Consider the following 144,179-nt stretch of genomic DNA (forward strand, 5'->3'; position numbering starts at 1 on the left):
ATCTGTTAGGGCTTGATCTTTGTGTTGCTTGTGGCAGTTAACTGCAATTGGTTTTTCTCGTGTTGAAACAGTTACCGGTTCCTCCATTAGGACCAAAAAGTTTGACTCTACCGAGATATTTCAAGTTAATTTAGGGTTGAGAGTTAAAGTGATCAAAATAACTATCATAAATCAGAATTAGAAACTTGTCTGACATCACATGATAGTTTCTTTTTGGTTAAATTAGAATTTCCTTCTCTTTTAACTGTTGCTCCCGTTGATGCTCATGCCCGATTTGCTTACTTCCTTTCCCATCTGATCCGAGTTCCTTCTTTTTCTGAATTTACCTTATAGTCTGAAATGGCTGATTCAGGTTGGTGTCTGACTTGCCTGAACGGCTGACTCAATGTGAATTGAGGTCTATCTCAGTCTAATATAAAAAGTGTAAGGATTGGGATCAAGTCGTCCCAAATAAATTGAAATGACTATTGTTCTCACTAATTGAACTTCGACGAGTCTTGACTCAAAAAACAAAAATGCAAATACCATCTGAATTAAAATTTCTTCATGAAAACGCAGAAAGTGTACAAGACTATATTGTATCGTTTTCAACAGAAGAGAAATTGTATCTTATAGTTTTTGTTTGTTTCAGAATATTTATGTTCATTATATGATTAAAGGTGATTTTTTCGAATATTCTTAGAAAGTTGATCTTGTCTCATTTTACTGAATGTACTTCCTCCTATGTGATGATGACTAGAGGGTAGAGAAAATAGTCCCTTTTTAGAAAATTTGGGATGTGCTGACCTTTTTCTTCTGACTTCATCCTCTGGCATCATCTATTTCTCATCTTCATCAACCTTCTTATTCTTCTTTATCTTCTTCATCTTCTTCATCTCATAGTCTTAACTACTTATTCATTCTCTTCATAATACCAAAAACAGTTCCAGACTCATTCTCTCTTATTCATCGACCTTCTTATTCTTCTCATCTCATCATTGTCATCTACTTCTCTTCATAAGCCAAAAGTAGAAACGGATTTTCTCTCTCAAATTTTGATAACGTTCGTTAGATTCTTACTAATTTTGAATATTATTATGATTCAAAATAAGGAGCAACTAAATCCCATTAAATAAAACTCAATTTTAGTACAGAACAACCACAAAACACACATAACCCAAAATGTATAAAACCAAGAGAAACTACACAGACCATCACTACCACATATCACACCTAAAGTACTCAAAACTCCAAAAGCTACTAAGGGAAACCACCCTTCATAGGGTCAGCTGTTTTTCCCGACCTTGCATCAGTCCATGCTTTTGCTATTGTTCTCTTCATGTCTTCGTCTCCTTCCTCGTACATGTTCTGCCATTAGTAATCAATAATTCGTTAACAGTTCAGAGAAAGAGAGAGAGGAAGAGAGAGAGAAATGAAAATAAGAGATTATACCTTCATCAAGTCCATAATCCCTGCCATTGGATCAGCCTCTTTCCCCCCACTTGGAGGCTTAAGCTGCCAAGACAAATCAAGTATCACTTAAATCACAGTCCCATACAAATAATAAATGCGTAATAAAAAGATAACAAAAATTGGTTTGTTATTTGTACCTTATCTTCTTTGAAGTGCAAATCTAACCACTTCCCCTTAGAAGCTTTAAATAAAGTAACTACAACTCTCTTGGGCTTAACCAACACTTTAGATTTCTCCGGCACAATTTCCTTGTTCAATTTTGGTATCGCACATCGATAATTCTTTCCTTGGACATCATGGAATTTTAAATCAATTGACATTGGCTTAAACACAGTTTCTACCTTCTCTTGCTCAACACCCTCTAATGACACATAAATCTGTAGGACCAAACAGTGTTTTTTAATATCAAATTAGAATTCGTTCAGCCTGATCAAAGAACTTCTAAGGCAGAACCAAGGGATATTATGTCAAACCTTAATCTTTTCGTCTTCTTGATCCCAGCTGAATGAACCAAGTGTGACATAGTTCAATGCAGAAGTCAAAGAACCCCTGACCGGAGCCGGAGCTGGAGCTGGTGTTGGAGCTGGTGCTGGAGCTGGAATGGTAGGTTGTTCCTGCTTTAGCTGCTAAAAGGAAAAAAAGCAAAACAAAGAACAACCTCAAAATTTGCTCTAGTGACTTATTTAGTAGCTGCAAATAAAGAATTAAGGTCTGTAAATCATGATAAAACTCGTAAATTAATTTCAATTTCGCAGTACTTTTGTTAACAAGAATTTGGAGGTAGTTTCTTAGTTTTTAGAACTTCTTCTAATACACTATCTACAAACAGGCATAGATATTCATTGTATAGCTCATGTGGCCCTAACCTTGTGTTTCATTTGAAAGTTATAGGTCTCAAACCCTAAACATGCCGAATCTTTTGTTTCTTTCAGGCAATGTTCGACGAGCAATGCTAGAAGAAGTTCCAAGTCAAAGCCTTCTCCATACCTATACAAAATCAATGGTCAATTCTCTTTCTCTCTCTTGACGGATTTTTTCACTCTAGATGGACGGTAGATTCCTAATTAGGTCTGGGGGTATCTACTTTAGTAGACTCTTCTACCATTTTTCATATCTTATCGCATCAATTCATTAAATCATTATTTAATATTTATAGAAGAAAAAACTAGTAAATTTTATTTAAAGCTCTGTCTTCAAATTGCTCAAAGTGTATGCAAGTAAAGTTTAATTTCTACCATTCCTCCCTAATTACTAATTCGGAATTCTTGACGAAAAATGGAACCAAACAAAATAAATTATTGCTTCTCTCCAATAAGATTTTCTAGGTTCAAGTCACTGGTTTCTAAAAGCATTTCAAGTTTTCAACAAGAACAAAGGGAATATGATAAAATTAAGACTTTAAGATGAAGATGTTATCTCATAATCTAAAAAGGCACGAAACAATCATATAGGCCAAAGATAACAACTAAAAGGCAAGGAAATGTTAGATCAAGGGAGTAATCTCATTTAAATCTAGGGCAATTTTTGAAGAAATGTTAGCAGAAGTGAAGAAAAGAACCTGTTCTTGCTCTTTCTCTAGGTTTTGTAATTCTTTGGAGATTAGAGAGAGAACACGAGGCCTCTTGGCAATGCTCTGAAGGTGACGAAGTTCTTCCAAATCCAATTTCACTTCGTCTGCCATTGTTGCTTTTTGTACTTTACCTTCTTTTGGTCTGCTCCGATGCAGAATTAGGTGCCTTCCACGGTGGTGGAGGGTTTTGGTTTTATATTGTTCTAGGGTTTTATGAGAAGTTTCTGGAAAGAGATATGGGAGGAAAGGCGCCGGAAACTTTTAAAGGTGCATCCTCCTAGTGTTATTGGCGCATAGTACTTGTTGGGGCTCCTCTTTTTTTAGTTGAGTGTTGGGGCTCCTTTTTTTTTTTTTTTTTGTTAAGGGTGTTTGATATAACCTATTTCCATGGAAATAAAAGAGTTTCTATGGAAATAGGTATTTTCACCGTTTGGTAGAAAGTTTATTTCCACGGCTTTAATTTTCCTGGGAATTTATTTTCGTGAAATACTCCACTTTTAATTTATTGTTCCCCCTTAGGAATTAGTTTCCATGGAAATTAAAGAAATAACTTTTCAGTTTATTTGGAATCATAATCCTTATTTATTTCTATATTTTCGGAAAAAAAACCCTAATATTTATCAGATTTTCGTCAAATTTCTACCTATATAAAGGAACTTTTTAAGTTACCCTCCATCTTCAAAAGTCATTGTTTGCTCTGAAGAAGAAACAAAAGATTAAAAAGCAATTTCTATCTCCAAAACAAGTAAGTTTCTTTCTTCTTTTCTTTTTCACTTTTTCTAACTTGTACATCTACTTCTTTCAACAGTAGTCTTATTAGCATTAATGACAATTCTTCTTTTCTTTTTCACTTTTGCTTATCCCCATTAATGGAGATGTACTTGTTGTACCAAACATACTTACTTCTCTCATTCATATGCAGAGAAAACACATAGGATCCCTAACAAAATAATGGAGTTAAAAGAAAAAGCTATCAATTATTGGAATAAATCTTCCATAACTTTGATCAACTCTCACTAGTCCTTTTCTGAAAATGGTGTTACCAAGACTTTAGAATAAGCTAGCACCCTCATTGTATTCTATGATTATCATCCATATTTCACATGCTACAAAAAGCTAGTGAGAGAAAAGATATATAAGATGAGGAACTCTAACTCATGGCTGACTATATTGTTTAGAAGTCTCATATGATTTGTTTCTGGTGAATTAGTTAACCTAAGTTTTTCATTAGTTTTATAGAGAGAAGAGGAAAAATGAATTAATTAAGAGAGAGAAAACAAAAATTATACTAGTACTTAAAGATAATTTATTGGAGAGGGTTTTTTACAAAAAAATCAAAAAATTGTAGGTGTCACTTTGAGTTTTTCAATTTGAGTATTGCATTGGAGATGCTCTAAGGGGTTGAACCTGCCTCCAAATGTCGGGTATCCATGGATTCTAACAGACTGGGTGTTCTTGGCGGATTTCGAGTTCTCAGACTTTTTCCCATATCAAGCTTAAACCGTAGACTTTACAAACCAGATACATTAAATTTCAGTCGACACTTAAAATAAGTTGAACGTTAATTTAAGATTATTTTATGGCGAAACAAAGGGAAGGGGCTGTACTCTATGTTTAAGGGGTCATTTGGTTCTAGCAGGGGATCTGTGGGTGCCATATTACCTCGGAAGGGAACACTTCCGGTAGGGAATTATTGCCGGAGCTCGACCCATTAATTGAAGCGGGTGGGACAGAGGCTACTTGTCTCTGCTTTCAGGTGACCATGAGCTCTACATTTGACATATGAGTGAAGACATTGGAATCTCAGCTTGTCTCCCACCCCGATCTTAATGGAGTAATTATTTCTTCAGTAGCTCTTGAAGACTGTATTTGTTGGAAAAATGCATTTCTTATTGAAGTTACAAGTGAAGTACAAATGACGAGAAACATATTAGTCGTGAACTAAGAAATGGTCATTTTTTCATGACTTTCAGATTACAAAAGGTTTGAAACACTAACAAATTTATATGATCGTTGTTGTATGCACTGTTATTATAATTTAAAGCACTTCTGTGAGACCCCAGTATTTTGAGATGTTGGAGAAAACTGAATGAACGAATTTCTTTTTATAATTGAAATTGTCGACGGGTTAAAGGGCCCGACCCTTTACAAAGAATTCAAATTAATTCGCCGCATTATGCTATTTACACCCCATTTGAATTTTACTACTCTCCTAATTCTATTGGTGCCAATTCCGAAATTTTTGCTTCATTTGGAAAGGTAATCCGGCGCCTAATTTGTTTCAGGGTGAACATGAGATATAGAACCTTCCTTGAGCTGATCCCATTTGGAACCAATCTCTCTTGACTAGCCTCCTCACTTGCCAAGGAGATGGTTTGATGTGATTGGACAATATGGTTGCTCGGACCGAAGAATAGTCGCTACTTTACACGTCACAGTTGTATACCCATGTCCACTTGCTAATTGATGCCCATTCCCGCCCCTTGAAGTTAACTACTAATCAATAAAATTAGTTCCTTTTATTTTTAATTTAGTACATTACTTAATATTTTATATAATCATTAAGATAGATACAAGCTGAATACAAATTTAAATATGTTTATCATGAATTCAATTTGTCTACGTAATTATTTTTAAATGAGTTTTGAGTAACACATGATTTAGTACAAACTTTTTTATAATATACCTATACCTCATCCTCCAATGACTGAAAAACGTATTTTCGTGGGTTAAATTTTTCCGTGTAGTAAGATTTCTGTTGGCTATGAAAATTCATGATATAGAGTACAACGACCGAGATCCTTCAAGCCAATATTCCTCAAGTAAATAAGTATTAGTGACGCCAAAGAAGCAATTGAACGTGATAAAAGGCATACTTCTTGGAGAAGGTCTCATATTTATGTTGGTTTTAATAACAACTAACTTCAACACATATGACACACTAAATTCGACTGAAGTTTAGGATTTGTAAACAAATTCTCTTAATCTTATGATATTTCATATATTATATCTACTTCAACACCCAAATAATACTTATTTACACCACAACTAGTTCTTTTACTCTTATGATTTTGTATGCATTATATCTACTTCAATACCCATGTGATACTTATTTACAAACCTACAAATCAATCGTGATACCACCACCGTAAGGTGAGACAGACTCTGTGCAGAAAATGATATCAATGACCAAGATATTTTCGGGATCTGATACAAGAATCTAGAGAGTTGACCCTCAAATCCTGGCCCTTGATTTCATTTTCTGTCCGGAGTCTGTTTTGACTTTGGGCGGCCCAATCATTTTCCTTTACAACGCGGATAAACATGTAACACAAAGATGGTACCTTCGGCATAGCTAGAGCCAAGTCACTCCATGTATGTCTGTCCTCGAACAAGCCTCAGCCAATGAAATAGCCTTAGCTAGCACTATCTGTTCTTCAAAACTTTCAGGTAAAACAGTACCATTCATGTGCATTTGGGTCTGATGACCTCCAATGCCATCAGATATGGTTGTTCCAGCTGTGGCTCTAAATTCAGTTGAAGCATTAGAGCTTGTATAACTTGTTCTTGCTTCAGCCAGCTCATTTCTATGATCCATGAAACCCCACTGTCCTCCCGCACCCCAGGACGATTCACTTCCACTTTCATCCATAGCTAGCTTCATCTGCTCGTCGAAACTTATAGGTTGACGATGATGAGCATTCAGAGAAGCAGTCACAGGAGTTAAAGGACTATAATGCGAGAAGGATGACGATGATGATCCGGCTATTACAGATGGAGTAACAGACTGATACTGTGCGACGAAACGTTCAGGTGGAGCAGCATTAACATGAGCTAGACTTATGTCCACTTCATTCTCCTGTTAATTTTTAGGTCATTATATAAGAATCAACAATGAAACTGTTTAGGTGCTTGCTCTTAACAAACAATTTATGCTTCTTAAGTAACAAAGAGGAATGTAGCAAAACTTAGGTGCTTATTCAAAATTTGTTATGACGATCACCTGAACCGAAAGCCAGATTGCTTCCATCACCATAATGTCCTCAAGATCTAGGTCAAATCCATTTTCCCTATATTAACATCATCAAAAGCATTTAGGGAAAGAGTATATCCCAAATATCTTAAAGATAATTGATGTGCTTTTTGTTAGGTTTTATATTATTGTCTACTCGACGATATCTTCCCATGTGGGACTATTCTCACACAGATCGTACCTGTCTCGCCTAGACCGCGAAGGTTGACTAATTATTGGAGTAGAGACTGGGTTTTGAGAAGAGACAATTCCATCCCATCTTAAAGGCGATCTGGAAGATGGAGCTGCAGAAAGATCTGAAGTGATTATACATGCTGAAATTACTACCGAAAATGAACACTAGTACTCGGAAAAGAGTTTTATGGATGACAAACCAGCAACTGAGCTACTTGATAAATCCATATTTCTGTTTAGAGGACTGTTATTTTGTCTTCCTCGCATTCTCTCTTCCTCGTCTTGAAGTTCCTCTCTCTGGATCCTCATTTGTGCTTCTATTACTCGCTGTTCCTCCTGCATATAATGAGAATAATTGATTAGTTCAAGTCTCAAAGCACAACCATGAAACTTTCTTTCAGCCTTATACAAAGAAGATATTTCTGTTTATCATATCTTACTAGTCGCTCCATGCCCTTTTCCTCCTCTGACCTCTTCCCACGATACTCCACAGCGTAATTCCAGTTTTTGCAAAAAGGACACCTTGTATAGAATAAGCAGAAAGAATTACTTGCTTGTTTAGAAACCGAAACTACAAACTAAACGACGATAATTCACAAAGTAAACTTGACATACTCTGTGGGACGAGTAGAATGAGGAGATTTCAACTTCAAAAAACACTCTACACAATATTGCAAAATTAGAGAACGAACATTAGATGAAATATACAAATATCACAAATTCGATTGTCGAAAAATGTTTAAAACCTGTGCAAATGCTTTTCTTGCAACATCTTGACCGGTTGAGACTTGGGTAATACTAAAATAAACGAAAAAAATATATCGTTATATCTATATTATGAGAACAGATTCATCAGAGTTTAAACCAAACGAAACTCAAGTGAATATCGAACTTATAATCGAAGTGATAAGAGTAAAACGAAGATAAGGGTAGTTGAAATTACAAACCAAGTAGCAAATTAGGCATTCTTCAAGGTCAAAAGAAGATTCATCAGCACCAGGATAGCAAGGAGCTAGTTTAGAATCAAGAATCAGTTTCTTTAGCCTTTTATGATCCACATCAAGGTCTGGATATAATCCTTGTGGTCTTGTATACTTCTCATCAACTACTCGCCGATGTCTACCTGACTTATTTCCCATCTTCTTATTTATTATCTGTTTACTACTGAAAACAAGTCAACCAACATCTTCAAATAGATATCCACTTTCAATTCAACCAACAGACCTAATTCCCCTGAATCTCTCTGTTTTTTTGCAGATAATTCCTGTCCCAAATTTCAAACTATGATAAAAGTTTCAAAAACTCAAGAGGAATAGTAATTCTTGTGAGTATATTCTATAAGATTCAAAATATTGTATAAGTTTTTATGATGAAAGTTTTTCGACAGAATCAGAGAGATTATATCAATTATGATTGTGATGATAAAAGAAGCAGAAGGAAAGAGAAGGAGTGGAAAAATAATTGAAGACCAAGAGATTCTTTTGAAGAACAACAGAAGCAGGTAAGTTTCTCAATATCAATTAACAGAACTTCCTCTCAAAATGGCATTTTTCCTTTCTTTTCCTCATCTTTTTTAGGTCATTTTTTTTTCATCCGGCGACTTCCACAAATGTACCAACTACCAAGTCAAGGGTCTACAGAAGGCTCTAAAGGCGCCAACATTTATTTTATTTTTGGATACTTAGACACCGACCCCAGTTATTTAGCGATATTAGGGTTACACCCTCAAAAAGAAAATGTGTAAGGCGTTGACCCCTATTCTCGATTTTTTCATTAAATATCAGTTAAGTGTTTCACGTGCCAACCACATGCGTGACTTGTGACAAAAATAACCTTCATGAAATATTTAGGTTATTTAGACATTGACCCCCAGCTATTTACTGATATCGGGACTACACCACCCAAACAAAAATATGTTTAGGGTTGACTCTCATTCTCAGTTTTTTCGTCAAATACCAATTAAGTACTTCGCGTGCGGTTTCCTATTCTTCTTATTTTTCGTCAAATACCAACATAAGAATCTAAGAGTTCAAATTGCATAATCTACAGAAAGTGATGGGTACATGACCCCGAAGTTAGTCCGAGAACCCGATCCAAGTACGCCAAAAATATTAAAGAAAATAGGTTAGCTGGAGTCCAAAACGGATTCAACCCATCTGGTTAAATACATTAGATAGGCTACAGATGGAAAACATACAATAAAAGACTTACGCCAGTATTTAGCCATCCAATAAGTCTGGTTGATTAGAGAGATTAGATAAGGTCTCAGATATTTTTTGTTAGATACAAAATCTAGATCATAGTTAGTTTTAGACTTGTTACTTTACATATAAAAAAAAATTCGCGCATGTGCTTGGCATGCGACCCGCTTTACTGATGTTTGACGAAAAAAATAAAAAATGTCAGACAACACTATACATATTCTCATTTTGGGGGTGTAATCCTAAAAAATTGCCAAGTAACTGGGGGTTAATGTGTAAATAAACCTAAATATTTCGTTAAGGGTATTTTTGTCATAAGTCACTCATGTGGTTGGCACGTGAACACTTAACTGATATTTAACGGGAAAATAGAGAATGGGGGTCAACGCCATACACATTTTCATTTTGGGGATGTAGTCCTAATACCGCAAAAATTTGGGGTCAATGTCCAAATAACCCTCTATTTTTTGAATATTGACTACAATGGTCATTACAAAGGCATTGATACATCGATACGATGTGATAAACACGATAACTCCGAAATACAAGTGGTCTAAAGCCCACAAAAACTACTTTATTTATACCCAAGTTCAATATTCATGGATTTGCACTTTCAAGGAATCGAACCTGAGACTTTCGCATTGCAGAGTATATGCACTTACCAACTCGGTTACCAATTTTTGGCCACATTTATTGTTGTAGTTGCCCCTTTCACTCATACACATTTTCCATTGATTTTGGCTTTAGGGGGTACCAAGAGCAATAAAGGGGAGCACTGTGGAACTCCCAAAGTCCATTTAGATAGGTCAGTATTTTGGGAAAACAAAGAGATTTTCGGGGTACAAACGTTTGGGTAAAAACAAAAACATATTGTAATCTTTGTTCCCTCCAAACACACCGCACACCCTTAATGTCCCTTAATGTTTTTCTAAGGAGTAGGAAATGGTTATTGGAGTCAAGAAATTATTCATATAATAAGAAAAAAAAAAACTAGTATCATATTCTATTAATTAAAAGTTGTCAAAATATTGTAGTTAATAATACATGGGGTCTAAAATAATACGGATAATTAACTTTTAGGTTCTTTTCTACCATTTTCATTCCTTAAATACTTTTCAATATTAAAAGTCATTTTCTCCTTAAAGAAATTCAAAAATTTCTACCCTTTTCTTCTTATTCCAATATTGTTCTACTTCTGTTCCTTATTACCTGAAATAATAGAACGAATTGCTTCCCGAGCTATTGATGAGGTGTTGTACGAACTAATTTGACATAAAAATTTAATTTTTTACTTCAAAAAACCCTAACCAGTGAAATCAAAGTGAGATATACTTATTGGTTTCTTCAATTTTAGAGAGATAAAGTAAGATAGAGAGAGAGAGAGACGAGGCATCTACCCTAGGTCCCGACCTCAAGGGGCCCATTCCTCTAAAGGTGGAGTTATAGGTGGGTTGGCCTGACCCTGAGGTTACGGGTTCGACTTCAATCTTTAACCACTTAAAATTTTCATTTTAGCTTCTTATCTAACGTACCCATTAAATTTTTTGGCATTTCCTCTGCAAAGTTAAGACTCAATTATTTGTCTTAAGAAAAGTAACTTTAAATTAACGTAATTTGACTTTAGTTCTAAAGTTTTCAATTTTTCACAAAAAATAAATTTAATAAATAAAATTTAAGAATAACAATTGGTATAGTTTAATAATTCTGTCGTGTTATTATTAGACATACTCTTTCTGAAATACTAGGCCGAACTAAAATTTGGCACTGAGCCTCCAAATTCTCAGACACGGCTCTAGAAAGTGTTTATATATGGTGAAATCAAAAGCTTTTCTTCCGCGGATGTATCCTCTTTCTTTATTTTGGCAGGGATGTCTGAAGTTTATGTTTGTTCTTATGCATTTGTTTCCCCTTTTGTTTTGGTTTCTCCGGATGGCGAGATGGCTTTGTCTAAGGCAAAAGAGATCATCTCTTCCACCCCTGTTGTGTTTTTAACTCCACTTCAAACTATATTAGAGTATGAAAAGTGATGAAAAAACAATTGTCTATGAAGATCTTAATGTTCTTATTTTTGTTTATTTTGATTCTATATTACTTGGTAAAACTTTAAACTTTTATTCAATCTTAGTTAAGGAATATTTTTCTTTTCCTAGTGTTTTTGCTTGTAGTCGATTGTTCCTTGTAATCGATTGTTCCTTGTTGCATGTCCTAATTAAGTGTTGTAGAACTTGTGTTGCACATGATGTGTATGGTGAAATGTTCAAGAGACATGATAATGGTGGTAACAAATTTGGATAATTATAGTGCTTGGATAATGGTGAGAGGTTTATGTGGAAAGATTAAAGATGGTAAGAAGTTGACTGAGAATAGGTGGGGTGAAGGTTATATTCCAAATATAGTTTTATACAACACTCTCATTGATGGGTTTGCACAAAAGGTGAAGTTGAACTAAGCTATAAACTTTTTCAAGAACTACTTTTTCGTCATTTTACAACACTCTCTTGTTGCTCCGAAGGTGATTTGCAGTAGAGATTATACTAAAAAGGTTGACATATGGAGGTTGCGAACTAATTTGAAAGAGTTTGCATACCCAGTTGGTTACCGAGTTTCCAACCATAAATTTGTGCAGACTCAATTTACAAAATGCAAATTCAAACTGAGTTTGCAAGATTGCAAATGTAAACTCGGTTTGCAGAAGAATTAATGCAAACTTAGTTTGCAGAAGAAAAATTGCGAACTCAGTTAGAAGAAGAAAAAAAAAATACAATTTTTTCTAGAGTTTGAAGAAAATGTACTGAAAGTGTATACTGTTAGATAATGAAAAATCTTTTCTAAGTATATAAATGTAATAGAGATTCGACATCCCAAGACAGAGTTATATAGATTTAATGTTTAAGGAGAAAACGAAAAGTAAGTTACATAAAGCGACGAAAAGCCATTATAGTCTTTCTATAGTTTTGTTTACCTGAATGATAATTATGAAATGTTTTGTGTTTTTTTTTTAATTATTTTCATTATTATTTTAACTTATTTAGTTAAAACCTCATGTTTTTTCAGCTTCTTCTTCCTCCAACTCTGGCCACCAATTCCTGCCACCACCCCGACCACCACAACCATCATTTTTTCCTTCATCTCTCAGAGCTCTCTTTATCTCTTTGATTTCTCTCCCCCGATTAATCTCTCTCAAATAAAAGTTTCCAGTAAACATCTACACATACTGTATCAAAGATCCGTACCATGCAAAATCAAATTCAAATTCTATAAACCACAACCTAATACTAGAAAATAAAGAAAAGAGGAGGTTACCAAAAATATCCGAGTCTTCATCGAGATGAGGTCTCTTGGCTTGCGGAACAGAGTTACCAACATTGCTTGAATCTGCATTTAGATCAATGCTAAAGCCTTCGGTTGGAATAATAGCTTGAGGTGCTGCATTTACTTCGTCTTCATTTTCACGAGCTTCCAAAACATCAAGCCTTCTCTTATGAATCGATTGAACAAGACTCACATCTTGCATCTACTCCTCCTACTGCTACTACCTCTGCTTCAACCCTAGAACTTTCTTAGATCTTCTTGAAGAAATACGCAAACTCTATCTTTTTTTTTCTCTCTCTCTTTACCGTTGTAGCAGAAGAAACCATAACCCCAATTTTGAGGTGAAATTGTGAATTTGGACCCTAGAGTTGTGATTGTTTATGAAGCGAGGGTTTACCATGGTGTGCTGATGAAACTCTAAGATACAGTCAAGAGGCCATGATGCATCAAAAGTAATTCGATTGTAAGTATTTCCTTTTCCTCTAGCGCCAAATTGATGATGTCGAAAAATGATCTTCTCACTTATCTTTTTGACGATGAAGATCCACGATCAGATAATGAATTTTCATGTGTGCTTGATTAAACAGAGCCTGCAAAACTCTGAAATCATTATGTGCTTAAGTCAATAGGATAGTTTTGCAGTTTAAGGGAATGAATTCAAAGTCTTTGTTTGAGCCCTCCCTTTTTATGGAAAGCCTGATATGCTTATATAGGTTTGGTTGATATTTCGTCATGGTCGGTTGAGATGATGCGATGGGAACGCACCGGTCATGATGAGAGTCACGTGTCAATGGCGCCGTTAGGCTTCTGACACTGGCATATCCTCTGTCATTCAACGATTTGTGTATGAGAAGTGGGTTGTTGGCTTTTTCTAGCCTTTCACATCATTTTGCTCTGTTTAGATTGTTTTGGAGCTCAGAATGATTGAGCTTTACTTGGTTGATCTCATCTGTGAGCCTCCAACCTAGGTAAATCACACCTCGGGTCCACCTTCCCTTGCCTTGATGCAATATAGAGCTCAAGTTGTCGGATTAATTTCTGCAACCTTCCCTTACTGTTCTGGGACTCTAGGTAGAGAGGTCTTACCAGAGCTAACCTAGTTTCTTCGTTTGATTTGTTTCTAAGCTAGAGCAAGGCTCAAGGCGCCTAGGAGACTCGTGCCGATTTCATACGTCATGGCTTTGGTGGCAGGGATCCATAGGATCCACATCCTTGGTGACTTTAGCGAGGAATGCCTCCCACGTATTTTGGTCAATTTGTTGACTTCTTGATTTGGTCAAAACTAACTAATATTTTGCTCATCATGTACATATTGGATCTGATTTGTGGAGTTGTGTAGTTGTCAAGTTGTACTTGAACATTTTAGGTTATTTCTTGTTCCTTGTTTCCCGGCAGTTTTCTGTTAAACATTGGCTCTTGCCTTGTTCAACACTAAGAAGTTTTACAGGTGTTGAGGATATCGAAATAAACTTCTAACCTATTGGCATTCTACTTAGTTTCCCGTCTCCTGAAAATGCCCTTAGTTAGGAAACTTAGAACAGGTTAAAATCCAACTATTATGGTTTAAATTTATGTGTTTGATGTTCATGACATATTGATTGAACGTTTTTACACAAATTTTCTCACGTGTGTTGATCATTAATTTTACAGTGATTTTTACCTTGTTTATGTATTCACTTATTTTTTAAAGAAAAAAATTAAATAAGGAGAAACTCATTTTAGTTGAATGGTCACATATATATAAAATAGGTGGGGGCTTTGGAGAATAAAGAAAAATCTGTAGGGAATAAAAGACTTAGTCAACCATAATTGACCTAGGAAGGATATTTATTTTTTGACCCAAAAGTTAACTAACTTGTTTCTTACTCGTTAATCTTCATCATCAGAACCTCATCCGAACACAAATTCCGTCCACCGACGATTCTGACCACCACAGACTCCAGCCCTTTTAATTTCTCCTGGCACACTTAAGGCCATGTTTGGCGCGCGGGAATGGAAAGTGATTCCCATGAATCACATTCCTGTAACGTGATCCATGGGAATTAGATTACTGTAGTTTGATGTTTGGTTTGATCAGGAATGAGAATTTGATTCCTGACATATTCATAATTAGGTGTTTGGTTCGTATAGGAATAGGAATGTAAATATTTTTAAAAGTTCACTTTTACCCTTACTTAAACTACATTTTCAACAAAAAAAAAAAAAAAAAAATAAACTACATAAAATACATATCATTTTTTTTTGCATAAAATATACGCATCAACTTTGTTATATATTAAAATGAACATTATTTTTTCAAATTCGTAGATATGGAATAATAACACGATACATCAAAGGGTTAGAATTTAAAGATAATAAATAAATGTCTTAATAAAAATTTATCTAAAAATTTTGTTCGTAAACCTAAATAGAAATTTATCAAAAATTAAATTTTGTTCATAAACATAAATAGTACTTATTAATACCAGATCCTACAAAAAAAATGAAATTGGTAATTCAATATTTTGTTAAGGATACATTTATCAATAAATATTAATATATGTGATTCCGGGGGAATGAGAATCACAAACCCACCTCCCCCCTGGGTTTGCTATTACCCCTTTTGTGGGAATCACATTCCCTGGTCCACACCATTCCCGCGAGCCAAACAATGATCTGGAATGTGATTCCCGGGAATCACATTCCATTCCCACGCCATTCCCGCGCGCCAAACATGACCTATAGAGGTTCACACTCTCCCGATATTTGGGTTTGAGCATCCAAAAGTAGAAACCTTGAAAATTGACATGGTTGGAGTCATTCGACCTCCAATAACTCAGTTATATTATATTTTAACTTTTCCAACTGATACTAAAAATCCCACCAAGTTACTCCTCGTTCCTCAAGCTTCCACAAATCTCTGTTAATAAAAATTCTCAAAAAATTGTTGAATTCTTTAAAACCCCATGTGTTTAGAACATTAAAATTAGAACCCAAATTGAAAAACAATCAACATGGCCAAGCTCTGTGTTTGTATCTTTACATGGTTAAAGAAGGCATTCCATCTGATGAGTTCACTTTCCTTTAGTTTTTAAATCATGTTCTTAAAAAGGATTAAAGAAGGAAAACAAAAGAGTTAGTGAAATCATACCCAAGTTGTAAAACACGAAATTATCATTTTCCAAACCCATTATTTAATACTCCCTCCATCCCATTTTGTTTGACCTTTTGGGAGATCCAACTTATTAAGGATTTTCATTTATTGTTTCCTAACTAAAAGCATTTTCCTAAATTACCCATATTTACTTTAGAGTATTACAATGAAAACTACATTGGAACTAGTGTAGAACCAATAGAATTTTTTTTATTAGTATTAAAAGTAAGGGTAGATTGGGAAACATCAATAAAACTAGTCATAAATGAGTCTTATTTAAAGTAAGTGGACAAACATTTTGGGACTTCCTTAAAAGGAATAACACCCAAACAAAATAGGACGGAGGGAGTAATAGTTTGGTTGACATGTATGTAAAATTTGGGTTATCAGATGCTACAATCTTTGGTGTCTTTAAATGCTCTGGTTCGTGGTGTGATGAGGTTGGAGGAAGATGAAATCGGAGGGTAAGAGACAAGTTAATTAATTTTTGAATAAAAAAATAAATATGACTCTTAAGTCAATCATTGTTGACTAAGTCTTTATTCCCTAGAGAGTTTTCTTTATTCCCCAAAGCCGCGGCCTATAAAATGTATCTCCCACTTGTGGATAAGTTGGAACTTTCTATCTAAAGCAAAATTGGTTTTTGGGCGTTTGCTTGACCTAACACTTACTTAACGGAAGTGTTTTGAAATATGCGAGAAGAAAAGAACTAGCCCATTTGATTGAAATTGTGAGATTCAATAGTATTGTTTATTACAATATCCTTGTCAATGTTGTCATTCAAGATGGTATCAACTTGTGTTCAAAGTCGTTGTAAGTCGTTGTGAGAAAACAAAAATACTTAAGTTTGGAATCTTGTTCAACTAAATGGGCAACCTTAATTACATGGCCACGTATTTTTGGCTAATTCTCAATCTTACCTTTGATGTACATTACATTTGTTCAAAATATATTATATTTGGACTAGCAATACGAATATTACCGACCAATTTTATACAAATGGGAGCTATAGAATATAATTATTTTTATATATATGGACTTACATTGTCTGAACCAATAGATACCAAGACACCAATGTGATTATTGGATTTAAATTTTGTTTTATAAACATTATGAGATAGAATCTAAATTTTAAATTTTTGTTGAAATATGTACAAACTCAATATAATATGGAATCCTTCAAAGTAGTACTTTGATACCTTATCGCTATGACAAAGTTCATTTATGATATATTTGGACTGAAATCATGAATTCACCCATTCATGAATCCGTAAATTCACCAATACATAACTCTTTCTGATTCATAATTCTTATGGTTCTTTTGGATTTGTTTGGTAAACAAAAAATAATATAGATTTTTTTTCCTAAGAGAAAGCGCTTCTTTAAAAAAGCAATTTTTGAAGAAACGTTTTCTTTTCCAAACAGTTTGTGTCAAAAATCAATTTTTTAATTTTTTTAATTTCCTATTTTTCTCAATAAACATTTTCTCCAACAATCTGTTTTGGTTTTTCTAGAAAATTGGTTAAAATAAAGTTTTTTTTTTTAAAAAAAATGCTTTTTGGTTAAAATAACGTTTTCTTGAAAAATGATTCTTGAATATAACGTTTTTTTGCAAAAAAAACTTTCTTGAATATAACGATTTGATTAAAAAAAAAAAGAAAGAACTTAAACATTTTTGACTTTTTTTATTAAAAAAATGATCTTTGAGAAAAAATGACTTAAAATAACGGGTTTTGCTTAAACGTTTTTAATACAATTATTTTGTTGAAAAAATGTGTTTTGAAGAAACATTTTTTGAATTGATTTTAAGTTTGAAATTTGCTACAGTAATCTAGAATCTTAGCAAAATATAAGGTTTGGGATGGAATTTTGGTCCCATTCAATTTTAGAACTTATGAATGCTTAGGATTCAAGAGTCCTAGAATTTTTAGTTGCCAAACAAATCAATAAATCTTAATTTCAATCGAATCTCATTTTTATTAAGAATCATATTTTGGAATTTTAGATCCAAACACACTATAAGAGAATCTCTTTTTGCGTATCAACCTTCTACTTACTAGGATTATTTAGAGGAAAAACAAGATTTCAATTCTATTCACAATAAACACATAAAACTAAGAATTAAAGCTCTTTATCAAGTACTACGGGGCATGAGCTGAATTAGAATTTTGTTTTAGGCCGGACTGACTACAGTAACATTTTGTGTTATTAAATATTTTAGAAGGGGTTAGCGCTTGCAAAAATAATGATAGTTTTTATTATATTGAACTTACTTCATATTTTTTAATATAAAATAATTGAATTTCTTATTAGACATGGCTATTCTGGCGAATGTGTTTTCTTTTTTTTGTTGAAAGGAGAAGGCGAATGGTTAAATATATTATCCATAATACATAATACAAAAAAAAGACAAGTTACTTTTTGCAACTATTAAAACTTATTACGTGTTAAATAAAATCACTAATTAGCAATCAGAGTTATTTTAACTTTTGGGCTTAGGGTCCAAAAATCTACCCTTAAACACACTTTTAATCCTCTCTAATCTTAAAATGGGTTTATAAACTAAAATATTAAAAAAATGGAAATCTAGTCCATTTGTATCCATCTCTAGAGAAAACACATAACCTTCTATATAAACAAAAACTCCTTTTCCATCAAAATCTCCAAATATCTGTTTTCCATTTTTATCTCCCACTTCTCTCTCCAATCACGATCTTATTAATAGAAATCATTATCTTCTTTATTCTTCAAAACGGAAACCATTATTTTTCTCTCTAAAATCGAAAACTCTACTAAATCTGGATTTGAAGAAGCTCGAAATCTTCTTCCAATTTATTACACCAGCTGAAACCTCCATCGGTTATTTCGATTTCCATCATCAAAGATTCAGTTTGTTTTATTTTTAAGATCAACAGTTGCTTCTGAGGTTAAAGTAACAAGTTTAATCTTTTTATTCAATGTTATCATCATCATCTGTAAAGATAATTATGATTTTCATTATAATCGATTTCATCTCTGTATCATCTTTTCAAATATTCATCATTATTCATGATTTTCTCTCTCTAAGATCTTCATAACCGATTTATGATGTTAATGTTAAATCCTTGTTAACTAATTCATTATTTTCGATTATGTTATATTTGTATCCATGCATTATTTTATTTTTCATTAGATTTAGGATACAGAATCTTGATGTTTAGAACATTTCTTGATATCAGATCCCGATAACCGTAACATTTCTGAACCAGAGAAGATTACTCACGTTTTTTTGTAACAGAATGTAAACAATGTGTAATTTATAAGAAATCATGTGTAATTTATTGAACATGACATATTTGAACCAGAGAAGATTCCGTACAATGTTATTGTAACAGAATGTAAACAATGTGTAATTTAAAAGAAATCATGTGTAATTTATTGAACATGACACATTTGAACCAGAGAAGATTCCGTACAATGTTATTGTAACAGAATGCAAACAATGTGCATTGTTCAAACAATTATATATACTTTATTGCGCTTTACACATTTGAACCAATGAAGATTCCGTACAATTTTATTGTAACAGAAGGTAAAAAGTGTGTAATGTTTCAAAAATTATATGTAATTTATTGCACTTTAAATATATTTTTTTCACATAACAGTAGCCTTGTATTCAAACTAAAGTTTTGTTATCTCCAACACATGATGAAATTTATTAAACAATACATATACTTTATAACATTTTTCATTGTAGTTTTTCATAAATGATACGTATTGTTGACAATTATTTACATTTTTGTTTTGTAGTTTAGCTGTTACTGATGGAAATTCTTACAGAATCATCCAACGTAGGGAAGAAGATAAAACTAAAGCATTTCGGTTCGCCCTTCAAAAGTATAGTATAAACACAGGACATGATTTCAAGTTTGTCAAGAATGATTTAAAGCGTGTAACTGCTGTTTGTTGAATGACTCAGATAGTTGACAAGATACTGCAGTGTACCTGTGTAAAAAATATAAAGTTATGGTATAAATAATGTGAACCATTGGATAAATTACGTTGTATGCATGACAAATGATGGTTTCCTCATAAATAACACATAATTTACGAACTTGTTTCATAATTTGTATTTGATGGGTGGTTATGTATGAGTAAAAACGAAAACAAATGTTGTTGTAATGTTCGTAAATAGTGCATAATTTATGAACATGTTTCATAATTTGTAAGGGATGTTTGGTTATGTATAAGTAAAAAACGAAAATTAAATGAGAGAAAGTGATATATACGTTATGTATGTTAATCCCCAAATCATGCTAAATTGATCCCAGAAAATATATTCTTTCCAAGTCTGAAAGTTAAGTGTGAGAAAGTGATATATACGTTATGTATATTAACACCCAAATCACGCTAAATTGATCCTAGAAAAATATACTCTTTCCAAATTTGAAAGTTAAGTGAGAGAAAGTGATATATACGTTACGTATATTAACCCGCTAAATTGATCTCAGAAAAATATACTCTTTCCAAATCTGAAAATTAAGTGAGAGAAAGTGATATATACGTTTTGTATATTAACCCGAAATCACGCTAAATTGATCCCAGAAAAATTCGGTCCTTGATTTGATTCGAGAAGAGGTTGTTTTGATGTGGTTTCTAAATCTGAAAGGATGAGAGAGAAAATCTGATTTGGAAAATACCCGTTATTCTTATTTAATACCCTAAATCACGCTTGAAACATGCCGTTTCAAAATCGATCCGACCCCATTTGAAAAAGAACTAAAAAACCCATTTTTTAGGAAGATTTGACTCTAAACCCTTTTTGAACATTATTTTGGACCTTATATCCATGGACCCGAGTTATTTTGTTACTATTTTTTCATGTCCAAAATATCCATGCCCATTAAAAGTCAATTTCTCTTTCAAGTTATCGTGAAATTTTAGGTTTATCTTCTTCCCCTTCCTCTTGGAGTAGGTTTAAGTTTGTCGTCACCATCTCCTTCTTCCACGTTCGTCATCGCCATCATCATATTCGTCGACATCTGAAAATTATTATTTTCTAGGCCTTCAACTTCTAAAATTTGATGAATAAGAATTACATTGTACTTGTTTCTGATATGATCAGTTTGAAGTTGATAAAAATGAGTAGCAGGAGAAATGAATTTGAGTTGTTGATGTTGATCATGATGATATTCATCATCTTAGATCTCACAATAGTTACAAACAATGTAAGTGATTGATGAGATTTGTTAAACAGAATACCAGATGATGAAGTTTGTTGTTCATGATGAATAGGAAGTTTAAGGAAAGAAGAACGATCAAAGAACCTCGAAGGTAGAGAAATACTGACTCGACGAGGAAGATCTAGATCTTAACTAGATGAAGGATCAATGATCGGTAACAGGTGGTGAAGAAGATGAAAAATCAATAGTACTTAGTACTTTGACTAAGGATTTGATCATTTCCATTAAAAATCTGATCGGAAGTGATTGGAAAAATTAGTTTTCACCTTTTGATCCACGATATTCTGTAGGGGCTTTATCATAATCCCAACATGCTTATTTCGCAGTGTGGAAAGTACCTAACTAAATATCACTTTTCTTACATCCATTTTCATTATCTTATAAAAATCTCATGTTCTTTGCCTCCATAATCAAACATCATGTTCTTGACCATCTTTTTCTGAATTTGCATTTTGCAAACTGTTTGGCGAGTTATGCAAACAGAGTTTGCAAGATCTGCACACTGGAGTTGCAAGATCTGCAAATTGAGTTTGCTGATCTATAATCTTAGTTGCAAGTTTTTTGCAAATAGAAAAATGTATTTTTTATAAAAATGTAATGGAAGTGAATCTTGTTAGAAAGATAGTGAAAATTCCTTTTTAAATATATAAATTTGATTGAAATTCGACATCTAATAAAAATTTATATGTATTTAAAGTTAAAAAAAATATAATTAAAGAATCTGTACATGGTTAAAATCACATCGTAAATTCTATTGGTTGGAGTATAATTTATAAGGTTCCATTAACCTAATTTGCAAAATGGAGTGGAATTTCTATCCTTATGGACGCTAGGCAACGTCAAACTACAAGGCCGCACACTAATAGATGACCTATTCTCTAGAGTTATAGCATAGTCTGGATTGGTCTGCACATATATCCGCCGTACTAGATATGTCCTTAAATATATGGCAACCAAAACAGCTAAACAAGGAAATCAACCCATGATAGACAAGAAAATATATAATGCTATCTCAGGAGCGAAACCCAGCGGAGTGCACCCACAAGACAACATACTTATCGACTGTTGCCTTTTCCAAATGGTAAATATAAAAATAATCAATCTTATCAATGACAGATTGTAAATTCATAGGTCTTAAAAGCAATTATGATTGAAAAATTCAAATATCTCATGTTTAATGGCAAGCTAAGAAAATGATGTCTCATAAAATATGCTTCTTCAACTCCCCACCAGTAATAGTAGGCTCTCTTTGTTAACCTTAAAGTCTGCCCCATAAAATATGACCTATTGTTGAATGAGAGAAAGAAGTGAGGAATCCTCTTTCCGAAGATCCCATTGGATTCCGGAAGCTCGTAGCATTGGTCCTGATACCTATAAGTGCGGACTTTTCTTCATCGGTTTTCCATGAGATGGGAAATGAAAACTATTAGCCTCCAAGTTATCAGTTGTCATCTGCACGCGCCTCTCTAAGTCTCACTGGTGTCTTGGAAGGATTCACCCTAAACAAAAACAAAGAAAAAGATGACATTATCCATGTTATAAGATTATCTATAAAAAAAATACAAAGTATATGTAATAAAAAAAGTAAAAAAAGAAAGAATAACAAAAATCAGATATTTCTCTCTCGACGGGCACTTTCTAATTATAAATAGTAAATCGCACTTTAATCCAACGTGTTAAATGTGTATTATTCGTAAAGTCGATCTTTGTCTCCTGAAATATATTAACAGAATGCTTTCGAGGAAATCTTTCAATAATTTTCAAATTTGAATTTGATCTTTAAAGATTTAGTTTGGTTTGTCTAAATATATATATATATATATATATATATATGTATGTATATATATGTGGGCGTGTGGGTGCGTCTTGGCAAGACTTTTCACTTGAGAAACGTATTCACATTTAGATTATGTTTGAGAAATCTTATAAAGGTGTGCTCTGTAAATATGTAATGAGACAATATATATACCGAATAGGGAGGCTTCCCAACACCAGACCACTGCAACCCAGAGCAACGATCGCACTTTGGACCTATTCAATCAAAGAAGGTATTAGTTAGTTCTCCTAGGGATAGTTATCCATTTGACCACTCCAAACAAACAATCTTAAGCTTCCAACCTAGTTTGGTTGTGTAATTCTAGCTTAGTAGAGAGTTTATTTGGCTAAATACATACAATCCCCTACTAAAATAAGTGAATTAGGCAATTATAATACTACATAACATTTGCGACGTTTAACTAAGGAGTGCAAATTGTATGTATTAATGTCTATGTATATACCAGGTGTTCACCGTGCTTCTAGGGAACAAATAATACTATTTTGAGTTTTACGTTAATGAATTACTGCACGAGGTCAAACAAAATCCTTCTATTCGTATAATCTACTTTGAGTGGAATAACGGAGCATGCAACTGTGTCGACATATCACATGGTCTTAAAGAGAAATAAGCTATTAGTATACCTCTTTATTGAGGGAGAGAGAGATTGAGTTAGTCGCCAAGAGAAGGGAAAGAAAAAGAAACTCGGAAGTTAAAAGTAAACCGACGAAATATTCCTTTAGATGGTAGTTTGGGAAGCTGGCCATCGTTGGATGTGGATATTGGTGAGTTGGTCATGGGAGGGGAAAATGAATTACGAAAGTTAACTAAAATAAAATTTCGTTATAGGTCCCAACTTTTGCCTCTAAATTCTTCACCGCCCCTCTTTTCTTTTACTCTAAGCTGTTGAAGCTAAGTTGATTAGAAAGTAGCTATAAGTTGAACATAGATAAGTCTAAACCGTCTATTGTCTTTTCTTAAATCAAATCAAAACGACTTGTTACGAGAAATAGAAAGTTCTGTCTATTTATTTTATACGTGCGTGAGTGAGATACTAATTTGCACTTATGTATATTATAAAACTTACTGAATAGAACTCAATAAAAGCGATGCTGGTTGGGTGGATGTTGTCTGCCAAAACCCTGATACTTGACACCTATGAATATGTCAACCAACAGAAACTTAGAGAAGTAATTAATGAAACCTAAGTAGAAATATTAAGTCTTTTAGGACATGCAGGACGAACCTGGCCACAGTATGCTTCGAAAAATCGCTGGAGCCCTGTCTCATCAATCTGGAAGCAAATAAAAATAACCAAGATACATATTGAGAATACTAGTTTACCTTAGGTGCCATAATATGGCGATACGTAATATTAGAATTCTAGATAACATGCGAAAATGTTAACCTCAACAATGAAATTAGGATGTACCTCTTTAGGAATGTTTGTACAATAAATTGTCCTAGCGCACATTGCGACCTCCTCAATTGACTGTAATGAAGTAATAAAATAAGAAACAACTTAATACAGTTCCAAACCTAAATTTCAGACAAACACGATAAGTATAATGTTCCAACCATTCAAAAGAGAGCAGTAAAGAAGAGGTATACTGTAACTCATACGCACCTTCGGAAGGTAGCTCGGGTTGACGGGCATAATAGCAGTCCTAGAAGGTAACACTCGGACATAATAGTGACCTATCAGGGTTCCGTTAAGACCCAAAGCTACCTTTGCACTTTCTGATAAACAAAAATTTAGTCTTTTTAAGGATAACATTCTGATATTTTGATTAAAAAAAAATGATTACAAAAATATGCCAAGTACATCAATATAAATGCAGCATTGGACTTACCTTCCTTACAGAATTCCACAAATCCAAAGCGGGAAGCTGAATTAGGATCACCACAAATACGACAGTCAACGATCTGTGGAATAAATATTGAAAATCATTAGACAAAACACTAATGTGAGACATGTTAATGAAGTTTGTGGTATTGAATGAAAGATCTACATCATTGTTTCCTTAAGATAATCTACACTCAAATGTTTTTCCATATTAAGACACAAAGGCAGAACTAAAATCTTGACGGTTAAAATCATAAGAAAGACATAATAGTAAAAGGCCATATGCGAAGGCGTAAAATTAAATGTGCGACACTATAAAGTACACGAGTTAATCAGTTCCTCTGGTAGTTCTTAGTTTGTACTTAAGCTTTCTGTGTACCTAAATCGCCAAAATCTTGCAAGGAGAAGATTAAGATCCAAGAAATGGATAGAGACTAGCTAGAAATTCCAATCTCAGAAGGCTATGAGCATGGAGAAGAAACAAATAAAGAGTCTATGAACATTTATTCTACAAAAATTGAAACAGGAAGGAGAGGTAAGAGTTGTTTAAGTTTCTTTATGGGAACTGGAAGGAGGATTGGGTGGGGTTTGGTAAAAAAAAGTTATCTTCGATAATGCAAATAAGAGGGATGAATAATAGAGACTTGAAACGTGTATGAGATACAATGTCCCTAAATTAGTATTTGCCCCTTCGATCGAGATTACTAGAAGGTTACAAGGCAAATTGCTTCCCAAGATATTATGACAAGCCATTGTGAAATGAGAGATGCTATATGTCCAACTGAAAGTTCTGAAATAGTGTCCAGATCCTATGTGGCAGTCTTGAGAATAAGGAGTAGCATTAAACACCACAATATCAATTCTCATCTTCAAGACTGCCACCTAAATTTGGACACTATTTCCAGACTTTTAATTGTACATCTATCATTTCTCTTGTGAAATTACACGTAGTCATTTGTGAAGATTTCACTTTAGGATCATAAGATCAAATTGAAAATGGCACAGGATTTTCGACGACACTTCTTTCTAAAATTTGCGAAGAACAGTTTTTAAATAAATATCTTTTCTCAAAAATATGTATCTTAATTTACATATATTTTTATCAAAAGATAGAACTATTAGTAATCAAAATCAAATTTAAATTATTATTTGAAAGTCAAAACATTAAAATTATTTTCATAAACTAATTTTAATTATAAATAGTCCAAAATTCCAATAGGGATTCCCCATATTTGGAATATATGTTACTTCATTTAGAAGTTAAATCGGTCTCTCTATTGAGAAGAGGGGAAGGAAAAATTCAAAGCCATCTCTAGAACTGCATCTCCACCCGGTTTCAGAGCTGAGGAGCGACAATGGGATTTGCTAGGGTAGCCACACTGATGGCCAGGTTTTGGGAATTAGAAATTAACTAGCCAGTAAAATTCGAAGCAGATTTGGAAGAGAATCTCAAATCAAGATTAGAAGACATATCACTAGATCAATATGTGGCACCGTGTTTTTTTTTTTTGTTAAGAATGTGTCACCGTGTTAGTAAGCTACCATTTGTTATGTAATACACAAGGGGTATACATCCTTGATATGCTACTTGAAGGGTGCTTCTAAAGGCACCTGACCAAACAGCTGTTAGCATCCATCTCTGTTGGCACCACGCCCAACCGCTCTATTCTCTGTTGGCACCACTCAAGTATGTAGGCACCGGTCCATTATCTGTTGACCCTAACCCCTCCATCCATCTCTCACAAAATCCATCCAAAATTTGGGATTTTAAACTTTCTCTCTCTAAGCTCTTAAAAAACCGAGTTTAAAACTTTTCTCCCCATATGCGTTCTGCTCAGTGCAGTAAACATTTTTAATTCGCCAAACTTGCTGGCACCAATTGAGCAGTGGGCAGGCTCTTGCTTATCAAGACGATTCAAAACTGTGCTTTTAAGTTGAATTTCAAAAGTTCACGGGAAAAGGAAGACTCTTGGCGGGAAAATTTCAACATCATTAAACTACGAACTCCTCGAGTAAGAACTGGAAACCCTAGTTAGTTTATTTTAGTTCATCTGCAATATAGCTAGAAGAAAGATCGGGAGAGAAGAAGAATTCTCTTTCTCTTTCTATCTCTCTGATATTTATAATTATTTTGCATCATTTTGATGTTATCTGACTGGTTTTCATATTTATTCATGCCTGGCAGTGGCAAGCGAAGGAACGGAAAGGGAGGAGGAAGTTTTTGATTCTTTAAATCTAAACCCTCAACTCTTTTTAAACGAGGTACTCAATTCAGTTGATGATACAGTCGATGGGGCTTTTGAGTTTTATGAACAGTAAGTTTTTCTCATTTAGTTAAAAAAAATTTCATTTTTCTTCTTGGAGGTTTTCTTTGATTTTTATCCCTAATTGAAACCCTTGTTTTTGTTTTTGTATTTCTTCTGGGATTCATACTGGTATATAGGAAGGCATCAGAGATTGTGAAAGAAGAATTGATTAAGATTCCTTTTTTGTTGGAAGAAGAAGATGGAAGAAGTAAACGAAGGTGAACGTCACCCACATTAAAAACTGGTGCTTATAGAGACCTCGAGTCAAAAATCATTGACTTGAGTCAACAATATTTTTGGATGCTAACAGCTGTTTGGTCAGGTGCCTTTAGAAGCACCCTTGAACTCGTTAACTCCTTTATCTTATAGTTATTTATGAAAACTATGTGTACACTAAGATTGAATATTCCGGTAAAATTACTAAATTAAGTATCCAAAAAGTCGGTATGATCAGTTATGCGATACCCAAACGAGTAAAGTTATAGTAAATCATGAAAAATCTAACTGATAATGTTATAGTAAACTTACCCCTCCAAAGAAAGAAAAAATGTAACTAAGGTAATTCTCAGTAACCTAGTTTCACAGGAAAAAAAAAACAGGCTCTTGTTAGTCCAATCATTCTCAAAATCATAATTGAATGAATAAATTTTAAAAAAGCTTCAAAGACAAACATAAGGCTTCTTTTCTTAGTTTACCTGTTGATCGAGATTACAAACATATACAGTTCTCTTCTTACACTCCATCTGATAAGCTCGACGAGATCTACTGTTGTATTTCCTTTGCTCCAGACCATAGTTCTGAGAAAAATCAGCGAAGTTAGTCATGAGAAATCTGAAAAGTACTATAATCAGATCAACCTTTGAAAAGAATTTTCTAGTATATCCGTTTTCATTATTGAATAACGGATTAAAATAGCCCTATCTAACAACATAACTAATAGAGCCATTTATACAATAGTTTTTTTTTTTAGAAAAACCCCAAAAATGATCTGATCCAAATATAAATCATAGATATTTCCACCAAAAATAATCTGATCCAAATATAAATCATAGATATTTCCACCAAAAAATAATTAGTATCATTTTAAAATCAAAATCAACTTTTCTATCGAGACAGAAGCGAAATCATGCAAATCTTGATGAACCACTAAAACTCCAAAATACTTTACTAGTAGAAGAAACCGAAAACATATCTATCTAAATTTACATAAATGATTAATATACAACGAAAAAATGAAAATGAAAATGATTTTTTTTTCGTAAACTCAAACAGGATATTAAAAAAAAACCTAGAGAATCATAAAACTTTCAATACCCTTGGATAATAGAAAAAGCCATTGCTCTGAAATATTGTTGGTAGTGGTGTGGAATGATGATAAAAAAGGGGTGGAATGGTGGTGAAATATTGTGGAGTAAGGACTCCATTATAAAAATAGTTATTTGAAGGAATGAATTCCTTAGCTCTAGGATTCAGCTGAAAAACAATAGAATTCTCAGTTGCCATCTAATATATAAATTACTATAAAACTTTGTCTGTCTTCAAATGAATGTTCTCTTTGAGATAGCTAGGGTTTATATAGATGTTATGATAGAAAAATAGAGTTGGGTTATGCATTTCTTGTGGGTAGGTTCAATGAATAAAGATCCATTCAACCCAAACTGGAAAATGATTGACAAATTAAGAAAAAAGAGAGACAAATGCAAACATTAAATGAAAAATAATATTAGGTTTTCAATTTTTAGAAATCATTGATTATGGGTTTTTGAGTTGTTCTTTTAGGATCTCCCTCTCTCTAATAACTTTCTCACTCTTATAAAGAGAAGAGTTGGCAAGTGTTCTACTTCTACTCAAGTATGAAGAAATTGGAATATTTTGAGGGTTGACTAGTAGCCGTTATACATGGTAAAGACCATTTAATGGGTTTGATTCATTATCTCTCTCTCTCCTATTTGTATTATTATTCCAAGTTTGATTTCCTTAAATGAAAAGGAGGCCTCCTTAGGACAAATGTTAAGTCATAAATATGTTACACTTTTAACTGGTAAAAATTCACTTCGGTGTAAGATTGTACAGATCTTAAAGATACATGATAGAAATTCCAAACTTATGCTTAAAATGTATGGAAGTCTTCACACACATGATTGTAAACTCCTAAATGAGTTAGGGTAAATAAATGGGCTATTAGACTATTAGTAATTGATTTAAATAAGAATATGTTGAAATGATTCTTAACATTTTTAACTTAAACAAATTTTTAACATTTACAGGCTAGCATTTAATAGCAAGTTAATTTGACATACACCCCTACTGTTTGGCGAGTCAAGTTCTGCAAACCGAGTTTGCAACATCCGCCAGTTTAGAGTTGTAATGTATTTGGAAATGGAAAAATACATTTTTTATAAAAATGAATTGAAAGTGAATCTTGTTAGGAAGATAATGAAAATCCTTCTTAATACATAAACATTTTGTTGAAATTCGACATCCAATGAAAGAAAAATGATTGGGAGACCCCCTGGTGCACTCTCTGTCATACTCCATAGCTGAGTTGGCTAATAAGACAAGAGATATTTTGGTCCTTCTACAGTCTCACAAAGATGTGAAAAGACCAAATTACCCATTATCCTATTAGGGAGAGTACACCATGGAGTGTACCAAGAAGTAGTGGTGGGAAAAAACCCGGAAAACCGCTACCCGATCCGTTCGACCGAGACAAAAAGTGTCCATTGGCACCCAATGGTCATAACGTTCAGTGCCTGACCAGCCCGGAGGAATTGGCGGACGATGACGATCAAATTTTGTGTCGAAGGACTGCCCGCTAACCAACTGATACGAGTGACTGAACAACCTGTCCTCGTTTTTAGAGGTTATAGACCGTCAAACTTTGTAGACATATGATGGGCGTGGAACTAAATTTGAATCATCAACATATTGTTCAAAGACGTACTTTGTCCTGGCCCTTGTAGTGTTAGCTAATGTATGTTATCGAAAATACGAGGGTATATCCAATGATTAACGCATGTTTTAATTATATCTTGCCAAATGATGATTAATTTTTTTTTTTATAATTACTTGTGTTTTCTTGGTTAAACATTTTCATTTGTAATTTGTAAATTATAATTTTGTTTGTGGTAATAAAAAAAAGTTATAAGTTTATGTACATTTTATTGGAAAGTCTGATCCGAGACCGTCCGGTGTCTGACTAGCCCAATAAAATAAATGGTCTTGGACGGTCAATAGACAAACAATTCTTGAAAGTTACCGCCCGAGACCCCGATTGAATAAGTGGTCACCAACAATTTATGTCTGAGTCGACCGATCCGATGAAGTTAGAGACCGGTATTGACCGACCTGGACCGATTCCAACCCCTACCAAGAAGTCCCCCTATAAGCGTTGGTAATAAAAATTGAACGTATTTAAAGTTTAAAGAAATAAAATTAAAGAATAAGTTACACGACTAAAACCCGTACCAAAATGCTATTGTTTGGAGTGTAATTTTAAGGTTCCTTTAACCTAAAATGTGAAAAGAAGTAGGATTTCTAACCTCAAGGACATAAGCAAACTAAGAAGGGTTATTTCCCAAATAGCCCCCAACTTTATGACCGGTTTCCTGCCTAGCCCTCTACTTTATCAAAAATACCCAGATGGCCCCTTTTTTCAGTTACCGTTATAACACCGTTAACTAGTCATCACCCTCTCTCCTTAATCTCATCACCTCTCTCTGCCACCTCACCTTCTTGCCACCTCATCTTCTTCACCGACGAAAGTCGTCGGCCGGAAAATTTTCCGACCGGAGACCTTTAAACATAAAAAAAACAATTTTTTTCTTTTCTCTCTCTCTAAACTTTTTTTTTCTTTCATCTCTCTCTCTAGAAAAGATCTAGAGAGAGAGAGAGGTATGTTCATCACGAACAGACCAGGGTATGTTCGTGATGAATCGACCTCTCTCTAGATCTGTTCTAGAGATAGAGAGAGGAATCTAGAGAGAGGAATGAAAAAAAATTTAGAGAGAGAGAGGAGAGAGGAAAAAAATTGTTTTTTTTAAGGTCGCCGGTGAAGACGATGAAGTGCCAGAGAGAGGTGATGAGATGGAGGAGAGAAGGTGATGACTAGTTAACGGTGTTATAACGGTAACTGAAAAAGGAGGCCATCTGGGTATTTTTGATAAAGTAGGGGGCTAGGCAGGAAATCGGTCACAAAGTTGGGGGCTATTTGGGGAATAACCCAACTAAGAAAGTGAAGAAGAAGCTTGTACTTGGGAGGTTTCGAAGCTCCAACCTCTCTACCACAAGGCAAACGTCAAACCACAAGGCCACACACAAATATATGTACCTATTCTCTAAAGTTATAGCCTGGGAGGCCCTGGGTTAGTCTTCACATAAATCAACCCTACTAGATATGTACTTAAATATATGGCAATTAAAAACATCTAAACAAGGAAATCAACGTAAGATAGACAACAGAAAATATAATGCTATCTCAGAACCAGAACCTAGCAGAGTGCGCCCACAAGACAACATACTTATCGACTTCTAGAGTTATAGCCTGGTTTGGTGTTCACATAAATCCACCCTACTAAATATCTCTTCAAATATATGATAATAAAAAACATCTAAATAAGGAAATTAACCCACAATAGACTCAGAACCGGAACCCAGCGGAGTGCACCCACAAGACAACATACATTTCGACGGTTGCTGTAACATCCCAAGATTTTTAAGTTTGATGAGGGACCATTCTGAACTCAGGCCAAGTTAAATACAGGGACTACATGTGCAATCAGGTCAGAGTCAGGGGGTATTTTGCAATGAGAACGAATTCAGGGACTGAACTGTGATTTCGGCTGGTTAAGGGAATAAACCAAACCAGACTAGTCGTTCGTGGTTTTGGTTCAAGAGGGGTCAGTGTATGTGAGAGATTTCGATGAAAGAGAGGATGTTTTGTGTGAAAAATCAAAAAGGAATGCTTGCTTTTGGCGAATTCCAACTTCTAGAAGTGATCCAAGCTAGGTTTATGGATTTTGGTAAGAATTATTAGTTCCTCTGTCTACAACCTAGTATTTCCATGATTTGAAGTATAATGGATCTTTTACTTCGTAATTGTAGGAATTTGAGAGGAATTATTGGAACTTATAAAGATACAAATCCAAGACAACTAAATTTAGGTAAGGATTGTAGTTTTTGATGATTTAATTTAGTTGTTAAAAAATTCTAGGGTTTAGTGATTATAATTTGGGGCTTCTGTTTTCTAAGGTTTAAAAGAGTGAGAATTTCATGTATTGTTAGTGCGATGTTTGACTTAAGAGTAATGGTTCAACCTAGAGAGGAAAACGAGTCCGAAATTAGCGAGTTGCACGGGCTTAAGGGTGTAATAGTGTACTGTTTGGGTCTGCACCACAAAATAGAGAGATCAAAAGCTTTTATAGTCTTCCACAAACTTGTAGCTCGTCTCGAGACGATTCCAGAATGGTATGGTAGTAGTCGTTTCGAGTTAGTATGAGGGAGTTATGACCGTTTGAGTGAGCAGTGCATGTTCGGGGGACTGTGTAATACAGTCTGTTGACGGGCATTTCTGTGATAATTGAATATCCGAATGAAGTTATACAAAAGAGATGAGTTGTAGCTTGGGATGTTAGCTTTCCGAATTGGTATGGATATGGTACATGTCGTTTCGATTTCGGATGAGTGAGTTATGGTGATTATAGTGCACACCACGCTGTTAGGAAAGTCAGATTCGCTGATGTTTGTATTTTTGCTATTTCGAGGACTGTACTCTATAAATTTGACCGAGACACTACTTAATGAAATGTGGGAAACTGAATTATCTTTCCAACGATGTATGGTATGATCGAAACGGGTCAGAGTTGGGTCGAGAATGAATCTAATGAATGAGTAGAGTCACTAGGGTTCTTCCGACGTTAATGCGAGTTAAGTCTTATTTGTATTTCTTTTTCTTATGGTTCTTTCGGAGTTATTTGTGTTGTGTTAAGATTCTTCTTGAAGAATCTAAGGTTTATCTTTGTCTAGGGTGTCGGAAGGAAAGCCAAAATGAGTTGGGGGCGAGATGCTCGAAGCAAAGCGGATGAGGACGGAGTCCTGAATCGCTAGGTTGGGATACCTCTTGTTTTCTTTTATACTATTGTCTAGATTCATCTTACAAGTAGGAGATATGCATGCATCATTATGTGTAGATGGTAGGTGATCATATATGCATGATTTAAACCCTTGATTTCAATGAAAGTTGTATCGTTGGTTTGGATTATTGATTATTGATGGGTTAACGATTTAGACTCTGATTTCGATGAGCTTTGTATTGTGAATGTTACTTTTTTGACGCGATGGTTTTGTATATACAAAATGTCTTACAAATGATTTCCAGAGAAATGGTTTTTAAAACGGATTGTGATAATCGATGTTTTGAAAACGTATTGATTTCGTATGCTGTATGTGATTGGTGAAGTGGACTGAGACGAGTCATGAGGGTCTTGGCAGTTGTAGTGCTCCACTCTCTGGCTAGGATTCTCGTTTAGGTTGGACTCTCGGGGCTCAGGGATTTGCTACCCTTGACCGCTCGACTGGACTGTAAGCTTGTTTGTTCTTACCCTCGGGGCTCAGGGGATGTACACCTCTGACCGCTCGACTGGTTTGGTGTTTGGGATCCCTCTGCACGTTCTGATATGACTCTTGGTTGTGCCACTTCTGTGTGTGATGAGATAAGTAATGTTTTAAAAAGCCTATCTCAGTCGAGGGCGTAATGGGCGAGTTCCGAATCTGCTGAGATTGTGGGTGAAGGATGTTTCACAAGAAAAGAGTATTATTTTGGCTGTTGACACAATAAATGTTTTTCCAAAACCAGAAGAAATAGTTGCATGCTAGGGTACCGATGAGAATATGCTTTTCGTCCCAACACGAATACTGGAGAGACGACCTGACTATTCGACTTCGGTGAAGCTAAAACGTATCCAGTTAAGCTAGATGTATATATTTATCACGAGGTTAGTTTTTCAATGATTGTGGAGTCGCCTAGTGGGAGAGGGGCTTACCTACCTAGGGGTAAGCCACTTTCTCGAGAGAATTTGAGTACCTTGGTTAGTGCCGGTATGGGACGGTACTAGCCAAAGTTCTATAGAATTCTCTGGGTAACTCCCTGTTAATTGAGAGGCATACCAAGGGTGGGCAGTTAAGTCTGCTATTATATGCTAGTATTAGGATTGATACATATTTATATGTGTGCATGTTTTACTCGAGAAAAGGTTTATCGCAGTTTTGTTTTGGGACTCCTCTACCAGTTTAACTCGTGTCGATGAGTTACTGACCCCCTACCAGTTGTTAGTGTGCAGGTTATAAGTTAGAATCATCTACAGTGGCAGGGCTAGCAGATGGATTGCAGTGGTTGTGGCGGGGTGCCACTTTGGTGTTATCTCTTTTCAGTTTGGTTTTCTTTAGTTTCAAGTTATATTTTATTTCACGAAGAACCATATAACATATATATGTATCACATAAGTTGTATAAGGATGTATAGATTTGTGCAGGATGAGTTAAGTGAGTTCTGGTGGTTCGGTTTTGAACTAGAGTCTGTTAGTTTAATTTTAGTTTTATTTTAGCTTCCGTTGTGTTTGTGTATGCGAATGTATGGTTTGCATGACAAGTTCTACAAGTGCGACCGATTCGATTTACAGAGGAGATGCTGCCGAATTTTCGATTCGTCTGTGAATTGCCGGGGTGTGCTCGTGCCTATTTATGGTGCATGGGGCGTCACAGTTGCCCTTTCGCATGGTAAATATAGGATAATCAATCTTATCAATGACAGATTGTAAATTCATAGGTCTTAAAAGAAATCAAGATTGAAAAATAGAAATATCTCATGTTTAGTGTCAAGCTAAAAAAAATGATGTCTCATGCTAGAAAAGAACAACAAAAGAAAGGGTCCATGGGTATAATACCCAAAATAATGTTCAAAAAAGGTTTATGATCCAATACTTTATGAAACAACTACCGTCCATGTAAAATCGCGGGATTTTTGATTTTCTGGGACTGAATCTGGAAAGTTTTATCAATGAGCGTGATTTGGAGGGTTTTTAAAGCGAAACACACTATAAACCAAAATCGAATTTTCTCTTTCTTCTAAACCGTTTTGGAAAGCAAATCTCTCCCGCAAATCGATTCAAAACAAAACCCTAACAAAAACGAAACACAATAACGATTGTAAAGGTAACATCATTTCTTCTTCTCCACTTTTCATTTTCTTTTGTTCAAGTTTATTCAGGTGAAAAGGTAAGCTTGTTCATTAAAACGAAACTTTTTTCAAAACGGTTCAAACTCGAACCATCATTATTTTCCGGTGAAATGTATATAGATCTGTTTTTGCATGTCTATTTTACTCTGTAATGAAGTTTGTTTCATCATTTTGGTAAAATTTTGTGTAGATTTTCAAGGGTTTTTTATTTTATGTTTTCTGTTTTGGGGGTTTATGGTTTATTTTGTTCCTTCGTTTTGTGAGATTAAACATAAAGTATGAGTTGTGTTTGATGGATAATAGTTCAATGATTTTGTAGATCGATAATCTCATCTTATACTTCATTTTTTTCTCAAAAACCCTAAAAGTTTTTATGAAACTCATACTTATTTTTGACATTTAGACCAATTTGTTTTAAGAAGTAGGAATAATTTATTAATAATAACATGAAATTTTGGGGGTTTAGGGTTTCTTATGTTCCATCGTTTTTCTGAGATGATACATAAAGTATGAGTTATGTTTGATAAATAATAGTTCTGTAGTTTTGTAAGTAGATTATCTCATCTTTTATTTCATTATTTTTCGAAAAACCTAAATGTTCTTATGAAACTTAGACTTCTGTTAGACATTTTGACCAATTTGTTTGAGAAATACGCATATTTCATTAAGAGTAACATCAAATTTTTTGTTTCGCAGGAGTTTCAAGATGGCACGGAAAACTAAAGGTACACCTAAAGTTTCGAAGGAATTAACACCTGTAAGAAAGAGTCATTTGAAGAGGAAAGCTGTTGTGGAAGAAGTAGTTGGAAAGAAGAAGTCGAAAACTAAAGAAACATCAATTACTGAGGTAATATGTTTGAAAAGTCTAATAAATTTCGAATACTGTATGCAAGAACTGATACAGTATGTATCATTTACAGATTAGTGTAATTAATTTGCGATACATTTGCAATAATTTATATAAATACATTATCTATGGCAAATTTGCATTTTGTTTATTATCAAATCAATACTGTTTTGTAAATTATACATAAACATCAAAATTAAAGGCTAAGGGAAGTGGGGGTTAGAACCGTGAATATTGTAGGCGAAGAAAAGATAATTCCTGATAAAAAGTCATCTACTCTATTCAGATATAGTCTAAGTAAACCCATAGAGTTGATCAATAGCTTCCATAGCTATATGACGGAAGAAATGAAGGAAGAGACTAGAAAGACTCCTTTCGATAAACTTTTTGATGCTATAGCAGATGGTATAATATTGAGGGAAAATTATACAACACGTCCAACTTGTGCAATTTTGGATGTTCTTAGTCGATACAAAAAATCGACAAAGAAATTTGTTATTGGGTGTGTTGAGATGGAATTCAAAGCCAAAGATGTATCTCTGTTGTTGGGAATGTCAATGGAGGGTGTCGAATATGAGGCTTTCCCAAAGAACAACGAGCTAGATCCTTTGAATTGTGCTTTTTTAACCAAGTATTTCAAGGAAACACTTGATGCATCCAGGAACAAGCATCAAGGTCTTTCTAGTGCTATTGTTGGAATTGCACTTCAAAAATGTGTGAGGAATGGTGAACCAGCAATTGTTCTAATCATGTTGTTATCGGCATGCTTCCTGTTTGCAACTTTGGCGGGTTTTACTATATTGTCAAGCATCTATCAGAACATCCAGTCGAGAAGGGCTATCCACCGGGTGTCGTCATGGCCAAGAGCCATACACTCATATATGATGGACAAGATCGACAAGCATCCAGAAGACCCAACCAAAGCATCTTGATGCTTGTTATTGTTGCCTGTGAGTTACAACCTAAACATAACTTAATTAAGAAAATGCATGTTATTTTCAATAAATAATGAGTTATTTACATATTTATTTTTTTAGTTCTGGGTGTGCATGCACACAAATCTGTACCAGAAGAATCCCCTGAATGCAACTAGATACCCAAGGTTCTTGAGGTGGTCGGTGGATGAATTTGTTCATGGGATGAAGAAAGATATAGCTGGATTGGAACCAGAGCAGGTATAAATGTTGAAACATTTGTTGTTCGTGAATGTACATTAAATTTTTGTTATTTTTAATCTTGTTTAAGTATTTATCTTTTAACGTAAATGATGTGTACTTTATGTAAAATACTGATACTGTGACACTTGATTGTATTCAATTAGTGAGATTGATCTAATTTTGTAACTTTGAATGCAGGTTAGTGAACATGTTGTCGAAGAGGTAAGTGAAGAAGAGAAAGAAATGTTGAACTTTACGGAAAAGGTAGTATTGGAATTACCTTTGGATGAACAGTTGAATAAGATGGAGATGATAGAACCTCTGACTAGAGAAGTGCATAGTCAGAGAGAAAAGTTGAAGAAAAAAGATAGTGAAATTGAAAGTTTGAGAAGGGAAGTATTAGAACTAAATAAACAACTAAATTTGGAGGAGAAAGCTGATGAAGTAATCAATGAGGAAGATAAGGAGGGAGATGGTGGAGATGATGGAAATAAAAATGAAGAAGAAGATAATGGTGGGGAGAGAGAGAATGAGTCTGATAAGAAGACTGATGGTGATGAAGATGATATTGATGGAGAACAGCAACAGGAAGGATAGTAAATTATAAATTGTTCACCGTAAATTTTTCATCGTTTAACATAAATTATACATACTTTATGTTATACAAAGTCTTATTCATGAAAATTACTTATACTTTATAAGTTTTTATGAATAATGTATATGAAATAATAGTGGGGTTATCTTTCATGTAAATAGTAATAAACTAAAAAAACATGATATCATGATTGCAGATCACGATGAAAATGTACCATGCACAACCATTGTGCTAGTGGAGACTGAGGAAGAGAGGAATTATAGATCCACTCCGAACTTTTCGTTGGGGATAGATGAAACAAATGCACATGACTTCTCCGACGTTGTTCTAGTTGCTAAATCATATACATATAAAGCAGAAAGTGATGCAAAAGATGATGATTTTGTGGAGACAACTCCTAGAACAGTGAAAAAGAAAAGAACAAAATCAAAAGCTGTGAAGGGTGGATCGGAGAAACCAGATGTTGCTGTTCAAACACCAGAACAAAATTCTCTAATTAAAAGGATCAAGGAATCTCCAAGAACTAGGAAACTCACTAAAAAAGCCGAGCCAAAAGAAAAGGCTGCAATGTCGAAAAAAGATGTGGTCAGCGTTGAAGATGTAGATAAAAAGGGAAAGGAAGCAGTAACAGAGGATGATGAAAAACTTAGTAACTGGAAAAAAAGTAAAGTATGGAAAAAAGTGAAAGAAGATGAAAAAGGGATGTTTGAGGAATTTAACCAAGGAGTAAAGACGAAGTAAATGAACAATTTAAATATAAGTTTGTTTTGCCGTAGTCTATTTTAAATTACATGTTGTGTGTGAAACATTATGATGTTTGTAACTGACTTTATGTCTTATTTATAATATAATATAAGTATCTATATAATAAAACAGGTTGAAAAATGCTGACTGGGACAAACCAGTAGATAAATCTAACCGCCCATTTTATTTGATCTTTAATATTAACCGTTAGATTTATCACCTTCTCATCAAAAAAAATTATTTGTTAACCTCATATTAATGCGTTTTGAAGGAGTAGAATAACTTCTCAACCTGTCCCTTAAGTTTTCTCAAATAAATTCGCTCTCTTTCCATCTTCTCAACTCCCTGTTAATCATCTTTAATTTTCTCCATTAATTGACTTTAGCTCTCTCAAAGAAACGGTTCCCCCCGTGTTTCCTTTCCATAACTCTTCCTCCACCTCTTCATTATCTTGGGGTTTTTCTCGATTCGGGGATCAGATTTTAGTGAAGTTCTTTAACAAACCTAAAAAACATAAAGGAAGGTGTTTTTTCTGTTTTTCTTGGGAGTTTAAGAAACAACAAAATGGTAATTTTCTTATGAATTGCAGGAACTTATTCTTTTGATGTTCAAAGTATACTTCTTGCTCACTAAGTGTATGGAGAAATGCTTCATTGAAGAAATTGCAGGAAGTTATTCTTTAATGTTCTTCTAGCTCACCAAGTGTATGTAGAGATGCTTCGTTGAAGTTATGTTAAGGCTTTTAATTACTTGGTCAGTTTTACATTCACATCTTGCTGATGTTTTATAACATTTTCTTGATGATTTCTTTTTCTTTTTTGCAGAGGTTGTGACTACTACATTTTCTTGATGAATTCTTCATCTTCAAGTCAGAACAACTTATCTCAGTCAAAAACTCTTAATGTCTTAGAGACGTGAGTTTATTGTTAACTTAGACACTCCAGAAATTATATAGATAGTCAGGATAATTTCTTTTGTTAATTTACTGTTAGTTTTGCTATATAGACAGTCCAAAAGCTAAACCATGAGTCCGCTTAACGGGTGTCCAGACTAGCCATTGTCTCAGATTGAGACGGGTACGTAAGCGATCTCTTCACGCTCTTTGTTCTATTTCCTTTTGGGTTTTCTATTTAGTATTAGGGAAAACATTAAATGTTTTGATTGATGTAGTTAGCTGGAGTTGTTGGTGTAGAAGTTACCGGAGAGTCTGATGTTTCATGTATTTTTTGTCATGATTAGATTCTTCTTATGTGTTTCTCTTATTGGGGTTGTGATTAGTAAATGAAGTTTTTTTTATTTCCACTAATAATCTTTCTCCATATTTCTGGTTTTAGGGTTTAAAAGAATCAAGGTGAGGACAGGTATGATTCTGATTTCTTTAGTCATGTTTCATAATTTAACTTGAAGTTTAGTGACTTGAACTCTCTCTGTCTCTATGCTTATGATTTCAGGTTTACTGGAACCTAAATTCTCTTTGTTCGTAATTTAAATAGAAATAGATTACAATCTAAATGTAGGTTTTCAATCGAATCCGTCCCATTTTTCTTCAGTTATTGTTAGTCATTGTTTCAATCGCATTTAAGTAACCCACTTAATGAAAATCAAAATAGTTATCCTGGTGTTTGATAAAATGCCTTAACTACAATGTGGAAATTAATAAGAAGATTGAAGATGAAAATAATAGTCAATTTTTTTTTGGAAATGACGAGAGGAGAATCCATTCAAGTCCTAAACATCTTCATTGTAAAAGATAAGTTGCACTCAAACTAAAAACCATAGATTTTGTTTTTTAATCTGTTGTACACATTTTTTTGTTTGTTTGAGCTATATGATGATAATGACCAGCTTCTTGCTGGATAGTTAAATGAATGTAGTTTTTAAAATGCCCAAGTATCTGTGTCTTGCAATATCACTCAAACACCATGATATAGGAAAAGAGTAGATGTTTATGTTTCAACTAATATAGCTCTACATTTTCTATCTATTTAGTTAGTAAGTTGATTAGTCTTTGGTTATCTTTGATTTTTATTTATTGTTACTTTGTTAGGACTTCAGATTTAGGATTGAGAGCATTATATTTATTTTATTTCCTTCGTTCAGTATGAATAAATGTGGTTTACCCTTTATCTTTATTTTCTGCACATATTCATCCCATCTACTTGATCGACTTACTAAGGGCAGGAGTGTGACTGAGCCAGCTAAAATTAATTTAACCATTAAAGAAAATAATGCAGTGTTAAGAAATATATTATGCCATGTACCGTAGTTGCATCTGTTTGTATTTTTGTTTGGTTGATCTTACACTTCATGCCTCAATACTCGAGTCTTTTCACATTGAAATAAGAGAGAGATTAATGAGAATGCGATACATGCCTTCAACATAGATTCTTACATTGATTATTATACTATTGCCATATGTTGTGCTGTGCTTATAACTGTCGTACAAAGCTGAAATCATTCTCTTATGTTATTTGTTTGGTTGGTGCAATTGGCTCAAAAGGTGGATTACGTTGCTTGGATAGATGTTTGTATTTTTTTTGCTGCTTTAATATTAAACTTCATGCCATATATTCTCAATTTTTGCGTAATTATTCATCCTCGAGTCATATTCACATTGATACAATGGAGAGATTAGCCAACAACCCTTGTCTCAAGTGGTAAGAGGTAAGTCTTCCAACTTAAAGGTCGAGGGTTCGAGGCACACGCTTACCAATTCAAAAAAAAAATACAATGGAGAGATTAACCCTTATGTTATTTGGTTGGTTGGTGCAATTGGGTCAAATGGTTGATTACGTTGTTTGTATATAGTGTTTGTATTTTTATCTGGTTTAATTTTACACTTCATGCCATATACTCATCCTCGAGTCACATTGACATTAATACGATGGAGTGATTAATTAGACTAGAATGTATGCCTTTAACATTGAGTCAACCATAATTACTAATTCTCAAGTCTATATGTGGCTATCGCAAATAATGCTTTCCATTTAGATCAAAGGTATAAATGGTGAAATTAGTTGCCTTTCGTAAAAGCAAAGATGATCTATCTGGCACCATACTTTTTATCTTTTACCGAAGAAGTAGATGGTAATTAATTTAAAGTTCAATAACTCGAGTATAATAGACCCTTTATGTGAAACCCAAATGAGTTGAAATGTTCTCTTTGTTTTTCAGGTCCAACTACCGTAACAAGAACTATCACTGGTCTTCAAATTAGACTTTCGGTGACGCAACAAACATCAAACATCGAACTGGTAAGGCCTACTACTAATTTCTTTCTTAGTTATTTTATAAAGAAGAGAAGCAGAAAAGCAAAATTTGAATGTTAAAAAAAAAATCTCAATTAAGAGGGACTGTTTTTATCCAATATTTTATGGGATATTTATTTATAAACAAATAGAATTTTTTTTCCCTAAATCAAAAGCAGCAGTCTCCCTCTTTGATGCACTTCCCGTACCAGGTAATGTTCTTCTTATGTTATCGTCTCTCGTATTTCCATCCCTTATTTCACATTTTTTTTGCTGATAAATTTCATTAATTATGCTTATATTCTTTATTAACCTTTAAATCTCTCACGAAAAAGACTTTAACTTAATTGAGTAATCTACTTTTTCTATTCTAATTAACGTTATTCTCACTCTATCGGCAGATGTCAAGCAGAGTTTGGAAAAGAAATTCGAAGAAGTCAATGAAGATTATCAAACAATGCTACCGTTACAAATAGTGTAGTTTTTTTTGTTGCAAATTTTCTAATGGACGTATCCGTTTCTAATTATTCCGTAAATGTAAAGAAAGTATTTTGAATTCTGTTATTTGTTTTTGAACATTTAAGCTTTGGTTAGGTCTATTTTTGGTAAGCGATCATCATTAATTTTGATAGCGGGAGGTCCAATACTTATAACACGACATCTGCTCAACAACAATGTCCGTGTCGGAGGCACGGGTTATATCTAGTAAAGAATTAATTCAAGAAACTGAAAAGGCAATGTATCTCTTTTAATTTGAGATTTTGTTCACATGATTATAGATTAGGAAGTAATAGATAAATAGAGGTCAAACATGTTAAGTACTCCTACTGGATACATTTTTCTACCAATAACACCCCCGAACACAAATTACAACTTTCTTCTTAAAATCTCAGAAGGTGCTGAGTTTGAATCTCATTCTAAGGATTCTTGCGGTTTCGGAGATTCCAGCTACAAGAGAACCAGAAACGGAGAGCTTTCCTTCCTTTTCCGTCCGACTCCTTGGTCATAAGAATGTTGGACTTAAGATTAGGGGATTGGTCTTCTCCGACCCTTATTGTCCAATCTGAGAGTGAAAAGCTAATGCATTTCTCTTATTGAACATGGTTCTATGGTCGTATGTGAGCCCTGGATGTCGAATACGTACTTGAGGTGATCTTGTAGTTCCTACGGGGTGGAGACGATAGGGTCGTTCTATTGATTTTCTTCCTTTTGTCGCATTTCTCTAAAAGGGTTGAAGAGAGATGGTGCATCAAGTTGTTCGCAAGGGCCAACTTAATCTTCTTCCTCAGGATCCCACAGGAGGGAACACTAGGAGAGCCGCCGACTCCAACTATTGTCCATGTACGACGCAAATTATTTTGTGGTTCTAAACTCATTGACCCAACACTTTTAGACCCTAAACCCATCCCTAGTAAATTATATTGTGTATGTTTTTTGTAGTGGTTCATCTATAAATGTAAGGGTGAATTTCCTTTTATCTCCTCATTTTTTTACCAACTCCCGTTTTGATCTATATAAATGTCCGACATTTGTTTCGTCTCTCAGGGCAAAGAGAATTCCAACTTCTTCCAGAAATACTGTTAGGGGTCAAAAAGGAACTAATCAGGAAATTTTTTAAAATAATTAAATCCACCTCATTTCATAACTTCTCTCTTCCACTTCGTCTCTCCCTTTCTCTGATTTATCGGAACTCTCTCTAATCATCGGAACTCTCTAATCCTCGGTACTCTCTCTTGTCATCGAAATTCTCTCTCTTTCTCTCTAAAAAATTGAGATTTTATGTTAGACAGCCATGGTTTGCAGGCTGTGTTTGAAACTTAACCTCGGATCTGAAGATAGTAGAACTTGATTACCCGACTTTTTTGTTTGCCTAGCAACATGGAATGTTAACATTAGAATGAAAAGATTTGTTTATTGTTTATTGACTTGTTTACGGAACTAGATTAACTTAAAACAGGTGAGTGGGAATGCTATATCTGAATGAAGATAATCCTCGTTATGTGGTTTAGGTGCTCAGTATAAACAACCCGACACAGTTTCTATGGGATTGGAAGATTGATAATAGGATACATTGAGGTGATATTATTCTAAAAAATGACAGTGAATTCTCTGGTATAAAGGCAAATACGTTTAGATTATTAAGAGGGTGAAATTCTTTCTCTTTGTATGGGAGTTTCATTAACATGTTTTAGAGATCTAATTTGGAAAAAGTTTGTGTGGTTTCTTCCTATGTAATTCGGTAGAAAACAATATATAAACATAATTTTTCTACGAGTGTGTGAATTAGACTAGTCTAAAACGTTACTTCACTTCTAAGGCGGAATTATTTACAAGAAAAACAAAAACAAAAAAACACAAAAGGGGCATATTTTGATCAATTTCCATCACATCTCGTTAAAAAAATCTATATATCATAATAGGTTATACATCATTGTAATAATATACAAGTAATTGGTATACCCTGCCCTGCCATACGACTATACGAGTGAGTTAGTTCCATGGAGCTAACAAATTAATAATACCACCAAATCTCTCTTGGTATATTGATTTTTTTCTATGATTTACATACCAAACAATTATTTCCACAATTATGAAACTAAAACCACAACACTCACATTTACTAAATAATTAAATTATTTATTTCGTCCAAGGAAACATTTCGAGAGAGATAATTATCATATGGATATGGATTTTCTTGGAGTTTCCACGACAGTTTGTTTTCTTACATTATTTGATTCATAATATCAAATAAAAACATATCAGAATATAAAAACAAACCATACGACCACAATACTAGCCAAACTGATTAATTTATTATGGATTATAACTAATTTGATAGAAGCAGTACAACAGATAATCAGTACGAAGGAGAACCAGCTAACCGATACAAATGGAACCCTAATATTCTTAATCTAAGGAATGGAACGCCCAATATTGGCAGCTCCATTCATTAGGAGCTCATTAGATCGCATTATGATCTGATTCTTCAAACTTCCCATGTAGTTCTTCAATGACTCCAATTGCTCTAGACTTATTTGATCAACAGGTAGTTCCCACCAGTACTAGTTCACAGTGGCTTGCCTAGCCTGATCAAACTCCTGGCCCCTTCTTTTTTCTGCTTCCATTTGGGCCAAAGTGTCATTGTACTGGTTGATTAAGTCTCCGACAACAACCCTTCTATTGGCTTCAAGGATTGATGCCACAGGATTGTTGTCACGATTGTCGTTTCCAGAGAGGAAACAGTCAATGACAGAATTGACCGAAGGATGGCCGAATGAAAATGCTTTCCCAGCGGGTGAGAAGGCTACTATAGCAACCTCCGCACCACATAAAACCGAAAGCTCACTAGCTTTCTTGAAAGCACCCGCACGGCGTTTGGAAAAGGTTACCTGCCTCCTTTCCTCGTTTTGAATCCTCCTTATTTCAATCCTCTGTCTCCCCATGTTGGGCCTTCTTGGCATTGTAGCTATAGAGGAAAGAATAAGGAAAATGAATTTTAATGAACTTGGAAAGTTGAGGTGAAGGAATTTTGATGAACTTGGAAGGTTGAGGTGAAGGTATTTTGATGAACTTGGAAGGTTGAGGCAAAGGTATATATAGACAGGGGAAGGTCCTTATTGATGTACAAATTTTTCTCTCTCAATTAAGTAGTCAAGTAATCATTACTTGGTCATTAATTGTGATTCTTCTTTTACATACTATATAAATGACTATTAATATTTACCAAAAATAAACTATAATGATTTAGTTTTACTGAACTTCCATATTTAAACCACTACAAGATAGAGATGATGGAGGTAAAACTAGGAAATATTTAACAAGATTTCCGAGTGCATGCTCTAATTAACAATATTTTGTGAACACATATATTTTTTCTGTTTAAGTTAAAAATCTCATAAATTTTTACAGCTAAGAGAGTTGATTTTTGACTTATTAAAAATAGAAATAATTTATCATTTATAATTTGTCTTTAAAATACATAATAAAGAGACTGTTATTTGTTTTGAAAGTTTATTTGTATCCTAGTGATTCACAAATGCACCTAAAACCATTTGATAGAATTTCCAATCAACAATCTAATTTAATGGTTGATATTTTTTTTTTACATAATTTTCAATGAACTTGGAAGGTTAAGGTGAAGGTATATATATACATGGGAAGGTCCTTATTGATGTACTCATTTTTCTCTGTCGATTAAGTAGTAAAATAATCATTACTTGGCTCATTAATTGTGATTCTTCTTTTACATACTATATAAATGACTATTAGTATTTATAAAAAATAAACTATAATGATTTAGTTTTACTGAACTTCCATGTTTAAACCACTACAAGACATAGATGATGTAATAGTCCCACATTGCTCACAAGAGTGTCCAGAGACTGGGCTATATGTGTAAGCTCAAGCTTAGTAAGTACCGAGGCCTTTTGGGTGGGTTTGTGGTGCCTTCGCCAAGAACAAAACCCCGTACCCGTGTGGGCTTGGGCCTGGGTGGTTAAAGTGGGGACAATATCGGCAACTGCTAAGGCTTGGGGCTTTACAGATGATGGGAGGTAAAATTAGCAAATATTTAACAAGATTTCCTAGTAATATTAAAATTCCAGATAACATACAGAAATTGTTACCTCACCAACAAAATTAAGATGTACCTCTCCTGAAATGTTTGTACAATAAATAGTCCTAGCGCACATTGCGACCTCTGCATATGTCTTTAATGAAGTAATAAAATAAGAAACAACTTAATACGATTCCAAACCGAAATTTCAGACAACAAGATAGGGATAAATGTTCCAAGATACAAAAGAGACCAGTAAAGAAAAGGCATAGTGTAACTCATACGCACCCTTAGAAGATAGATCGGGTTGACGGGCATAATAGCAGTCCTAGAAGGTAATACTCTGACATAAAGTGACCTATCGGGGTTCCGGTAAAACCCAAAGCTTGCTTTGCACTTACTGATAAATAAAAATATAGTCTTTTTGAGGATAACATTCCGTATTTTGATTAAAAAAAAGTGATTGCAGAAACTGCCAACTAGATCAATATAAATGTAGCATTAGACTTACCTTCGTTACAAAATTCCACAAATCGAAAGCGGGAAGCTGAATTGGGATCACCACAAATACGATAGTCAGCCATGTGTGGAACAAAGTTTGAAAATCTTTAGACAAAACACAAATGTGAAACATGTTAATGAAGTTTTTGGTATTGATTGAAAGATCTACATCATTGTTTTCTTAAGATAATCTTTACTCAAATATTCTTCCATATTAAGACACAAAGGCAGAACTAAAATCTTGACGGTTAAAATCGTAAGAAAGACATAATAGTAAAAGGCCATATACGAAGGTGTAAATTTAAATGTGCGACACATGATATTTTCTTTTTTCATGAAAACACACGACTGTAAACTCCTAAATGAGTTAGGGTAAATAAATGAGCCATTAGTAATTGATTTATATAAAAATATGTCAAAATAATTCTTATAATTTTGAAGTGATTTTTTTTAACATTTGCCGCTCGCATTTAATTGCAGGTCAATTTGACATACACTATTTAGTTAGATGTTAGCCTTCATTTTTTCTGAAATGACTTGTACACAACCCAAATATTTGCTTTTTTTTTTTATTTTTTTTGGAAGTCGACTACGATCTACGTATGTCGTTACATTTGGCACTTGATACATCATAGATGTGATAAGTTCGATAACCGCCCACTCAAACACTAACTGAACCGGGCCTATAGCCCAACAACATTATTTACACCCTAATAATCCCAAGTCAAATAACCAAAGATTGCACCTTCTCTGGGATTCGAACCTGGGACCTCCAGGGATTTCTGGAGTTTATGTCAACACCTTGGAACCACTTGGGCTACCAACTGTTGACCAAATATTTGCTTTTTAGACATGTTTGTTTTAAGCAGTGCTAGCTTTGCTGCCCTTTTTTCTTTTTCCAAAGGAAGAGGAGAATTCTTTTTCGAAAAATACTGTTTTCAGATGGAAATAAACAGTGTTTTTTCCAAGAAAAAAACTGTTTGTTGGAAAACAAAAAGATTTTCGGGAAAAACGGTTTACGAAAAAAATAAAAAAGTTTTCCGAAAAAAAATTGTTTTAAAAAAACAATCGAAAAAATGGTTTCTGAGAACAAACAACTTCCGAAAACAATTGACGATTTGCGAAGAAAATGATATTTGAAAAAAAAAAAATTTTCAAATATTTTTTAAATAAATGTTAAAATTTTTTAATAATTTTAAATCTGGTAATTCTTATCGGTTACCATACAAACAAACAAAAAAATCATTTGGACTTATGAATCCGTGGAATTATGAATCTATATATTCATACTTCCTTCATCCAAACACACCATGAATGTATTTTAAGACATATATCTAAAAAAAAGAATAATTTTCCTTCACCCAAACACACCATGAATGTATTTTAAGACATATATCTAAAAAAAAAAGGAATAATTTGTAATCTAACTGGCACAAGTGAGGAAAACATACATGGGTTCGGCTAATTGGCTCCAACAACACCCAATTGATTCCTAGAAACACAAACACACAAAATGTGAGGTCAAGGGTTTGTGAACCTTTCAGCTAGTGCTAATTGACATCTTGGGTAGCAACTAGGAGACATTTATATATATCTTTCAAACCAACATCAAAGAACTCGAAATCATAAAAAGAGATGAAAAACAAAATAGAAGTTTAACAGGTCAGACAAAATAAACTAAAAACAAATAAATAAATAAGTAAAAGAAATGAAATAAATAAATAATATACTCACAATGACACACAAGATTTACAGAGATTCAAAGGAAGATTTGCATCCTCTTTGAGCTGATCTATAGAAAGCAAATCTTCTACATAAGGAGAACGTTGTACACAAGCACTCTTGCGTACAAATCTCATACGTACCCACATTTTTATAGGCTTCGATACATTCCTCTTAACCTCGAGGGTCTTATTTAGAATATTGAGTTTTCTTCTCCATGACCCTCCACTATCTATGTGGGACTATTCTTAAATCGCGTGATATAAAATAAATTTACTTAGTTTAGAAGAAAATACTAATTGTCTAAAAATACGGGATTTGTCCAAATTAAAATAGACAAATTAATTGAGTGTGACTTTGACTTCGCATTTACAACAGCTTGGCAATGAGATGATCCGAGAAGAAATTCTATACGTGTACTAATTAACATCTTTGAGCAAGGAATCCCATATCAGAAGCACTCTTTGCACTATTTTGCTTCATTTTTTCCCTATCAAATGTCGATTTAGAAAAATTTCTTACTAGGTACAACTATAAAAACTTCAAAGATTGAAAAATATACAGAGACATCAATTATTTAAGTAGTTTAGTTAGTGTATGCACATTCACAAAATTATAAAAAACCATGAGTACGTACACCTTTTTCAAAAAATGGTACTTATCCATGATCCTTTCACATAAGAATCCATACTTATCAATCAAATTAGTTTTTTATTTTTATTTCTTTTGTTATGAGAACCAAATTAGTTTTAGAGGCCAAGAAGGAAATATGAAGAGGTTAATAGTCTCATAAAAATAAATTTTAATCTAAAGGTGAAAATACCTCCATTTGGTTTTGTTTCCGATAACGATTTGCAATATCTTCATCAAACGATCAATTATTTAAGTAGTTTAGTTAGTGTATGCACATTCACAAAATTATAAAAAACCATGAGTACGTACACCTTTTTCAAAAAATGGTACTTATCCATGATCCTTTCACATAAGAATCCATACTTATCAATCAAATTAGTTTTTTATTTTTATTTCTTTTGTTATGAGAACCAAATTAGTTTTAGAGGCCAAGAAGGAAATATGAAGAGGTTAATAGTCTCATAAAAATAAATTTTAATCTAAAGGTGAAAATACCTCCATTTGGTTTTGTTTCCGATAACGATTTGCAATATCTTCATCAAACGATCAATTCATCCAACGCTTAGCAGCACTCACAACGGAGGATCTTCCGACCGTAACGGTTGAAGGAACAAATCTGATCAGTACATTCTCAGAGAACAACAAAAGAGGTGTACTCAAATTCCTTTTTTTTTTGAATTGTTAAGCGTGTGCCTCGAACCCTTGACCTATAGGGTGGAAGATAATACCTCTTACCACTCCAACCACGAGGTGTACTCAAATTCCTTTGCTCCAGGAAGATAGATATCAGTTAGGCAATGATGCGACTAGCACGGATTCTCCATGGGCCAAATAAATTCGCTCTAACGAAATCGCAGGACAACAAATTTTTTATCCGATTCAAAATGGCAAGTGAATTGGGGTTTGTTCTTGACAGTTCACCTTAGAGGATTGCAGAAGAACGGGTGGTCCTGAACGAATGTGACGTTCAATTAACACCAGAGGAACATACATTTGAATCGGCCAAATTTTGGGTTCAAGTGCATGGCATTCCTGTAGGCCATCTTAACAACACAACGGTGAACAAGATGGCAGGAACGATCGAAAACTTCAATCCCACCACACCGGAGGATGTTTCTCGATGGAGAGTCTATGGTCGAGTTAAAGTTGAATTTAGTTTAAATAAACTACTCCCGCAGAGAGTTAATTTGGAATTCTCTAACACGAAATTGATCTCAGTCGAACTACGTTTTGAACGACTACCTCCTTTTTTTTGTTTCCTATGGACTAGTTGGACACACCGTTAAATTTTGTCCAATTATTCTTCAGTTTAACGATCTTCTATAATGGAATCTAGCGAATGAACAACGTTCTTGGGTTTCTAAGGCAATCGAACCAAAATATTATGAACTATTTAAAGTGCCTTTTTTTTTTCTATGGGTACAGGAAAGGAACTGGAATCTTTCAGTGGCATGGACATTTTGAGTGGAGGTGGATCACATGGAGATAAACGAACACATGGTCCGACCATGAACGACAACCAACAGTCCCCTCATTCAATGACTCCTTCAGCGATCTCCTTACTCATCTCAATCACACCAAAAAGTTGAAAATGATTTCACCGGATGGACACGTTATGGGAGTCACTACTGGAACGCCCATACAAATTAATGCAGATACTACTACAGGAGGGACCTCTGCGACGTTCAAAAATTCTGTTAACATGACAGTGCACACCCCTCACACACTTACAGAAGGACAAGGGGAGGAACTACAACGACGTGCATACAAACGATCATCCACATTAAGTATCACTGACTCGGCACTGGCAAGGGCATCCATAATACCGCAAGAATTATGAGTTGTCTTGCCTGGAATTGTGGGGGGTTAGGAAACGACCTGACGAAGGCAACTTTGAATAAGTTCCTAGGGTCGACCTTGTCCAAATTGGTTTTTTTATCTGAGACTGGTATATTTACTGTTTTTTATTTACCTACTTTTACTAATTTCGGTTTAGATAATATATTTCTTGTCCACTCCCAACGCAGAAGTGGAGTTCTCTTATTACTCTGGTTCAACGATTTCTCTATCTCTATTAATTACTCTTCTCAAAGCTTGATTCATGTCACTATTTCAAGTATGGATAAAAAATCGGATTGGGACTTCTTTTGTATCTACGACCCTCCTAGGATACTAGATCGGCCGCATTTTTGGAATGATTTACTTAATCACATTTTAATTACTTCTAATCCTATATTTTGTACTGGTTTTTTGAATAATATTGTTTCATCTTCGGAGAAATAGGGTGGGACGACATCCTCCCCTTTTTCCACCCAATTTAGGTCATTCATTTCCTAGTCTGGTCTCCTTGACCTAGGCTTTAACGACCCCGCTTTTACCTGGACTAATAACCGCTCTGTACACCATCTCACACGAGAACGATGGGATAGGGCCTTTTGTTCTTACACCTGACTTTTGGAATTTCCTGATGCCAGTCTATTCCACCTCCCTAGGTACAATAGTGACCACTCTCCTATTTTACTTATTTTCAAAGTGGAAGGTCGTATCCTCCCGACTATCTCGAGATATAAGATTTATTGTTCTAAACATAATAATTACGTTGCCACTATTACTAAAGGTTGGGAAGAGAGTTTGGGCCCTTTTCATGAACGAGTCTGTCAGGTGAAACAGACTCTAACGACATGGAGCAAGTTAGCTTTTGGGGGTCTTATCATTAAAAGCGACATACAAGAAAAACTAGTCTACCTTGAAGAGGTCCATGGTACGAAAATGGAATAGAGGTCAAAATTACATTGGGCCCAAAATGGAGATCGTAGCTCTAAGGCATTCCATATGGCCATGTCTTAGAGAAGACAAAAGAATAAAATTCACCAATTGACTCTACAATCTGATACTACGTTGATGGATGAAAAAGAAATTGCTCACGACCTGGTGTCATTTTTCTAGAATTTATTCCGAGTTGATTCTGTCGACCCAACTCCCATTGAGCTACTTACTTAATGCATATCATGTGATATCGGACACATAAATGGACTACATCTTAAGGGAGCCAACTACGAAGGAGATAAAGGAAGTAGTGATAGAAATGTAGTCAATCAAGTGTCCTGGATCCGACACTTTTCCATGCCATTCCATTCAACAAAATTAGGGCATCATAGGATCTGATCTTATCACTTATATCCGAACCACCTCCAGGTCAGGTAAGATCGACTCGGTCATTAACAATGCTATGTTGGCCCTAATTCCTAAAGTCAGACACCAAAGTATGGCCTCCTATTTCAGACATTTATCACGATGCAACTCAATTTATAAATTCATCACGGAAATAGTGGCCAACCGAATCAGCCCATACTTAGACAATGGACCATGTGGACTCGGAATGCCTTTGTCCCTACTCGAAAAATCTTGGGCATTATCATTATGACTTAAGAAATCATTCATTCCATGCATTAATCTACCTCCAAGAAAGGAGGGTTTTCCCTCAAGATCGATATGGCCTAAGCATATGATAGGGTCAACTAAGACTTTCTAGCAAAAGTCCTGAGAGCCACTGGGGTTTCGGGTCTATTCTTGGACCTCATACTATCATGCATAACATCTCCTACCTTTAGTATACAACTAAATGGTAATCTATATAGGGAAAAAGTGACTTCTCGAGGTCTAAGGCAGGGTGCCCACTCTCCAAATAACTTTTTCTTCTAGTCGCTCTTTCTACTCATTCATCATTATAAATCAAACAGTTTGTACACTAGTTACAAGATTACCTCGACTAACCTTAACATATCCCATCTCTTATTCGCGCATGACCTCATCCTTTTTGGAAGGGACACTACCATGAAACCCAATGCCATAACTAACATTATTATTACATATGCTAAATTTTCTGGTCAACTGGGCAACTTTGAGATATCATCAATTTACTTTGGGAGAGGGGTTCCTTCAGACATCAGAGATCAATTCACCAGCTCCCTCCAAGCTCCAACCATGTCCAACCAAGTTATTTATCTAGGGTCTTTTCTCTTGAAGCCAGTTAAACGGATAAATAGCTTCTCCTGGTTAATTAAAAATTTCAAAAGTCACTTTCAGATTAGAAGAACAAACTTATCTCCCAAGCTGGAAGAACAGTTCTTATAAAATCAATCCTGCGAGCTTATTATACTTATACTTTTAGATATCAAAAGATTCCTAAATAGGTTACCCAAAAACTCGAACAAATAAAGAGATGCTTCTGGTGAGGACACTCAACAACAGAGAAGAAAATATACCTCATCAACTGAAATATCATATGTTCAGCTAAAAGGTATAGGGGTTTAGGGATCATAGCTCTTTCATAAGCGAATGACTCCCTCATAGGAAAAATGACTTGGAGGTATCTTACCAACCCTGAAGCTATATGGGTAAAACTTTTAAACTCCAAATACATAAAATCAGGTAACTTCGGGTCGATTACTTCGCCTTCTTCAGCTACTCCATTTTGGAGAGCTCTATTATATTCAAGTGAAACCTTCTCTAGTAACGAGACTAAAGTTCAACATTCCTTACATAAGATGAGTGAAACACTCATGTTATAAGGAATCTCTCTGATTTTGTCGATGAGAGTTTTAACGTTCAACTTTTGAAGCACTCTCATTTGTGGGTTCTCTAATGTACCATACATTCATGTAGTTGACTTAAGTTCTCTTTATTCCTATAACCCAATAAACAAGGGTATTAGTCAATCTGACATGTTAGTCTTTATAAGTCATTATTGTCCAATTAATGACTTTCATATCTGATATCAGGTGAAAGTTTAGTTTTGGATCTAATCCGTGTAAACTTTTCTTATTATCATTTTGACTGAAGAACGCTTCCCATCAGTCTTCTATGATAATATCAGTTTCTTAATACTGAAATTGGTGCTTCTAAAAATCTAATTATTTTCTTATATTAATAGAGTTCGCAATAGCTTCCAGCTTAAAAACCCTTTCAGCCTTTTGTCTTCCTAGTCAAGACTGTCATTTATTAGTTTGAAGATTGCTTTTTATGCCTTGCTTCAACCTTTCTCTTTCTTGTTTTTCTGAGATTTTATCCTAGATGCTCTCAGCATGATGAGACGTTCTCTCTTCGCAGTTGATAACACAAGAAAATGTCCAATCTGATTCTCTTAACTTTAGTTAGTATATTTCGAGACATTATTTTTATAAACTTAGTGTTTCTCTTACCCAGGTGTCTTCTAAAGAATTTAGCACGATAAACGGATAACAACAGGCAAAAGACGCATCGGAGGCAATTCGGTCATTTGGTGATAAAGGTACTCTGGAAATTTTAGCCAGTGTTGATACTCGTATGAAAAGCAGAGTCAAAGATGGACCCAACAACGAAAACGGAAGTCAAATCGGAGTCCGGATGAGCAAAATAGAGTAAGTCAAAGTTTGGGTCAAAGTCAGTTTACTAAGTAAACAAAGAACGTCCAAAGACACGTGGTGCAAATCCAGAACGGTGATATGATTTTCGGTACACTGGTGGCATGAAAGAGACATATTCGGGATGGCTGATGAAGTAGGATCATGTACTCATGCGCACCCAAACTTCAGTGCTCCCTGCAAAGATCTAACGATCGAAATCACGCTAGCGATACGTGGATCCATTTGAGGGATGTGATTCCTTCACTTTACGGGGTCGCGGAGCATAATATCATGGTTCCCTCTTATCTTATCTCATCAATATAATTCCCTCCATTGACGAATTTGAAATATCTTTCCAAACACAGTAAAGAGATAAAAAACTATATATAAAAAGCAGAGAGGGATGAGCGATTCAGATTCGTTAGAGAGAGAAATCAAGAGTAGTTGATGATTTGAAAGAGATTATGATAAGATCTCTTGCTCTACAGTAGAGAAAAGGAAAGAAAAAGAATATAACTGGAGATTTATCTTCATTAGTGTTTTTAGAGGGAGCAACTGAGTTTCAGAGATAGAGAATCGTGGATTTTACAGAAAAGAGATTAGAGAGCTAAAGATTTTTTTTCCTACATAGAAGGAAAAAAGATTAAAAATAATTGATTTTTAGAGAAGGAGCTGGACAATTCTTTGATGGGAGACTTACTGAAACCCCCGTCTTCTGAGAAGCTCTTTACGTAAATCCCCATGTTTTATTTCTAATAACATATATCCCCATGTTCTGTTAGATTTAACGGAAAATCTAGGTTTGTTGAAGTGTAATTACCTATATGCCTATTGGCTAAATATACACGGTTTAAAACAACACCAAAACATGGGCGCCTTCAACAAAATGGGTAGGCATTTATAACATAAACCCACGTCCCATACACCCAAATCAGACAGAAGTCTAATCTCCTTCCTCCATTCCTGAAATCCCCAAATCAAAAATTGGGTTCCATGAAAAAGTAACTTGAGTTTCCATTCGAAGTGTTAATAATATCGAGCTAGGGTTCGTATTGAGTTATCATCTCTCGTCTCCATATAATCTCTCTCGTCTCCCCTTATGTTGTCTCGTCTCCAGGTACTCTCTTTCTCTCTCTCTCTTTCTCTCTCTCTCTCTTCCTACTTCATTGGAACGATTACATTTCGAGCTAGGGTTTTATAATATATAATCTGAGTTCATATTGAGTTCAAATTGAACAAGGGTTCATATTAAGTTCATTAATTAAATATTTACTTCATATTGAGTTCATTATAATTATAGTTCATATCCCTTAAATTTTATACTATAAATGTTATACTTCTGAAATTTCTGAAACTTCTTAATGCTTACTAAGAATCAATCTCTTTTTGGTGATATTGCCACCGGCAAAGATAGCTTAATGGAAGATGCTCAAGCTGTAATGTGTATATTTAATTTAATTTGGTTAATCGAAGAGAGATTGCTTAGTTTATGATCCAAGAAAGAACATGGAGATTTATTTAAAGAGCTTAGTAAAAGGTGGTGTAAAATGCAAAGGGGCAACAAAGTAATATTAAAAAATTTAAAGTTAAATCTAACCGAACATGAGGATATATGTAATTATAAATGAAACATGGGGATTTATGTAAAGAGATTTTCAAAACACGGGCGTTTCAAAAATTCTCCCTCCCTTCTTTGATTTAGAGAGAGAAAGAATATTGGAATCAAAGAGGTAGAGCGTGAGATTTCTTATTTCTATTTGTATTTAGAGAATGAAGTCAGTGGTGACGAAGATTGTTTCAGATCGAGATAAATTGGAGGAAATATAGTAAAAAGATTTATTAGAGAGAGAGAGAAGGGGGCTGGTTTGGTTTCTTCACCTCTCTATAAAAACAGAGGTCAGAACAAGCGCATATCATCTTATCATCGAGGAGGTCGATTGGGGTTACACTGAAACAAAGAGAGCTTTGTCTCCCTCTTCCACTCTGGACATCAAGAAATAATTTTTAGAGGAATAAACCATCTCTCTGATCATCTTCTTCGAAGTAAAAGGAAACAGTGAGAAATTCTAGAGAGAGACAGAAAATCAGTTTCTCCTTCCTTTTCACTATTGTATTAGAGAAATTTAGAGAGAGCGAGAGAGAGAGCTGCAAAAATAGAAAAGTTACAGCGAGAGAGAGAGGAATGAATTATTATTATTAAATTTTTATATTTTTTTTCTTCTTTTCTTCTTTTACATTAGATAAGAGAGAGTGAGATGATTCCAGAGCAAGAGAGAACTTAGGAGGAAGAAATACAGAGAGGCTCATCATCATTATTAATAAGCCTCCCATTTGGTGATCTCAATTTTTGTACTGAAATTCCTTATGGTTTCTTTGATTAATTTGATAAAGATGAGTGACTGAATCTCTTTAGCTAGGGTTTAGATGAAACTTTGATCATCAAGTTCTTGATGTAGCCTTTTCATCATAATATCGTGTTTAAACTCTTAGTATAATTTTAGTGATTTTCTTTCATTGTTTATGCTTTAAGCTTGACCCACCATCATTAGAGTAGCTTCTTTTATGGTTAATGCTTGATAAGTTATTAGACAATAGTTAGTATCCATGATGTGGTATGAGTTCGATCTTGTCGACGATATAGTTTTCATTGTTTATGCTTCTGATTTGATCCATCATTATTATATTATATTCATTTATGGTGGATGCTTATTAGTTGTAAGTCAATAGTTGACTCATCATCATTCGAGAGAATCCAGTTATGTAATGTCATTGACGAATAGGTTGTTATTTGACCATGATTAGGCATATTCGAAACCCTAGGGTTTCTCCTATTGATACTCTTCTATTATTATTTATGTTCGTTAGTTGTTTAAGTATTTTATTTATTTATAATTTTATCAAAAATCAAATCTGAAGAGATCGTGCTAGTTCTAGATTAAGAACAAATTGACTAAGCTTTAAGGTGTTGGGGTATGGTGTCTCTTAGTGTTCTAAGCGGAATCTCAGACATCTAATGTCTAACACTAGTATTCCCAGGATCTCATGCACAAGCTTAAAATGAACAAAGTTAGATAGAGATTGTCACCTTAATCGCTATCTCCCACAGACTTAAACTGTTGAATATAAGAAGACCAATAGCTCTTATTGTAGCTCATCTACTTGAGACACCGAGTTATCAACTTGATCTTCCACCTCAAGTTTAGCTAGAACTTTAATGGAGGTTAGACGAAGAACACCGTCTTCTTTAGACTAGATAGATAGTTGGGAACTGTTCTCTCTTTCTTTCTCTACTTGATGTTGTAGAGTCGGAAATTTTCTTTGAGAATTTTTCCACCCATAATTCTGTTCTATTGAGGGCTTATATATAATCCCAAAGTTAGAGTCCTACCCTAATTAGGCTTCCTAAAAGTCCAAAACAGAAGCAAAACCAGGATTTCTCAGAAATAGAAACCTCTTTCTATTTTCTCCTTTTCCTTGTTATGGTTGGCCTACCTATGCCCTGAATGCTAGGTCTGGCCGACCCCTTTTAGTGTGGCCAGTCTAGGCATGGCAGGCCCCTTTTAGTGTGGCCGGCCTAGGCATGGCCGGCCCACTAATGTGCCTTAATTGCCACGGCCTAGGCATGGCCGGCCCACTAATGTGCCTTAATTGCCACGGCCCAGGCATGGTCTGTAGGGGAATAACCTAGTGTATCTCTTACACCTAATTGAATAGCGTTGGTAGCGGAATCTCAAACATCATATGTTTAACACTATTTCCAGGATCTATACATGAACATACCAATGAACTAGATTACCTCTTAATCGCTTTCCCACGAACTAAATTCCGATCAGTATTCGGAAGATAAGAGCTCCAAGTGTAGCTCCTCTACTTGAGACACCGAGTAATGACTTGAACTCCCTCCTTTCAGTCAGCTAGGACCTTCTTGAAGGTTGAGATGAAGAACTCCTTCTTCTTGACTAGATACTTGAGAAAACTCCTTTTCTCTCTCTCTCTCTGAGATGTATATTCTGAAACTCTTTCAGTTAACCCTCTCAGTTGTTGAGAATTCAATCTCTCTCTTTAGGTTGTATAATTAGGTATATATAGAAATCCCTAGAAGAGGTATTAGACTCAAACTAGGATTCCATAAACCTAAGTAATAGGCAACACCCAAAATACCCTCCATTGGGTCTCTTAAGTGTGGCCGGCCAACATAGCCCTTTATGGGCTTCCTTGGCCGGCCCACTTAGGGCCTAGCCGGCCATCACATGGCCGACCCTATTGCCTGGGCCGGCCATCACATGGCCGGCCTTCCTAAAGCCATTCCGGGCCTCCCTTTTGGGCCCGGACATGTTTATCTCTTCGGACTTCTCCGAATCTTTCAGGACTTACCAATAACGGATCCAATCCACTTATTTGCCATTATCCATCTAGTCAATTCTCTCCGTTCAAATCATTACTCTGTTGTGTAACCCTTGTAGGATCCGGTCTATGTTAGCCTCGAATCAACTCTTGATTCGACGATCGTAGTTGGCTTCTAGCTCAGCATTACGACCCCTAATTGGACCGGACTAATGATCTTCCGAATAAGGTCATTAAGATCCTAATAGCCAAATTGCACGCATTGCATCCTTGGTCGAAGGACACTCCTTCGGAAGGATACCATTCCTTCAGACTTTAGGCATCATATCCTTCAGTCTCCCACTTGTACTTAGAACAAGTGCAATGCTCGATTCCCATGTTTTTTCGTATCTCATCTGATATGTCATATTTATCAGACTCTCTTGATCCCGAGAACAACTTCCAATCCAAACGATTAACTCTTAATCCGTTTGAGCACGGCCATGCATTTTTCAGTTGTTTCTCATCAAGTGGCCCAGAGATACTTTATCCTGATTTTACTCAGGAAAACATAATCCATTCTTGTACTCCCACTCAATTTCATGTCTATCCTGTCTCCCCCAGTATGCCGCTTTTATAACCACTTTTTACGGATGGCGTTTGACGGTACCAAAGTTCGACATTCCTTCCATAAACTGAGTGAGTACTCATGTTTTGAGGAATCTCTCCAATTTGCTTAAATGAGAGTTATGACATCTTATAACTTCAACTCTTGAAGTACTCTCATTCGGCGGGTTTCCAGTGTATCAACTATACACCCATGAAGTTGACCTTTGAATACTCCTATTCCCATAGCCCAAGAAACAGCGCTATCTTGTCAATCACTCATGCTAGTCTTCCTAAGTCATTATTGTCCAACTAATGACCTGGACTAGGGATTGTAGGATCATGTGCTTCCATGTTCACTTAGTAGGGTTTCTTTCATTAGATCACGTATCTAATAAACCTACCTGGAACACTCCATCCTTTTGGACTGTCGTCTAAATTCTAAACCACAATTTAGATGACGAAATAAACCCAGTTTATTTCGGATAACAAGAGTCTGTAAAATTTGAGCACCCGCGTGAATTCCTTCACGTTCTCAAATTTACAAGTCTTTTTAGGATTCTCCTCCTGGATCCTAATTCCTTAGACCCGAGCATCTCATGATCGTTCTAAGGTGACAGTTTAGTTTCCTTTTCACTTCGCTTTGTTATTATCTTGCTTTCGAACTCTTCGTAAGCTGTTATGATAATATCAGTTTTTTCCCACTGAAATTAGTACTTCCCAAGTTCTAATTTTACTTTCTTATCTAGTAGAGTTAAGTAACGACTCCCAGCATGGAAAACTCTTTCCCATCTGTTAGCCCTTCCTAAAAGATTCCTATCTTTATTTTCGGAAGATTACTTTTATGACTTTCTTCAACCTTCTGACTTGTATGGGCGACGTCATCCTTTCGTACTCCAAGTACTTATAGATGTTCGGGTAAACAACAATCATCTCATGATCGTTCTTATGTTTTCTAACATAAGTGTCTCTCCTGTGTTTATCACGGGAGTTGGGTAGAATTTCTCTCCAAGAGAACTTCTTATTCAGACCTCTTCAAAACTCCTTTTGAACGAGTCTTTATCATCCTCCGGTCTATCTCCATAGACTTTTGATGCCCATGGTTAATTCACCCTCGTCTTCTTGTCCTTTCTTGTATGTCTCCTACATACAAGACCTGAAACAACTCTTGTTTCACTCCCACTTACCTTCTTGTCTCACAAGATTAACCATTCTTACTCTTATCTCTTTGGATTTCCGATCCAATTTCAGAGTGGTTTCTGCTATAGTTCTTTTGAATCTTCTAAAGATTCCTTGGGGTTTTTGAGTAACCTTCTTAACTCCTTAAGAAGTTTCCAGGCGATCGTCTCTTTGAACCATTCAAGTCGACATCCCTTTTCACGTAAGCCGAGTAACTCTTACTTTCTTTCGTTTTAAGCCGAGTAACTCTTACTCTCTTTTGTTTCAAGGCAAGTAACTCCTTACTTCCTCTTGTTGCTCTTTATCGAATCCCATTCGATTTTTCTCCTCCCACTTGTCTTCTTAGAAGGACCCTCCTTTTAATGAAGACACCATCGAGAGCAACAATCTCATTGTGTTCCGATGATTGGCGAAGAAACCCCGTTCTTCTTCTTGAAGAACTTATGTCTAACACGCTTTAGACATTAGAATAATTGACAATTTTAGAACTCCTTCTAAAATAATATCCATATTCAGATGGACTCAATTATTCACTATAGCTTTTTAGGTTTTTAGTGGTTTGGCAGATACGTATTAGACTTTGTGTTTTGGAAGACCGATGACTATCGAACTTATGATCTCATCATATTCTTTAGTCATCCAGACCCACTTCTTGATTTAGGATTTGTTTCTAAAACTTCTCCACAATCAAGTCTTACGTCCATTCTAATCACACTAATCGCAGACTTTCATGTCTAACATTATTTTCTACGATTAACTGAACTCTTGTACTCTTACAAGATTTAGAATGACTAAGTCGGATCATTCGTTAAAATTACTTAAAAGTTAGATAGGCTCTTTTAAGAACATCATAAAATATCTCATATTTTATTCACTCCCATAATCTCATTACAGAGTCATTGTTCTAAAAAGAAAAAGAAATACTAAAACTACTTTAAAGTATTGCCTATCGAGTCTATGATCCTTCTTGAGCTTTTCCAGCAACTCTTGCCTTCTCAGCTTTCGACAGGTTCATCTCCTCTTCAATAAATACTCAGCTCCCTCTTGCTCCTGTCATTCATAATGATAAGAGTCTTTTAGGTATCACATACCTCGAGGAATGTGTATTTAATTGAATAACTTTTAATAATTTTTACCTTGACCGGAACTCCCAGCTCAGTCGTTTAGATCTTCCAAGAATCGCGGGCAATCTCTTAATCGAATATGAGATGTACTACCGCACACAAGACATCTCTTGTTAGGAAGGATAGTTCTGGGTCTTGGTGCTTTCCTGCCCATTCTCCTGCCAGACTGCTTCCTTCTCCTAACGTCTTCCGTTCCCGTATTTACAGTCTCCCGAATTCCTAGAATCTCTTCTAGAGTTTCAGGGGTGCTGAACCTACTTTCAGCAACTTCCAAAATCGCCAGTAGACTTTCGAAGGATACCCGTCCAAATTATCTTCAAAGTTTGCTACTACATCCTGAAACCTTTCATCCAATGAATTCAGGATGATGTCAACCGCCATTACGACTGGCATAGGAGACCCCATCCATTCCATGTCTTTGAAGTGATCAATCATCTCCAAAACATGATAACGGACGGGTTTCCCTTTCTCCAGTCGCATTCCCAGTGTCACCATTGTGATTCTAAATCTTTCCATTCGACATTGTGTTCCAAACACTTCTCTTAGCCGTCGAATAATGGTGTATGCCTCCATTTCAATGAACATATCTATATATTTTCTTTCCATGGCCATTAGTATTAAACCGGTTACTGGCGCTGACTTCCTTCGAATATCGTCTACTTGCTTACGTTCTTCATCAGAAGAAGTTTCTGAAAGCACGGGGATCGGAATGACCAAAATACCCCTAGTCTGCATTTCTCCGACTTTTATCCGTTTTGCAGACATAACTCTGAAAAAGGTACCTGAGTAGAAAAAGAGGCAATTCATGAGAGTAACTTGCCCTAGATAGACTAACTTGTCCAAATTAAGAGACTAAGATGGGACATTTTCATGTCTCATCATTCCTTTCCCATTGAACGAAGTTGGTATCGTTCAATTTCTCAAGTATGGTGTAGAGGTTGAAGATGTTTGTTGTCATAATTAAACTACATGTAAGAAATGCGAAAGTGATTAAACTTGTTATCCTGACAATTTTCTTAATTTGCCTATATTATTCTACTTTTGTTGTCCCCTTAGAATAATATAATTCCAAGATCCCATTTCTTCGAAATTAAGCGTACTTTGGCACTGCCCTTAATTCGTCGTCCTGGGTGAGTAACTCCTTACTGATCATATCTCATATGACTCTTGGTTAACGATTTAAACATTAAATCGTCCTTTAGCCTCGAAGTCCAAAACCCTTTTGCTGACTCGTTTGAGAATAACCATTTAGACATGTAGACCTCTTCATAGATCTACCCGTATTGTCCCGAGGTAAAAGATGGCACCCTGCTTTGGCATGACCCACCATCGATGAACAAGGGCTCAACAGGTGTCTTAATCTGGGTAGGCTTTACTCAAAATTCTTTTTGGGACTTATAACTTAATTTATCAAGTTGCGTTACTGTGAACTCTTGCATAACCATTCATGATTTATTACGTAAAAGTTTATGTGGGTTTGCGTAATGATTTGTTAAATCTTAGTATTACCCCTTAAAAGATCCCATCTTTTAAGTTTATTTCTTGTTCGCCTATGGTTCGATTGGATTCATATCCAAGAACCTCTATTGACTACTCCCACTTGAACCATGATCTCATCATTCAGTTCGTCAATAGATTCTAAGACCCTATACTCTAAGTATTATTCGGGCACAACTCTTTGCGCTTAGAACAAGAAACGATAATCCTATCTAAAGGTATACTATTCTACGCAATCACACACATCCATACATACAAAAATATGACAATCATAATAAATAAAGTATGTATCCTAGATTCGTTTCTAGGTTTTGCTATCGTATAGCTATTCGTGGGAATTTGTGACATCTCTATGTCTAATGTTTCTAAAGTTTCGTATTCTCAATACTTAAACTAGAAGCACATTATGTTTCTTCCTTAATTGTTTCCAAAATCAATATAAGGAAAAACTCCGTTCGGGTTCTCCTCTAACCCGGGTCTATGTCGGAAAAAATTGTTCTCGGAACCGGGAGAAAAGTATGAAAAACTCCCTTTCAGATCATGGCCCAAAAAGCCCTTGAGTCTCACTCAAAAAGATCTGAGTCAACCCTGGTCAAAGTCCCTTGACTGGTCTCTGATCAACTCTTGACTCAGCCTGGTCAAGGTCCGGTCCTAGAGACAGCACTTTCCTGCCGTGCTTTGTCTCTCGGGCAGACGCGTCCTAGCCCAGCTAGACGCTTCTGTCCTAGGACAGACCATAGACATCTCGGGTGAGATGTCTAGGATGCGTCCTGGTCGCGTCCCAGACGCGTCCAGACCATCCGGTCGCTTTATATGCCTCTCGGATGCTTAATCCGAGAGCTGTTGGAACTCCCAGACGCGTCCCAGACGTGTCTGGTCTCGGGACAGCACATGTGCCATCTCGGATGTTCGGTCCGAGATGCACCCGTGCTCCACAGTCGCGTCCCAGACGCTTCTGTGCACAGACGGCGAGGCCATCCTATCTGGGATGCCTTCTGGACGCGTCCAGACGCGTCCTAGACGCTTCTGGATGCTCCGGTCGCATCCGAGTTGCATCCGGAAGCTTCCAGTCGCATCCAAGATGCTTCTGGTTACTCCAGACGCATCCTGGATGCATCCGGACACTCGTCCAGTGTCTCGGTCCTAGACCGAGACTCTAAATAGGTTCCCTCGAGCGCGTCCCAGACGCGTCGGGGATATCCGAGACGCTCCTGTCTCGGAATCCTATTCCGTCTCGGACTGGGATGTCCCAGACGCGTCCCACGCGCAGGGACGTCCGAGACCCGAGAGTCTCGGACTCCTAGTCCGTGTTGGACTGGGATATCCCAGACGCGTCCTAGACGCTCTGGGATGTCCGAGACCCGAGAGTCCCGGACTCCTAGTCCAGCTCGGACTAGGATTCCCGGTCCTTCACGGATTGGGATTTCCAGTCCGTGTCCCTGTCTGTCTCGGACTGTCTGTCCGAGACGTGCTGGTCCGGCCCAGACGCGTCCTGGACGCGTCCTGGCCGGTCCGGCCAGTAGGGTTTCCAAACTTTTTGGAAATCCAACCGTCCCAACTGATTTTTCTTTTCTTTTCTTTTGTTCCAGCTGCTGTTAGGTACTGTTTTTCATCAATTCATCAACCAATCTTCATGGTTTTGATGATTTTTATCAAAATTCTAATACCCTAACACTTGTTTATGAAAACTCTTTTCATAAAAATATGTTTCTAGTGTTTCTAGGTCATGAATCTCATCCAAAACCCTAATTTGATCTCATCAAACTTATGTTTAAATCTCTATTCAAATATTAAAACACTAATATCTAGTTGTTCAAGTAAGAATCTAATTCATCTAGTCAAAGATAGTTCATGCAAACGGCTCGTGATGCCACTGTAGGGGAATAACCTAGTGTATCTCATACACCTAATTGAATAGCGTTGGTAGCGGAATCTCAAACATCATATGTTTAACACTATTTCCAGGATCTATACATGAACATACCAATGAACTAGATTGGAAAGATGATTACCTCTTAATCGCTTTCCCACGAACTAAATTCCGATCAGTATTTGGAAGATAAGAGCTCCAAGTGTAGCTCCTCTACTTGAGACACCGAGTAATGACTTGAACTCCCTCCTTTCAGTCAGCTAGGACCTTCTTGAAGGTTGAGATGAAGAACTCCTTCTTCTTGACTAGATACTTGAGAAAACTCCTTTTCTCTCTCTCTCTCTGAGATGTATATTCTGAAACTCTTTCAGTTAACCCTCTCAGTTGTTGAGAAATCCCACTTAGGTTGTATAATTAGGTATATATAGAAATCCCTAGAAGAGGTATTAGACTCAAACTAGGATTCCATAAACCTAATTAATAGGCAACACCCAAAATACCCTCCATTGGGTCTCTTAAGTGTGGCCGGCCAACATAGCCCTTTATGGGCTTCCTTGGCCGGCCCACTTAGGGCCTAGCCGGCCATCACATGGCCGACCCTATTGCCTGGGCCGGCCATCACATGGCCGGCCTTCCTAAAGCCATTCCGGGCCTCCCTTTTGGGCCCGGACATGTTTATCTCTTCGGACTTCTCCGAATCTTTCAGGACTTACCAATAACGGATCCAATCCACTTATTTGCCATTATCCATCTAGTCAATTCTCTCCGTTCAAATCATTACTTTGTTGTGTAACCCTTGTAGGATCCGGTCTATTTTAGCCTCGAATCAACTCTTGATTCGACGATCGTAGTTGGCTTCTAGCTAAGCATTACGACCCCTAATTGGACCGGACTAATGATCTTCCGAATAAGGTCATTAAGATCCTAATAGCCAAATTGCACGCATTGCATCCTTGGTCGAAGGACACTCCTTCGGAAGGATACCATTCCTTCAGACTTTAGGCATCATATCCTTCATGGTCGGCCCACTAATGGGCCTTAATTGCCCTGGCCCAAAACCCTTTTATTTCGGCCTTCGTACTATCTTTGCCGTATCTTTCCTTTGGACTTTTTGACATATTTATAGGTCGAACCCATGTTTATATGTCTCATCCTATTAGTCATATCTTCCTATCAACTCGACAATTTTTGGGGTAACCCGATGTAGGATCCGGACAAAGTTAGCCGCGAATCGCCTCGTGATTCTACGATCATAGTTTGTTTCTAGCTAAACACTACGATCTCTAAATCGTCTGGACTTGATGATCTTCTTCATCAATTTTCCTATCAAAAAAATTTCTCACATTGCATCTTTGGTCGAAGGACATCTCTTTCAGTCTCCTACTTGTACTTAGAACAAATGCAATGCTCGATTCCTTTGTCAATTTGTATCCTATCTGATACGTCATATCTTTCAAACTTTCTTGATCCCGAGTGCAACTGTCAATCCAAATGATTAATTGCTTAATCTATTTTAGTGTGGCCACACATTTTCAATTGGTACTGATCAAGTGGCCCTGGGATACTTTTCTTAATATAATTAGGATGACATAATCTATTCTTGCACTCCCACTCAGCTTCATGTCTATCATGTCTTTCCCAGTATCCGCCTTTATAACCTCCTTTTACGGCGCAATATTTGATAGAACCAAAGTCAGACATTCCTTACGTAAGATGAGTGGAGCACTCATGTTTTGAGGAATCTCTCCAATCTTGTCAATGAGAGGGTTTTGACGTTCATCAATCGTGATGTACTCTCCATCTATTGTATATTCCCAATCATACAACCACGTAGTTGTCTTGAATACTCTTATGTGCTAGTCCTCGTAAGTCATTGTTGTCCATGCAATTACCTGGACTAGGGACGCATACCGAAATAATTTCAAGTTCACTTAATAGGATTTCATTCATTATTAGATCACGCATCTGATTAACCTGTTTGGAATATCCCATTATCTTGGAGTGTCATTCAAATACCAAACCAAATTTAGACGACAAAATAAACAACTATTATTTATGATAACAAGAGTTTGTAAATTTGATTCTGTTCCGTAAACCCCTTTATTCACTTAATTTACTAGTTAAGGTTATTCTCAGAATGCACCTTTGCCTTAGACCTTATGTTTGACCTTTCATACCTGGTCTTAAGTGACAGTTTAGTTAAAACGGGTCTAATCCGAGTAAACCTTTTCCAATTATCATTTTAATTGAAGGTTTCTTCCTTCAATTCTTTTGATAATTCTCTAATATCTCTTTAGTAGAATTAATGCTTCTAAAGCCTTAACTATATTCTTTCGTTTGTGGAGTTTGCAACAGTATATATGTAGCTTGGTAATAGCTTAGAACCATTTCCAACCTATTATTTGTGACATCCCATGTTTTCGGTTAAAAGAGAGACTGTTTGGCACTTAGAAAAAAGTCAAATTGGGGGTTATATGTTTAATTAACGGGGGCTGAATTAGTTGAATATAATTATGATGGGATTTGTGTATTAAGTATTTAAAGGTTAGGGGCTCAAAATGAATTATATAGTATGGGCACTTCTAATCAAGACATGTGGCGTCTCATTTGCCTTAAAATGAATCCAACTCACCGTGCATGCATGTAAAGACGGGTAGCTGTAGGTTAATTGAAATTTTGATAGTTTGTTTTTCTGGACCCCACAATAGAAATTGTTTTGGCGTTGGGGTGCTCTAGGGTTTGATGTTCGATTTTATTTCTTCGATTTCTTCGCGTCCGGTGGTCAGAATTCAAAGAAACTTCTTCCAGGTAATTCCGTTCGACTTGTTCTACATATCTATCCGTTTAGAATTTTCAATTTCATCCGTAATTGGTGGATTTATGATGGTTATATCGATAACTGTATAATTATACTAATTTCATTTGGGTTCAAAATTTGGAGCTATTTAGAAGATTATTATTCAATTTCTTCGAATGATTTGTGTTCGGAAACATGTTTAGGAGATTGTAGACTATTTCGGGGTGTCAAAATATAGACGTGGTGCTGCCGAATTATTTTAGTGTTCGAATTTCATATTTGGACCAGTTTTAGAATGAATTGGAATATAAAGAATTACCCGAATTTTGTCGTATTTCATATGAATGGACAATTTCAGTTACAAATTTATATTATGAGGTTCATTATATGATTTGTCAGCTTATGAAGACTCTAAAATGAAAAATAGAGTTTATGGGAAGTTGGTTGGCTAGTTTGTATGCATTTGGGTATTCAGGGGACATGGCTAGAAAGTTAGAGATCGATTCGATAGATACTTGAAGTCTTCCGAAGTTAGCGAATTTGCTTTTAAGAACCTAATGTTTCTTTTCGGTTTGGTTATTCTTCCTTATCCCAGAGTATGCGAATGAGGAGAAATTTGGTCGCCTGGTAGGCGGGAGGTCTTTGGTGATGCAAGGACTGAGGTACGAGTTCTGAATCCTTTATCCAATATGGTTTTATAGATATTGAATATGCTAGATTTTATAGTCATATATGCGCCATTATAACTATAGTTTAGGTAGCATGAAACTCGATTTATGTGATGAACTGAAATATGGTTGAATGGTTTTATTGTGATATGAGAAATGCTTTCGAACTGTTTTTGCGATGATTGCAAACCTACTGCGGATTATGTCAACCTACGGGCACGTAGCCATCGAGGGTAGGTGACATGTGGACACGGGTGTGACCCGTGTGAGACCGGTGAGGTGGGCGACACTAGTCATGAGACCTGTGGGAGTAGAGTGCTTCACTTGCTGGCCATTGGTGCTCGTGCCTCCAGTTCGAGGCTCAGGGACGTACACCAGACCGCTCGTCTAGGAGGTGACATTGATTGGATATCCCTCTGCTTTGTGTGTGATATGGCTATTGGTTGTTCCACTTCCGTGTTTGATAAGATAATGAATCGAATGAGAAAATGGTTTTGATATACGAATGAAACTGATTTGAAAGATCGCATTAGATGCATGACAGGGTACCGAAGAGAATGAGGTTCAGGTCCTTCCATGGTAATTGGGGGACAACTCTCTTATTCGAACTCAGTGATCAAAAACATATTTAGATACTTAAGGTATATATGTATCATGAGGTAAACTCTTCAATGATTGTGGAGTCCCTTAGTGGGAGAGGGGCTTACCGGCTAGGGGTAAGTCTCTTTCTCGAGGAGACGTAGTGCATTAGCTAGTGCCTAAATGGGTTGGTACTATCTAACGCACTCTAGGCTCTCCTGAGGAACTCTCCTCTTAATTGGGAACGCACCATGGGTGGGCAGCTAATCACTATTATTGTTTGCTAGATTAAGGAAAATGGTTTTGTATATATTATATACAGTAACTGGTTTGCAAACTCGTCTTGTCATGATGTTTATAACTTATTAAAGAAACTTTTGAAAACGTGATGGGTTTTGGATTGGTCTTCTACCAGAATAACTCGTGTCGGTAAGTATTCTGACCCCCTATCAGTTGTCAGTGTCCAGGTGCTTTGTCGTAGCCTCGAGGCGGAGTGTGTATTCCAGCCAGTGATCTTCTCTGACGAGGCTAGTGGAGTTATGTCGTTTTATATGGTTTCTCGTTATTTGCAAGTTATGTATCTATTGCAGGAACCAAACTCTAATACGTATATACATAAAACTTAGAGTTGTTTATAAGTTGTATCGGTGTTTTATGAGGCGTTTGTATGTTTGTAGTTCGGGTTTCGACCCGAAACTGAGTTGAGTTTGTTTAGCTTCCACTCGATAGTTTATTTCTTTGTGTATGCGAATGTATGGTTTGCATGACAGGTTTTACAGGTGCGACCGGTTCGATTTACAGAGGAAGCTCTGTCGGATGTCCGTCTCGTCTGTGAATTGTCGGGGCGTGGTCGTGTCTATTTTGGGACATGGGGCGTCACATTATTCTTCCATGTTTGGAAGTTTGCATTGTATGATATCTATTACCTTTTACTTCCCACTTTGTACAAAAAACTCATCCTAAGTACTTTCCATGTTCCTCAGGATGTTCTTTAGTGGTGGTTCAGAATCCCTTATCTAGATTTGAATGGTGATGACTCATCATATTCCAAGTATTTGAGACGTCTTAGGCGAACTCTAATCATGTCCAACATGACCGATCTTATGCTCAAAGCATAAACACCTTTCTCATGCGTGCTTACTCATCAGGGCCTACCGAACTCTGAGTCTTGTTGAGCTCTATGCCATGTGATTTGTGTCGAATTTCTATTCTAGAGTTTTTCACATTGGACCTTTTAAGAATCCTATCTATGTAAGTTTCTTTATTCAGTTCTATCATCTTTTTGATCTATTCTTATAAATCTTAGATGCCCAAAAGCATTTCATCCTTTTTTGGGTGGTCATTTATTGAGTCAGTTCAATTCTAAACTGTTTCAACATCTTTGATGTTGTTCTCAACTTTAATATGTCCTCTACATACCGGACCAAGAAAACCGGATCACTCCCACTAACCTTCTTGAATCCCGAGGTTCAAGATTTTCATCATTCTCTAGGAATCAAACACCTTTGATTACTCGTTGAATCGAAGATTCCAACTCTTTCTTGCCTACTTCAATCCATCCATAGATACCTAAAGCTTGCGTATTTTACTAACCTTTAGAGTCAATAACTTTCAGATTGTGTCCAATGCACATCTTCTTCCAGAAGTTCATTAAGGAAGATAATTTTGACCTTCATATGTTGGTGTGATCTTTATGGACTCAAGCTTTAGCGACGAATGTAAAGATGTTGTTCATAGTATCGTGTTATGAATCTGTGGCCTTTATCTTCTCGTTTAGCTTTGGGAAATACAAGTGTTTCCATCCTTCTCAGTTTTCTCCTTTGGAAAACTAATTTTGCATCCAATAGATTTTACTCCATTAACCAAATTTTCAAGTTCCAAATTTGATGAGATAATCTTTTGGCTCAAAGATAATTTTGCAGAGTTAGGTTTTGTTATAGCTCTGTGCAAGTCTGTGGCTTTTATCTTTTATCAACAAGATCTCATTCTTCTAAGCTAGATAGATAAGCCATTATGACTTAAAGGGGTTGTGAACCACAAAGAAATTTTTCTAAACTACTTGAGAGTTCTCTTTTTCTTGTGAATCTAATTCGTCTCTTGCGGTAGGTATTTAGAGTTCATCCTAACTTTACCTTTTAATCCTCTTACTCTAGGAACCGCGATTTACTGTTCTCAACAGTTTTGTTACTCTTCATCTAACTTATTCGATGCGTACTTTTCTCAATCATGGAGTGACTTGGGAAGTCATTTCTCAACTCCTTTGATGGTTATCAAATTCTTGACTCAAGTTTCACCATACCAATCTAATCGGATGGTTAAGATTTCTTGCGAGGTGACATTTTTTTACTTCGTTTTATACTTTGTTTAAACCTTTTCAAAATTTTGACTTACACTTTATGTCATGTACATTCTTGTACTTCATGAAGCTGTCAGGATACAGGTTAGTTCTTACAAGTAAACTTATAGGTCTTCATAACCAAGTACGACTCCCAATAGATTATTAGTCTCTATGACTTTCTGAAAGGATGACTTTGTCATTCGATCTTTAAGACAATATCTACATGTAGCGCCCAAATCCCAAATCTCAAGCTAACCGCCTTAAAATTGAAGATTTGAGACCTTCACACTGGATCCACGAGCAACGCCTACCATGAGTGCACAATCAATACCTGAAAAACAAAATAGTTGGGTTATAACCCAACTGCAGTAGATTTTCACAAACCTAAGTCCGGGGTAGGCAAACTCAATCCCCAATTAAGGAAGCATTGTATTCATATTAATTATTGTCACTATCGGAAATTCAACTGTGACAACTAACATAATACAAAGAGATTTACCTCGCGCTTATAGAAACTAATAATTTATGTTTTTGATTATTAGGTTTTCAAGGGTTTAGTATTCTAGTCCAATACTTACCCTCATATTACAATAATATTTTCTCTTTTTTTAGCAGATATAAAATATCATGCCTTTAACTAAGGTAAACCTTTATAGTACCAAACTTCACATGTAAGTACACAAAACATTATGTCAAAAGACACAATCATCAAAACCTCGTTCGGGTGTCTCAGACCAATACACAACAAATATTGACTCTTATAACGAATTACTAACAATTCAAACCAACAACACATGACAAGTCAAAAGGGATGATGCTCGTAATAGATCCTCACGTGAATTGCAACCTCAAACACGCAAGTAACAATAATAGTTAACAAATACAGACTCGCCACTAGAAGGTATCTGCCTAGGAGATACATTGCCTAAAGAACAGAAACCATGTGATTTATCTCAATAAAATCGTTCGTTAGATATTGTCTTGACACCTTACACAAAAACTATCATAACTCCTCACTTGGAACTCCGATTAATACACCGTTTGAAGCATTGGAAAGTAGATGAACATTCCTTTCCAACCTTATAAGAAAAACACCAAAATTTATTACCTATCAATACAAGATTAAGTTTTAATCTAAACCGAAATACAATAGAGGTTGTTCTGACACTTTATACAAAAACCATCATAACTCCTCACTCGGAACCGCTTGAATTATTAGAAAGTAAACGAGCAAACCTTTCCAACCATGTAAGAAACACACCAACGTTAATCACCTATCAATACCATATTAAATTTTAATCTAGACCGAAATACGGTAGAGACTATTTTGACACCTTGTACGAAAAACTATTATAACTCCTCACTCAGAACTCCGATTAATGCACGGTTTGAAATAATAGAAAGTAGACAAACAAACCTTTCCAATAATAAAAGAACAACATCGAGATTCTTAATATATCAATACCAGATTCAATTTTAATTTAGAATGAAATACCGTCGTCAAGAAATGTTTTAAGGAATTCTAGAAAAAACTAATATCTAAACCATTTAATCAGTTTTTATAAAAATATGTGATTATTAATACTAAACTTATCATGAAATAAATTGAAAGAGCCTACAAAAAAAAATTAGAAGATAGAAAATCTACCTCTTTTCGCCTTAGATGACTTCAAGACCACAATCATGCCTTGTTTACTCTTTAGAGTACTATATCTCTATTTTTTCTTCTTTATTCATCCTTACTTCACTAAGGAGTGACTGCACCATCTCTCTTTTCTATATGTTTTCTACAAAAGTGAAGAGGATTAGAGTTTGTAAACCCACTAGTATTTCATCTAAGTCCGAGAAGCACTCGGGTTTTCTTGGGACGCGTCTTTAAAACCGAGAGGCTTTTGTCTCGGACTTCCTGTCCGAGACGAGCATGCGTCTGGCCGGGACGCGTCTTGGCCAGATTTTGGGAACTTCGAAAATCACCACTTCTTTTCATTTGCTTTCAATAGTTGTTGTTCTAAACTTTTAGAAAACTTCTAAAAACCCAAAATCTGATTTTCAATAACTTCTAAAATCAAAAAAATCATCACTGTTTAAAACTCTTTTCAAAACCGAAATCTTTCAAAATTAAACTCTTTTGAAACTCTTTTCAATCATTAATCTTGAAATCAATTTGAATAACTTTTAAATCTAATTCAAAACTAAACAAATTGATGCTCATTTTAGACTTATCTATCTATCTAAACAAGTATAGCTTTAGTCCGAAACTTAGCCAAAATTAGTTACTTGAAGAGAATCTGATGCCACTGTTTGAGTTATGGTGTCTCCTAGTGTTCTAAGAGGAATCTCAGACATCTAATGTCTAACACTAGTATCCCCAGCATCTCATGCATAAGCTGAATATGAACTAAGTAAGTTAGAGATTGTTACCTTAATTGTTATCTCCCACGGACTTAAACGGTTGAATATAAGAAACCCAAGAGCTCCATTGTAGCTCCTCTACTTGAGACACCGAGTAATCAACTTGATCTCCCACCTGAAGTTTAGCTAGAAATTTAATGGTACTTAGACGAAGAACACTGTCTTCTTTAGACTAGATAGATAGATAGTTGGGAACTATTTTCTCTTTCTTTCTTTACTTGATGTTGTAGAGTCAGAATTCTCTTTGAGAATTTTCCACCAGTTCTAATGAGGACCTTATATAGAATCTCTTAGATAGAATCCAAACCTAATTAGGTTTCCTAAAAGTCCAAAATAGAAACCGAATAAGGATTTCTCAAAACTAGAAATCTCTTTCTATTTTCTCTTTTTCCTTGTTATGACCAGCCTACCTATGCCCTAAAGTCTACGTCTGGCCAGCACCTTTTAGTGTGGTCGGCCAAGGCATGGCGGCCCATTAATGGGCCTTAAGTGCCCCGGCCCAAAACCCTTTTGTTCCGGCATTCGTACTATCTATGCCTTAGTGATGGGTCATGAAAATGCCCCATTTGAGTCGCTTAATTTAGCCAAGTTAGTCGGTTTCGAGTCTTTATTATAATAAAATGGTTGGTTTTCTTGATTAGGTGTCTTTTGCGGAGTTAGATGTGAAAAACGGTTAAAAACGAGGAAAAGCCGCATAAAGGGTATTTTGGTCATTTGGAGTCAAGGATAATCTGGTAATTTGGCCAATGTCAGTGCGTGGTTGATAAGTAGAGGTCGAAACGAGTCCGTAGGAGAAAACGGAAGTCAAATCGGAGTCCGGACGAAGGAATAAATCAAGGTCAAAGTTTTGTCAAAGAGGGTTGACTTGCGGGACAGTGTCGGGCACAGATTTGGCGCGCGGTACACCAAGGAACACGTGGCGCGCTCCAGAGGTCGTTTCATCTAATTCGCGTGTTCTCGCTAAGCAACAAAATAGGACCCTTAGCGCATGATCCCATGCATCCCGTTGCAGCTTAACTCGGTACTCCCAGTCCCACGTTCTAATCTTATCCGTCCGCTTCCGCGTGTCCCAGATCGACGGTTGCTGAGCATCCTTCCAATCTAATGCTTCCGTGTAAACCGTAGCAACATAATCCGGTAGTCCCGTGGCCACGTTTTAATCGTGACCATTACCTTCCGTGTTTTATAGATCCGACGGCTCCTGTGCATCCCGTGCTTTATTACGTATTCCGTGTGAACCGAAGCATATTAGCTTCCGTGCACCCGGACGCGTGGCCCCTTCCCGAACCATCCAGATCCGCGTACCCTTTGATCCGACGGCTACTGTTTGCTGCCGCACGATTAATTGCTCAGCCGAGAAGCACCATAGCATCCGAAACCCAACCAAACCCTACCAGCCGCCGACACTTGTGTTCTTTTAGGGTTTTTCAACTTTAAACCCTCCCAAATTCCAAAAGTAACCCTTCTTTTTTACCTTTTCCTACCATTTAACCCAACCAAAACTAAAACCCACCTATAAATAAATCCTTTCTCCTCCATTAGAACTTGGACTTCAATAACCCTCTCAAATGGCTTCCTTACCTAATTTCTAAGCCACTTCTCTTTCTATCTTCTAACCCTAATCCTCCATTCTTTTCTTCTACTTCTTCTCACCTATTTCTTTCTCTCTTTTCTTCTTACTCAATCCCTCTTCTATTAAATCCATCTTTTTCTATCTTCTTCTCTACCACTATTCTTTCTACCATTAATAGTCATCTCCTTCTTTCTTCCATATTCTTCCACCATTTCTAACCCTCTTCATCTCTTCTTTCCAACTTCTTTCTAGATCTACTTTCTTCCTTCTCTTTCTTTTTCTTATTTGGGTTGCAATAAAATAGCTATTACTTGGATTCCTTGGAGTAACATTCTTGAGCATAAATGGAGCAAATCTTGGACAAATTGGAGATACATGGGGATATGGAATTTGAGCATTCTTGGTGATTTCTTTCCATTAATTTCTTAGTATTTTCATTTATTTTACAATGTCAATGAATGTTATTCTAGATTCCATGTATAGTTAATTTAGCAATCTAAGGTTGTGAATGAAACCCATTTTGGATCTTTATAATACTTGTTCTTGATTAATTAAATCCTTTGATGTGCTTCAATGCCTATTGATTGTCATTTCATGTTGATTCTATAACCTTATTATCATTCATGTATTATAATTAGATATTTCATGCTTTTATTGAATTATTAGATGAGATATGCCTTTTAGATCTTGAATGATAGTGTAGGAAATTGGTTTTACATGGTAGTCAATCATACATTCTTAATTATAAAATTGTTTTATCTAGAATATCATCCGGAATCCAAATAGTTCATTATATTGGATCCCGAGCAAATACAAAAGAGATTTAAGTAATTAAGTGCTTGTTTTATAAAGTGAAATTATGTGGTGGATTTTATAACCTTAGATATCTTCTCCCCTCTCTTAGATAGTTTATTTACTTTTATTCGTTTTCTTATTTCTTTACAAATCAATCATCAAATCAATGAGTGATGGGTGTGTGTGTTAGTCTAAGTTACCTATTGACATTTGGATTATTGGGCTAAACTCGCCGTCAACATCCGAAGTTACCTACCTATCCCTTGGGACGATACTCGATCTTATTATAAATACTATAACTTGACCCCGTATACTTGCGGGAATAGACCTAATTTTGGGTCTATCAAGTTTTTGGCGCCGCTGCCGGGGATAGGTTTAGTAGTTAGGATATTGTTTGCTTGTTTTGTTCTTTAGTTTAGTGTTATTTGTTAACTTAGACGTTTTTCTTTCTTTATTTTCGTAGTTTCTTATCTTTTCTTTTTTTTTAGGTACCACTTTAAGAGAAAAGCCAAAAAATGGGAACATAGAAGCGAAGGGGAACAAAAGAATCAGAAAGGAATCGGAAGGAAGAACGAAACGAGAGGAGCATCCGCTAGTATCGTATTCTATCTCTTTCTTTCTTACTTGTGTGTGATTGGTTGGATGAGTTTTGATTTGCATTAATAGCTTGTTTGTTAGTTCCTTGAGCATTGTGAGATCATGGCCCGTTCTTATAACGGTTGGCCATTTGATGATGATGATGAGCTTATTTCGAGGATTCCCCGCACTAACCGACCTGATATGACCTTAGGTGAATACCAAAGGATGTGTAGGGATGTTTCGATTAGTGAGGGGAATAGACCATTTGAGCCTGACCGATCTCGTATGACCCTAGGAGAATACCGATGGATGTGTAGAGATGGTCAAATTAGTGATGGATATGGTCCGACACTAAATATGTATGAGAGACCTTACATTCCACACTATTTTGAGACCAATGATTTTAGAGGCAGGTATGATCCTAGTATGTACGGTGGGAGTTATTATCAAGAGTCTTCATTTAATTACACTTGTGAGCCTTATCATGAAGAGACTCTTGAAGATAGATCTCAATTAGAGTTTGCGAGTCGTCTGACTGAAATGATGTTACAACATGAAGAGACACAGATTCAAATGCAACAAGAGTTACAACAGAGGTTTGAGTCTCTAAATCATCAGTTTGAGTCTCTAAATCATCAAGTACAGATGATTACATCACAGTTATTAGCCGACGAGGAAGGGGTTTTACCACCCCAAACTCAAGAGGGTACTAGGTCCGATGGCGAGGGTAATACGTCATACCCTAGTACTAAGTTAAATGTCGACGAATCAACTGAGAGGACCCAAGAGCTTGAACAAACTGATAACCTTGTTGTCTCGTTTCCTCAACATGTGTCATCTCATCATGATAGGACTACATTAGACGTTGATGTTCATGGTTGCTCTACGAACAATTTTGAGAATGACACGACTCCGAACTATCCAATTTTTGACACTTGTAAGGAGTCAGTCTTAGATGCAATGCTAGGAAGGCCTGATATTATAACTGACTGCGAGGCCCCAGATGTCTTTGAGGATATTGATGACGTAGTAGTTAGTGACATGTTGGATAGTTTGTCAGACTATTTGCCTAAGGAAACCATGGACCTTGACTTGGTCCCCGAGCATACTGCCTTACCCTTAGGACCTAGTTCGACTTTCCACATGATCTCAAACTCGGTTGTCGATCCCTTTTGGGACATTACAGACGTCTTTCCAAAGACGTCTATGGACATAGTGGATATTCTGTCCACTAAGCTTCCAGATGATTTTTTGCCTTCGACTGATATTTTGACTCTTCACATGTATGTCGATCCTTTTGATGATTTCTTTGTTGTCGTTCCTTCTATTTATACCTACTTAGTGGACTGTGCACCCACTAAGTTTGGGGATGGCTTGTTTTCTTTTATCGTCTCATGTGCACTTCGTATTCTTTATCTTTTTTTGAGACGATTAGCACCTGTATATATCTTTCTTTGGGTTGACCCCCAAATATTCCGTCTTTTGCTTTATGATCGTTAGGCCGATTAATGGGTCTTGATGTTTGTGGGTATCATCTCTGGAAACCCTCCACGAGACATAACTCGTGTTCTTGTGTGAAATCAAGAGAACTAAAGGCTAATTGCATAGCTCAATGCAATCGTGTATACCCGCGTTAGTGGTAGGTTTTATATGGTCATATGTTTTATGTGCTTCATTCTCATGATATTTGTTGATATTTTAGGAGCATTTCTTATATGTTTTACTTCCGAGGCGTGGTTTGTTCCAAGTTTGGGGATGGCGCGAGCTTGGCATCAACTTGGAACCTCTTTATACATGAGCCTTGGTAGTATCATCTTTTATCTCCTTCGGTTATGGTAATATCTTTCCACTCTTCTCTTTAAATTAATGTGCCTCTTTATCTTTTGGTGAGTATATGCTTAGAACATTGAGGACAATGTTAGTTTTAAGTTTGGGGATGCGGGATATAACCATAACCAATGCATGACCATGAGTTTCAAAGACAAAAGGGTTCAAATTAGCCAAAATTTGAAAATTTTGAACATTTTAACTAGATTTGCATGTGATTCTAGTGATAGTTTTAAGAATTTTGATGCATATGTGTCGAGTTGATGAGTTTTGTGATTGCTAATGGCCTTTGCATGAAAGTCGAGTCTTTTAGTGTTTGTGTTGTGCCATGTGAGTTACATCTTAGTGAAGAAGAAACATTTCTAAGAGACCTAAAGTAGTCATTAGTGGAGACTTAACCCATGTGAGAGCTCAAAGCCTAAATTGCCATTCGAGTGTACTCTTCCGCGCTAACTCCGAGTAGAATGAAGAGCTACTCAACCTCGTAACTTATAAAAGAGCTCATTTGATCTCGTGTGCTCAATTTCCTTAGCCACTAGGAGTGACATTAGGATAGCGAATTAACCTTGCCCTTGTAGTCCATGAAACCCAATGAGAATGCCAACTAGAGGAAAGCGGATACTCCATCACCATCCATCATCTTATATCCCGAGAATGAAGACATGAGATAAAAGAATGAAGAATATCAAAAGCAAGTATGAAATGAAAAGTTGATTGCAAGAATAGAGTTATGTGTGTAGTATTTTGTTTTGGTTGTTTGTATTTGTGTTATGAAAAAGAAAAAGAAAAAAAAAAAAAAAGAAAAAAAAAATGAAAAAATGAAGAATGAAAAAAAAAGTGATATGAAAAAAAAGAAAAAGAGTGAAATAAAGTGATTTTTGTGTATGTTTGAGCATGTGTTAGCTCTTTTTGTGGGTGTAATGTGATTGTACATATGTGTTGATGTTTGTGTTCATGAATAAGTATTCGAGGCAAGAAACAAATGTTGAGATGCTTAAGAGGTTCTACCATCATGAAGAGGTCGAAATTCTCGGGAATCCACCACCATCACATCATCTATTGTATCCGCTAAACTTTAGAAGACATTTTTGGAGGGTAGAATGGGTGAGAAGGGCGAGTGAGCTTCCCCACTCTATATAGTAGCTAATTCCTTTTCGAAGATCATTCGTTCCAAAATATTGTCCTCACCCTTTTTATGTGTTGAGTTCTATTTAAGTGATCACACTCACACATACGAGCGAACCATTCTTGAGTGATTTCATTTTTGGAGTGTATGTCCGTGAGGCCGAAGTCGAGACGAAATGTACAAACTTGGGAATCAAGGTTTTGTGACTTCGGAGCATAGATGTGCTTATTATGGTATGACACTTGCATTTTAGGGTAAGATCATTAGTGAAGGGGCCTTTAGCTTTTACAAGAGCTTATTTATTTGATTCATTATGTGTTGACATGCTTAAACCCTTTACTATATCAATCATGTTTATCTACGATTTGGATTTTAGACCCTTGTGTATTTGAAACCATGATGTTTGTGGGTGTCATCTATGGAAACCCTCACGAGACCACACTCGTCCACTAGGGCAACCTAGGGGTTTAACGGCTTGTTGCATACGCTAAATGCAACCGGGATGCCTCCGAAAGTGAGTTAGGTTTTCTTTTATTTTGTTTTGCTCGGGGACTAGCAAAATCTAAGTTTGGGGATGTTTGATGGGTCATGAAAATGCCCCATTTGAGTCGCTTAATTTAGCCAAGTTAGTCGGTTTCGAGTCTTTATTATAATAAAATGGTTGGTTTTCTTGATTAGGTGTCTTTTGCGGAGTTAGATGTGAAAAACGGTTAAAAACGAGGAAAAGCCGCATAAAGGGTATTTTGGTCATTTGAAGTCAAGGATAATCTGGTAATTTGGCCAATGTCAGTGCGTGGTTGATAAGTAGAGGTCGAAACGAGTCCGTAGGAGAAAACGGAAGTCAAATCGGAGTCCGGACGAAGGAATAAATCAAGGTCAAAGTTTTGTCAAAGAGGGTTGACTTGCGGGACAGTGTCGGGCACAGATTTGGCGCGCGGTACACCAAGGAACACGTGGCGCGCTCCAGAGGTCGTTTCATCTAATTCGCGTGTTCTCGCTAAGCAACAAAATAGGACCCTTAGCGCATGATCCCATGCATCCCGTTGCAGCTTAACTCGGTACTCCCAGTCCCACGTTCTAATCTTATCCGTCCGCTTCCGCGTGTCCCAGATCGACGGTTGCTGAGTATCCTTCCAATCTAATGCTTCCGTGTAAACCGTAGCAACATAATCCGGTAGTCCCGTGGCCACGTTTTAATCGTGACCATTACCTTCCGTGTTTTATAGATCCGACGGCTCCTGTGCATCCCGTGCTTTATTACGTATTCCGTGTGAACCGAAGCATATTAGCTTCCGTGCACCCGGACGCGTGGCCCCTTCCCGAACCATCCAGATCCGCGTACCCTTTGATCCGACGGCTACTGTTTGCTGCCGCACGATTAATTGCTCAGCCGAGAAGCACCATAGCATCCGAAACCCAACCAAACCCTACCAGCCGCCGACACTTGTGTTCTTTTAGGGTTTTTCAACTTTAAACCCTCCCAAATTCCAAAAGTAACCCTTCTTTTTTACCTTTTCCTACCATTTAACCCAACCAAAACTAAAACCCACCTATAAATAAATCCTTTCTCCTCCATTAGAACTTGGACTTCAATAACCCTCTCAAATGGCTTCCTTACCTAATTTCTAAGCCACTTCTCTTTCTATCTTCTAACCCTAATCCTCCATTCTTTTCTTCTACTTCTTCTCACCTATTTCTTTCTCTCTTTTCTTCTTACTCAATCCCTCTTCTATTAAATCCATCTTTTTCTATCTTCTTCTCTACCACTATTCTTTCTACCATTAATAGTCATCTCCTTCTTTCTTCCATATTCTTCCACCATTTCTAACCCTCTTCATCTCTTCTTTCCAACTTCTTTCTAGATCTACTTTCTTCCTTCTCTTTCTTTTTCTTATTTGGGTTGCAATAAAATAGCTATTACTTGGATTCCTTGGAGTAACATTCTTGAGCATAAATGGAGCAAATCTTGGACAAATTGGAGATACATGGGGATATGGAATTTGAGCATTCTTGGTGATTTCTTTCCATTAATTTCTTAGTATTTTCATTTATTTTACAATGTCAATGAATGTTATTCTAGATTCCATGTATAGTTAATTTAGCAATCTAAGGTTGTGAATGAAACCCATTTTGGATCTTTATAATACTTGTTCTTGATTAATTAAATCCTTTGATGTGCTTCAATGCCTATTGATTGTCATTTCATGTTGATTCTATAACCTTATTATCATTCATGTATTATAATTAGATATTTCATGCTTTTATTGAATTATTAGATGAGATATGCCTTTTAGATCTTGAATGATAGTGTAGGAAATTGGTTTTACATGGTAGTCAATCATACATTCTTAATTATAAAATTGTTTTATCTAGAATATCATCCGGAATCCAAATAGTTCATTATATTGGATCCCGAGTAAATACAAAAGAGATTTAAGTAATTAAGTGCTTGTTTTATAAAGTGAAATTATGTGGTGGATTTTATAACCTTAGATATCTTCTCCCCTCTCTTAGATAGTTTATTTACTTTTATTCGTTTTCTTATTTCTTTACAAATCAATCATCAAATCAATGAGTGATGGGTGTGTGTGTTAGTCTAAGTTACCTATTGACATTTGGATTATTGGGCTAAACTCGCCGTCAACATCCGAAGTTACCTACCTATCCCTTGGGACGATACTCGATCTTATTATAAATACTATAACTTGACCCCGTATACTTGCGGGAATAGACCTAATTTTGGGTCTATCACTTAGCTTTCCTTTGGCCTTTTGGACATATTTATGGGTCTAAACCATGTTTATATGTCTCATCCCTCTAGTCATATCTTCCAATTAAGTCGACACTCTTTGGTGTAAGTCGATGTAGGATCCGGATGAAGTTTGCCGCAGATCGCCTCGTGATTCGACGATCGTAGTTGGTTTCTAGCTAAACACTACGATCCCTAAATCATCCAGACTTGATGATCTTCTTCATCAATTGTCCTATCCGAAAAATTGCTCGCATTGCATCTTTGGTCGAAGGACATCTCCTTCATAAGGTCCATCAGCAGTCTGAAGTACTTTCTTTGGAATTGATTAGCGATGACTCCACATATTCCAAGTGTTCGAGACGTTTGCGTAAATACCAATCATGTCTTATATGATCGATCTTATGCGTAAGACATAAGCATCTTTCTCATGTGTGCATGTTCATCAAGGTCTTCTACACTCTGAGTCTTGCTGAGTAGTGTGCCATGAGAGTTGGGTAGAATTACTCTCTTAGAGTCTTTCTTATTAGAATTTTTTATCATTTTTTTCTTGAACAAGTCCTATCAACTTCTAGATATATAAGCATGGATCTTTTGATGCCCAAAGGTATTTTACCTTTGTGTGTCGTCTATCATTGAGTCAATTTCTTAACTGCTTCAAGATTCGAAATGTTGTTCTCGCCGTACATCTCATACATACAGGACCAAAAAACCACATGATTACTCCCACTAACCTTCTTGTACAACAAGATTTCTCTTCATTCTTTTAGGAAATCAAACCCTTTGATTGCCCCTCGTCGAATGAAAAGATTACGGTTTCTATTTGCATGCAGTGATAAATCGACCATCGAGGAAGCTTGCGTTCTGATGAGACATGAAAATGTCTCATCTGAATCTCTTAACTAAGGCTAGTTAGTCCAATTCGAGCAGTTACTCTGATGAATTATGTGTTTCTTTTGTCCAGGTGTCTTTTACAAAATTGAACTCGGAAAACGGATAAAATTGGGAGAAAGACACATTTGAGGGCATTTTGGTCATTTGTAGGTTAGGGTGTTCTGAAAGTTTTAGTTAATGCCCAAATAATCAACATATAGTTAATGCCACTTGGCAGGCCCAGATCAGAATAGATGGACGGCATCAATGCTGGTGCGGGCAATGTTTGGGCATCTTGGGTGTGTCTTTCGAGATTTCTTGAGGTCCAAAACTGAATACACCCGAGCGCAAGATACTTCAATCTGCTTCCGGTAGTACAAGACGAATCGACAGATAAAGATTGTTTCTGGTTCAACTTCAGGCTGCGCCACACTTGTTTTCCATCTTGCCGCGTAACATGATATCATCCTTCCCTCCAGCCACAACAACACGGGATTGGTACTACCCTCAATTCTTGGAAACTATCATCTTCTCTGATTTTATTTTGTAGAGAGAAATAGATTTTTCAGAAAATTGGAAAAAGGGGATTCGGCTAAGATCAAGATAGTTGCGGATGAAGGAAAGAATGAAGAAGCATGATTCGATTTTTGCTATTGATAGCTAGACATCTAGAGAGAGAGAAATCAGAGTGATCAAGCCGAAAGAGGTTTCTTCTTGCTGAAGATAGAATAAATCAAAGGTGGATTGAGAGGGAGACAGGAAAAAATCCCTTCTCTGATGGAAACATGAAGGGTTGGCTGGATATTTTAGAAAGAAGAATATATCTTCTCTGATCTTCTAGGTTGGAAAGAAATAGAGAGAGACAGAGAACGAGAAGGAGGGAGAGGTCGGCTATTCTTATAAAAACAGAGGGTGGTTATCTCTTTTGGGTATCTCCTCACGGCTAGAACAGTGACTAAGACCAACATCAACTATCTTTCTTCTTCTTCTTCTGTTTGTAATCTTTTAGTGAGAGAAAGATTATTTAAGAGATGGAGAGAAAGAATTGTAAGGGAGAGAAAGAAACAGAGAGAGAGAGAGATGATTGTAGTAAATATTGAAATTATAATCGAAATCTATCATTGTTAAAGATTCATCAAGTATTTTTTATTTACTCTAGTCTCTTTACCTTATCGGTTGAAACAGTAGAGAGAGAAGAAGGAAGAAGAGAGAAATTTCTTTGGGAGTGAAGAACAGAGAAGGGCTTGTTTGGTTTGGGAGCTGCTGGAAAAGTATTTTCCTTAAGGGTGCGTTTGGCTGCCGAGAGGGAAGTAATTTCCAGTGACATTTTTTATATATTTCAAATCATGTGTGCCTGTTTTCATTTAACTTTGAGTCTCATTCTGGTTTCGAACATGAGTAGCTAAACATCTAATCTAGGGTTAGGATGAAACCTTAGTATAACGTAAATGTCTGACTTTTTCAACTCATACCAAAGATCTTCGAAGTACTTTTAAATGAAAAACAGGGTTTTGGGCCTAGACCGGTTCGGGTACTTCTAGGACTCGGATTGGGCTGAATTTTGGAGGGTTAGTTGATGATATAATAAACATTATATCTGCCAATTTTCGTGGTGTTTGGACACCTCCTCCTTAGGTAATTGAGAAAATACCAATAGTTACTATTTTCGACTATTTCCCTAAATCTTATTCTAAAGGGTGTTTTAGGAAACCTAAAAGGAGGTGGATTCTTATTAGGGTTCTATATAAACACTCTTAGGGCAGAGAATAAGGTGTGGAATTTCTCTCTAAGCTTTCTTACTCTACCACATCAAGTAGAGAGGAGAAAGTGAGCTAATTCCCATTAACTATCTATCTAGTCAAGAAGAAAGGAGTTCTTCTTTCCAACCACCATTGGTGTGCTAGCTATACAACAAGGTGGAGATCAAGTTGATTGCTCGTGTCCCAAGTAGAGGAGCTACACTTGAAGCTCTTGGTCTTCTTTAATCAATTCAATTAGTTCGAGGGAAAAGCGATTAAGGTAATCTACTATCTCCATTAGTTTAATTACTAGTTTTGCATGATGATCTTGGGGATACTAGTGTTAGACATTAGATGTCGTTATCCGCTATAAACACTAGGTCCGAGACACCTAGTGCTGGTCCGGTCCAGCACCAGACGCGTCTAGGACGCGTCCGGTGCATGGACTAGTGTCCTGGCTCCGGCCAGGACGAGACCAGGCCTTGGAAGGCCTCGGCCAGGACATGCCGACCCTATGGGCCGTGCCATGTCCGGACCTTGTCCGAGCCCTTTTGTGGGCCTGGGCCGGGACTTGTCTAGGACTTGTCCCGGGCTTTTTCGAGGCTTTTCGGACCACAAAAAGTAACCATCATTCGAGTGGGAGTTTTTGCCAAAATTTCTTCCGATTCCAACCAAATAATTCCAAAATCAATCCGGGCCATCCGGAAGGCCAAAACGGATTTCTCTTTAAATTGATTTATGAAATCATTAAGAATCGATCCAATATTTTTTCTGAAATTGACCCGGGCTTTCAGAACCCAAAACGGAGTTTTTCTTAAAGATGATTTTAGAAATCATAAAGGATAAAACCGGAACGCACCATTAGTTAAATTTTTCGAATTTAGACTTAAGGACCGTAATGTGACATGTGATGTCAACAAAAGTATCTCCCAAGATAATCATGCATATATAATTCTTAGCCTTGATATATTATATGATTGCATGTGATGTGAATGTGGGAAACTAGTATGGCCATAGATTTATTTCTTTATTCTTGTTTTAAGCACGGATGGGTGCATGCTTTGTAATTAATTTTAATTTCAAGTTTATACGATCTGCGAATCGTTAGAGTCTTGTAATTAGAGTTTAGGGTCTATGAGTCCATTGAAGAAACTCGAAGATGAAATCCAAAGGCGAGTGGGAGAAATCAATGGAGGTTCAAAGATGGCGATCTAAGACAAACCAAAAGGCGAAACAAGAAGAAAACCAAAGCAGATTAGATCTTCTAGGTTAGGGGCCATACTAGGATCCATGTCTGCTTGATTTACTTTCTCGCGCGCATTTACTTACTTATTTACGCTTTAAGTCGTGGATGTTAGTTAGGCTAAATAATTCACTATAACAAACGCTAGACTAGCGTAAAAGTCCCCAAAACGTAATCTTGAGTAATCGCCTATCCAGATTAAGACACTCGTTGCGCCCTTGTTCGAGAAAGGTGGGTCGGCCTTCGCAGAGTACCTCCTCTACCTCGGGACAATGCGGGTAGGTCTATAGAAGAGGCCTACACGTCTAAATGGTTCTACTCAACGAGATCAGCAAGAGAGTCTTGGATACTCGAGGCAAAAGGATAGATTAGTCATTCATTAATGAAATCTATCAACCAAGAGTCATAAGGTATGATCAGTGAAGTAGTTCGCTCACCCGGAACGACGGAGTCAAAGGGTAGGGCCTTCGTCCGCTTTACTCCGAAGAACTGGGGTCTTGGAATCACTTATTCAATCGGGGACAATTTTATATTGAATAATGTGGGAAAACTAATGTTTTTCAAAAACGATAACGAGTTTTAAAACTTTGCCATTTCTTTATGTAGAATTAAGATGACAAATGAAAACGGTTTCAACTTTAAAATCACACCTAAGGGAGGTGTTGATCCACTTCCTAGAATGGAAGAATGAATCCGAGAATAGTTCTCAGATTCAAAAGGAAAGCTTACTAGAATACCCAATCCCAATGTTGACTCACACCGAAGAAGGTCAAAAGCCATTTGCAAGCAATCCTATAACATTCTCTTTAGAAGAGTAATGGATGCTAGCATAACCATTAAGACAAACAGAGGAAGAATTTCCCACAGAAGTCACAAATGGAGAGGTACGAGACCTCCAAGGCAATCTGAATGTCATCCTAACAGAAGACAAAAGAATACATCTATCACCCAATTCAATATCGATTGAACAAAGATAGATAAAACCTTAGATGAGTCACTCAGGTTGTTACGAACAAACTGAGCAGAACATACGGGAATATCCAGTCTAAGAAAGGTTCTTGAGATTTGGTACAAAGAATCTAAGAAAGAGCTTTTTAGATTCAAAAGGGCAAAAGGATCAGTCAAGTGAGACAAACATTTGATCAAAGAAAAGCAGTTACCGAGTACATGATCAAGAGTATTTCTCATTACTGTGAATGTTTCTAAACAATGGCTAGACCATTTAAAAGGAAACTACCTTTAGCACCTGGAGGACAAAAGGAATGGAATTATGAATTCCGGTTCTGTATCCTTGTTAACAAAGTTAAAAACAAGTATCGTAAAATTCCTTCATCAGGTATTTAAGACCAGATGAGCGGCTCAGTGGGTGCTTAAGGGAATTACATACTTGACTAAAAGAAGTAAAGATCCAAGAGGGAGCAGAAGCAGTAATGCTAGGGATGCTGAAAGGGATCAAAGTCTTCTTTTAGACACTGATCTAGCTTAAAACTTAATAGTGATTATTTTGTTCTTCTAGAAACATATGATGTTTTAAACCAATGGTAAAATTAACTGAAGGTTAACATTAATAATGGCTAAAATCAAGAGATTCAAACTCATTAAACTTCAGCATTGTCAATTAGGTCTTAAGGACTGAATTGACAAAGTCACCCTTTTCAAAAGGCATAGAGACTGGTAATCTATTAGGACTCATACAGTGTTACGCAGACCTATAAGTTTACTTGCAGAAGCTAACGAGAGAAACTTCAAATACGTACTCTGACAACTTCATGAAGTATGGAAACGTATAAATCATAAAGTATAAGTCGAAATGTTTGAAAGGTTCAAACAAAGTACAAACCGAAGTAAAAGAATCATTTTGACAAGAGAGTTTAAGTCATCCAATTAGATTGGAGTGGTAAAAACTTGAGTCAAATACTTGATAACCATCAAAGGAGTTGAGAAACTGTTTCCCAACTCGCTCCATGGAACACATCTGAGGGATGGTGGATTCAGTGGGAGTAATCGAACATTGCTATGCATAATTCGATCAAAGATGGGTTTAAGCCAGTCTTCCGAATATTTTTGGACATATTCTAGAAACGATTGTTTTCACACTTACCAAAGTCCGTCTAACAGCTAAGCTTGTAAACGCATTACAAAAATTAGCTAAAGTCTGACGCAATTTCTTTAGAAGAAATTTGGGCTTTTTCCACAAGCAATCAAGAGAACAAAGTGTTTGTTGCTCATGATAGTATTCTTATTGTAATTAGCACACCTAGTAGTCTGGGAGAAAAGTACTAATTATTACAAGAATAAGAGGGAGAAAAGTACAAGTCGATTTAATTCGATAATGAGAAAAATCATAGAGGGTCATGAAGAACAATCATGAAACTTGTACAAGTCGATTTAATTCGATCATGAAAAAATCATGGAGGGTCATGAAGAACAATCATGAAACTTGTACAAGACGATTAAATTCGACCAAAGAGCAACAAACTGCGGCTCCTCGGAAAAAGAAAGGTTAAAGATATGATCTTGTAAACCCACCGCACAAAAGCGAATGTCATTCGCAGAAGAACTCTCAAAGCGAGTGATAGTGTCTCTAAAGGAATATCTCAAAGTAGTTGAGAAAATTCCAAGTTGTTGTTCAAAAGCCCTAAAAGGTCAAAATAAAATCTTAAAGACTCAAAAAATAAAGGTTATTTCTGAAGAGATAAAAGACCTGCGCAGAAACGGAAACTAACTCTAAATTTTGGCTAGAAGCCAAAATCATCGTGGAATCCATATCTGGTCAAGACATGAAGCTTGATAATTTAAGTCAACAGAAGACCTAAATTGGTTTTCCAAAGTAGAAAACTGAGAAGGATGGAAACATTCATGTTTCCCGAAACTAGACAAGAAGAATAAGATTCTTCCAATCAAGTTATGTCTATAGGTATGCTTCAGAAATCTATCGACAGATTAAAAGCACGCAAGAGTTAGAATCTTCGATTCACAAGGCAATCCAAGAAGTTTGATTCCTGAGGAATGAAGAAAATCTGGAATCACGAGTTTCAAGAAGGTAAGTGGGAGAAACAAACCTTTCGGGTCCGTATGCTGAGTACATACAAAAGATTGAGTACGACATAAGATGTTGTGTAACAGTGAACACACTGACTCAATAAAAGGACCACACACAAAGATGAAATGCCATTTTGGGCATCTGAAGATCTATAAGCATAGATCAAAAGGATGATAGGATTAGAGAGACTCAGTACGCTAAGATGCTTGAGATCCGAAACAGAAAATCTAAGACTCGGAAAGTCTAAAAGAATTTCGACCCAAAACTCATGACGAAGAGTGTTGCTAAATCGGAGTTTGAAAAGACACCGATATAGCAAACAAGCATGAGAGGGAGATTTATGTTCGAATACATAAAGTCAATCATATTGGATATGATTAGCATTTGAATATCCAAATTCGGATTTGAAAACCGAAACACTACATAGAAACATCCTAGAAGGCTAAAGGATGAAGTAGTACAAAAGTTGAACATGTCATCGTAGCAAACTTCCAGACATGGAAGGAAAGTAGGCTAAAAGTGTTTTAAGCCGGGAACTGTTGCAAATACTACATAAAGAATTAAAAGCCTTAACTCTAGTAAAAGTCACTAGAAATTATCAAGGTTGAAGATAACGGTCTTCAAATTAATTGATAATTAGCAAAGTTTAAACGGATTACATCCGTAGTCAAACTAAACTGTCACCTAAGACAAAGTATGAGAGTCATAAACGAGTCTAAGGCATGAGGTATAATTTTAAAACCTCGACAAGTAAAACTGAGTGGGTAAAAAGAGTTTTACGGAAGAGGCTTAGATTTACAACTCTCGTTATCAGAAATAATAGAGTTATTTCACAAGTCGTCTAAATTTGGTTTAGTGTTTAAACGACAGTCCATTGATGATAAAACATTCCGAATAGGTTTGTCAGATACGTGATCTGATGAATGAAACCCTATTAAGTGAACTTGAAATATTTATTATCGAATCCCTGGTCCAGGTCATTGCATGGACAACAATGACTCACGAAGACTAGCACGGGAGTTGATGGGATAGCGCAGTTTCATGGGCTATAGGAATAGTATATTTTATTCGACTACGTGGGTGTGTAAAAGGTTTATACACTGGATAACCCTCAAATGAGAAGTACATCACTCGTGATGAACGTCAATACTTCTCATAAAGACAATTGGAGAGATTCCTCAAAACATGAGTGCTCCACTCATCTTATGAAAGGAATGTCCGACTTTGGTTCCGTCAAACGCCGCGCCGTAAAAGTAGGTTATAAAGACGGATACTGGGAAGGACAAGATAGACATGAAGTTAAGTGGGAGCGCAAGAATGGATTGTGTCATCCTAAATCACATTAGGTACAAAGTGTCTCAAGGCCACTTGATGAGTAGCAACTGAAAATGCGTGGCCACGCTCAAACCGATTAGGAGTTAATCGTTTGTATTTTACAGTTGTACTTGGATATCAAGAAAGTCTGAATGACGTGACGTATCAGATGGGATACTAAATTGACACGGGAATCGAGGCATTGCACTTGTTCTAAGTCCAAGTGGGAGTCTGAAGGAGTTGAAGGAGATGTCCTTCAACCAAGATGGCAATGCGAGCAATATGTCGGCTAGGAAAATTGATGAAAAAGATCATCAAGTCCGATTGATTTAGGGATCGTAGAGTTGTAGCTAGAGACCAACTACGATCGTCGAATTACGAAGTAATTCGCGGCTAACTTCGATCGGATCCTACAACGGGTTACACATAAGAGGGACAAATTGATCTAGGATATGACTAGTGGGAGTGAGATATAATCATGGGAGTGTCCCATAAAAATATCTCATAGGCCTAAAAAGGAATTAGGCAAAGATAGTATAAAAAGGCCAAAAACAGGGTTTTGGGCCTAGACCGGTTTGGGTACTTCTAGGACTCGGATTGGGCTGAATTTTGGAGGATTACTTGATGATATAATAAAAATTATATATGCCAATTTTCGTGGTGTTTGGACACCTCCTCCTTAGGGAATTGAGAAAATACCAATAGTTACTATTTTCGACTATTTCCCTAAATCTTATTCTAAAGGGTGTTTTAGGAAACCTAAAAGGAGGTGGATTCTTATTAGGGTTCTATATAAACACTCTTAGGGCAGAGAATAAGGTGTGGAATTTCTCTCTAAGCTTTCTTACTCTACCACATCAAGTAGAGAGGAGAAAGTGAGCTAATTCCCATTAACTATCTATCTAGTCAAGAAGAAAGGAGTTCTTCTTTCCAACCACCATTGGTGTGTTAGCTATACAACAAGGTGGAGATCAAGTTGATTGCTCGTGTCCCAAGTAGAGGAGCTACACTTGAAGCTCTTGGTCTTCTTTAATCAATTCAATTAGTTCGAGGGAAAAGCGATTAAGGTAATCTACTATCTCCATTAGTTTAATTACTAGTTTTGCATGATGATCTTGGGGATACTAGTGTTAGACATTAGATGTCGTTATCCGCTATAAACACTAGTATAAGGGTATAAATCCCTACATCTTTAATGTCTCATGCTTAGGATTTGATAGTTAATAGTTAGATTATCACTTGAATATTTATTTTTGAAATCAAGACATTATATTTTGGTCTTAGAAAGTTGTATTTTTCGAGGATGATAGATTTGTCTCTCCTTGGGTTATAGAAGATCGAGTTGTCATTGATTAGGCAATAGTTTACGCATATTTAGGTGGATTCCGAAACCCTAGACTTTCTCCACATAGAACTTCTCTGTACACTTTATTTTTTCGTCATTTTGAATTATTTATTATTTTTCCCACCACAACATCTTACACCGAAGTAAATCCAAATTAGTTATAGGAGAATAGATTGACTTAGTCTCTAAGGAACGAACTGGTCTTACCGGAACTATTACTTGACGCTCGTATACTTGCGGGTGGTAACCTTTTAAGGAAACTTTCTAGGCCCATCTAGTTTTTGGCGCCGCTGCCGGGGACTAAGTTTGAATTTTTCTAATCTTATTTCTATATTTTAAAGTTCTATTTTTGGTAAGTTTTGAATTTGGACACTTTGACTTTCTTTTCCATTTTTTTATGTGTAGAACACTAAGGAGCGAAGGAAAAGGCGCAACACGGAGAGGAGCTCAAGAAGAAGAATTTACAGTTTATTTTTAGTTATTTTTATTTATTTTTGGTGAGAGAAAGACTTTATACTTTCTAGTTTTTATTTTTGGTTTAAACGTTTGGACCCTAAATTAGAGGGCTTTTAAATTGTAACCGAAAATCAAACGAAGCCTCGGGTTTGAACACTCGCGGGAGAGTGGCCCGGGTCGTCTACAAGGGTCATCGCCCGTCTTGAACGGGAGGTCATTTCTCTGAACACCCACGAGTCTCCTGTCAGTGGGTAGTTGTGTGTTTCGTGTGCCTAATTGCTTTGACCGAATTGTTTAGTATAAGCATTTTAGTAAGGGCAATAACTCAATTGAAAGATAGGAGACGGATTTCATCACCGTTCTTTTGCCCAAATAGGTAACAACATTCACGAACCTAAACCTCACCTAAAGCTAAAATCTGATTTGGACATTAGCCCCTAAGTTCTCGAGCTCATAGGATCCTTGAAACAATTCAGGGACTTGATTTTTATTTGGGCATTCCTAAAAAGGAAGTGTCACTCAATTCTTTCACGGGTCGCCTCGAGAAGAGGGAAACGTTACCCAAGGTTGGACGACTATCACAACGTTCATTGTTGGTTGTCTCCAAGAATTGTTTGACCGTATTACTTTGACGGAGTAACCCTTATAACAATTATAGTTCAAGCTTTGTTACGAAGTAGGAGCTGTCTAGATTTCTAATGTGAATCTGACAAACCCATTCACTAAAACTAAAGTCTAACTTGTTGCTAGAATTTGTTTAGGTTGCTTGATGAAGTCAGCTTGTTTGTGCTTGCTTTCCTCTAGGGTCTACGTAGTGATTTCTCGGTTTTCGATTTAAAAAAAAAAAAAATTGTTTGAGAGTGTCCTTGGTCATTGGGCTCTAGTTTATGCCCGATAGATATCGTGATAAGAGAGGCCGTTTCATTAGTAGAGAAACTCATCTAAGTAATCTTCTAGCCAATCTCTCTTTGAGTGACACTATGGGTGAAAATCTAGACCAAGCCAGGAATGGAAATCCGCCTATGACACTCAGGGATTACATGAATCTTACTAAAACCTGTCAACCATCAAGCATACGGTTACCCCACTCCACGACTCACTTCGAGTTGAAGCCGAGCATTATTCAAATGCTCCCGACCTTCCGTGGGGTTGAGAACGAGAACCCCTAGCACCATGTTAGGGATTTTGAAGAAATATGTGAATCTCCCCAATATGCCCGATGACATTTTGAGACTTAGGTTGTTCCCTTTCTCTTTGAAAGAGAAAGCAAAATCTTGGTTGTATGCCTTACAACCTCATTCCATCACTACATGGGAAGAATTGAGCAGTTCATTCATTCTAAAATTCTTCCCTAAGCACAAAACCACCTCTTTAAGGCAAAGTCTTAATAATTTTGTGCAACAAGAAGGAGAATCTCTCTATAAGTATCTTGAGAGATTTAAAGAACTGAAACTTCAGTGTCCACACCATGGTTATGAAAAAAGTAGACTAGTCCAGATCCTATATGATGGACTAGACTATCCCACAACATCCATGGTAGAGTCATTCTGTGGTGGCGGTTTACTTATAAATTCGTCTATGGACTAGAAGATCTAGCTGAGAAATCCCACCAATGGGAAACTTCTAGAGGACCTCCGACTAGGGCAAATCCTACTCCAAATAAAGGTGGAATTTCTAGAGTTGATGAGCCAGAACTCAAACTCGCCGCCATGGCTAGAAGAATAGAAGCCCTAGAGCTTGGTCAGCCTAAAGCATTCAGGGAGGATCCCACTCAGGTCATGAGTGTTGGAAATAAATCCACCTCTTATCCGTGCTCCGTTTGTGGAGACCCTTCTCATACGAGGAACAAGTGTACCCTCTTATTTGGTTTTGATGAAAAAGAACAAGCTAATTTTCTTTATCAAACCTCTAGGCAAGACAACCGTCAGAAGTATGACCCTTATTCTAACACGTACAATTCAGGTTGGAGAAATCATCCCAACTTCTCTTGGTCTAAGGGTCAAAATCAGAGTCAGCCTAGTAGTTCAATGAAACCTCCTGGGTTTAATGCTCCGTGGAATCCTTATGCTCAACCTAGTACCCAATATCCTTCTCAAAACAAGGACTCTTTAGAGGAGACCATGAATAAATTTATGCAAATGACCACCCAGTCTATAATTCGTTTAGAAACCAAGCTAGAAGCCATTAGCCAGAGAGAAAAAAGGTGAGTTTCCTAATCAAACGGAGAAAAACCTAAAAGGTACACTAGATAAACAACCAATGGGTCAAGCCAATGCAGTAATCACCCTTAAAAGTGGTAGGGTAGTTGATAATAAGGTAGGAGTTCCCGAAGATAGTGAAAGAGATCACGAACCGTCTTCTATGCCAACCAGAGTCTCTAGTGAAGAGCCCGAGAAGGCTCCTGAGTCTGAGGAACCACCTGTAGTGCCTGAGCCTTACATTTCTAGAGCCCGTATCCTCAGCGTCTCGTAGAGCCAAAGAAGAAGTCTTAGTTCGAGGAGATAATGGAAATATTTAAACAAGTCAACATTAATATTCCATTACTAGATGCAATTAAATAGATCCTAGCTTACGCTAAGTTCCCTAAGGATCTATGTACTAGAAAGCGTAAGATGAATGTGCATAAGAAGGTCTTCTTAACTCAACAAGTGAGTTCTATCATCCAGCAAAACCTCATACCTAAGTACAAAGATCCAGGAATTCCTACATTACCTTGCACTATAGAGGACCATAGGATCGAACGAGCTTTGTTAGATCTAGGTGCTAGTGTCAACCTTCCCCCTTACTCTGTGTACTTACAATTAGGTTTAGGAGAAATAAAACCTACTTATGTAGTTCTTCAGTTGGCAGATCGGTCTGTCAGGCGACCACGTGGAATAGTAGAGGATGTTCTGATAAAAGTTTGTGAGTTTATATTTCCTATAGATTTCATCATCTTAGATTCTGAACCAGTTCATGACACCCAAAGTCAAATCCCTTTCATTTTAGGTCGACCATTTTTAGCTACATCAAATGCTGTCATATACTGTAGAAGTGGTCTTTTAAGATTGTCATTTGGGAATATGACAGTGGAGATGAATATTTTGAATGTTGGACTTCCATCCGGATGACATAGATGAGTTTAGTGGGTTGAACTTGGTAGAATTATTAGTTCAAGATGCATTACCAACGACTCAGTCAAGAGATCCTTTAGAAACTCTATTAGCCCTTTTGAGCTTAGATGAGGAGAGTATTATTAATGAGATGGATAACATGTTGGAATCTAACTCATTGTTGGTGTCTGAACCAATTACGTTGCCAATCGTGGAGACACTACTCCCATCGTATGGGCCCATTGTTAATTCTGAAGAGACTTTTGTGCCCTTTTTAGAGGACCAAAAAGTCGAGGTCGTGTTATCTTCGGTGTTGACACTTTCATCCCATTTTCATGTTCTTGTGGATAAACTTGAAAGTCATTCCACAATCGAAGATGATGAGTCATGGCTACTTGACATGTTGAATGAGACCATTGACTCACTTGACTTAAGTGAAGACCTAGATGCCTATAAGGACCCTGATTACATCGCGATAAAAGGGAGTATAGAAGGTTTATCTAAACCAATTTCTAGGGAGCTTGAGTCTGGTAACCGAGTGATTCCTTTGGAAGAACTCAGTGTACCTATTTTGGAAATCTCTGGTTTAACTCTGGGTGTCTTTGATAGCCCTCATGATCCTCTTGCATCGTGACCCTCAAGAGCATGTTTGGAAGATTATGAAATATCTCACTTAGGTTCTCCGTCCTACATAGATCCTTTCTATCAGGACTATAGTTCTTCTAGTCCATTACCAAACTTAACGACATTTTTGTCGTCTAAGTTTGGGGATTCTTATCTGATCACGATAGTCTCACGGGTACAGCGACATATTTACACAAGCGTGAGATTATCATTCACTAAACACTTCGTGTCTTGGGTAGATCCTCAGATGTTTCGCCTATTGGTTTATGGAGTTGTTTCTTAAGGATTGTTGAAGCATCTATATCGTCTGGCTGAAGACGTTAAACTTAGCGCTTTCTGGGAGGCAACCCATGCATGGGACATCTGAATCTGGTAATATCTTTCCCTTCACCCTGTTATTTTTGCATAGTCTTTAGAACATTGAGGACAATGTTCAGTTTAAGTTTGGGGATAGGGGATTGATTTTTTTTGCCAAGTCCTTATTTCAAAAATTCAAAAGGGTTCAAAAATTTTCAAAATTTTAAATTTTTGGATTGAAAATGTGAGTCTAGTTGGTTTTGCTTGTTAATAGTTATGGAGTCTAGTTGATCGAGTTATCCGTTTGCTAAAGATTTTTCCATGAATTTCGAGTCTTGAAGTTGTCTATGCGCTAGCCATGTGAGTGTTAGATAGGTGAAGAGTAGACTTTTCTGAGAGAACTTGATTGATCATTAGTGGAGAATTAACCCATGTGAGATTCTGAGCCTTTCTTTTTGTTTTGAGTGATCTCTTCTGAGCTTATTCTGAGTAGAGTGAAGAGCTACTCAACCTTGCAATATTGAAAGAAGAACTTATTTGATCTCTTGAGTTCAAATTTTACAACAACTAAGGGTGTCATCAGGAAGCGAACCTTGCTCTTGTAGTCTGAGAAACTTGAAAACAGTGTCAACTAAAGGAAGATAGAAATCCATCAAAGTGAAGAGAATTTTACCCAAGGAAAGAATAAGGTCAAGAAAGTCCTTTCGAAGTTATGATTGTTATTACCAGAGTTTGTTTGTGAAAAAAAGAAAAAAAAAAAAAAAAAAAATCGAAGAAATATGAAGAAAAAAGTGTTTGTTTAGTATTGTTTGAGTGTTTGTCCATCAAAGTTTTCTTAAAGATTTGAAGACGTCGAATTCTCAGGTGTTCTAGTCCACCGTATCATTAGTGTCTATTGACCTTTAGTAAGCATTGTTAGATAGTAGATCAGGTGAGAAGAGTTGGTAAGCTTCCCCATTCCGTATTAGTGGTTGTTTCCTTTCTATGAGATTAGTCGTTTACAAAAAAATTAGTCTATCTTTCGTTATGTGTTGAGTTTTCTTTCGTGCTCATACTCGCACATTGAGTGAACATTTTTGAGTGACTTAAATTTTTGAGCGTATGACCGTGAGGCAACAGTCGAGGCGAAATGTATCGACAAAGTAACCAAAGTCTTGTCTGTTCTGAACCGAAACGATACTCATATTGGCTGGTCATGTGCACTTCAGGTCTTGATTACCAGTGAAGGGATTTTTAGCATTTGTATGATTTGGTGGACTTGGATTTCATTTCTATTAACTTTCGAAAGTCTACTAGATAAACATTTGTAGTCATGTCATATTTAAACCCTTCTTCATTATTGAGATTTTTTTGAATTTTGTGGGTACATTCACTGCAAACCCTCACGAGCCAAAACTTGTCCTATGGGGCAACCTAGAGGTTTAACGGCTTGTCGCACGTGCTAAGTGGAATCATGATTCCCTACGAAAGTGGTGAGTTAGGTTTAGTTTTATTTTTGCTCGAGGACTAGCAAAATCTAAGTTTGGGGATGTTTGATGATACATGAAAATGTCTCATCTGAATCTCTTAACTAAGGCTAGTTAGTCCAAAATTGAATGTACCCGAGCGCAAGATACTTCAATCTGCTCCCGGTAGTACAAGACGAATCGACGGATAGAGATTGTTTCTGGTTCAACTTCAGGCTGCGCCACACTTGTTTTCCATCTTGCCGCGTAAAATGATATCATCCTTCCCTCCAGCCACAACAACACGGGATTGGTACTACCCTCAATTCTTGGAAACTATCATCTTCTCTGATTTTATTTTGTAGAGAGAGAAATAGATTTTTCAGAAAATTGGAAAGAGGGGATTCGGCTAAGATCAAGATAGTTGCAGATGAAGGAAAGAATGAAGAAGCAGAATTCGATTTTTGCTATTGATAGCTAGACATCTAGAGAGAGAGAAAAATCAGAGTGATCAAGCCGAGAGAGGTTTCTTCTTGCTGAAGATAGATTAAATCAAAGATGGATTGAGAGCATCTCCAATGGGAGATCTATCCCTCCAATAAGTACAACTTTTGGAGGGATGGATCTCCAATCTTCTCCAATGGTTCTCCAAATCTCCACAGATTTGAAGAACCATGAATAGTGCTTCTTCAAACATGAAGGGTCACTATTCACCTTCTCCATATGAGATGTGACTTTTTATTTGGTCCTTTTGTTTTTATGTGTTTAATTGAAGTCCTTTAAATTATTTTTTTAGTCCTAATTTATTGTATAAGTTCTTACTTATTCATTTTAAGTCCCTGCTTTAATTTTTTTTTGTACTAATTAAGTTTCATTTCAACATATATTTTAATAAAAAAAAATAAAATATATTGTAATTTTATTTTATAAAGATTAACATAACTAAATTTTCATTAATAGAAATAGATAATACAACTCGAAACTAAGACAAATTAAACTGAAAACTACGACAAATTTTCATTAATAAAAATTTTCATTAATGCGGAGATGGATCTGGAAATGGAGACTTACCTCCATATTAATGAAGAAGTTTAAGTTTAAGTTTAAGTAGTGCAATGTATTGTAATTTTTTTAGACTATTTTTAGTTTAATTTTCTTTTCATGCAAATTTTTTTGCATTTTTTTCTAACATATTAGTGATTTTTAATATAATTATTATGTCTTTTTTAATTTACTATGTATGTAGTAAATGTGTTTTTGTTTAAATGTTAGATTAAAATAATGTAGTAAATGTTTTGGAGGGGTGGATAGAGTTGGAACCATTGGAGAGTCCCTCCAAAAGTGGGCCCCGAATTTGGGGAAGATGCTCATTTGGAGGGGAATTTGGAGAAGAACCATTGGAGTTGCTCTGAGAGGGAGACATGGAAAGAATCCCTTCTCTGATGGAAACATGGAGGGTTGGCTGGATATTTTAGAAAGAAGAATATATCTTCTCTGATCTTCTAGGTTGGAAAGAAATAGAGAGAGACAGAGAACGAGAAGGAGGGAGAGGTCGGCTATTCTTATAAAAACAGAGGGTGGTTATCTCTTTTGGGTATCTCCTCACGGCTAGAACAGTGACTAAGACCAACATCAACTATCTTTCTTCTTCTTCTGTTAGTAATCTTTTAGTGAGAGAGAGAGAGAGAGAGAAAGAATTGTAAGAGATAGAAAGAAACAAAGAGAGAGAGGATTGTAGAAAAGATTTAAATTATAATCGAAATCTTTCATAGTTAAAGATTCATCAAGTATTTTCTATTTACTCTAGTCTCTTTACCTTTTCGGTTGAAACGGTAGAGAGAGAAGAAGGAAGAAGAGAGAACATTCTTTGGAAGTGAAGAACAGAGAAGGGCTTGTTTGGTTTGGGAGCTGCTGGAAAAGTATTTTCCTTAAGGGTGTGTTTGGCTGCCGAGAGGGAAGTAATTTCCAGTGACATTTTTTATATATTTCAAATCATGTGTGCCTATTTTCATTTAACTTTGAGTCTCAATCTGGTTTCGAACATGAGTAGCTAAACATCTAATCTAGGGTTAGGATGAAACCTTAGTATCTCGTAAATGTCTGACTTTTTCAACTCATACCAAAGATCTTCAAAGTACTTTTAAATGAAAAATTTATTTTTACTAATTTAAATTCATTATATTTCTTTCATTAACTATATTTATATTTTGATGATTCATGTTTAGACTAAGTGTCTTTAATGTCCCATGCTTAGGATTTGATAGTTAATAGTTAGATTATCACTTGAATATTTAAAATCAAAACATTATATTTTGTTCTAAGAAAGTTGTATTTTTCAAGGATGATAGATTTGTCTCTCCTTGAGTTATAGAAGATCGAGTTGTCACTGATTAGGCAATAGTTTACGCATATTTAGGTGGATTCCGAAACCCTAGACTTTCTCCACATAGAACTTCTCTGTACACGTTATTTTTCCGTCATTTTGAATTATTTATTATTTTCCCACCACAACATCTTACACCGAAGTAAATCCAAATTAGTAATAGGAGTCAGAATAGATTGACTTAGTCTCTGAGGAACGAATCGGTCTTACCGGAACTATTACTTGACGCCCGTATACTTGCGGGTGGTAACCTTTTAAGGAAACTTTCTAGGCCCATCACATTCTTTACCAACTCCACGAGTCAGTAATCTTTTGGATTCTGATCTCCATGTGCTAGTATGATCTTTAAGGAGTTCGACCTCGTGATAGGGCAAATGTTTTATTCATAGTCCTTTACTATGTGATGATACATAAATAGTCACCCGTTTGCTATCATCACTAAGTCAAGATAAGACTAAAAATCCAGCGGGTCAACCCATCTGAAGGCAACATGACCGTGAGCCCAAAGAGGTCTTGCAACTAAGCACAAAATTGGAAGGTCAGCAAGATCATCTGCCATGGGATTCGCGAGAAGTACAGGGGGTCCACGTAAGCAAGACCGATGCCTTAATCCCTGAACATGGGAAGGCAGAAGCGTGCCACACGCTAATCGGGTTAATCCTGAAAGTTCCCAAGGATCTCAGCCGGACAAGATCTTAAGTATTTAAGTAACTTGGGTTTCAAGAGTCTTATAAAGAGGAAACATTTCCAAAAAATCTATTAACTCGAGTGGATATCTAGCAAGGATCCTTGAACATAGAAACTTTTAAATATCCAAGATACGAGATAAACTCAAAGTGGAAACTCTTAATCTCCCAACTACCAAAGGATATTTTTAATCTGAAACGGTGGATCTCAATCGCCTCAATCTCACCGTCTATCCTAGTCGGTCAAAAGCAGCTTATAAAATGGCACCAAATCACCTCGAAGAAGGTAATCATTCCATTGAATCCAAGGTCATGCAATACTCATTCTTTGACAACAAAGAGCAATCTTATTGTCTTTAGCATCGGAGAGGTTTTCGAACTCTTTATAGGTTTTCCCCTTAAGTTTCCAGAAGCAGGAGCAGGAGTAAAAGAAAGTGAATCATCTATTTAGACGAGATATAGCATCAAGTCTCTTTTCTCTGACGAATTCCAAGATTGACAAATTTTGACATCATCGAATTGGCGCTAAAAGGAGGGTGAATCCAGCAAAATCATCAATTCGGTAACCCGAATTGTTATTCAATTCTTTACAAAATTATCTACACTGCTTCAAAGATGTCTTCACGAAAGAATACTAGAGAAAAAGAACCTGTCATGGGTGAGGAAGTAGATCAAACAACGAACATAACGATCCCCGCCTAGATCGGAGATTCCTCTTTAGAGGTTACCTACATCGATAACACATTGAACAACGAAGAAAATGAGGATCTAGGTGAATTCCTGAGAGCAAGTTGACATGTATTCGCACTTGGACCTGACAGAGCTCCAGGAATCGACTCATGATTCATCACCCACAAATTGAATATCAGGGAGGGTTATCAAACGGCCAAACAAAAGAAGAGGATCTTCGCACCAGATAAGCAAGCTATAATTGTTGAACAAGTCAACAGATTGTTGAAGTGTGTGTTTGGAGTAACGTTGGGAAAGTTCCTAGGGTTTATGGTCAATGATCGGGGAATAGAAGTGAACCCGACCAAAATTTACCCTGATTTATATGCCTAGCCCTAGAAAACCAAAAAGAAGTCCAGAGGCTAATAGGTAGACTAGCCTTTGTTTCTCGTTTGCTATGAAAGATGGAAGATAAGATCCTGCTTTTCTTCAAAACTCTGAGGTAAGTGTCACAGTTTGAACAGCGGTGGTTATAAAAAATAATCAAAGAAGTAATTCATCCAGTGTACTTCATCAACAAAGTATTGTCAAGGCAGAGCTAAACTACCCCATGATAAAAAAAAAGTTGCGTTCGCGTTCGTCCTCACGGCTACGAAACTAAGATCATATTTTCAAGCATATACAATAATAGTAGAAATAGACCAAACACTTAACAATGTAGTTCAGAAAATGGATATGTCTGACCGTTTGGTGAAATGGGCCGTAGATCTCACCGAATTCGACATAAAGTACGTGTCGAGGAGCGCTATAAAGGGACAAGCCTTGCCTGAGTTTGTATCTGAATGTTCCATCGCAACAACAACGTTCGGTCCAGAGCTAGTCTGGACTCTCTTCGTGGATGGGGCTCCGAGCGAAGCTTAGAAAGGAGCAGGAGTCGTCCTTGTGAGTCCGGAAGGAGATAAACCTTCCAAGCTTCAATCTTTAAATTCTCAGTCACCAACAATGAAGCAGAGTATGAAGCCTTTTTGGCAGGGCTGAAAATAACCCTTAGTGCCAACGCAACAAGCATAGAAGAATAAAGTGATTAATAGTTAATGGTAAACCAAATCAATGGGGATTACGAGTTGAGAGGAACCGACATCGCGAAATACGTGGAGAAGGTAAAAGACTTGATCAAACAGTTCGGAAAGTTTTTCATCACAAGGATCCCATGGGAAGAAAACGCGTTGGCCGACACCTTATCAAAAATGATAAAAGGGCAAGCCACCTTACCGGAGGTAGTATTCCAACCCTTGGAGAAAAAGAGCACCAACATGGCTGAAGAAGTGTTCGCGATAAGAGCAGCGCAAGAGGAGACATAGATGTCAGCCCATATCGAGTACTTTTGAACCAAAAAATTTACCTGAAGATCCTGACGAGGTAAGAAGAATCAAACGGAATGTTGAAATGTACGTTATGTTGGGAGACCTCCTCTATAGAAAGTCATTTATACACCGCTACGACGTTGTTTGGCGGAAGATGAACAGAAGTACATGATGAAAGAAATACACGAGGGCCCGCATGAAATCATGTTGGCCCTAGAATGTTGCAACAATAGTTGACTTTAGCCGGTACTACTTGTCGAAGATGCTAAAAGACTGCATCAAATATACAAAGTACTGCGAGCCCTGTCAAAAGAACGCAAACGATTAAATAAAACATCCAACCGACCTAGCACCAATTGTCAGTTCTTGTCCTTTCTCACAATGGAGAACCAATTTAGTAGGAACGTTTGCCAAAAGACCTGGTAGAAAAACCATGGTATTAGTAATCGTGGGTTACTTCACTAAATGGGTCGACCCCACAACACTGACGCGAGCTAGAAAGGAAGACATCATTAGAGTCTTGTGGAATCAGATACTAATCGGGTTCGGAGTTCCGGGGATCCTGGTCACGAACAACGGGCCTCAATTCAATACCGATGCAATGAAAGAGTTTTTTATAGAGTATGGAATTAAGTCCGCCTACATCAACCCAGCTCATCCAGCGGGAAACAGACAACTCGAGGCAACTAACAAAACTCTCATGAAGTACATTAATACTAAATACGATAAAAACAAAACTGGGTAGATGAACTCACTAACGTTTTCTGGACATACCCGTATCACACCGCGTAGAGCGACAAGGGAAACACCTTTTAGAATGGTATACGGCATGAAAGCAGTGCTACCAGTCGAAATAGAAAAGTCCAGCCTATGAATAAAGTACTTCGATCTGGAAAAGAACGAAAAACCCATAAAGGAGCACATATACCTGGTCGAGGAAGTACAAGACCAGGCTGAGATCAAAACCTTGGTCTTAAAAAACATGATGGTAAAGCAACACAAATCTCACATGAGGGAAAGAAAATTCGGTCTACGAGGCATGTGTTGGAAAAACTCTCAGTTCATTAAAAACCCTCAACAGCAAAACTCTTCCCGACTTGGGAAGGCCCCTATAAGATAGTCAAGGTAGTATGCCCAAAGACATTATCCCGCAAGAATGGACGAAGGCACCCTAAGATTTTTACAAATTTGAAGAATTATTACGCAATACGGAAGTCTTGAACAGAAAATGCCAAGGAAGAGCCCTATTTGAAACTCAAGTAAGCCTTGCTCAAGCAAGTAGTCAGCCCTGCTAGCCTAAGCAACGACCAGATGTCAAGAAGGAGTCATATCTTAAACTCAAAATTCAACTAAGGGGGAGCCCTATCCAACCTCACAAAAACACAATATGTCTTAGTCACTTAGGAACCGAAGACAAACAGCCCTGGATATAACACAAAGAGCCCCGCTCTTCCGGCCTTAAGCGGGAAGAAATTTTTCTGAGATATTCTACAGGTCCCACTGAAATTTCAGATGGGATCCCTTGAAGACTTAGTAAGTTAGGGCAACATACACAGTCATGCTAACAAAGTAACGTTTTGTTTAGTGTGAATTCGTATGCAGGAAACAGGTAAACAACAGGAAAAAGAAAAACAACAACAAAGACGACAACATCAACAAAAGGTGTCTTCAGCATAAAAAAAACAAATAGTTACGAGTCAGAAGAAGGAATAAATAAACAATAAACCATTATGCATTAATCCATAAGTACATTCTAGAGGCAGAGAAAGACAATAGAAAAGAAGTAAGACAATCATTAAGAGGATTTACAAAAGTTATTCTCGCAAGGGCAACTATAGCCACGAGGCGGTCGTTTTCTCTCTGACGAACCAAGTATCCCACTACGTTGAAGATTGTGAAGGAGTTGAAGGAGATGTCCTTCGACCAACATGGAAATGCGAGCAATATGTCGGCTAGGACAATTGATGAAGAAGATCATCAAGTCCGATTGATTTAGGGGTCGTAGTGTTTAGCTAGAAACCAACTACGATCGTCGAATTACGAAGTAATTCGCGGCTAACTTCGATCGGATCCTACATCACGTTACACATAGAATGGGTATTTAATTGGATGATATGACTAGTGGGAGTGTGATAAAACATTGGGAATGTCCCATAAACATATCTCACAAGCCTAAATAGAATTTGGGCAAAAGATAGCAAAAAGGCCTGAAATAAGGGTTTTGGGCCTAGACCGATTTGGGTACTTCTAGTACTCAGATTGGGCTGAATTTTGGAGGGTAAGTTGATGATATAATAAGCATTATATCTGCCAATATTCGTGGTTTTTGGACACCTCCTCCTTAAGGAATTGAGAAAATATCAATAGTTGTTATTTTCGACAATTTCCCTAAATCTTATTCTAAAGGGTGTTTTAGGAAACCTAAAAGGAGGTGGATTCTTATTAGGGTTCTATATAAACACTCTTAGGGCAGAGAATAAGGGGCGGAATTTCTCTCTAAGCTTTCTTACTCTACCACATCAAGTAGAGAGGAGAAAGTGAGCTAATTCTCAAGATATCTTCTAGTCAAGCAAGAAGTAGGTCTTCTTATTATCAAACCACCATTGGAGTGCTAGCGAGCTTCCAAGGAGGGAGATTAAATACACTATTCGGTGTCCCAAGTAGAGGAGCTACGTTTGAAGCTCTTGGTCTTCTTTAATCTATTCAACTAGCTCGAAGGAAATAGCGATTAAGGTAATCTACTATCTTCTTATTAGTTAATTACTAGTTTTGCATGATGATCTTGGGGATACTAGTGTTAGACATTATATGTCGTTATCCGCTATAAACACTAGTATAAGGGTATAAATCCATTCAGTGGCGTCAGAGCCTCTTGCAATTAACTAGTTTTTGCTAAGAATCGAACTAATTGATATTTGATATGCTTGATAGTTTGATAGTTTGAGTTTATTAAGTTTTAAAAGTGTTTTAAAAGGTATTATAAAGTCATGATTTGATTACAATGAATATGATTCAACTAGTTTTCAAATTAAAAATCAAAATTGATGATTGAAATTGTTTCAAAACATTGAATTTCATTGATTTTGATTTGGTTTTCAAAATTGTTCTTGAAAAGTTTCCAAAACCTATAATTTTGATCCAAAATTGGTTGATTAAAAGAGTTGTTTTTGAGTTTTAGGAAACACCCAAAAAAAACATTTGGAATTTAGAAGTATGCTAAAAGGAGTTGTTTTGAGTTTTAGGAAACTCCCAAAACAAAATTTGGAAAATTTAAAAGTTTCTAAAAGTTTTGAATAATTTTAGAAGTGTTCTAAAAGGATTTCAAAATTTAGAAAGAATTTTAAAAATTGGAATTTAGCAAATAGAGATTTGCACAAAAAAAAAATATTTGGAAACTAGGGTTTTGGAAACCCTAGTGTCCGGCCAGGAAGCTTCCTGGCCGGACAAAAGCTGCTGGAAGCGTCCAGGAGACGCGTCCAGCAGCTGCAACCAGATTGCTACCGGACGCGTCTAGGACGCGTCCAGGTCGAGTGATGTGACACGAAAATGTCATATTTGGAGGGTCTAACTTAGACTAATTAGTTCTTTTTGAGTATTATAAATAATATATTATGTGTTTTTCATGTTAGGTACCTATTTTGGAGTTAAGCGTGTAAACCGGAATAAAGGGAACGAAATGTCACTATCATTTCATGTGCCCAAAATGAGAGAAAAAGATTTCAAGCAAATCAAATTACAAGTGGAGGCAATGGCGAGTCCAACGGTGAAGACGGAAGTCAATTCCGAGTTCGGATGAGGAAGTTGTGAAAGATAGTAGCCAAAGTCTTTTCTTAAAGGCACCACCCCTTGGTTCTAATTGTAGGGGCTATATTAAGGCACCTCCTTGGTCTTTAATTCAAAGCCCAACATTTAAGCCCAAGTTCAAGAATACCCAAAGAAGAAGGAAGGTGCAGAGATTTTATGAGCACCCACTTTTGGGCCCAAGTCAAAGTAGTCTAAAGACTTAGTCAAGTTCACTAATTCTAGGGTTTGAATCAAAAGAGGTCACTATTCATCTTCTTCTTCATTCATTCATCAAGCAACCAACCAAGAACTAAGCAAGAAAGAGGAGAGAAAGGCTAGGGTTTCTCTAGGGTTCTTGGTGTTCTTCATAAAAAACCTAGGGTTTTGCTTTTGAAAGGGAGTTTGAAGAGCTAGAGAAGGGAGAGAAGGGGCCGGCCTAAACTTGGCCGGCCAGCACTAGGCCGGCCATAGCTTGGCCGGCACGGGACAACAAGGGCTCCACGGGAAGGATCAGCAGCTGCACCGGTCAGATCTTCATAGGGTAGCAGCTGCTCGGATCTTCAAATCACAGCAGCTCGGGTTGGTGAGAGCACGGGACATCAAGCTCTGGTTGATGCTTCTTCAACTCGGTCGGACAGCAAGCTTCCAGCTAGGGACAACCATAGTGAAGCACGGCACGGCTGCACTAGCCCGGAATCTTGCTTGGCCGGCCGAGCAGCAGCCCGAGCTGCGATGCGAGTAGCAGCTCGAGACTGCTGCAACACGGGACGGCATAGGGTAGCTCGGGACGGCAAGATATAGCACGGCAAGAGCAGCAACAGCACGGCAGCAGCAGCAGAGATGCTCGGCACAACAGCAGGTTTGCTCGGGTAGCTGTTGCTCCAGCTCGGGAAAGCAGCCAGATCTGGCTGGATTTTGAAGGAGCAGCTCGGCAGAGCAGATATCTTGCTCGGGATGACATCAAAAGCACGGGACAGGCAGCTTCTTGGTAGGGGACGGCTCTGAAGGAGTTGAAGGAGATGTCCTTCGACCAAGATGGCAATGCGAGCAATATGTCGGATAGGATAATTGATGTGGAAGATCATCAAGTCCGATTGATTTAGGGATCGTAGAGTTGTAGCTAGAGACCAACTACGATCGTCGAATTACGAAGTAATTCGCGGCTAACTTCGATCGGATCCTACAACGGGTTACACATAAGAGTGTCAAATTGATCTAGGATATGATTAGTGGGAGTGAGATATAATCATGGGAGTGTCCCATAAACATATCTCATAGGCCTAAAAAGGAATTAGGCAAAGATAGTACAAAAAGGCCAAAAACAGGGTTTTTGGGCCTTAGCCGATTCGGGCACTTCTAGGGCTCGGATTGGACTGATTTTTGGAGTGACGTTTCCTTATGTTATGAAAATTAAATATGCCAATTTTGGCTGGGTTTGGACGTCATGTCCTTAGGGAATTGAGAAAATACCAATAGTTGCTATTTTCGACTATTTCCCTAAATCTTATTCTAAAGGGTGTTTTGGGAAACCTAAAAGGAGGTGGATTCTTATTAGGGTTCTATATAAACACTCTTAGGGAAGAGAATAAGGTGTGGAATTTCTCTCTAAGCTTTCTTACTCTACCACATCAAGTAGAGAGGAGAAAGTGAGCTAATTCCCATTACTATCTATCTAGTCAAAGAAGAAGGTGTTCTTCTATCCAACCACCATTGGTGTGCTAGCTATACAACAAGGTGGGAGATCAAATTGATTGCTCGTGTCCCAAGTAGAGGAGCTACACTTGAAGCTCTTGGTCTTCTTCAATCAATTCAACTAGTTCGAGGGAAAAGCGATTAAGGTAATCTTCTATCTCCGTTAGTTTAATTACTAGTTTTGCATGTGATCCTGGGAATACTAGTGTAGACATTAGATGTCTTATTTCCGCTATAAACACTAGTATAAGGGTTTAAATCCCTTCAGTAGCGTCAGAGCCTCTTGCAATTAACTAGTTTTTGCTAAGAATCGAACTAGTTCACATTGGATATGATTGATAGTTCAATAAATTGAGTTTATAAAAGTATTTTAAAAGTATTTTAAAAATTATTTAAACTCACAATTTGATATTATTGAATGGGATTCAATGAATTTCAAATTGAGAATCAAATTGTTAAAAGTGTTTTAAAAGACTCAATTTGATTGAATTTCAAACTAATCCATGCTTGATAGTTATGCTTAAAAAAGTTTTAAACATAAAATTTGATTAATTTTGAATTGGATTCAAAGATTTTTCAAATTGATTTCAAAATTGTTCTTTGAAAAGTTTCAAAAACCTAGATTTTGATCCAAAATTGGTTTGATTAAGAGTTGTTTTTAAGTTTTGGAAACTTTTGAAAAACAAAAATTTTGGAATTTTAGAAGTGTTCTAAAAAGAGTAGTTTTGAGTTTAGGAAACTCCCAAAACAAATTTAAAAATTTTAAAAGTTTCTAAAAGTTTTGAAAAATTTTAGAAGTGTTCTAAAAGGAATTTCAAAATTTTAAGAAAAGTTTTAAAATTGGAAAATAGCAACTTAGAGTTGCAAAAGAGGAAAAAAAAAAAAAAAATATTTTGGAAACTAGGGTTTTGAAAAACCCTAGTGTCCGGCCAGGAAGCTTCCTGGCCGGACCAGAAGCTCCTGGATGCGTCCTCTGGACGCGTCCAGAGCAGCTGCTGAGACGCGTCTAGGACGCGACCAGCAGCTTCGACAGAAGCTTCTGGACGCGTCTTGGAGACGCGTCCAGAGCAGCTACTGGGGATGCGTCTTGGAGACGCGTCCAGGTCGCGTCTAGGACGCGTCCAGGTCGCGTCTAGGACGCGACCAGCAGCTGCGAGGGAGCTTCCTGGACGCGTTTAGGACGCGTCCAGAGCACTCGACCAGACGCGTCTTGGAGACGCGTCTGGGAGGTTCTGGGTGTCTCGGACTAGTCCGAGACACCTAGTGCTGGTCCGGTCCAGCACCAGACACGTCTAGGACGCGTCTGGTACATGGACTAGCGGCCTGGCTCCGGCCAGGACGAGACCAGGCCTTAATAGGCCTCGGCCAGGACATGCCGGCCCTATGGGCCGTGCTATGTCCGGACCTTGTCCGAGCCCTTTTGTGGGCTTGGGCCGGGACTTGTCTAGGACTTGTCCCGGGCTTTTTCGAGGCTTTTCGGACCACGAATAGGGACCATCATTCGAGTGGGAGTTTTTGCCAAATTTTCTTCCGATTCCAACCAAATAATTCCAAAATCAATCCGGGCCATCCAGAAGGCCCAAAACGGATTTCTCTTTAAATTGATTTATGAAATCATTAAGAATCGAACCAATATTTTTTCCGAAATTGACCCGGGCTTTCTCGAGCCCAAAACGGAGTTTTTCTTAAAGATGATTTTAGAAATCATAAAAGATAAAACCGGAACGCACCATTAGTTGAATTCTTCGAATTTAAACTTAAGGTCCGTAATGTGATATGTGATGTCAACAAAAGTATCTCCCAAGATAATCATGCATATATAATTCTTAGCCTTGATATATTATATGATTGCATGTGATGTGAATGCGGGAAACAAGTATGGCCATAGATTTATTTCTTTATTCTTGTTTTAAGCACGGATGGGTGCATGCTTTGTAATTAATTTTAATTTCAAGTTTATACGATCTGCGAATCGTTAGAGTCTTGTAATTAGAGTTTAGGGTCTACGAGTCCATTGAAGAAAACTCAAGGATGGAATCCAAAGGCGAGTGGGAGAAATCAATGGAGGTTCAAAGATGGCGATCTAAGACGAACCGAAAGGCGAAACAAGAAGAAAACCAAAGGAGATTAGATCTTCTAGGTTAGGGGCCATACTAGGATCCATGTCTGCTTGATTTACTTTCTCGCGCGCATTTACTTACTTATTTACGCTTTATGTCGTGGATGTTAGTTAGGCTAAATAGTTCACTATAACAAACGCAAGACTAGCGTAAAAGTCCCCAAAACGTAATCTTGAGTAATCGCCTATCCAGATTAAGACACTCGTTGCGCCCTTGTTCGAGGAAGGTGGGTCGGCCTTCGCAGAGTACCTCCTCTACCTTGGGACAATGCGGGTAGGTCTATAGAAGAGGCCTACACGTCTAAATGGTTCTACTCAACGAGATCAGCAAGAGAGTCTTGGATACTCGAGGCAAAAGGATAGATTAGTCATTCATTAATGAAATCTATCAACCAAGAGTCATAAGGTATGATCAGTGAAGTAGTTCACTCACCCGGAACGACGGAGTCAAAGGGTAGGGCCTTCGTCCGCTTTACTCCGAAGAACTGGGGTCTTGGAATCACTTATTCAATCGGGGACGATTTTTATTGAATAATGTGGGAAAACTAAGTTTTTTCAAAAACGATAACGAGTTTTAAAACTTTGCCATTTCTTTATGTAGTTTTAAGATGGCACAAACGATTTCAACATTGAATCACACCTAAGGGAGGTGCTGATCCACTTCCTAGAATGGAAGAATGAATCCGAGAATAGTTCTCAGATTCAAAAGGAAGGTCACTAGAATACCCAATCCCAATGTTGACTCATACAAGAGAAGGTCAAAAGCCATTTGCAAGCAATCGTATAACATTCTCTTTGGAAGAGTAATGAATGCTAGCATAACCATTAAGAAAAACTAAGGAAGAAATTCCTACAGAAGTCATAAATGGAGAGGTACGAGACCTCCAAGGCAATCTGAAAGTCATCCTAAGGGAAGACAATACATCTATCACCCAATTCAATATCGATTGAACAAAGATTGATAAAGACCTTAGATGAGTCACTCAGGTTGTTACAAACAAACTGAGCAGAACATACGGGAATATCCAGTCTAAGAAAGGTTCTTGAGATTTGGTACAAAGAATCTAAGAAAGAGATCTTGAGATTCAAAAGGGCAAAAGGATCAGTCAAGTGAGACAAACATTTGGTCAAAGAAAAGCAGTTGCCGAGTACATGATCAAGAGTATTCCTCATTACTATGAATGTTTCTAAAACAATGGCTAGACCATTTAAAAGGAAACTACCTTTAGCACCTGGAGGACAAAAGGAATGGAATTATGAATTCCGGTTCCGTATCCTTGCTAACAAAGTTAAAAACAAGTATCGTAAAATTCCTTCATCAGGTATTTAAGACCAGATGAGCGGCTCAGTGGGACCTTAAGGGAATTACATACTTGACTAAAAGAAGTAAAGATCCAAGAGGGAGCAGAAGCAGTAATGCTAGGGATGCTGAAAGGGATCAAAGTCTTCTTTTAGACACTGATCTAGCTTAGAACTTAATAGTGATTATTTTGTTCTTCTAGAAACATATGATGTTTTAAACCAGTGGTAAAATTAACTGAAGGTTAACATTGATAATGGCTAAAATCAAGAGATTCAAACTCATTAAACTTCAGCATTGTCAATTAGGTCTTAAGGACTGAATTGACAAAGTCACCCTTTTCAAAAGGCATAGAGACTGGTAATCTATTAGGACTCATACAGTGTTATGCAGACCTATAAGTTTACTTGCAGAAGCTAACGAGAGAAACTTCAAATACGTACTCTGACAACTTCATGAAGTATGGAAACGTACAAATCATAAAGTATAAGTCGGAATGTTTGAAAGGTTCAAACAAAGTACAAACCGAAGTAAAAGAATCATTTTGACAAGAGAGTTTAAGTCATCCGATTAGATTGAAGTGATAAAAACTTGAGTCAAATACTAAATAACCATCAAAGGAGTTGAGAAAACGTTTCCCAACTCGCTCCATGGAACACATCTGAGGGATGGTGGATTCGGTGGGAGTAATCGAACATTGCTATGCATAATTCGATCAAAGATGGGTTTAAGCCAGTCTTCCGAATATTTTGGGACATATTCCATAAACGATTGTTTTCACACTTACCAAAGTCCGTCTAACAGCTAAGCTTGTAAAAGCATTAAAAAATTAGCTAAGTTCTGACGCAATTTCTTTAGAAGAAATTTGGGCTTTTTCCACAAGCAATCAAGAGAACAAAGTGTTTGTTGCTCATGATAGTATTCTTCTAATAATTAGCACACCTAGTAGTCTGGGAGAAAAGCACTAATTATTACAAGAATAAGTGGGAGAAAAGTACAAGTCGATTTGATTCGATCATGAGAAAAATCATGAAGAGTCATGAAGAACAATCATGAAAACTTGTACAAGACGATTAAATTCGACCAAGAGCAACAAACTGCGGCTCCTCGGAAAAGGAAAGGTTAAAGATATGATCTTGTAAACCCACCGCACAAAAGCGAATGTCATTCGCAGGAGAACTCTCAAAGCGAGTGAAAGTGTCTCTAAATGAATATCTCAAAGTAGTTGAGAAAATTCCAAATTGTTGTTCAAAAGCCCTAGAAAGGTCAAAATAAAATCTTAAAGACTCAGAAAATAAAGGTTATTTCTGAAGAGATAAAAGACCTGCGCAGAAACGGAAACTGACTCTAGATTTTGGCTAAGAAGCCAAAATCATCGTGGAATCCATATCTCGTCAAGACATGAAGCTTGATAATTTAAGTCAACAGAAGACCTAAATTGGTTTTCCAAAATAGAAAACTGAGAAGGATGGAAAGATTCATGTTTCCCGAAACTAGACAAGAAGAATAAGATTCTTCCAATCAAGTTATGTCCATAAGCATGCTTCAGAAATCTATCAACGGATTAAAAGCACGCAAGAGTTAGAATCTTCGATTCAAAAAGGCAATCAAAGAAGTTTGATTCCTGAGGAATGAAGAAAATCTTGAATCACGAGTTTCAAGAAGGTAAGTGGGAGAAACAAACCTTCCGGGTCCGTATGCAGAGTACATACAAAAGATTGAGTACGACATAAGGTGTTGTATAACAGTAACGAACTGACTCAATAAAGGACCACACACAAAAGGATAAAATGCCATTTTGGGCATCTGAAGATCTATAAGCATTGATCAAAAGGATGATAGGATTAGAGAGACTCAGTACGCTGAGATGCTTGAGATCCGAAACAGAAAATCTAAGACTCGGAAAGTCTAAAAGATTTCGACCCAAAAACTCATGACAGAGGGCGTTGCAAAACTCGGAGTCTGAAAAGACACCGATGAGCTAGCACGCATGAGAGAGACATTTATGTTCGAAAACATAAAGTCAATCATGTTGGACATGATTAGCATTTAAACATCCGAATTCGGATTGGAAAACCGAAACACTACTTAGTACATCCTAGAAGGCTAAAGGATGAAGTAGTACAAAAGTTGAACATGTCATCGTAGCAAACTTCTAGACATGGAAGGAAAGTAGGCTAAAAGTGTTTTAAGCCGGGAACTGTTGCAAATACTACATAAAGAATTAAAAGCCTTAACTCTAGTAAAAGTTACTAGATATTATCAAGGTTGAAGTTAGCAATCTTCAAATTAATTGATAATAAGCAAAGTTTAAAACCGACTACCACGGTAGTCAAACTAAACTGTCACCTAAGACATAGTATGAGATTCATACACAGTCTAAGGCATGAGGTATAATTTTAAACCTCGACAAGTAAAATTGAGTGGGTAAAAGGAGTTTTACGGAAGAGGCTCAGATTTACAACTCTCGTTATCAGAAATAATAAGAGTTATTTCACCAGTCGTCTAAATTTGGTTTAGTATTTAAACGACAGTCCATCGATAATAAAACGTTCCGAATAGGTTTGTCAGATACGTGATCTGATGAATGAAACCCTATTAAGTGAACTTGGAATATTTATTATCGAATTCCCTAGTCCAGGTCATTGCATGGACAACAATGACTCACGAAGACTAGTACGGGAGTCGATGGGATAGCGCAGTTTCATGGGCTATAGGAATGGTATATTCTATTCGACTACGTGGGTGTGTAAAAGGTTTATACACTGGATAACCCTCAAATGATAAGTACATCACTCGTGATGAACGTCAATACTTCTCATAAAGACAATTGGAGAGATTCCTCAAAACATGAGTGCTCCACTCATCTTATGTAAGGAATGCCCGACTTTGGTTCCGTTAAACGCCGCGCCGTAAAAGGAGGTTATAAAGACGGATACTGGGAAGGACAGGATAGACATGAAGTTAAGTGGGAGCGCAAGAATGGATTGTGTCACCCTACTCACATTAGGTACAAAGTGTCTCAAGGCCACTTGATGAGTAGCAACTGAAAATGCGTGGCCGCGCTCAAACGGATTAAAAGTTAATCGTTTGTCTTTTACAGTTGTACTCGGATATCAAGAAAGTCTGAATGACGTGACGTATCAGATGGGATACTAAATTGACACGGGAATCGAGGCATTGCACTTGTTCTAAGTCCAAGTGGGAGTCTGAAGGAGTTGAAGGAGATGTCCTTTGACCAAGATGGCAATGCGAGCAATATGTCGGATAGGATAATTGATGTGGAAGATCATCAAGTCCGATTGATTTAGGGATCGTAGAGTTGTAGCTAGAGACCAACTACGATCGTCGAATTACGAAGTAATTCGCGGCTAACTTCGATCGGATCCTACAACGGGTTACACATAAGAGTGTCAAATTGATCTAGGATATGATTAGTGGGAGTGAGATATAATCATGGGAGTGTCCCATAAACATATCTCATAGGCCTAAAAGGGAATTAGGCAAAGATAGTACAAAAAGGCCAAAAACAGGGTTTTTGGGCCTTAGCCGATTCGGGCACTTCTAGGGCTCGGATTGGGCTGAGTTTTGGAGTGACGTTTCCTTATGTTATGAAAATTAAATCTGCCAATTTTGGCTGGGTTTGGACGTCATATCCTTAGGGAATTGAGAAAATACCAATAGTTGCTATTTTCGACTATTTCCCTAAATCTTATTCTAAAGGGTGTTTTGGGAAACCTAAAAGGAGGTGGATTCTTATTAGGGTTCTATATAAACACTCTTAGGGCAGAGAATAAGGTGTGGAATTTCTCTCTAAGCTTTCTTACTCTACCACATCAAGTAGAGAGGAGAAAGTGAGCTAATTCCATTCCCATTACTATCTATCTAGTCAAAGAAGAAGGTGTTCTTCTATCCAACCACCATTGGTGTGCTAGCTATACAACAAGGTGGGAGATCAAATTGATTGCTCGTGTCCCAAGTAGAGGAGCTACACTTTAAGCTCTTGGTCTTCTTCAATCAATTCAACTAGTTCGAGGGAAAAGCGATTAAGGTAATCTACTATCTCCGTTAGTTTAATTACTAGTTTTGCATGTGATCCTGGGAATACTAGTGTAGACATTAGATGTCTTATTTCCGCTATAAACACTAGTATAAGGGTTTAAATCCCTACAGGCTCGGGACAGTGCACACTTTGACCGGACTTCCATTACCTTGGCCGGATTTCATCATCTTTTAGCCGGACTTCTCGAAACTTTTCCGGTCATTTTCTTGGTTGGAAAAGTTAGGGTTTTTACTCTCCATGTATTGATCTTGCTTCCCATGTGGTTTGATTTGATTTTGGTTGAAGATTGCTAGAGAGAGAAAACTAGGGTTTAGCTTTAATTGAGGTTGAGTTCTAAATGGAGAAGATGATGATGGTCGCTATGGGGAACCCAGAAAATTGCTAAGGGGAGATCGGCTGCAACTAAAAACTCATATTTTCCGACGATCTTAGCCTCGAACCACATCGAAAAAGGGGGATTCTCTCACCATTTCCTTTTCATTTCTTATTCAATCACCATGTTTAGCTAACTTTAGTTTGTCGATTATATGAGATGAAATGTGATGAATTCGTGACTATGTTTAATATGATTTGAGGTTTTGATTATAAATTGATGTTCATTTATTTCGATTATCATTTTGATCGTATTTTCATGTGTCTTGTCAAGCACTTCGCATAGTTAATAGACGAAACGAAGTATTCGATATCGATCGTAGTTTAAGTCATAATTTCATGTGTCTTGTCATGCACTTCACATAGTTAGGCAACTAGACGACACTTTCGATGACTCGGGATTAACCGATTTAGACGTTTGTTTGACTAAGTATGATCTCCGGATATACATAGTACTTAGAGACATCTACTTTAGGAGTCGAATATCGATTGTACCTCGACACATCAAATCGGACTACACATAGTCGTAGGCTTATCATTATAGATTTCCGGACTTCGACACCTCTCTCACTTATTTGTTGTCCGAATCGAGTCTTATCGTCTCCCGACTCTTGTTTCTCCGACTCTTCTCTCGAATCTCTCTCGCCCATTTTACTTTGATTGTTTAGTTTAGTTTATTTTACTTGTTTGCTGTATTCTCTTATCACCTTATTCGATCAAACCCCCATTTATTTGTGTTTCCTTTCCTTTTTAGTCTAAGTTAGCTTCAAATATCTAGACCGGTGGATAAGACCCTTCGATATCCAAACTACCTTCCTATCCTTGGATCGATCCCGGCTTTGCCGGATTACTACTTGATACCTTCGCTTGGGTGTGCAACCTTTTCGGGTGCATCATCGAGTCTAGAACCCGACCACTACCTACGATGGAAGCATCTGGACGCGTCTTGGAGACGCGTCCAGAGCAGCTGGGGATGCATCATAAGACGCGACCAGAAGCTGCACTGACAGCTTCTTGGACGCGTCTAGGACGCGTCCAGAGCTCTCGACCAGACACGTCTTGGAGATGCGTCTGGAGGTTCTGGGTGTCTCGGACTAGGTTCGAGACACCTAGTTCTGGTCCGGTCCAGCACCAGACGCGTCTGGTACATCGACTAGCGTCCTGGCTCCAGCCAGGACGAGACCAGGCCTTGATAGGCCTCGGCCTGGACATGCCGGCCCTATGGGCGATGCTATGTCCGGACCTTGTCCGAGCCCTTTTGTGGGCTTGGGCCGGAACTTGTCTAGGACTTGTCCCGGGCTTTTTCGAGGCATTTCGGACCACGAAAAGGGACCATCATTCGAGTGGGAGTTTTTGCCAAATTTTCTTCCGATTCCAACCAAATAATTCCAAAATTAATCCGGGCCATCCAGAAGGCCAAAACGGATTTCTCTTTAAATTGATTTATGAAATCATTAAGAATCGAACCAATATTTTTCCGAAATTGACCCGGGCTTTCAAAACGCGAAACGGAGTTTTTCTTAAAGTTGATTTTAGAAATCATAAAAGATAAAACCGGAACGGACCATTAATCGAATTCTTCGAATTTGGACTTAAGGTCCGTAATTTGACATGTGATGTCGACAAAAGTGTCTCCCAAGATAATCATGCATATATAATTCTTGGCCTTAATATATTATATGAATGCATGTGATGTGAATGCGGGAAGCTAGTATGGCCATAGATTTATTTCTATATTCTTGTTTTAAGCACGGATGGGTGCATATTTGTAATTAATTTTAATTTCAAGTTTATACGATCTGCGAATCGTTAAAGTATGGTAATTAGAGTTTAGGGTCTATGAGTCCATTGAATAAACTCAAGGAAGGAATCCAAAGGCGAGTGGGAGAAATCAATGGAGGTTCAAAGATGGAGATCTAGACGAACCAAAAGGCGAAACAAGAAGCAAACCAAAGGAGATTAGATCTTCTAGGTTAGGGGCCATACTAGGATCCATGTTTGCTTGATTTATTTTCTGGCGCGCATTTACTTACTTATTTACGCTTTATGTCGTGGATGTTAGTTAGGCTAAATAGTTCACTATAACAAACGCCAGACTCGCGTAAAAGACCCCAAAACGTAATCTTGAGTAATCGCCTATCCAGATTAAGACCCGCATTGCGCCCTTGTTCGAGGAAGGTGGGTCGGCCTTCGCAGAGTACCTCCTCTACCTTGGGACAATGCGGGTAGGTCTATAGAAGAGGCCTACACGTCTAAATGGTTCTAATCAACGAGATCAGCAAGAGAGTCTTGGATACTCGAGGCAAAAGGATAGATTAGTCATTCATTAATGGAATCTATCAACCAAGAGTCATAAGGTATGATCAGTGAAGTAGTTCACTCACCCGGAACGACGGAGTCAAAAGGTAGAGCCTTCGTCCGCTTTACTCCGAAGAACTGGGATCTTGGAATCACTTATTCAATCGGGGATGATTTTTATTGAATAATGTGGGAAAACTAAGTTTTTCAAAATGATAACGAGTTTTAAAACTTTGCCATTTCTTTTATGTAGTTCAAAGATGACAAAAGATATTTTCAACTTCCGCTCACTTCTCGACAAGGAGAAGCTGAATGAGCACAACTTCCTCGACTGGGAGAGGAACATGGGAATAGTTCTCAGGATGGAAGGAAAGCAACATGTACTAGAAACTCCAATTCCTGTATTGGATGATATTTCGACTAAAGAAGAGATAGATGAAGAAAGGAGTGTGCGGAAAAAGGCAGAGCCTGTAACTTGCTTAATGCTAACAACCATGGAACCGACTCTGCAAGAGCAGTTCATAGACATGGATGCTTACTCCATGATACGACTACTTCGGGAAATGTTCCAGAAACAGTCGAGATTGGAGAGGTTTGAAACCTCTAAAGCAATTATGGACATGTGTCTTGAAAAGGGAAAACCAGTTGGGCCTCATGTTCGTAAAATGATCAGGCTCATGGGCAAGCTGGCTAAACTAGGTTTCCCTTATAGCCAACAGACGGCTACCGACACTATCCTTCACTCCCTCCATAGTGGTTTTAATCAGTTTAAGATGAACTATAACATGAATGGATAGGATAAAACGTTGGAGGAACTTCATTTTATGCTTCTAACAGCCGAAAAAGACGTCGCTATAGTGGAGACTAAGAAGGACGTTCTTATGGTACAAAAGGACAAAGGGTTCAAGGAAGGTGGAAAATAGAAGAAGAAAACCGCGTCAAAAGGAAAAGGCAAACGAGTTGCCAAACCTAAAGACAAAGGTCCTCCTCCTGACACCAAATGTTTCTACTGTGATGGCAAGGACCTCTAGAAAAGAAACTGCCCTAAGTTCTTGGAGGACAAGAAGAATGGAACAGTGGCTTCCAATTCAGGTGCAGCTGGGAACTGAGTATTTGACTAAGGAAGACAAGATCCAAGAGGAAGAAGAAGCCTCGACTGCTAAGGATGCTGAAAGGGATCAAAGTCTACTTTAGGCACTAATCTAGATTAAGCGATTTTCTAGTTTTTAACATCATCTCTGTACTAAGTATTATGGAGAATCATAAAGAACTTTATACCTAAATTGAGATGTTATTAAAAGTGCTAAATTAAACAATCTATACCTAAGGATTCTAAACTTGCAAATAATCAAAACATGAATCAACTGACAAGAAAAAAGTCTTGAGTCAGAAACAGAGATTGATCTTCAAACGTACTTCTAACCTATCCATATTTGGAGTGTCCAAAAGGATTAAGATGAAGAACACGAATCAAACTCTATCCTCCAAAATCCACTAGTCTAGACATAGCTTCCCACAAAACTACCAAAATTCCGTCTAAAACTAAAATTTGTAAAAAGCGTTACAAAACTAGCTAATATCTGACGCAATTTCTTTTTGAAAGAAATTTGGGCTTCTTCCACAACCAATCAAGAGAACAAAGTGTTTGTTGCTCATGATATTATTCTTCTAGTAATTAGCACACCTAGTAGTCTGGGAGAAAAGCACTAATTATTACAAGAATAAGTGGGAGAAAAGTACAAGTCGATTTAATTCGATCATGAGAAAAATCATGAAGAGTTATGAAGAACAATCATGGAACTTGTACAAGACGATTAAATTCGACCAAGAGCAACAAACTGCGGCTCCTCCGATAAAGAAAGGTTAAAGATATGATCTTATAAACCCACCGCACAAAAGCGAATGTCATTCGCAGGAGAACTCTCAAAGCAAGTGAAAGTGTCTCTAAAGGAATATCTCAAAGTAGTTGAGAAAATTCCAAATTGTTGTTCAAAAGCCCTAAAAGGTCAAAAGTAAAATCTCAAAGACTCAGAAAATAAAGGTTATTTCTGAATAGATAAAAGACCTGCGCAGAAACGGAAACTGACTCTACATTTTGGCTAGAAGCCAAAATCATCATGAAATCCATATCTCGTCAAGACATGAAGCTTGATAATTTAAGTCAATGGAAGACCTAAATTGGTTTTCCAAAGTAGAAAACTGAGAAAGATGGAAACATCCATGTTTCCCGAAACTAGACAAGAAGAATAAGATTCTTCTAATCAAGTTATGTCCATAAGCATGCTTCAGAAATCCATCGACGGATTAAAAGCACGCAAGAGTTAGAATCTTCGATTCAAATAGGCAATCAAAGAAGTTTGATTCCTGAGGAACGAAGAAAAATCTTGAATCACGAGTTTCAAGAAGGTAAGTGGGAGAAACAAACCTTCCGGGTTCGTATGTAGAGTACATACAAAAGATTGAATAAGACATAAGATGTTGTGTAACAGTGAACACACTGACTCAATAAAAGGACCACACACAAGTATGAAATGCCATTTTGGGCATCTGAAGATCTATAAGCATAGATCAAAAAGATGATAGGATTAGAGAGACTCAGTACGCTGAGATGCTTGAGATCCGAAACAGAAAATCTAAGACTCAGAAAAGTCTAAAAGAATTTCGACCCAAAACTCATGACAAAGAGCGTTGCCAAATCGGAGTTTGAAAAGACACCGATGAGCAAGCACGCATGAGAGAGACGTTTATGTTTGAAAATATAAAGTCAAGTCATGTTGAACATGATGAGCATTTAGACATTCAATTCGGATTGGAAACCCGAATCACTACTCAAACATCCTAGAAGGCTAAAGGATGAAAGTAGTACAAATTTTCATCGTAGCAAACTTCTAGACATAGAAGGAAAGTAAGCTTAAAAGTGTTTAAGCCGTAACCGTTGCAAATTCTACATAAAAAATTAAAAGCCTTAACTCTAGTAAAGATTACTAGATATTATCAAGGTTGAAAATAGCAATCTTCAAATTAATTGATAATAAGCAAAGTTTAAAACGGACTACCACAGTAGTCAAACTAAACTGACACCTAAGACATAGTATGAGATTCATACACAGTCTAAGGCATGAGGTAAATTTGGAATAAACCTCGACAAGTAAAACTGAGTGGGTAAAAAGAGTTTTACGGAAGAGGCTCAGATTTACAACTCTCGTTATCAGCAATAATAGAGTTATTTCACAAGTCGTCTAAATTTGGTTTAGTGTTTAAACGACAGTGCATTGATGATAAAACATTCCGAATAGGTTTGTCAGATACGTGATCTGTTGAATGAAGCCCTATTAAGTGAACTTGGAATATTTATTATCAAATCCCTAGTCCAGGTCATTGCATGGACAACAATGACTCGTGAAGACTAGTACGGGAGTCGATGGGATAGGCAGTTTCATGGGCTATAAGAATAGTGTATTCGATTCGACTATGTGGGTGTTTAAAAGGTTTATACACTGGATAACCCTCTAATGAGAAGTACATCACTCTTGATGAACGTCAAATACTTCTCAAAAGACAAGATTGGAGAGATTCCTCAAAACATGAGTGCTCCACTCATCTTATGTAAGGAATGTCTGACTTTGGTTCCGTCAAACACTGCGTCGTAAAAGGAGGTTATAAAGACAGATACTGGGAAGGACAGGAGGGACAAGTGGGAGCGCAAGAATGGATTGTGTCATCCTAATCACATTAGGTCAAAAGTGTCTCAAGGCCACTTGATGAGTGACAACTGAAAATGCGTGGCCGCGCTCGTACGGATTAAGAATTAATCGTTTGTCTTTTACAGTTGTACTCGGAGATCAAGAAAGTCCGAATGACGTGACATCTTAGATGGGATACTAAATTGACACGGGAATCGAGGCATTACACTTGTTCTAAGTCCAAGTGGGAGTCTGAAGGAGTTGAAGGAGATGTCCTTCGACCAAGATGGCAATGCGAGCAATATGTCGGCTAGGACAATTGATGAAGAACATCATCAAGTCCGATTGATTTAGGGGTCGTAGTGTTTTGCTAGAAACCAACTACGATCGTCGAATTACGAAGTAATTCGCGGCTAACTTCGATCGGATCCTACATCAGGTTACACATAAGAATGGGTATTTAATCGGATGATATGACTAGTGGGAATGTGATATAACATTGGGTATGTCCCGTAAACATATCTCACAGGCGTAAATAGAATTTGGGCAAAAGATAGCAAAAAGGCCCGAAATAAGGGTTTTGGTCCTAGACCGATTCGGGTATTTCTAGGACTCGGATTGGGCTTAGTTTTGGAGGGATAGTTGATGATATAATAAGCATTATACCTGCCAATTTTCGTGGTGTTTGGACACCTCCTTCTTAGGTAATTGAGAAAATATCAATAGTTGCTATTTTCGACAATTTCCCTAAATCTTATTCTAAAGGGTGTTTTAAGAAATCTAAGAGGAGGTGGATTCTTATTAGGGTTCTATATAAACACTCTTAGGACAGAGAATAAGGGGTGTAATTTCCCTCTAACCTTTCTTACTCTACCACATAAAGTGGAGAGGAGAAAGTGAGCTAATTCCCAAGCTATCTTCTAGTCAAGCAAGAAGAAGGTCTTCTTATTATCAAACCACCATTAGAGTCCTAGCGAGCTTTAAAAGAGGGAGATTAAATGCACTATTCGGTGTCCCAAGTAGAGGAGCTACGTTTGAAGCTCTTGGTCTACCTTAATCTATTCAACTAGCTCGAAGAAAATAGGATTAAGGTAATCTACTATCTTCTTAATAGTTAATTACTAGTTTTGCATGATGATCTTGGGGATACTAGATGTCGTTATCCGCTATAAACACTAGTATAAGGGTATAAGTCCCTGCAGAGTACTGGTCGAAGATCCCTAAGAACACCCCGTACCGTTTGAACAACCAGACAGAAGGGGTAAGATTAATAGTGAAGAGGTCCTTAGCTTTTATATGAACTTGTCTACTTGATTCATGTGTGGACATGCTTAAATCCTTTACTATACGAACCATGCTTATCTATGATTTGGATGTTGGATCCTTGTGTATTTGAAACCATGATGTTTGTGGGTGTCATCTATGGAAACCCTCACGAGACAACACTCGTCCTCTAGGGGTAACCTAGGGGTTTAAAGGCTTGTTGCATATGCTAAATGCAACTGGGATGCCTCCGAAAGTGAGTTGGGCTTTTATTTTGTTTTATTTGCTCGAGGACTAGCAAAGTTTAAGTTTGGGGATCTTGATGTGACACGAAAATGTCACATTTGGAGAGCCTAACTTAGACTAATTAGTTCTTTTCGAGTGTTATCAATAATATTTTATGTGTTTTTCATGTTAGGTACTTATTTTGGAGTTAAACGTGTGATTCGGAATAAAAGGAGCAAATTATCACTATCATTTGATATGCCCAAAACGAGAGAAAATGACTTCAATCAAATCAAATTACAAGTGGAGGCAATGACAAGTCCGACGGTGAAAACGGAAGTCAATTCCGAGTTCGGACGGGGAAGTTATGAAAGAAAGAAGTCCGAGGGTATTTTAGTCCTTTGTGACAATTTGAAGATGTAGAGACAAGGATGGAGGCACCTCTTGGTTTCTATACCAAGCCCAAAGCCCACACAAGCCCAAAGAAGAATGACAAGGAAAAATTACATGAGCACCCATTCTCTATGGATTAAAGTCAACAAAGTCTAAATGAATTGACTAAGTCAAGGGACTCTAGGATTTTAGGAGTTTAGGCTTCTATTCATCATCTTCTATCAAGCAAAGAACCAAGCAAGAGAGAGAAAGGAGGCAAAGAGGCTAGGGTTTGAGGGCTCTTGGAGATCTAGGGTTTCAAAGAGTTGCTAGAGAGAGAAAAGGTGAGAAGAAGGAGGTGGTCGGCCAAGCTAGGCCGGCCAACACTAGGGCCTGCCTAGCCTTGGCCGGCAGCAGCTCGAGCTGCTCGGTAAGGGTGCACGGGAGGCTAAGGGACGCGTGAACTTCATGGACTACATGGGAACTGCTCGGGATCCACAACACTAGCCGGCAGCAACAGCTTGGGACGCAAGGAAGCTGCTGCTCGGGATTCACAACACGGCAAAAACAACAGCTATCCGGAACTCGGCAGCAGGTCGGGTCCAATGTTCCAAGATCGGGAACGTGCGGCTGAAGCTCGGACTGTTCATGGGACGCGGCTGCAGGTCGGACATGCTCGGGACAGCAGCTACCGGCTCGGGAGAAGCTTGTGTTGGCCGGATTTTATGCATTTTTGACCGGAAACTTGGCCAGATTTTCTGATTTTTCTGGCAACCTTCTTGATCCGAAACCATGGGGCTTTTACTTCTCATGTCCTTGGCCAGCTTCCCATGTGATTTGATTTGATTTTGGGCTACAAATTTCTAGAGAGAGAAAGTTAGGGTTAGCTTTAATGGAGGTTGAGTTCTAAATGGAGAAGATGATGATGGTCGCTATGGGAACCCAGAATTTTGCTAAGGGGATATCGGCTGCACCTTAAAGACTCATATTTTCCGACGATCTTAGCCTCGAACCACATAGAAAACGGGGGATTCTCTCATCATTTCCTTTCCATCTTTTATTCAATCACCATGTTTAACTAACTTTAGTGTGTCGATTATATGAGATAAAATGTGATGAATTCGTGATTATGTTTAATATGATTTGATGTTTTGATTATAAATTATGTTCATTTATTTCGATTATCGTTTTGATCGTATTTTCATGTCTCTTGTCAAGCACTTCACATAGTTAATAGATGAAGTGAAGTATTCGATGTCGATCGTAGTCTAAGTCATAATTACATGTGTCTTGTCATGCACTTCACATAGTTAGGCGACTAGACGACACTTTCGATGACTCGGGATTAACCGATTTAGACGTTTGTTTGACTCGGGATTAACCGATTTAGACGACACTTTCAGGAGTCGAACTTCGATTATACTTCAACACATTAGATCGGATCGTACATAGTTATAGGTTTATTATCATGGATTCCCGGACTCCGACACCTTTCTCACCTATCTGTTGCTTCCCGACTCTTGTTCCTCCGAACTATTCTCTCAAATCTCTCTCACCCTCTTACATTGATATTTTAGTTTGTTTTACTTACTTTTTTTTTTCTTATTGCTTATTCGATTATAAACCTCACATTACCTTCGTTTATTTCCGCTTTTGTCTAAGTAAGCCTTGATATCTAAACTGACGAATAAGACCATTCGATATCCAAACTACCTTCTTATCCTTGGATCAATCCCGACTTTGCCTGATTACTACTTGATACCTCCGCTTGGGTGTGCAACCTTTTCGGGTGCATCAAATTTTTGGCGCCGCTGCCGGGGATAGGTTAGTAGTTAGGATATCGTTTGTTTGTTTTGTTCATTAGTTTGTGTTATTTGCTTCTTAGACGTTTTTTTTTATTTATTTTTGTAGTTTCTTATCTTTTTAGGTACCATTATAAGAAAAGAGCCAAAAGAAAAAATAAAGCGAAGGAAAAGAAAGGAATCGAGAAGATTAAGAGAAAAGACGAACGAAACTAAAGGAGCACCCGCTAGTATCGCATTCTATCTCTTCCTTTTTACTTGTGTGTGATTGTTTCGTTTTATAAGCGTTAGTTCCCATTTTGTGATTGTGTGTTTGCATCTTTGAATATTGTAAGATCGTGGCAAGTTTGTCATTTAATGATGATGAGGATGACATTATTCTAACCCTTTCCAACACAAGTCGACCATCTACAAGTCATCAAGACTACTCAAACTTATATAGAAATGGTTCGACTAGTGATAGGAATAGGCGAGTTGAGTCTGACCGACCTAGGATGACCATGGGTGAATATCGACAAATGTATGGAGTTGGTTAGACTCGTGATAGATATGGTGTTAGGGATTATAAGCATGAGGGCAATCAACCCCGTAAGAGTCTTCGAGACTATCGACAAGAATTTGGGATGACCACACCTTCATGTATGGATTTGTCATTTGATGATAACCCTAGTTCTATGAGTATCGATCGACCACGTCGAAGTCTTCGTGACTATCGACAAGCATATATGAACGGTTCATTTAGTGATGACAATTCCGGACTCGATGATTCCACTCAAAGAGTCGAGTCTAGGTATCTACATGAAGGTAGTGAAGAAAGGACCATGGAGACCATTAGCCCGGTTTGTGCTATTTGTGCGAGCTTAGACCATTTGACCGAGTATTGTCCCATGATTCGTGTTCCTCGAGAGTCTTCGTCTAGTTATACTCATGTGCCTTATTACGAGGAGATGTCTGAAGATATTCTCCAAGCACTTTTAGAGTATCAAACTAGATTCAATCGAGATATAAAAGAGATCAAGGAATGGATTCTCAATATTGTTGATAGAATTGAGTCGGAGCCTATCATCGACGAGGAAGGGGTTTGCACACCCCAAACTCAAGAGGAGACTATGAATGATGGTGAGGGTAATACACCTAACTCTAGTCTTAAGTTAAATGTCGAAGAAGCTCCTGATAGACCTTTTGAGATGGAATTGACCGATGACCCTTGTTGCTCACTCCCTCGACCATTGTCACTTCACCATGATCAGACTACACTAGACTTTGATGTTCTGGATGATAGCTCTATGAGCAAGTTTGGGGATCACACGATGTTGAACTTTCAAACTTTTACCATTTGTGATTATTTGGATGGGTTGTGTGGAATGGATGGTGTTATGCCTAAATTTGAGGCTCCCGATGCCTTTAAGGACGTCGATGACATAGTAGTTAGCGAGATAATAGATAGCTTGTCGGACTAATTACCTAAGGAAATCACGGACCTTGAATTGGTCCCTGAGCCTATTGTCTTACCCTTAGAGTTTAGTTCGACCTTTCACATGATCTCAGACTTGGTTGTTGACCCCTTTTTGGACACTTCAGACGTCTTCTTATGTCGATCCTTTTGACGACTTCTTAGTCGTCGCCCCTTGAATTCATGATAACATAGTGGACTGTGCATCCACTAAGTTTGGGGATGACCTCTTTTCGGTTTTCGTCTCACGTGCACTTCTTCGGTTAAATATTCTTGTGAGACTTTTACCATTTGTATATAGCTTTCTTTGGGTTGACCCCCAAATCTTCCGGCTTACTATATGATCGTTAGCCGATTAAGATGGGTCCTTGATGTTTGTGGGTAACATCTCTGGAAACCCTCCGCGAGACATAACTCGTGCTCTTGTGTGAAAACAAGAGAATCAAAGGCTAATTGCATAGCTCAATGCAACCGTGTATACCTGCGTTAGTGGTAGGTTTTATATGGTTTTATGTGCTTCACTCTCATGATATTTGGTGATATTTTAGGAGCATTTCTTACTTGTTTTACTTCTAAGGAGTGGTTTGTTCCAAGTTTGGGGATGGCGTGAGCTTGGCATAAACTTGGAACCTCTTTACACATGAGTCTTGGTAGTATCATTCTTTATCTCCTTCGGTTATGGTAATATCTCTCCACTCTTCTCTTAAAATTGATGTGCCTTTTAATCATTTGATGAGTTTATGTTTAGAACATTGAGGACAATGTTAATTTTAAGTTTGGGGATGCGGGATATGACCATAACCAATGCATGACCATGGGTTTCAAAGACAAAAGGGTTCAAATTAGCCAAAATTTAAAAAATTTTGAACATTTTGAGTAGATTTGCATGTGATTATAGTGATAGTTTTAAGAATGTTGATGCATATGTGTCGAGTTGATGAGTTTTGTGATTGCTAATGGTCTTTTGTATGAAAGTCGAGTCTTTGAGTGTTTGTGTTATACTATGGGAGTAACATCTTAGTGAAGAAGAAACATCTCTAAGAGACATAGAGTAGTCATTAGTGGAAACTTAACCCATGTGAGAGCTCAAAACCTAAATTGTCCTTCGAGTGTACTCTTCCGCGCTAACTCCGAGTAGAATGAAGAGCTACTCAACCTCGTAACTATTAAAAGAGCTCATTTGATCTCGTGTGTTCAAGATCAATAATAAGAGAATGAGAAAGATGTAAGTAATCTCCACATTCCTTCTCTGTCTCCATCTTCCATCCCTTGGTTAAAAAAGAAATCCATTCGATTACTTGAAATCCAGAGAATAATCTCTCTAAAATTTCCATCGATTCCAATCTTTCACGTTCAATCTTTGTCGGTTACAATTATTTCTTTCTCTCTTCACTGTCTTTCCTTTCTCTCTTCTCTATAAATCTTCCATCTCTCTCGGTTTCCTTATCTAAAAGAGAAAGAAATCACTTTCTCTCTCTACTAGTAATAATATAATTCTTTACAAAAGATCTGGAGAAGATAAGAGGATAATGAGTTGGCTGATTGCTAGTTGAGATTTATTTGGAGCTGATTCAGTGGAGCAGGGACTACTGGAGTGGATAGGACATCCATCGGATGGGTCTAAATCACGTGCGTGCAACCGAATCCGTCAGATTCACCCAGGGACCACTAAGACTTCGTCTGCACAGTGCACCATATCATTGCTGGTCAAAGAATCCCGCACAGCCCGACATTACACCGCCCACGTCCAGATTCAACCCTGTCCCTCCACTAGATCTTCGCCACGTGTCTCCGGACGACTTGGTCAATTACTTTATATTTGACCCCAACTTTGACTTGGTCCAACTCTCTTATTCGGATTCCGATTTGACTTCCGCTTTCGCCATTGGATTCGTTTTAAACACTACATTTTATTCGAGCACCAAAGTTGACCAAATAGCCAGACTACCATAATTTCCAAATGACCAAAATGCCCTCAAGAGTGTCTTTCTTTCGATTTTATATACTTTTCGAGCTCAATTCCATATAAGGCACCTGAACAAAAGAAGCACACAATTCAGCAGAGTAACCGCTCGAACTGGACTAACTAACCCGAGTTAAGAGATTCAAATGGGACATTTTCATGTCTCATCAGGCGGCACAGAAGTCCTGATCCAACTCGTTAAAGCAGTGCATGGATCCTTCTTCTAGGGATTGGTACCATGCCTGCGTTGGTTGCTTGAGGACTGCGGCGAAGACCAGGGACCACACGGACTGGTCCGTTGTTCTTAGACTCATCAGCGAGATATGTGATGAGACATGAAAATGTCCCATCTGAGTCTCTTAATTTAGACGAGTTAGTCTCTCTAGAGCAGTTACTCTCACGAATTACTCTCTTTTATGTTCAGGTACCTTTTTACAGAGTTACGCGTGCAAAACGGATAAAGTCGAAAAGAATACAGACTAGGGGCATTTTGGTCATTTGTTGATTCTGACTTCTCGGTCAACATTAGTGTCCGAATGGAAAGTAGAGTCCAAGACGAGCCCGTAGGCGAAGACGGAAGTCGAATCGGAGTCCGGTTGAGGAAAATATTCAAGGTCAAAGTTTAAGTTAAAATCAAGTCACTAAAGGACATCCCGAAACACGTGGCGTGCATTCTACGGAGTGAGGGCTCTTTTCGGTCAGACACGATGGTACCTCTGGATCTTCCGGGGTGCATTATTCCTTACACCACGCTCTAAGGTGTGTCGTACTCCTGTCGCGTTTTCAACTACATCTAGCGGCTGAGCTTAGCTTACAACACGTGGCTACATCGGAGGGAAGGATACAACTTACTAAACTGTCCCGCGAAGCACAGAATCGACCCTTCTCACCAGCCAAACCCGTACGTGATCCTCTCTTCCTCCCTTATCTTCTCAAACTAATATTCAAACTGAATTAGAGAGGGAAACCGAGAGATGGAGGAACATATTTGTTGAGAATCAAAACAGAGATAGACCCGGAAGAGGAGGAGATATATCAAAACAGAAAGGAGAGAGATCGGTTTTACCACGGTTTAAAGAAGAAAGTTTAGAGAGAGAGAGATAGGAAGATAACAACCGAGAGGGTTGTTCAGATTCGATGGGAGGTTTTTTGTTGGTTCTATAAAGGAGAAGGGGAATAACAGAGAAAAAACATCTCTCGGCTGGGGGTTCATCTTCCCGGAGCTCAACCCTAACAGAAATTATTAGAGAAAGAAAGAGAATCGGGTTTTCAGAGAACAGAACAGAAAAGGAAGAAAGTAGAGAGAGAGAGAGGGAAACAGAGAGCTTTTGATTCAATTTGTTTTCTTTGTTTTCTTTTTATTTCTTTGGTTGTGGTTTTCTATTTGTGAGAGATAGAAAGATTACAGAGAGATAGAGAGTTTACAGAGAAGGAGATTGTAGAGAGAGAGAGAGAGACCCGAGAGCTTCCATGGAGTTTTTATTCATTGATTTTAATTTTATATCTTTGTCTTCTTATTAGTTCTGTCTTTGTGAGAGAGATAGAGAGAAAGGATTAACAGAGAGATTAAGAAAAGAGAGAGAAAACAGGAAGTTTAGATAGAGAAAGAGAGTTAAGGAAGGTGAGAAAAATATTTTCCAGAGAGGAAAATATTTCCGGGAAGACGAGAAAATCGTTTTCCCAGAGGGTGCGTTTGGCAGATTTCCGGGAAAAACAGAAGGAAATCAATTCCATAAGGGTCTGTTTGGTGGGAGAAGCGCAGAAAAATAAGTTTCTTTCTTCTTTTTCTTCTATTACTTCAAATATTTATCGTTTCTAGCATGAGTAGCTAAGTCCTTTATATCTAGGGTTTTAGATGAAGTTTAAATAATTATTCTAATGATAAATTTATTACAGTTTTTATTATTTTAACGATAATATCTTCCGGGTTTTTTTAGACCGTTCATGGACTGAAAACCTGAGTTATACAAAGAAATATCGAATTAGACCAAAATTAATTTGTCCTTAGAATTGTTAGGAAAACGGATTCGAAAACCCTAGGTTCCCTTTTTCTGAATACCGACTTATTTCTTTGTTTATTTATTTTTTTTTGAGTTTTATATTATATTTTTATTTTACCTTCATCAAACCACTTTTGAAAATCCCAATAGTTTTAAGGTTAGAATTTAGTTTAACTTAGTCTCTGGGGAACGAACCGGTCTTACCGGAACTATTACTTGACGCCCGTATACTTGCGGGTGGAAACCTATTTAGGTAACTTTTTAGGCCCATCAATATGATTGTTCAAAAACTTGTCAACGTCTCCAGTGCCATCGTACTGGTAAAGGTTAGGGCACTTGAAGTTTGTCGACCTTGGGGCTTCCAATATTTTGACACTTAGAGGCGGGAGGATTATTGTTTCTTTTTCGAAATTCTCCTTTTCCTCATAGTAATTGGTCAACTTTTCCACTTGATGCAGCAGGACATCACCCATGATTGGGTCGTAAATGGCTTCCGAACTTCGTACCACGTGTTCTGCGATTTATGGTCGATGTGGATCTGTTAACCTTGCTTGGTATAACTCTTTTTCCCTGTATAATTGTTTGAGAACATTTGTTCGATCTGCGTCTCGTCGTGCCGTAAAGGCGCTGGTTGGTGTGGAAAAGAGCTTACGAGAAAGACCCTTCACCCTTTCCATCTTTTCACCAGTAGCTCTTTCCTTCGGAGTTGATTCTAAGTCCTCCTCAGCTTCGCGGAGACTTTCCCAAAATTTTCGTGCCTCCTCGTACCTACGAAGCTTGTCAGCCTTGAGCTGCTATACTTCAACCATTATGTCCTCTAGAGAGGGTCGTCTAGCCTGAGGTTCATCAAGGGTGTACTCTTGCGAAGACATTGTTGCTTGAAATAAGAAACAGTAAAGGCGATTTTGTAGAGAATAGAGTAGAGATCCGGGTTACCGAATTGATGGTATTGTTGTAGTTCAACCCTCCTTCTAGCACCAATTGCTGATGTCGAAAATGGTTCCTTTAGTTATCAGCCAGAGAATTGAGACCTTGATGCTGGATAGTCCGACTAGTAGATGCTCCGTGTGGATGAACGTCTCTCCTTCCTTCGATTCTCGCTCCTTGCTTCAAGAAACCTGGGGGAAACCTGCAAAGGGTTTGGAAACCTCTCTGACGCTCAAGACAGTCAGATTGCTCTTTGCAGTTAAAAGATTGAGTCATCCTTGTGGAACGATTTAGTTTACCTTGATGAAGGTGATGAGGTGCCCATTTATAGGCCGAATTAGACCGATTGTGATAGACGGTGTAGATGACGCGGTTGTGATCAACCGTTCGGGAACTAGACTATTGTTCCTAGTTAGAGTTTTTCTTTTAGTTTATCTCGTATCTAGGATAATTAGAAGTTCTTATGTTCAAGGATACTTCGTAAATATCTTATCGAGTTGATGGATCTTCTAGGAGATGTTTCCTCCTTTGAGGCTCTCGAAGCCCAAGTCAGGCAAACACTTAATATCTTTGACCGACTAAGATCTTTAGAAAGATTTGAGATTAAGCCTGTAAACGTGCGGCGCGCTTCTGCCTTCCCAGTTTAGGGCGTAAGGCATCGACCTTGCTTACATGGACCCCCTACACTTCTTGAGAATCTCAGGGCAGACCTGGTTGTGTTTTAGGCGGAACAGGGTTGGAGCTCCATAGCTGATCTTGCCGACCTCCCAGTTTTGGACTTCTGTGGCGGATCTTTTCGGGCCTAGCCGTCCTGTTGCCTTAAGACGGGTTGACGCGTTGGGCTTCTGGTCTTTTCTTGACTTCTTGACGTCAGTCAACGGTTGACCATTTTTTGTATCATCACGCACATCTGGAAAGTGTAAAAAGTTAACAGTCAATGGAACGGAAAAGACGAAAAGATACGAGCATTTTCAATAAACTAAGGGGTCCGTTCTGAGAGAGAAGTTTTATATGGGCCTCCCATAGATGTTATAGGCGCCTTATTCATTCACAAATTCTCTCTCAAATTTGCCTTGAGGGCGCCTCCTATAACACTTATAGGGGGCGCCTTTAAAACTACCCTTTGGGAGACTCTTTCCTTTTAGACAAAATTTTGACTGTGTTTGGTCTTTCCAGGATCCCCATTGAGAGGATTACTTGCTCATTAGTTGTTGACGTTTCAGCTTACCTGTGGTGGTTTGAAGAAAAAGAAAACCTTATCGTCATCACCAGCATTTGGACCCTAGAGAGAGAGAGAGAGTAAATGGAGGGTTTGTACCTACTATGGTCCATAATCGCGACTTCACTAACCTCCATTTCTCTTTCTCTCATTCTCCCTTTACAATTCCTCTTCAATTCTTTTCTCCTCCTCCTCCAACCTTCTTCTTCTTCAACTTCACCTGAACTATTGGAAGAAGAAGAAGAAGGTGTAATAATTTTGTATGAGGGTTCAGTTTGGCACGAAAGGAGACGCCCAATTCATCACTCCTTCAAATACAGTGCTCGTTATGCTCTAATTGATCTTGATCGAGCACCTAACTCCAAATTACTACCTTCTTCTTTCTTCACCAATCATCTCTCTGCTCAAGAAGCTCGCCATATCACTCTTACCACTGGACCTGTGTATGGCTTCTAATTATTAACCCTAATTTCATTACTACTTCTTTCTGCACTTTTGTTTTTAGTTTCAATTTTAATGGGAATTTGATGTAAGATTTTAGGAATGGAAACTTTTGGGTTATAATTCTGTAGAAAACTTCAAATCTTTAGGATTCGATTCCGAACAAGATTTGTAGGGCAATTTTCAAGTAAAATATGAAACCATATGAAACCATAAGTCAAGGTTTTTCTGGATTGGATTGCTTTACGGTTATTCTTGAATTTGATTATGGTGGGTGGTTTTGTTTTACAGGTTTTTGCTGACAATTCCTCCTAGTGTAGGATATGAACAAAATCCATTAAGTGTATACTATTGCTATGACTTGAAAGGGTCTAATGCGCAGCTGAAGAAGTGCATTGCCGAGGTGAGGAGTTTTCTAGTTCTTGTTAATTCAGAATGCTAACATAGCCCAACGATTTTGGCGTTCTCGGGGTCTTAGTTTTATCTTCTAGACAAACAAGGATTTTTACTCACGATTGTTTCTACATCTGGTTCTAGGTAACGAATACGCCATGGGCTGAGAGAGTTTCGTTTGTGTTCGATCCAGATTCAGATATTGTGGCGAAGCCGTTGCATGTCAGTCCTTTTATGGTAATCGCTTCACTCTTGTTTTTCTTCTTCATTTACTAATGAGCCTTCGACTTCCTTTTGTCTTTCTAGTAGTAATAGTCTGTTTCACGTGATCCACATTTAAGTGAAGGAAAAGTGATCACTTATTGATATTTCATTCTAGCACTTATTTACATGTATTCGCTTACACTTTGTGCACTTTGTTGACTTTTATACAATGTAATTTTTATGTGTCTCTTTTGGTTGATTAAATTGATACCTCAACCAATGTACTGGTTAACTAGAGTTTTCGCTGAGGTGATATCGACCACTAAGATCATCTGGTCCTCTTTTTCTTTTAGGGAACATTACCCTTCTTTAGGAGTGTCATGAGTTTGAAGAAGTAGTTATATATCGCATGGAACCAACTTATTCTTTTTAATGTTATAATGTTATTTCTCTGTTGTCTTTGCATTTGATATGATACTTATATCATCATTTTTTTTGACGAAGAGAAAAATTATATCCTTTTCTGTAGAGAAACATATCTTTTCGTTATCGTTTAGTACTGAATGTTTCAGAGTTGATGGGTGCAGGAAACTTAACTCTAGTATCCCCCATCACTTTCAACTCAATAACAGGTCTTATGAGCAACTTTCCTCGATATTCTTATTAGGTATTGGTCGTGGCTTGAGAACACTTACATATACCAGAAAGACAAACATAAGTCAGTTTTTTACGAAAATCCTTCATCCTGTAACCTTGTGTGCTGAATTTCGTTAGGAATATCTTCCGCAAGGTTTTGAAGTGTTTTATTCCGAAGATTGTAGGCCCTCTAGAACTCAACCGACAATAGTTGCTGTTACTTGCGGTTCCTTTTTCCACCTTTAGTTATCTACTTATCCACATGACCTCTACAATTGGGCAGCAGGATTTAAACTGAGATGATAGTAAGGAAGCATGATTGTATTTGACCAGAGTCTCGACATTTTGTGGAGTGTGAATTACTCTAAACGGGTGTGGAATCAGACCGAGTCCATGTGGAACATTACTTTTCAAGGCAAGATTTTGTAATCTCACCAGGTTATCCTTGACGTGTTGAACTTGGATGATTCGAGTAAAGTTAGGACAGCGTTCCCGTTTAAAATCATTTTGGTCCAAAAACAAAAATTCAAGCATTCCCATGTGCATATTATGTATAGGATGGTAAGCAAATTATGTTTACATAGCGGCATAGCCCTAAAGAAATTTTGCATGTTGATGCACATCTGCCACACATTTGAGCTGTCATACGAACTAATTGTGGTGTATGTGTTATCAAAGTTGAGATATTGAATTCCTTCATATGCAGGATATGCTTGGGAACTGGAGGATGAGAGCCAAAGCACCTGATGATAATCTATTCATATCAATTTCCATTGAGCACCCTAATCTTGGTGACTACTTCACAGCTACTTTGAATGCTAAAAGAGTTCGCTCCTCTGGAGCATTGAGTCCAGTACTTTTCTTTTGGTTGATGCCTCACAAAGTTGCGGTTTGGATATATTGGCAGGTAACGTAATAATTTTTGTTGCTTCTGCTGGTAAATTTACTTCTTAAAGTGTCTGAAATCACGTTCTTTATACACAGGATAGGTATATGACTTGGGATGTTATATAGTTATCAGATTTGAGCAGCTCCTATCATAGTATTTAATCATCTAAACGTTAAAGTCACCTTTATAATTATTTTAGATGATATTTTCTACGTAGGCTCTCAAGCTTTGGTGGAAAAACGTTCATTTTGTTCAACATCCGAGGTATACAAATCCGACATACAGGGAAGAAGCTTCAATTCGTGATCGAAACATGTTATGCTGTCCAATGAGTGTACATGATCAGAACAATAATCCCCAATTTGATGAAAGCTACCCCAATCTTGTTGATGGAGATAATCGTCAAGCTCGTCAGTTTGTGTGGAGAGACGCAAAATGGCCCTGGGCTTGAAATCTCGTATGATTGTAGATACGTCTCGTACGAACACATCAACGATAATAATTGCAATTTTTACATCTGCCATCTGCATCTTGAATAATGGGGTTAATTGCCCCATCTATATCCCTGTTAGATTATTTGATCCTCTCCTATTTTCTTTCTTTTTATCAACTCATGCGAAAAATTACTTCATTTTCTTTTATTTTTGGACTTGGAGAAACATACTCCTGTTGTCTGTGCAATGATAAATGATGTGTTCTTACACATAATGAAGCTAACCACTTCCGTATTGATGTTATTATGACTAGGCTTTAGTTGAATCAACTACTCATTTTTTTTTTTTTTTTTTTTTTTTTGTTGAGAATCAACTACTCATTTCTGTAGCGCTTTTTAGGAATAGTCATAGGACTCTTATGTGATTAACTGAGAATTGAATCAGGGTTTTCTCATTCAATAATGTAATATTGTAGGTGAAGATTTTCTATGGTGTATATATATATCTGTGTGTGTGTGTGTATGTGTGTGTATGTGTGTGTACAACCATATTATTGAGGCGTAGTCTAATGTTGTTAAATCGTAAATAATGTCATAAATCGAGTTCTGATTTGGTAATTCATATCGTAGACTTAAATCGGTAAGATTAATTATTTATCCTGTAATATGAATAGCGATGTAATATAATGTTGTATAACATGTCAAATTTAAATGGTAAGATTAATTCTTTATCTTATAATATGAATGGTCATATAATAGTTTTTGTTCTTATGAATCAGACACAAAATCTAAACATTATGACTAACACATCCAAAGTTGAAGATGTATATTCATCAACTTATAATTTGGCATAAACGTTTATCATTTTATAGTTCAAATTTATGATCCGAAAAACTTATCTTAGTGGAGTGGTTTGGGAAGGAGGTGATAATGGAAATTGAATCTCCCCAAAGGAGGAAGCTTTAAATCGGTCAGTCACTTAAATAAGACCGGGGATGCTGTGAGTTTGTTAACACTAGATTTAAGATAAATTAATGGGACAGTAAATAGAAGAAGTAATAATGAAAGTGAGGTATTGTTGATGTACCAGTTACAAGTGATAAAGCTAAGTCCGATCCTTGAGCAATGGCAGGCAAAGTTAGATCATTTATGGGGTTGAATGAGCATGGTAGTAGTCTAGTAGAGAGGTCGATCCGCGATGAGACGGTTTTGAAAGGTTGGTGTAAAATTAGCATAACTTAAGAATGCCGAGAATTGATGCAAAAATATATTGTTATTACTTTAATATTGATTCTCATGTTGGTTCATGATATTCCGTAGTTGCTCTTCAAGGTTGTCTCTCCTTAATTCTCTCTTAACTATGTCCGCTTTTCCATTGTTACCTAAGCTAGAAGAGTAGGAGTTATTTGTAAAACTTTAGTTGGAACACTCGAAAATGAGGATCGATTAAAGGCACCAAGGCATGGTTATATATCCACAATCCATATTTTTTTTTGTTGACTACAAGAAAAGAAAAGGAAAACCACCCTCAGCTGAGAGTTGGGAAGATCGACCATTTTGTGGATATATTATGTCTTCGAGCTCAATTAGCTATTTTGTCTGCTTTGGAGTTGCCCTCCCGAGGTATGTGAGAATATTTTGAATGTCTTTGAATGCTTTTTCCAGTTGTCAGATTTTCGTAATTTGCGCCATCGATTGCCATTGTATATTGTTGTAGTGGTTCTGCAAGTGGTCCATGATGTTTTTGTTGTCATTTTCGATGTGAACGTAGTCTATTTTATTGTTCGCTGCCCATGTGATACTGTGTAGTATTGCTTTAGCTTCACATTCTTCTGCATTTCTTCCTTGAGTGGTAGTGGTTATAGCTTTGATGAAATGGCATTGCGAGTTATAAACAATGCTTCCTATGCATGCGGTTTTTTTCAGGAATGTGAATGATGCGTCTGTGTTGATTTTGATATAAGGATCTTGGGGGGGGGGGGGGGACCGGCTTTTTTGCTGAACTGTCTTCTTTGACTGTTGAGGTGTTGGGATAGGTGGACGGAAGCATAAGTCGCATCTAGCTTTCCAAATAAATCAAATGATTTTAGCAAGGAGAGTCACCTGAGTCGTTTCCATCTGTTTCCAAGATGAGATCCCGTCTTTTACGGTGGTTATTTGTTCGATACAAACTGCAAAATAAAACCAAACCAGTTTTGCATAGGAACAATGAAGTAATGCGTGTTCCAGAGTTTCTATCTGGTTACAATAGTCACAATTATATTTTTGACCCACGTATTTTCCTATTTTCAATTTGACTGGTAGACTACCTGGACAACATTTCCACAGAAAGAGTTTTATGCGTGGTATTATTTGTATGTTCCATATGAAGTGCCAGTCTGTTTCCGTTCTGGTAGTTGTTAGTTGATTTTCTGGTAGGTGCATGTACATAGAGCTAATAGTGAATTTTTCAGATTTAGTCAGTGGCCATCTGATGGTATCCGTTTCCTGTAAATCCAAAGCAAGAATAACATTGCATATAGTTTCGTTAAAAATACTAGTAATTCTTGATTCTTCCCAGTGGTTATTACTAATAAGTTGCTCGACCCATATGAGGTTAGAGTTAGTATGGTTAGCGAGAGGCGGAAGATGTCCTAGGATCCAATAGTCGATCATTACATTGATATGTGTGCCTTTGTTGACCTCCCAGAAGATTAGGTTGTTGATGTTGTCAAGATGTTTGTTGATATTTTTATAGATCCAAGAGTGGGTTGGTTTGGGGGGACCTGGCTTAGGCATGTTAGGGTAGTATTACGCTGGGTACGAACCCATAAAGCTTCCAATTCAGTAAGCATCCACCACGCTAGTTTGCTTAAGAAGGCCTGGTTGTCAATCCCCGGGAGACGAATCCCCAGTCCCCCAAGCTTTTTGGGGAAACAGATGGAGGACCACTTGATAGTGTGAATGGTTTTAGATTTTCCCTACCAAAAGGACCGTTGAACAGTCTCAATGTTATTACTTTTGCTCTTGGGGTGAGCGAAAACATTGCATCTGGTATCGGAGAACGACCGCTGCTATCATTGAGAGAACAATAGTGCGGCCAACTTGGGATAGGAGATTAGAATGCCATTTGGCAAGCTTATTCTGGATTTGAGATAAAACGGTGGCAAAGGATTGGATTTTACGAGCTCCAATGAAGAATTTGGTGCTGAGGTAGTTGTCAGAGAGGGATGCCAGTTTGACCTTAAGGTTTCTGATGATCATACGTTTTATGGTGAGAGTTTTTGAAAAAAAATGTTGGATTTGGCAAAATTGATCATTTGTCCCGAGGTCAAGCAAAAGCGGTCAAGAATTTGATTGAGGTGAAAAATATTATATAGAGAGTTCTGTAAGGGCTTGGGATATGAAAGCCTATGAAGCTGTCAGGACTGGAGTTATCTTCAACTAGGCGACTGAGACCTTCCATAGCAAAAGTGAACAGTAAGGGAGAGAGGGGTCTCCTTGCCTAATGCCTCAACTAATATTCAAAGTGGGCCCTAGGCGACCATTAATGAGAACAACCATAAAAGAGGTGGTGAGACAAGCTTTTATGAGGGCTATCCAATGATTAGAGAATCCTATGATGCTCATGATGGTTAAGAAGTAGTCCCATTCAATGCGGTCGAAGGCTTTGGACATGTCGAGTTCTAAATCAAAATAGCTTTTCGCTCCTTTGTGTTTGTTAAAAGAGTGTATGATTCCTTAGCTGATAATGATGTTGTTTGTGATATGCCGACCTAGAACATAAGCAGTCTGGAAAGGGGAAATAATAGAAGAGAGATTGGGTTTGAGCCTATTGGCCAAAAGCTTTGTGATGATCTTGTAAGTGGTGTCAAGGAGACTAATAGGACAAAAGTCAGATGGTGTTTATGGGGTTTTGGTTTTGGGGATAAGACAGATCTGAGTATGATTGGCTTGTTCAGGGAGTTGCGCAGTGGTGAAGAAATTTGTGACCATAAAGGTCACATCAGTATGAACAGTGTCCTAGTTAGCATGGTAGAAATAGGGGGATAGCCATCTGGAACAGGGGCTGCATCAGCTTTAAGATCAAAGACCACCTTTTTGATCTCCTCAAATGGAGGGATGGTGGTAAGGCGAAGGTTTTGTTCCTCAGAGATGTGATGCTGGAATGGATTAGCTAGGCGGTGCTATTATTAGATCCCTCAGAAGTGGAGATGTTCTGAAGGTTGGAAGTGAATGTGTGCGATATGGTAGCCACTTCCGAGGTCCCGATACCATTGGAGTCTTTGATGGAGGTAATGTTGGTTTTCCGATTTCTGTGGATCGCCAGGGAATGAAAGTATTTGTGTTGCGATCTCCAAAGGTAATCGCTAAGTTACGAGATTTTTCTTTACAGAGACTCTCCTACTTATGGTAGAGATCTTCCAGCTGGTTGTTGATCCTGCTGTATTGTTCTCTATTCGAGGTGTTTTGTAGTTTGTGGGTGAGGGAGTTAATTTGGGTCTCAATGTGACAAAAAACGTCTTTGTTCCAATAAGCCAACTTGACAACAAGATAATTGAGTTTAGGTTGAATTTGGACTTGGGAGTTGGTCCCGTTCTTGCTGATAAACGTGGCACATTCAGGGTGGGACATCCACGCAAATAAATTTGAAAGGTTTCGGATTCAACAAAGGGTTCGACATGGTGGTGATGAGTAGGATCAGGTTGTGATCCGAACCCACTTTCGGAAGATGGGTGATTTTCGAGTGAGGAAAGGAGCTCACCCAATCATTGTTAACTAGAGCCTTTGTCGAGCCTCTCTTAGATAACATTGCCATTAAAATGTCTGTTGGTCCAAGTTTAAGGTGAACCGGAGAAGCCCACATCAATAAGATCCATCGAGTTAATGATGTTTTTAATTTTGGGGGTGCTCGAAGGAAGGCCTCACGCCCGCCACTTTTCCCACTGGAATCTAGGATGTAGTTTAGATCTCCTATCATAGTCCAGGGGCCCAATTTGTTAGTATTATATGGGCTTCCATAGAAGCCCGTGAGCATGAACTAGATTTGTGAGTTTGCGTGGGTGCCTTTAGCATGAATGATGTTGGTATCCGTGTGTAAGATGTCCACTTGCAGGACCATGTTCCAAAAGAGAGCAAGACCACCCGCTTTATTTATGGGGTCTACCATGTGAGTATCATATAATGGTTATGAAGATTAAGGAGCTTAATCAGATTTGTGTTGATGCTTTTCGTTTCTGAGAGAAAGATGATATCAGGGTTTTTTTCTTTGATAATTTTCCATAAGTGCTTACGATTAAGGTAGTTACCACATCCTCTGACGATCCATGAGAGGATGGTTAGGTCTAAGGTGAACATAATAATTAGAGAAATAGTAAATAAAATACAGGCATACACTAATTTTCTCTAAATGGCGCCAATAAACTGTGATGGGGTGCCTTTAAAACCACCCAAAATAAATTTATCTTAAAAACCAAAAGAATAGGATGGCAGCACTCGAAGCAGTGACCAATACAGTGGGGAACCGTGCATCACTTCATCAAGCTAAACGTTCTATCTTGATTAATTAGGGCAATTAGTTTTATTCGTAGGAATAACAGACGGAAACATTACTGAGCATCATTAAGAACTTCTATCGAATTTAGGTATAAGTAGATTATCAAAAGAAAAATGATGTGTCGTTCAATCTAATGATATCTATATGTCATAACAATCCTCTCAACTAATTAGGCTCGATGGTCAACAAAAAAAACTAATTAGGCTCAAAATCCAAATATAAATAATTTGGGTAAAAATTATATGAAAACAAATGTGTACGAATTATATGTAAATAAAATGACACTTTATCTTAAAACAATTCTCATAATCTATATTTTCTAAAGAAGCTAAAGAAGGAGAAAAGAGATAAGAGTGATTTTAAAAAGAATATTATAAGAAAAGTATCCATTAAAATGAAAGATGAAGAGGGCATAATATGGATATACAAATAATTCTACTAGAAGTTGGATGAGTTTTACAATAAGAAAATACATAAATTTACAAAACAATACGAACAAAAGAAAATCTGATCCAAAAATATGAATTAAAAAGAAAATTTGAGGTGCCAAAATAATAACTACAAAGAAGGTAAGAGCAAAAAAAGAATATGGTTAATTTTAAAGGCGTTGCCCAAAATATTATCGACATCCAACTTCTTCATAGTCACCCTCTAAAGTTTTCTCTAAATGACGCTACTAAACTTTAATGGGGTGCCTTTAAAACCACCCAAAACAAACTTACCTAAAAAAAACAAAAGAATAGGATGGCAGTACTTGAGGCAGTGACCTATACAGTGGGGAACCGCGCATCACTCCATCAAGCTAAACATTCTATCTTGATTAATTAGGGCAATTAGTTTTATTAGTAGGAATAACAGATAGAAAATTCGGGACTGCAGACATCTTCGACTTGGAGTCGTGGGGGTACGTGTCCCGACAGGCCCCAACGTGGGTCCGCCCTTGGTAGGATTCAGATAATACCTCCTCACACACTATCACTGGTATTCATTTCTCCACCATTTTATGTCACATATGGAAAGTCAGATGCGATCAATGCTTTCAAAACACAATTACCTCCCTCTCTCAAGTTATTCAACAAATTCTGACCCTTCCTTGTATGAAGGGTCCAATGAAACCTGCTTAGTAGAAAACTGGGCAAAGATGGAGTCCACCAAGTTAACCCTTTATAAAATTATTGTTGATGCTTCTTTTGTTGATATGCGTAATTGTGTTGGAATAAGTTTTGTCATACACGATCCCTAGGTAAAATTCATTGAAGCTAAAGCAGAAGCATTGCGTGCTGGAACTAGTGAGGAAAGTGAAGCAAAAGTCATACTTACAGGAATTCTTTGAGCGGTAGTACATAATTATATGAACGTTATAATTGAAAGTGATAATCTAAGCCTTATTCAGCATCTGAAATATTCAAGGCGTCCAATCCAATGGTAATCGGAAACTCACATTCAGCTAATCAGAGAGCTTATCCCACAATTCACTGGCAGGGCCGTGCCTGACAATTTAGAGGCCCTGTGCCAAACTTGAAACAGGGCCCCTTTATTTGAAAAACACAAGAGTTGAAAGAGTTTTTTTACCTGAATTTTATGTTTTGAAATGATTTAACTATTAAAAAAAGATCGAATCATTGACGAATCCAAACTCAATGTATGATGTTAATATATGATTGACGTAACACTCTTCATGCAAAACATCTGTTTTGACGAATGTTTTATTTTCATGAAACATTACTTTACAAATTTAAGACATGAAAATTAAACTATGAGAATAAGGAATTAACTTTTAAGTTTGTATGGTAAGAACTTAGGAACTAAAAAAA

General features: G+C 37.2%; 5 protein-coding genes and 3 long non-coding RNA genes across 11 annotated transcripts; 4 read left to right on the forward strand and 4 right to left on the reverse strand.

Moving 5' to 3' along the window:
• Positions 1 to 1,087: 1,087 nt before the first annotated feature.
• On the reverse strand, positions 1,088 to 3,335 carry LOC147548730 (uncharacterized). Of its 2 annotated transcripts, none has more exons than XM_086670016.1 (5): positions 3,011 to 3,335; positions 1,926 to 2,075; positions 1,590 to 1,829; positions 1,432 to 1,494; positions 1,088 to 1,347 (listed from the first exon to the last, which is right to left on the reverse strand). In XM_086670016.1, exons 1-5 carry the CDS (start codon positions 3,131 to 3,133, stop codon positions 1,240 to 1,242), a joined length of 684 nt encoding a protein of 227 aa, XP_086526142.1. In that variant the 5' UTR covers positions 3,134 to 3,335; the 3' UTR covers positions 1,088 to 1,239. The 2 variants fall into 2 exon arrangements, with proteins under 2 accessions (XP_086526142.1, XP_086526141.1); XM_086670015.1 differs by having other exon boundaries at positions 1,926 to 2,078; positions 3,011 to 3,317.
• Positions 3,336 to 5,986: 2,651 nt separating this feature from the next.
• LOC147548731 (E3 ubiquitin-protein ligase DA2L-like) lies at positions 5,987 to 8,867 on the reverse strand. Of its 2 annotated transcripts, none has more exons than XM_086671890.1 (8): positions 8,177 to 8,867; positions 7,976 to 8,027; positions 7,845 to 7,890; positions 7,670 to 7,751; positions 7,430 to 7,565; positions 7,237 to 7,339; positions 7,026 to 7,092; positions 5,987 to 6,881 (listed from the first exon to the last, which is right to left on the reverse strand). In XM_086671890.1, the coding sequence occupies exons 1-8, from the start codon at positions 8,366 to 8,368 to the stop codon at positions 6,378 to 6,380; spliced, it is 1,182 nt and encodes a 393-aa protein (XP_086528016.1). In that variant the 5' UTR covers positions 8,369 to 8,867; the 3' UTR covers positions 5,987 to 6,377. The 2 variants fall into 2 exon arrangements, with proteins under 2 accessions (XP_086528016.1, XP_086528015.1); XM_086671889.1 differs by having other exon boundaries at positions 7,237 to 7,351.
• A 10,919-nt stretch (positions 8,868 to 19,786) lies between these two features.
• On the reverse strand, positions 19,787 to 25,512 carry LOC147548732 (polyadenylate-binding protein-interacting protein 8-like). Its single transcript, XM_086668108.1, has 8 exons — positions 25,465 to 25,512; positions 24,767 to 24,839; positions 24,541 to 24,653; positions 24,346 to 24,405; positions 24,160 to 24,207; positions 24,001 to 24,069; positions 23,067 to 23,128; positions 19,787 to 19,859 (listed from the first exon to the last, which is right to left on the reverse strand). The coding sequence occupies exons 1-8, from the start codon at positions 25,510 to 25,512 to the stop codon at positions 19,787 to 19,789; spliced, it is 546 nt and encodes a 181-aa protein (XP_086524234.1).
• A 6,431-nt stretch (positions 25,513 to 31,943) lies between these two features.
• Positions 31,944 to 66,300, forward strand: LOC147548733 (uncharacterized). Its single transcript, XR_015236570.1, has 5 exons — positions 31,944 to 32,086; positions 32,169 to 32,227; positions 33,090 to 33,170; positions 34,389 to 34,822; positions 64,047 to 66,300. It is a non-coding gene; the product is annotated as an uncharacterized LOC147548733 (long non-coding RNA).
• LOC147548734 (uncharacterized) lies at positions 46,539 to 48,796 on the reverse strand. Of its 2 annotated transcripts, XR_015238825.1 has the most exons (5): positions 48,680 to 48,796; positions 48,397 to 48,437; positions 46,956 to 46,991; positions 46,733 to 46,844; positions 46,539 to 46,598 (listed from the first exon to the last, which is right to left on the reverse strand). It is a non-coding gene; the product is annotated as an uncharacterized LOC147548734 (long non-coding RNA). The 2 variants fall into 2 exon arrangements; XR_015238824.1 differs by having other exon boundaries at positions 46,547 to 46,844.
• Positions 66,301 to 67,957: 1,657 nt separating the features above from the next.
• LOC147548735 (uncharacterized) lies at positions 67,958 to 69,987 on the forward strand. The gene is made up of 3 exons (XR_015236571.1): positions 67,958 to 68,091; positions 68,676 to 68,742; positions 69,781 to 69,987. It is a non-coding gene; the product is annotated as an uncharacterized LOC147548735 (long non-coding RNA).
• Positions 69,988 to 75,624: 5,637 nt separating this feature from the next.
• LOC147548736 (uncharacterized) lies at positions 75,625 to 79,710 on the forward strand. Its single transcript, XM_086670593.1, has 2 exons — positions 75,625 to 76,053; positions 76,934 to 79,710. Exon 2 carries the CDS (start codon positions 77,145 to 77,147, stop codon positions 78,522 to 78,524), a length of 1,380 nt encoding a protein of 459 aa, XP_086526719.1. The 5' UTR covers positions 75,625 to 76,053; positions 76,934 to 77,144; the 3' UTR covers positions 78,525 to 79,710.
• A 54,029-nt stretch (positions 79,711 to 133,739) lies between these two features.
• LOC147548737 (DUF1365 family protein) lies at positions 133,740 to 137,099 on the forward strand. Its single transcript, XM_086669949.1, has 5 exons — positions 133,740 to 134,276; positions 134,566 to 134,677; positions 134,812 to 134,904; positions 136,214 to 136,414; positions 136,614 to 137,099. The coding sequence occupies exons 1-5, from the start codon at positions 133,918 to 133,920 to the stop codon at positions 136,845 to 136,847; spliced, it is 999 nt and encodes a 332-aa protein (XP_086526075.1). The 5' UTR covers positions 133,740 to 133,917; the 3' UTR covers positions 136,848 to 137,099.
• Positions 137,100 to 144,179: the final 7,080 nt, after the last annotated feature.

This window comes from Eschscholzia californica, unplaced genomic scaffold (genome assembly GCF_041429995.1).
Source record: "Eschscholzia californica isolate CP2 unplaced genomic scaffold, dmEscCali1.0.p SCAF_3, whole genome shotgun sequence".
Lineage (NCBI taxonomy): Eukaryota > Viridiplantae > Streptophyta > Magnoliopsida > Ranunculales > Papaveraceae > Eschscholzia > Eschscholzia californica.

Coding starts and splice junctions, on each gene's coding strand:
- LOC147548731 (XM_086671889.1), bottom strand. CDS start 8,368: ATGGGAAATAAGTCAGGTAGACATCGGCGAGTAGTTGATGAGAAGTAT. Junction 7,891..7,975: donor CAAGAAAAGCATTTGCACAG/GTTTTAAACATT, acceptor AATATTGTGTAG/AGTGTTTTTTGAAGTTGAAA. Junction 7,566..7,669: donor AAAAGGGCATGGAGCGACTA/GTAAGATATGAT, acceptor CATTATATGCAG/GAGGAACAGCGAGTAATAGA.
- LOC147548730 (XM_086670015.1), bottom strand. CDS start 3,133: ATGGCAGACGAAGTGAAATTGGATTTGGAAGAACTTCGTCACCTTCAG. Junction 2,079..3,010: donor TAGAGAAAGAGCAAGAACAG/GTTCTTTTCTTC, acceptor TTTTCCTTTTAG/CAGCTAAAGCAGGAACAACC. Junction 1,830..1,925: donor AAGAAGACGAAAAGATTAAG/GTTTGACATAAT, acceptor TTGGTCCTACAG/ATTTATGTGTCATTAGAGGG.
- LOC147548737 (XM_086669949.1), top strand. CDS start 133,918: ATGGAGGGTTTGTACCTACTATGGTCCATAATCGCGACTTCACTAACC. Junction 134,277..134,565: donor ACTCTTACCACTGGACCTGT/GTATGGCTTCTA, acceptor TTTGTTTTACAG/GTTTTTGCTGACAATTCCTC. Junction 134,905..136,213: donor TGCATGTCAGTCCTTTTATG/GTAATCGCTTCA, acceptor CTTCATATGCAG/GATATGCTTGGGAACTGGAG.
- LOC147548732 (XM_086668108.1), bottom strand. CDS start 25,512: ATGGCTTGTCATAATATCTTGGGAAGCAATTTGCCTTGTAACCTTCTA. Junction 24,840..25,464: donor ATTTGCCTTGTAACCTTCTA/GTAATCTCGATC, acceptor TTTATTCCACAG/ATCGTTGACTGTCGTATTTG. Junction 24,406..24,540: donor ACCCGAGCTACCTTCCGAAG/GTGCGTATGAGT, acceptor ACTTCATTACAG/TCAATTGAGGAGGTCGCAAT.
- LOC147548736 (XM_086670593.1), top strand. CDS start 77,145: ATGGCCCGTTCTTATAACGGTTGGCCATTTGATGATGATGATGAGCTT.